Genomic DNA, 144,179 nt, shown 5'->3' on the forward strand with positions numbered 1-144,179 from the left:
AGTGTTCCAGTTGGGAGGGAAATCTGTAGTACTAAATAGACTAGGAAGAAGTAGACCTAATAGGAAAGGTAAGATTTGAGCCAAGATTCGAAGAAGTGATGGAATCAGTCAAGTGTATATCTAGGGATGGAGTAGTCCAGTCAGAGGAAATATCTAGAAAAATACACTAAGGTGGGAATATTATCAGTATATTTTAGTTGCAGAGAGGAAGCTGGTGTAGCTGCAAATGAACAAGCAATGAGTGAGACTTCTGTGAAAAAGTCAGAGGTAATGGAGTCACCACCTGCCAGGAATATCAGGGATTGTAGAAGGACATTGTAGACCATTTCAATTCCTTTACCATTGTATTTGTGGAATGAGCATCCATTGTGAGAGGCTTGACAAAGAGTAACATGATCCACTTACTCTGGTTAAAGAATAGACTATAGAAGGCCAGGTATGGAAGCAGGATAATCTATTACAAGATTGCGTTAATCCAAGAGAGAAATATGGTGGCTTGGCCCAGAGTGGTAGTACTATAGTGATGACAAGTGACAGTATCTTGGATGTATTTTTGACTTTGAGCAAATATGATTTGTAATATATCTAACATAGGATATAAGAAAAAGAAAAATCAAGAATGACTTTAAAATATCCCCCCTAAATATTGTTTTTTTTTCAAAGAAGCAGGAAAAAATGGTTGCTAACCAACTGAAGAAAAGTTATTGATGGAACTAGTTTCAGGAGAAAGAGCAACAATTTTATCTTGGCCATGTTAAGTTTGAGATACACATTAGATATCCAAGTGGAAATGTCAAGAGTGATGGAATATAAGGATATGGAACTGTACTTGAGAAAATAAATCAGAGCTATAAATATATAGATGGTATTTAAAGCTGTGAAGCTTGATTATGTCACCCAAGAATTACTGCTCTGATATTCAGTTATTAAAAAGAAGGGACATATCATAGATTATATCATGGTTCCAAGGTATGAGATCTAATGTCCAACTACAGGGTTGGGTTTGAGAAAGAATTATGGATAACTAGGCACAAAAAAAGTGTTTGTAGATATATGTGCAGATAGGTGTTAGACACTATGATAGGAGTCTTTGGAATTGTTTCCAATCACACCAGTGAAGTACAAGCAAGAGCATCCACTGAAGATGAGTGTGAAATGATACACTAAGTAACTGACTAGAAAGAAAAAGAGGTGAAATAGTGAGTCTTGATAGTGGGACAGCAAATGAATTAACAGAACATACCTTGAAAGCCAGGAAGTGTTAAGAAGCCACAGACATATTAACTGAGATTCAGTCCCTGTGGTTGTGTGTTTTCCCTATAGCCATGTGAAGCTGCACAAGAGCCAACACAAAATAGAAGGAGTGTAGGATTTCATCACAGTTTTGGTTTAGCCAAGTGTGTAAGACAAATGAGTCAAGGTAGACTTGGTGAGGGATTAAACAAAAGACAGATTGTAAGAATTGACTATGGAATTACACTGGATAAAGAGCAGATGGGGACATCAAGGGGCGAGAGACAGTAATTTGGAAGACAGTCCACCCATAGGTCATATACATCTATATATATTTTTCTTTTTCTCTATCTCCATTTTTATTTCTATATCCAGATCAACTATATACACCCCATAGGAGTGGATGATGTGAGGAGAAGGGAAAAAAAATAAGGGACTCTATAGCAGGTCAGTCACATACCCTGGGTTTTCCACAATGGTTGAGCCAATTATTGGTAAGAAGCAAGCAGGGCACAGCAGGGGCAGGAAATAAGTATATTCCTTATAGATTTAAGGGACCAAAAGAAACAAACACAAAACAAAACAAAACAAAACAAAACCCATATTTTCCCTGTCCTAGATGCCTTTGGAAAATTAGAGTGAAAAACTCTCTTGATCATCTAGGCAGACAAGTCTTAGAAACCTCACCAAGTTTTCTCTTACCAATGGTAGCAGAGGGGTAGTAGCAAAATAAATTTCAGGGCACCTGAGAGAAGCTTTATAATTGTTATTAAAAGTACTAGAATTAAAGGAGCCTTAAGGAAAAGAATTGGGGATTGACACAGGACAGCAGGGTCTGAGGAGAGAAAAACTAAGCGAGAACAGACATCTTTGAATGGACAAAGCTCTACCAGATTTCATTACTTTGGTCTTTCTGAATTTTGTTGAGACCCATTTTATGGCCTAATATGTGATCTATTCTGGAAAATATTCCATGTGCTTCTGAAAAGAATAAGTATGATGCTATTTTAGAATGGAATATTCTGAATATACCGGTTAAACCCATCTAGTCCAATGAGTCATCAAAAGCCACTGTTTCCTTGTTGATTTTCTGTTTGGATGATATGTCCATTGATGTAAGTGGGGTTTTAACATCCCCTACTATTATCACATTATTATCAATGAGTTCCTTTATGTTTCTTATTAACTGCTTTAAGTACTGAGGTGCTCCCATTTTGGATGCATAAATATTTATAATTGTTGTATCTTATTGTTGGATTGTCTTTTTAATGATTATATAATGTCCTTCCTTCTCTCTTGTTACAGTCTTTGTTTTAAAGTCTATTTTGTCTCATAAAAATAAGTATTGCTACCTGGCTTTCTTTTCACATTCATTTGCATCGTAAATGCTTCTCCATCATTTCAATCTGCATATGTCTTTAGGTTTGAAAAGAGTCTCTTTGTCTGACTGGTGTGTGTGTGTGTGTGTGTGTGTGTGTGTGTGTGTGTGGTTATCTTTCCCTCTTTCTGGCAAGAGTCACTTTGGAGTGGTGCTGGGCACTGTAGGAGCTGACTGCACCCTACCAGGCCTAAAACATCACCCTATATGCACCCTGGCCAAAAGCATATTGGAGAGGGCAGATGTGGTGAAGCACATCATAGAGGAGTAGTGCAGAGGTTCTAGCAAGCTTTGAGTGCTGAGGGGAGGGACCCTACAGCCCCTGGGCTGAGTCAGGCTGTCCAGAGGGGTGGATTGGCAGGAGTGCAGTGTGACGGAGTGGGGCAGCAGTGCATGTAAGTTAGGTAGCAAGTTACACGGATGGCTGTGTGCTTATGCTAGAGAAATGGCATCTGCCAGCTTATGCTAGAGAAACAGTTATGTAGAGAAATGGCACATGCAAGTTCCTTTGTTCCTGGAGGAGTTCCCCAATCATCTGTCCAAATAACTCTCCCTCCCATATGCCCTCGGCACCTTTCAAACTGCTGTTTTTATGTTGTATCTCCATGGTCTGTTTGTTATGCTGTCTCTTTAAGGGCAGGGACTCAATTTCTTTTTGCCCACCAACTCTCCAAGAACTGATTTTTCCAAATTCCAGATTTTAAGTCTTGCTGGTTGTAAGAACTCAATACATTCAGCCCTTCTGGTTTTTCAATGCCAATGTTATGGGGATTCATCTTTTGTGCAGGCTCCCTGGTGTAGAGGGTCTCTTTTCTGCCTCTCTCCATGTTTATGGCCTCCCTTCCCCACACAGATACTCTTACTACTCTTTTTCGGTCCTGACCATATTTCTGCCCTTTCCACTCTCTTCAGTGTGGTCATCAATCTCTTTTCTATGTTTAGTTGTGGGGTTTATTCTGCCAGTCTTTGGGTCATTTTCTGGGTTATTTACACTAATGTGAACATTGTCTAGTTATGTCCATGGGATGAAGAGTCCTCTGCTCAACCATCTTCCCCTGAAGTCTTCTGGTTACTGCAGTGACAATGGTAAATCAACTTCCTCCCCTTCTGTTTTTAAACAGATGTATCCTCTTATAGAAAATAAATGAACTGGACCTCAATCCCCAATTATGAATTGTTGGTCAAATACATTGGATTTATTTGACATGTTGTATTTTATTATTATGTGAAATTATTAGGAAAAAAATCACTGAAAATAAAGTGTTCCTTCTATATAAGGAAAATGTGATTTCAATGACAATACTTTCAGTGCATTTGAATTTAATGAAAACATATTCATTAATTTTGATTGCTATTACTTAAATTGTCTAACATCATTTTCCTGTAGCAGAATCAAGTTGGTAATTTCAAACTAAAAATGGCATACAACACTGATCTGAGGTTAGAAATATTGCTCAATCAATTTCTTCCTATGCTTTCAAAAGTCAGTGAGCTCTACCAACTTAATAGTATTCTTTCTAAATCAGATAAGAAGAATGGATTTTTTTTTCCCAATGTGTGAACCAAATGAGGGAATAAAGACTTAGTCATAGATTTTTCTGTAGTGATACACATTTATGAATTAATGGACAACACTTCCAAATGATTTCATTGCCTATGGCAGTTTCACCCAAGTAGCTCTATAGTAATAATGCAATTGTAAACGTTTTGTCATCATCTTACATTACTTAGGAAGATATATTTGAGAGATTTATCTTTGAATACCCATTATCTAAGAATATGTGCCTGTAATTTGCTTTTTAATGCATTCCTAACATTTCCTCTTCAGGCTCTGCTTAGTATTGTAGGAACAACATTGTCCAAGTGCCTTTGCCTCTGGCCAAAGATTGGAGTCAGAGGCAGAATATAGCTCAAGTGTAGTAAAGACATAAGATAATTTCTATACTCTCTGTTTCCAGTGGCTTCACTGGCACCATCTCCTTCTCTTCATTATTCTCTTACAAAATACACCATCCCTTTGTGTCAGCTCTTGCTAAGGTTTAGTCCTTGCTATAGAGTACCAGCTTCAAGGCTCTGATAACATCACTTCTCTCCTGTGTCCCTACAGTTTTAGGAATGGTAGTGTTTCCTGCTGTTTCTAATCGCTGAGTACTTTCTCATAAATTGTCTTCCTTTGGTCTCCAATCACCCATGTAACAAATTCCTCGTGTTAAATTTTCTCTGATTAAAACACTTAGATGGTTTTAAATTTCCCTGCATACAAACAGATCATTGTTTCTTTTTCAGGCATAAAGAGATAAAGACTAGAGGAACTCTGAGGTGATTCTTCTTATGAGAGTGAATGTCTTTGACAAAACAGAACTTCCAGCACAACCCTCTAAAAAAAAGGAAATTGTTCTTAGGAAATTAAAATGTTTATTCTTTGTATTACATATTAAGAAATCTACAAAGGAAATCTCATTACTATGCCCCTGGATGACACTTGAGTATTTTTTTTTTCTAAGTGTTTAAAGTCAATTAGTGCCATTAACTAATATATTTCTGGTGCCTTCTATATACTACATAAGCACCATTTTATCTACCCGGAGTCTAAAGATATTTTATACACAATCACTGCCCTCAAAGATGTGATGAAATAGAAATAGAAATAAATAGAAAATTAGAAAAACAAAATAATAGTTGGAACATTGATACGTATATGATGATATAAGAACATATAAGAATGAAACCTAAGCAGAACAGGCTTATGGAAAATCTCATAAAAGAGTTAAATATAATTTTAAATATAATGTTGTAATTGATAATTTAAATATCTTTACTTGTGAAATCCCTAGAACACATTCCTTTTTTTTTTAATTTTTTTAAAATTTATTTATTTATTTTTGAAAGAGAGAGAGCGAGCATGAGCAGGGGAGAGGCAGAGAGAGGAACAGAGAGAGAATCCCAAGCAGGCTCTGCACTGTCAATGTGGAGCTCGATGAAGGGCTTAAACTAACTGTGAAATTATGACCTGAGCTGAAATCAAGATTTGGACGTTTAAGCGACTTAGCCACCCAGGCACCCCATATTCCTTTTGTAATACACATATTTCTATGGAACCCTATAATGATTCATATGCCTATTTACCATAGTAACAACCAGAGACCTAGCCCAGACCCTCACTGGCACACTGTCCTGTACATCCAATAATATGATACAAATCCCTACATTTTTCTCTTCTAAAATTCCGTTCTCAACATATTTGTTCACATATTCAATTTTTAATATGTTCCTCTCATCTTTACCTTTTATTGTAACTTACTGGCTTTTTTCTAATGACAGATTTACCTGAAACCATTTCATGTAAAGCCTTTTTCTCCCCCCCCCCCCCGCACTATTGTACCTTGGGGCCTTGGGTTTGGGCAGATCATCTTCTTGTGCATCACTATAGTTTTTAAATAATTTTTTTCTCTTGTCTCCATAAGAATTTTCTTTTCTTGCTTATCTTCATGACATTTTTCTACTATTTCCCCATAAATTCCGTTAAAGTTATCTTCAATGCCTTTCCCTGTTTCTAGATTTCTAAACTCGATGATCAATTATCTTTTCATAGTTTTTTTTAAACACAGATATATTTGGGAAAATTGACAACATTCTCTCTCTCTTTTTTGGCCTTCTTTTACTCTACATCTCATATTTTTTTTCCTACCTCATTGACAGCTACTGATCTTTTTCTTTTATTAGCTCCTCTTTCTCTCCTGACCTATTAACTTAGGCTGCACCTTGGGTTTTCTCTAATTATTTATCTATAAGCAATCCAATGAGCATTCATTCAGTCTCCTGATTCTTAAAACAAGTATAACCTATACTTCTATTCTGATTCTTCTACACTGACTTTTCTATAAAATTCCAGATATGCAAATTCAAATATGCACTTTTCTACAAAATTCCAGATATGCATATTCAAATGCCCACTTGATGTCTTATCTTAGAAGTTTAGCAAGCATCCCAAACTTAACATGGACCCCAAAGGCTTATTGGTTACTTTCCAAAATCTATCCCTTCCCAGTCTAAGAATGCTGTCTTTGGGAAACTCCATGATAAGTCATACAGTTTTTCAAGCCATCCATTTATGTTTAGTCTTAGGCAATTATTTTTATAATTCTTATATCATTCATTAGCAGTTTATTTTATCTGTAACCCCAAACATATCTGGAATTCATCCAGTAAGATCTATTACCTCAACTATCCCTGATCATCTCTCATTTCTCACCTGGCCTATATGCTTCATGCTTCTAGTTTTGATCCTCTACAACTTATTCTTCAAAATAAAGCTAGAGTGGTCTTTTATATTTATTAATTTTTTAATGTTCTTTTTGCTTTTGAGAGAGAGAAAGAGACAGAGACAGAGTATGAACGGGGGGAGGGCAGAGAGAGAGGGAGACACAGAATCTGAAGCAGGCTCCAGGCTCTGAACTGTCAGCACAGAGCCCAATGTGGGGCTTGTTTCCACAAACCGGGAGATCATGACTTAAATCGAAGTCAGACACTTAACCAACTGAGCCACCCAGGTGCTCTGGTAGTTCTATTTTTTTTATTGAAGTATAATTAACCTATAATGTTATATTTGATTCATATGTACAATATAATGATTCAGCAGTTCTGTACATTACTAAGTGCTCATCAAGATAAGTGTACTCTAGATCTCTTTTATTTCCAAGGTGATGATCTTTCTCTTTCAACCCTGCCCTAGTTCTTGGTTTTCTTGCAAATCTTACTTTTTGTCCTTATTTTTCAGAGAAAGAGAGAGAGAGAGAGGGAGAGAGAAAGAGAGAGAATAAACAGGGGAGGGGCAGAGAGAGAGGGAGATACAGAATCCAAAGCAGGCTCCTGGTTCTGAGCTGTCAGCACAGAGCCGAAGGCAGGGCTCGAACTACTGAACTGTTAGATAATGGCCTGAGCCAAAGTCGGATGTTTAACCAACTCAGCCACCCATGTGGCCTTGGAGTGGTCTTTAAAAAACAATGACAATCATGATACTTACAATGAACCCACACATACATAGTGACTTGACTTAGCTACAATTTCTTTCTCTGGATTCTTTTCCCTCATATTGTAGGGCAGGAATACACATTACTTTTTCAAGGAATTCTAGGATAGCTACCTTAAACTCCATAAACTAGGTTAGGTCGTATTGGTGAGTATCTCAGCATTCTGTATTTTCATCATAACTCATCACTGTTATCATTATGAACACATATGTCTTAGTCAGCTCAGGCTGTCATAAAAAAAATACCATACACTGTGTCTTAAAAGAAATTTCTCACAGTTCTGGAGGTGAAGAAGCCCAATATCAAGGTGAGGCCAATTTGGTTCCCAGTGAGGGTTCTCTTCCTGATTTGCACACTGCTCCCTTCTCACTGTGTGCTTACATGGCCTTTTCTTTGTGTGAGCATGTAAGACAAAGAGAGAGACAGAGAGTTTGAGAGAGAGAGCAAAAGCTCTCTGTTGTCTCTTCTTGTGACAGAACTAATCCCATGAAAGGCCCCAACTGTCATGACTGGATCTAACCCTAATTACTTCCTAAGAACTTCATGTCCCAATATCATCACATGGGGAATTAGGGCTTCACAGTGTGAACTTTTGAGGGAGACACAAATATTTTCTCTATAAAACATATTATACATTATATAAATATTAAATGCATAAACATACATATATATTATTTATATTTTAATCTTTCCCTTTATAGTGTAAGTTACATGACAGCAAACAACATTTCTATCTCTTATGCATGTATATTTGGTGGTGTATAAATGTCTGTTGAGTAAATGAAAAACTTAGTGGGCAACGGAAATAAAATTTGGACCTAGAAATATAAATTGATGGGGTGCCTATATGGCTCAGTTGTTCCAGCATCTGACTTCTGCTCAGGTGATGATCTCGCGATTTGTGAGTTTGAGCCCTGCATTGGGCTCTGTGCTGACAGCTTGGAGCCTGGAACCTGCTTCAGATTCTGTGTGTGTCTCTCTGCCCCTCCCGTGGTCACGTTCTCTCTCTCTCTCACTCACTCAAAAATAAATAAAAAAATAAAAAAAATAAAAAAAAGAAATATAAATTGAAGCACAGATGAAGTTTGATGTTGTCATGATGTTGCCAAAGCAATAGTTTAAGAGAAGAGGAAAATGTTGTGAAGTATTTTGCAGTGTTTCAAAAATAAGGCCATGGGTTTGAAGACCTAATGGTAGACTTGGTTTTGGTTACAAAGAGTCGCAAACTATATAATTAGTATTTATTTTTTTTTAATTTTTCTACTTTATAAGCCTTTTGTCCTATTGAATTAAGAACTAATAATTACTTACTGAATAGGAAGAAAATCCAAGAATTTTTGGTGTTTTAGTATTGTCTTAATTTATTTCAGTCTCTTATAAGTTAAAAGATGATGCTTATTATGAATCTTAAGGTGAGGTGCAGAAAGCAAGAATAAAATGGAAACCACAACAAAGTGAATGATGTCAGTAAACCTCTAAGTTAAGGCTTAGATTTCAGGCATTCTGACAGGTTTTCCAAGACAAAACATAAATATGTTCTGTTTTCAACTCAAGTTGGGAGTGCGACTTTTGAATCTCTCTCCTGATGTCTCTTTGTTTTTTTGGAACCTGAGACCCAGAATAGAAATATGCCCTAAAGACCTTTCCAAGTCTAGGAGTTACTCATCTCTAATGCTAACTGCTGTTAAGTGTGAACTGGTCAGCAAGGACAAATACGCATATATGACATACGAAATAATATCATTTTTCAAAAGTATGTATTTTATGTGAGCTAGCTATATTTCATAAACATCTGCCAGTAAGATATTAAACAAGCAGTTAGAGGAATGACATTCACAAAACTTACTGATAAAAATAGTGATTGCATCTAACTAATAACCAGTGAGATTTACTGCTTTTGCCAAAGTCCTGTGGCTGGGGAAAATATTGGTCAGTGTGTTTTTTTTTAAATAAAAAATGTAACTTTATTCAGGTGTCAGAATAGTTCTGTAAAATATATTCAATGGAGGGTTATCTTCTCCTGCCTTTCCATGAAAACATGCAGGTCCTCTGTCTTTTCAGCTTACTCTTACATAGTATCCATTCTTGCAGTCATTCTAAAAACTAATATAGTCATGATTCAGGTAATAAATTCCCAGTACAATAATATATAACAGAAGCCATAACTAAATATAACAAAACATCCCTCCTCCTCTCCCCAGCCCAGGTCTGTGTGTGAAAGGAAGCTTAAACTTTTCCCACTTCTTCTCATTTCCATTACTATCTACACATTTTTTTTTTACTTTATTTTTAAAACAGTTCTAGGCTTATAGCAAAATTGAAAGGAGAGTATAGATATTTCTCATATACCACATGACCCTACACAGGCATAGCCTTCCCCATTATTACATCCCTCTCCATAGGGGCACAATTGTTTCAATCGGTGAACCTTCACTGACACATCATAATCTCCCAAATCCCATAATTTGCATTACAATTCTCTCTTGGTGTTACATATTGTATGGATTTGGATGAATGTATAATGACATATCCATCATTATACTATCATGCAAAGTATTTTCACTGCCCTAAACTCCTCTGTGCTCAACCTAATCATCCCTCTGCTCTCCATCTTTCTATTCCTGGCAACCACTGATCTTTTCACTCTCTTCATAGTTTTGCCTTTTCCCAAATGTCATATATTTGGAAACATACAGTATGTAGCCTTTTCAGATTGGTGTCTTTTACTCAGTAATATGTTTAAGTTTCCTCCATTGCTTTTCATGGCCTAATAGCTCAGGGTTTTTTGTTTTGTTGTTTTGTTTTGTTTTGTTTTTTGTTTTTTGTTTTTTGTTTTTTGTTTTTTTTTTTACCACAGAGTGATATTCCATTATCTAAATGTATCACAATTTACGTGTCCATTTACCTACTGAAGGATCTTTTGGTAGTTTCCAAGTTTTGGCAATTATGAATATAAGGGTGATATTTTTCTGTCTGTATCAGCCCAAAGATATTGCTGACAATCTCACAGTAATGTATTATACTTATGAATATAAAATAGACTATAATTCCATCTCTGAATGAAATGAGTTTCACAGTAAAAAGGTGTCTGAATCAATAATGTTCTCACCAGTTAACACTGATTGATATATTATCATTGATAATCAATGATTTATTAAAAATAAATAAAAATAATTTATTAATAACTTATTATGTATCTGGAAATAGAGAAACGAGATTTATAAGATTCAATTTACCTTCATTGAACTCAGGGTGGAGATGAGTCTTTCTGACAATGGAAACCTTTAGTCACCTATGTCAGTATTATTTGATGCAAGCTAAAAATATGGTTCTTCATCTTGATGCTATGAATTTTTGATTTAGTAAATCTGTGAATCCCTAAAATATGTATTTTTTTCTAAAAGATATATTTTAATAAGTATCTTAGATGACTCAGATATTTGAGATCAACCTTTGTTCTAGGACATGATGCCCCAGAGAAGTACAAAGCATAAAATAATGCAATTGAGAGTGATATCATCAGCAAGATGGCTGAAAGGATACCCCTCATTTATATCTCCCCCTCATCAACAATAATTTGGCATCCATTCATGGACAGAAATGCCTTTGTGGAAGGTTTGGGATCCAGGTGGAGACTATGAAACCTGGTATAGAGCCCTTTTGAAAAGGAAGTCCAAAGTAGCTGACTTGTGGCTAGAAACAGCTCTGTACTCTTGGGGACCTAGCTTCAGTCCAGCTTGGCTTTGGTTCTGTCATCAGCAACATACACAAAAGGACTTGAGAGGAATCACACTTATGTGTTGGATGATAGGCATACAGACCTCAGTCTTGGCTGTAGACCCTGAAATGACCTGTATACCAACTGCAGCCACTTTTGCCATGATCTGCCCATGAGAGACAATCTTCATGGATGATTTCTCCCACAAAAAAAATTGAGAGTATGTGAGTGAACATCAGGCCTTCCCAGCTCTGATGGACACTGCTAATGAGATGCATCTATCTTGTCTAATCCAAAATTACTGAGGCATGCTGTATAATCAGGGGACAGGGAGTGTCTGGGAGATATCTGAAGAGAGAAATAGACAATAATACAATAATATCAAGGACATCAATATTCCACTTTCAGCAGTGAATAAATCATCCAGACAGGAAGTCAAATGGAAACATTGGCTTTGAACTATCCTTTAGACCAAATGGACCTAACGTATGTATACAGAACACCATCCCCCAGCAGCACATTCTTAACAGCACATGGACCATTTTCCAAAATAGATCACATGTTAGCTAACAAAAGAAATCTTAGAAAATTTAAGAAGATTAAAATCACACTGAGTATCTTTTGATCACAATAGTAAGGAACTAGTATCTATAACAAGAGGAAAAGTAGTAACATTCACAAACATGTGGAAATTAAAGAATACATTCCTGAATAAACAATGGGTCAAGAGCAAATCAAAAGGGGCACATGGACTGTTCAGTCAAGTTAAGAGGAGTGAGCGACTCTTGATCTCAGGGTGGTGAGTTTCAACCTCATGTTGAGTGTAGAGATTACTTAAATAAATAAAACTTGGGGTGCCTGCGTGGCTCAGTCGGTTAAGCATCCAACTCTTAATTTTGTCTTAGGTCATGATCTCATGGTTTGTGAGTTCTGGCTCTGCATTGGACTCTATGCTGACAGTGTGGAGCTTCCTTGGGATTCTCTCTCTCTCCCTGTCTCTCTCAAAATAAATAAATAAGCTTACAAAAATAATTTAAAAAAACAACCTAAACTTAACAAAAGAACAAATCAAAAAACACGTAAAAATATATTGAAACAAACAAAACCATAATATACCAGAACTTATGGGCTGTGGCAAAAGCAGTTCCAAGAGGAAAGTTTAAGGTAATAAACACATACATAAAAGAAAGAAAGAAAGATACCAAATAAACAAACTAACTTTACACTTCCAGGAACTGGAAAAAAAAAGAACAAACTTAGCCCCATGTTAACAGAAGAAAGAAAATACAGCGGAAATATAGAACAGAAAAATATAGAAAAAAATCAAAGAAAAGTTGTTTTTTGTGAAAAGATAAACAATATTGACAAAATTTAGCTAAATCAATCAAGAAATAAATAAAGAAAAAACAAAAAAGAATGAAGTCCGAATTGAAAGAGAAAACATTGTGACTAATGCCACAGAAATACAATGGATCACAAGAGACTATTATGAACAATTATAAGCCAAAATTTTATAACTGAGAGGGAATAGGTAAATTCCTGAAAACAAACTAGCAAGACTAAATTATTAAAAATAGAAAATGTGAATAGAACAATAATGACCGAGGAATTTTAATCAGCAGTTAAACCTCCCACTAAGAAAAGCCCAGGACTGCATGGTTTTAATGGTGAATTTTAGCAAACATTTAAAGAAATATAGACAGTTTTTCTTACACTCTTCAAAAACTGAAGGGAGAGAATACTACCAGTCGGTAGTATTTACAAAGGCAGCATAACCCTGATACCAAAGCCAGTGAAAATGCAACAAGAAAAGTGCAGACCAGCCTGATGAATACAGATGCAAAATTTTCAACAAAATACTGGCAAACTGAATTTAGTAGCATATTAAAAGGATCATACACCATGATCAAGTGGGTTTTACCCTGGGGATGCAGGGATTGTTCAATGTATGCAGATTGGTGAATTTGATAGACCACTTAAATAGAAAGAAAGATGAAAATTATATGATTCTCCCAATAGACGCAAAAATGTTTTGATAAAATTTGACGTTACTCATGATAAAAACTCTCAATAAGTGTGGTATAGAAAGAACATACCTCATCATAATAAAAACATACATGACAAACCCATAACTAACTCATATTCAACAGTGAGAGGTTGAAAGTTTTTCCTCAAAGATCAGGCAAAAGACAGAGAAGCCAACTTTTGCCACTCCTATTATTCAACATAGTAACAGGAACAACCAGGCAAGAAAATAAGATGCATCCAATCTGAAAGAAAAAGAAGTAAAATGGTCTCTATAGATGATATGATTTTATACATAGAACACCTAAAGGTTCCCCAACAAAACTGTTAGAGCAAATCAACAAATTCAGTAAAGTTGCAGGATACAAAAATCAACATAAAGAAATCAGTTGTGTCAAAGGTTGTAAATGTCCTGCTAAAAGTAAGATCAATAATTTAATGGGATCTCATGTATAGCCTGGTGGATGACTACAGTTAACAATGCTGAATTATAGACTTGAAAGTTGCTAAGAGAGTAAATCTTAAATGTTCTTACCATAACAACAAAATCACAATCATATGAGTTGAAAGATGTGTGATTGTGGTAGTCATTTCACAATATATACCTATACAGAATCATCACACTGTAAATCTTAAATTTAAACAATTTACTTTGTCATATATGTCACTCTGGTGTTATAATGTCAGTTATACCTTGATGAAACTTTTAAAGAGTCCCACACAATAAATGAATATTGTATTGCTCTGTCCAAATATCCTCACCAGGGTTGCAAATATGCTTGCTCGTGTTGACACATCAACCCTTAACCAAAGAGACTACCAGCTACTGATAGATTATAATTTATCCACTCAGAATTGCCCTTACCCACTGGAAGCTATCTAACCCATGCTTATTTCCCCTCTCAGAGACAACATGTAGCCAATATCTAGACGGGGAATGCATAGAATCAGCCTCATAAATTTTGAAGAAATCTTATAGCTCCTAACTTTCTGTTGAGATTGGCTGAGGCCTCAGATGCAACTGCATTCATTGATAGCTTCCATGCAATATTTTCTTTCTGAGCTTCTTACAGGTGTACCTCCTGTGTCCATCTTCAGCAAGCCACTGTGTGAAAGTCTTCAGAATCTGTTTCTAGAAAACCCAATCAAATGGACGCAGCATCAACTATAATCCTCACTTGACCGCACATTCTCTTCTAGTTCAAGGCATAGGATAGAAGCCTGTGAAAGGTTTGAGTACATTAAAAATGGCATATCAACATGTTGACAAATTTAGGCCCAAAGATGATAAGCTTCAGATCTTAAAGTATTTATTTTTCTAGCTCCATATTTGTGATCCCAGTGTCTATCCCTTATTTCTTAATTCCCTCAGTCTTTTATTCCTTGTTTCCATTTTCATTCCATCCTTCTTTCCTTCCTTATCTTTTTTTCCCTACTTAATTTATTCTTTCCTGTCCACTTCGCTCCTTTCTTTTTGTGAAGAAAATTATTGGATATGTGTCTTTATTCCTGGTATGGAAGAAAGAGCAGTGATTCAAAGAAGAAAAAAAAAATCCTACCTTAAATGAGCTTACATTTTATTATACAGAAACAGAAAGTCATCACACAAAGTAACATAGATTATATATATATAGATAGATAGATATAGATATAGATATAGATATATAGATAGATAAGTTATCTGAAGGAAAATAAAGCAAATAGAAAAGATAAATATTATTAGGTCATTACTATTTAAATAGAGTCATCAAAGAAGTACACTGATAAGACATTTGTGCAGATTGGGGAGTAGAGAATCCCTCAACCCACAGCCTGGTCTTGGAAGGTTCTTTGTCTTCAAATGTCTGATATATTCCCTCTTACTGCCAGAGACTGGAGTGTTGCTGGGGAGCACTGATAGTGGGTGATTCTACCCCAACAAGGACCTAGTGGACAATGTTTCCAGTCTTCCACAGGAAGGGAGGATTCAACCATAATAAGCAACTGTTATCAGTGGGATGATGGGACAATGGACAAACTATACGTGAGGTTTCCATATTAATTGTTAGAATACCATATGGATCTACAAATAAATCAGTACAAATTTGAATTAAACATCAGTGATGAAGAAAACAAAAAAAAAATAGAAAAATAAGTAAAACTAAAATTTGGTTCTTTTTTTTTTTAATTTTTTTAATGTTTGTTTATTTTTGAGAGAGAGAGACAGAGAGACAGAGTGTGAGCTGGGAAGGGGCAGAGACAGATGGAGACACAGAATCTGAAGCAGGTTCCCGGCTCTGAGCTGTCAGCACAGAGCCCAACGCAGGGCTCAAATTCACCACCTGTGAGATCATGGCTTGAGCCGAAGTTAGACTCTTAACCAACTGAGCCACCCAGGTGCCCCCAAAGTTGGTTCTTTACGGAGATCTATCAATTTGATAATCCAATAGGCAAACTATCATGAAAAAAGATGTTAATTACCAATTAAGAAAAAGAAGTGATACAACCTCAGAGTCTAAAGATATTAAAAGAATTCTAAGGGAATATGATAGCAATAATAATAGGTGTAGAGAGAAGATGTCAGAGGTCAGGACAAATTCATAGAATTATTATGATTTTTTTTGAAGCTAGGATAGCAGACAGAAGAAATGCCTGGCAGCGATATAAATTAAGTGTCATTTTTGTTTCATCCTTATGATAACAATGATAATTGGCATTCCTGAACTTAAAGTTTAGTTAGGAAGACTAATATATGCATACGTACTATATATACATACCTATATACAAATATATATACATACACAACCAGTATTGATATTGACACTGGAAACAAAATTATCCCAAGTCATCAGAAAAATACCTTACAAAAATAGTGATAAATATTTTGGTGGTGTTCTTATGTGAAACTCACCTAACACATTTTATTTATATGCTTTTCTCTTCATATTTCACACTGTGTGGCAGTTCAGATATGGCTGATGCCAACTGACATCTCAGAATCTTTGAAATGTTTTAAATTTTAGAACAAGCAATTTGAATTTTAGGGTAGTAGACTTTGGGCTCAGTGTAAAGTGACTGGAATGGATAAGAGGAGGAGACTAGAAAGCGGGATATTACAGTAATTCAGTGTTTATATGGCAAAGGTATAGCTATAAAGGGTAGGCTCACTTACAATATATTTAAGAGGTAAATTATAAGATATTTGGTGATGGATTAGATATGGGAGTTTGAGTTAGGGTAGAAAGGATGACTATTTTTCTTGTTTATGTGACTGGATGCATGGTGGTACCATGCTCTAGGAATATTATGTAAAAATGATATACATTATGAAAACCAAGAAAAAAAAAAAAGCAGTGCCAGGAAAGGAACTTTATTTTACCTTAATGAATAATTTTATCTAATCCTGAACAAAATAGATCTTTGTTAAAATATCAGGCGGTACTGACTTTTGTTAATAGTAACAATTGATACCACTGGAAAAAAATTAAATATTCTTGACAAATTTGGGCTGGAAAAAATGGCACATAGTTATAGCCCCCCCAAAAAACCTAAGAATGGCTAAGGGGTATAAACTGGTAAACAATTAAATAGATAATAATAGTATTAAATAGCTTTTTTTTCTGAACATGTAATTAAAGACTTTGCTCCTATGAAAATTAAGAGAAAAAATGGCAAAGTGAAAAAATTCAACTGCATTACATAGAAAATTGATGAAGTTTTAAAATATGTTAAATAGAGTTGTTTCTGGAAGAAAATTCATCCATATCGATATAATTTTCATTAAAATGTTTGTTTTCATAAACATGTAGCTAAAAATTTATTATATACAAAATATCAGAATAAAAATGGTGGTATTCTTTACTTACCATACATATTTTGACTGTCTTTTATGTGCTAAAGATTAAACATATACTGGGCCTACAAAACTTAATACTACAATAACTGGCCTGGCTCTGTTGGCTGTCCATTAAGAGACACAAGGAAATATGTTGACAGAAAAGGGTATTGTAAGTGTCATGATATTAGTTTGGAAGGATCCCATGGGCATTTATTAGAAAAGACGGGGGGTAAATATCAGTTCCATGATATGATAATTCTTAGTAGAATCTCTTTGTTCTTCATGTGGGCCACTCCAAGGATATTCTTGAGGTAGTATTTCCTGTTGCCACATAGGTCCTCGCTTCTAGAATTCTGGGCACATTTGAAGCCACCAAAAACTGCATGCTCCAGTGTAGAAGTTGTGTTGCTCTTTCAGTTCTAAGTGTGCTTCACTCCAACCTTCTTTCACACCCTGTGATCACCTCTTGCCCTCATATATGTAAGTTAAGTAAGCATGTAACTAACTTTCTACTTTTCATCTTCTCATTTGTCCAGTAGTGCATTGTAAGATCTTAGTTACCCTGAAGAAAATAGATAAATGTTTTTACTCATTCCATTGAATCCACTGAAACACAGAAACAATAGTTGCTTTGTTTTTTTTTTTTTAAGTTGACTTATTTGTTTTGAGAGAGAAAGAACACGCACATACCAGCACAAGGAGGAAGGGCAGAGTGAGAGGGAGAGAAAGAATCCCAAGCAGGGTCCACGCTGTCAGCACAAAGCCCGATGCAGGGCTCAAACTCACGACCTGTGAGATCATGAACTGAGTTGAAACCAAGAGCTGGCCGCAGGCCAGCCCCGAGTAATTGTTTTATTTTTTTGTTAGCCAGTGAGACTGTCTCCTTTTCCTTGCCATTCCAATACCTTTGTTTATGTAAATCATAATAATAGGAATGGTCTGTCTTCTACCGACTTGCTGTCATCAGAATGATAGGAACATTTATTTACACATACTCACTTGTAGGCTCAATGGGCTAGAAATCCCAGCCTGCAGCTGAGCCAAAAGAACAATAAGTAAATCAATAGTCACTGAGCCTTAGGTAGTTGGTATAAGAATGACAATAGAGAAAACACTGATATTCCTATCACCTTGACCAGCTATGCAGAACATGGAACTCATCTATAAAACTAGATCTAAAGTAATTTCTGATGTGAAGAGATTCTGTTTCCAGAATCTCAGAGATGGTTTATATAAATGCACTTAATGATTCCCCTGATACCTAGGAGAAGAATACAAAGACATTACATTTTCCCAACCCATCGCTTTGTCTTGCCATAATGATTGTTCTGCCTCAGGAGTGCTGCTAAATGTAGTTCAGATGTGGCATAGCCACGAGTATGTAGGATGGACTTTGACTTTGGCACATCACTGCAATTTTACCTTTTCTTCTTATTGTCTCCAGATTCTGTTAAAAGGAAAAAAAAATCAACAGGTTTATTTTTGCCTCATCTCTAGTTTTAAAAGCATGTAATGCTAGTGGTCTAAATCTAAAATGAAAACTACATTTCTGCTACTGGTGTTATGATGCTAGTATTTCTTCTACAACACACAAAAAGTTCATGTGTTACTGTGCTATGATAAAACAATAACAAGAAGAAAAGTTTAAAGTCACATCCCTCTCCCCTACTTGCTTTTACATTGTCAGCAATCAATTTTAAATTATCCGGGCACTTTATCCTAAACCAAACCTCCAGAAATAGTATCATCAATTTTCCATCATCATCTAATCTAGGTGCTGTAATAAGAATGATTTCATGTGTCATTATACAGATAAACTCACTGTGAATATACAGGTAAGTATTTTGACCTGGGTTCCAAAGGCATTTAAGAAAAGGGATAGAACAAAAACTCATGGCCTTGCATTGTTAATTTACCTCTTAGCTACAATCATAGCTTGTTTTCCCAAATTGCGAATAATGCTCCCAATATAAAATCAGCGAAACACTAGGAATGCTAGTGAAAATAGGAGGAAGTGGTTTGAGCTAAAGCTAAAAATATCCTAGAGATACTGATACTATTTGCATAGTACAAAATGGTAACTTTCCCCCAAAACATACCAGACTAAAGGGTTATTTCATGTAGTTCAAACTTCAGACATTTCTTTATAGGAAGAAACATTGAAGATATGCAATTAGAATAGCTAGAGAAAAAAAAAATAACGTGGGACTTTGGTGCTAGAAACGTAAAATGCAAGAGGTCAAAAAAATAGCTATAGCACCATAGAAAAAATATAATTATAGCACTCAATCAAAAAGGTTAAGGTTTCTTTTGATATAAATATGTTAGAATATTCATTTCTATAATTCTGATTTTATGTGAAAAGCTTTTAATAACGGGATGAGAAAAATCTTTTTAGCTGTCTTCCTACATGGCAGCTAATTTATACTATCAATAAAGAGTAACACTAACATTTAAACCTCACGATACTCTTTGAGCCATATACTATAATAGCTTCATTAAATAAGAGTACAGAATTAAGCAACTTTCCACAAGCTCATACTACTTGCAAGGAACTACGTTGACATTTGAACATAGGTTTAGTTTGATTTTTAGAACGAGGAGATTTTCATCTGATCTTATAGTGTGATCTTAAATAACCTGATGAATATACAAAAATTACACAAGTAAATAAATCATAAATATACCATGTAGGCATAGCAATGTAATAAGAAAGAACTATTAAATGTAAAGCCATAATGTAGACATTAATATTGATATACAAATAAATTACTATAGAGATATTAAGATTACGTATATGCCAAATGATCATAAAGGTGGGAGAAATTAACCTGAACTGATAAAATACAAACAATGAATGGTTTGATAAGTGTAATTGCAGAAGCAAAGTTAAGCCTTAGGAAATGGTTGGATGCGTTTGGGAAGAGGAAAAAAAGGTAATGATGAGCACAATATCCTAAGAGAAAGAACTCCTGTCTCTAAGGTTCACCAGCTGTGTGGTCCTGGGGAAGTCATAAAATGACAAAAGGGTGCATTTAGAGAACATTTAGAATTTAACCCAAGCCCTTCCTTCTACAGATGGAAAAAACTGAGGTTCATGAAGTTAATGACTTCTTTATTTCCTGAAATCTTCACTAATTATGTACAGAGCTACTGGGCTCAGTTTACGTGTCTATAAAATAGGGAGAAAGTGATAAACTTGTCCAGCTTTAATGCTAAGCCTTAACACTTTTTTTTTAAAAACAGCTTATGAATCTTGTAGAGTAGATTTGTCATACTGTATAATTATTGTTTCTTCAATGGGGAGAACTTGTGATCTCTCTTACGGCACAGAATATTCCTTCAGGACAGAGACCCTCTCTTCTTTTCCATTGTAGTAATTGAAAGTATGAATGGATGAAGGAGGTTGATGTAAACAAGGTAAAATGACTTTAAATAGTAAAGCTTTAGTAAATACTACATTTTTTAAAATTATTTTTTCAACATAATGAGATGCAATTTATCATCCTATACCTTAGGATAGTGAGAAACTTCGATTCTCTGATACTTTAAGTAATACCAGATCTATTTGTTTTTATTATGAAAGCTTTTAGACAATTAGGACCAGAATTCATATAAAACTGACTTTGCTTTTATTTCATTAATTAATTAATTAATTTTTTAATCCTAATACTCTTCACACAATTTTTTTTAATGTTTATTTATTTTTGAGAGAGAGAGAGAGACGGAGCGTGAGCTAGGGAGGAGCAGAGAGAGAGAGGGAAACACAGAATCCAAAGCAGGCTTCAGGCTCTGAGCTGTCAGCACAGAGCCCCATGTGAGGCTTGAACTCACGAACCATGAAATCATGACCTGAGCCAAAGTCAGACGCTTAACCGACTGAGCCACCCAGGCGTCCTGATTTTGCTTTTAAACCTTTAATGTATTTGAGATTTTTTTCACACACCTCATTGCGTATCAGTAGGTGCAAAAATTGGTAGCCTATCAAATTTAAAATTTATTGAAATTTACTAGAAGAAATGACAAAAGAACCTGGCCCACAAAGATTTTCACACTCAGACACAAACACAGGTATAAACAAAAATACACTCCAACACTACAGAAGATTTACTTCAAGTTTGGATCCGTTATTAGTGTATTTAATTATTTAGCAACATCTTGTTCTATCAATTTGTTTAATATTTTAATGACATCCCACTTAGCATTCAGCAGCAGAACTATGTAGATAAACAGCAGCATCCTTTACTGATTCAGACTTGTTCTTTCCTATTAATAGGAAGTTACAATTTTCTTTTAATTCCAGAATTCAGATGCAAATGTCTTGAACCCTATTCTCCTAAAAGGAAAAAAAAAAAAAGGAGTGAAGAGTACTTAACAGTGATTGAATCAGACAGTTGGTACAAAATCATGGGAAATGTGCATTCTAAAGAGGCAGATAATTGTACAAGCATATTGCATAGAATACATAAGGGGAGCCCTGGAGGTCAAAAAGTAGAAGCAAAGCAATTAAGCTAAGTATCCACTAAATTGTTTTTCATTGTCTAATTGAAAAGTGATCACAAGGAATCAGAAAGGTTTAAATTGAAAGGGTTTTTAGTTTAAATTTGACCTCAAGCCAATGTTATTTAAATATGCCAAATGATGTATTCAGAAAAGAACTTTTCTAGAAATTAAAAAAAAAAAGAAAAAGAAACCCACTCAGGTCATATATTTGGATCCTTTCTGAATTTCTTTCACTGTAACTCAAGCATATTTTCCAGCTCTTCGTTACTAAAAGGAACAAACTTATTTACCTCAAATGTGAACATTACAAATTTATTTGGAAATCTTATCTTAATCACTACATGTTTCCAGTGGAACAGAGTCATCCATTCATTCATTCACTGCTTTTTGCTGAATAATTTAGATCATTTAAGGAAAACATGACGCATTGGCCTAAGTCAATTCATCCATTCACTCATTGTTTTTGGTGAATAATTTATAACATTTAAAGGAAACTGAGTATTCACCTAAATCTTACAGGATTGTTAGTCCCCTCAGCTAACAGACATCACAGGCAATCAATGCTACTTATTACTTCATATGCTTGGTGAAATTTGATTCTTATGTTGATCCAGGATAATAACTGTAGAGTTTAGAGACGGCTAACATAAAATCGAGAAAGAAAAGGAAAATAAAATTGTTCTTTCAAGGATCTATTCAGAGGAGCAAACCCATGCTTTGCCCTTCTGACAACCATTCGTTTCAGGCACCAGAACAGCCCTGAAAATACAGACGTTGGAGATCAAGAGGCACCATGCGTGGCTTCATCAAAAGCAGCAGGTGTTCAAACTCAGCTTCTCTCTAGGCCTAAATGCATTCCCTTTGTGAGGCTACAACTTTCAAATTGGCTTTAAAAGGACTATTCTGTCTTTGAATAAATGGAGTAGGGCAGAGAAGAGTAGTTTCTGTTGCTTCCAGTTCTTTTAGGCCCCCATTCTTTGCAAGCTCAAGATCAGGCTAGCGAATGCTGGATTGTGAGGTGTCTGGATACAAACAGAAGATGAGCCTCCTAGGTCCTAAGCAATGAACCTTCTCTCGCATACACACACCCTACGCAGATTGTGCTCTCTCAGTGTTTCTAGAATAATTCCATGAGGCCCTATTAAGAGTTTGCTTAATCAGAGAAAATATCAAAGCGTTTAATTGTTTGCAATTCTTCTGAAGTTGCAGAAACCAACAGCCAATTAGTACTCAAACTCCTCTTTTCAGATGAAAACTAATCTCTTTTTAATAGAAACTTTTCCTACTCATTTTTTTCCCCTGAAAACACACTTTGCAACCCAATCACATTTAGAATACAGTGAAACAGAATATAAAATGGTATTTTTCTGCAAACTATCATCTTTTCTGGTTCATTTTCAAGATCTTTGATATTTACATATGACCTTTCCATTTTTATTAACAGTTTATTGGATTTTTGCATTCCAGCCAGCAGAAGAGAAAGGTAATTTACAGAAAGATTTGACAGTTATACACACAGCTATAAACTTCAGTCCATTAACTTATTTCTCATGTAACCTTTAGTCAATTCTACCAAAACATCCATACAAGCACATGCCTTTTCCTTTATGTTAAAAAGCTCTTATTATAAAGCCCTATTTATAGAATGTCAAATGAAAGGAAAACCATTCTATCATGTCTCTTTATGGTTTACAGATGTTTACAGCTCTTATTTTTTAGGGCACTAAAGCAAAAGTCAAAGATTTTTGTAATGCTTAGATCTTTATTAGATGAGAGTGGATGTATATTTTACATCTTTTATTACCTGATTAATTTATATTTATGGATTCAAAATGGCAATATTGTTTTAATCGATCCACTTTAAATAGCAGCTTAAAATATTTTTATATAATTCATTGTATTGTCTGAAGCTACATATTTTATTTCTATACAAGGTATAGCAACATTAAGTATGTTAAAAAGGACATTTGAACCTTAAACTTTGCTAAAACATTTCTTAAAAATGAAATAATTTTGTTAGCTTCCTGAAAACCTCAAGTTGATAGACTTTTGCATAAATGAAAGGACACAACTGAATTACATAAAAGTGGAAATGTGGTATGTTATTCTTTTTTTGCACAAAATGGATTGTTTGTAATTAAATATTAATATTTAAATGCATGGCATAGCAATCTAAATGGATTTTTTATTCCATTATGCCCAGAATAGTTTCTTTTTGAAAAAAAAAAAAAGAAGAAGCATTAAAGATAAGCAGCAAAATAAAAAAAGGGAACTAGAACAGAAGAAAATATCCTTTTACGTGAATCATGTTTTATCATTTATAAAATACTGTAACTTAGAGTATTTTCTCCAATACAACCTCACTGTAGAAAAATAGAAAAACACAAAAGAGAAAAATTATGAAAATTTATAAAATGAAGAAATAGAATGAATAGTGATAGGGTGCTATAAATCTCAATTTGTCTGCATGCCTTCTGCATGTAGGAAGGAAAGAATAAGTGAAATACGTTGATACAATTTGTAAATTAGTAAGTAGTTCAATTAGGGCCAAGTGGGCTATGCGAGCATGATACCAGGAATGTGAGTGTGAGATATCATTACCATTTATACCTTGTTGATGGATTCCTACAAGGTCCATTGAGTATGAAATGCACAAGACAGAAAACTCAAGACATTCTGGAATTCTTACAAAATCTGATTCCTATTTATATATTTATATGAACTTTCTAGAGTTGTAAAGGGATAAACACATTAGATTGGTATATTCCTGTGTTATATATTAAATAAGGCCAGCTGACCTTCGGAAACAGGAGTGACAAATTTACTCAAGAATAGTGTTTCACTGTTCTTCATCTCTTTTATTTCTACATAGCATCTTAAAGAAATGGAAAAGTTCCATAGTGCCATCTGGTGTGAATTACAGGAACAGCTTCCTTCAAACAGTGCCTACTAGAATATTCCTCCAAGCAGCAAACTCAGACTGCTACAAAAAGTAATTATTAAAACACAAAAAGGACTTAACCAATTTGATTAGAACATATATGTTTTGAAAACCTTTACTTTATTATCTTTCTCCAAGGAAATTAAATTGTAATTATTAGGATGTGTATATGTATTAGTTTATATTAAGGCTTTTTTTAAACAATTTGTATTTATATGAAAAAACCCTTTATCAAATTTCTTATTGGTGCATTATTAGACGTTCTTCACACTTTAATTTAAATTGTAATTACTGCTATGCTAATTTGCAGATAGAAAATAATATTGGTCCCACAATTTTTCTGTCAATTTGACATTGTGTTTGTGCATGTGGATATTTAAATTGCAAAAGTCAGACGCAGACCTCCATGAAATGTTATGGTGTGTTTTGTCTCATACGCTTCCTGTTCATTTTTATTTCATCATATGTTTTATATACATATATATTTATATTTATATAATTATTTGTGTCTATGATTTCCATTGAAAACCTGGTACAATTTTTATTCTTTAAATACTTCACAATATGCTAAAGTTTTCTTTAATATCTAAACTTTTACTCATTCTTCATTATGTGTATGATACCAGGTTATTTGTCCTGCAGTCTTCATGTTTTCTATTGTGTCTTTAGTCATTTGAAGACCAAAACTCTCTTATATCTTCTGGCCCTTTTTTATATTGCATATGCTAATGTCCCAAATTGTAGACTGAATATGGCCTATGCAAACTCTAGAGGCTTTTTATGAGACTAGAGTCCTGATTTCTGACTTTATTTTGACAAATAACACTAAAATAGAGAGTTCTTTAAAGTCTTATAGGGCAGACTCTCCCAAAATCATAGTTTTTTGTATATTTTTAAATTTTTTAATGTTTATTTATTCTTGAGAGAGGGGGGAGAGAGAGAGAGAGAGAGACAGAGAGAGAGAGAGATGGAGTGTGAGAAGGGGAGGGGTGGAGAGAGGGAGACACAGAATCCAAATCAGGCTCCAGGCTCTGAGCTCTCTGCACAGAGCCCGACATGGGTGGGGCTCAAACTTGTGAACCATGAGATCATGACCTGAGCTGAAGTCTGATGCCCAACTGACTGGGCCATCCAGGCGCCCCTTATAGTTTCTCATATTTTAAAGCATTTACAACAAAACACTATTTTCCCTCAAATAATATGCCTTTAAATATTTTGATGTGTAAACTATCTGAATTTCCATTACACTTGGAGAAACTGTGCAATAATCATCATCTATAGCACATGCTTGTGTGTGTGTGTGTGTGTGTGTGTATGTGTGAGTGAGTTATTCATTTCTAAGACAAACAAATTTCAAACAAGTCAACAAGGGGAAGAAGATCACTTTTTAAAAGCTCACTGTATCCTCAAAATTAACAAATCTCTCTGGACAGGCTTTTGGCCAGTTACTCTTCAAAAATGGACTGAACAGTGAGAGTCGCATTAATCACCATTTACACCTTTCTGTATAGAAAGAAACAACAATGGCCTATTTTGACAATGCTTAGGTAAATTCTATCTGTGGCCGAAAGGATAATTGAATGCTTCTCAAAACATTAACCTTCACAAGCCATGTCGTTACTCTACCAGTATTGTGAGGAAACCATATCAAGTACTGAATGCCAAATAAACAAATAACTGATTGAAATTAGAGGATGCATAAAAGGTGTAAACTTGGTTTGTTTTCTTTCTGAAAATATCCATGGAGTAATTATGCAAATAAATTAGCAAACTCCAAACAAACGGTAAATACCCCAAGAAGGAACAGCGTATAATTATTTGTGATACATACTCAAAGGACTTGTAAATGTTAGTAAAACCATATATGTGATTTAGAGAAGTTAAAAGAAACTTACCTAAAATACCGATTTTTAAATTGGATCTTGAATAAAGAGTTGCATTGGGAGACATTACAAAGAGGTCGTTCGATCTTGTTAATGAAGAAGCACAGTTAAATCTAAGTCCTGTAGGTGGGAGTACATATAGAATATTCAAGAAATCTGAGAACTGCTAGTTATAGCACAAAGTTAATTTCAGCCGAGCAATAAATGTGTTCATATGGCATTTCTTACTGGCCCAATGAAGTGGTATGGAAAGAGAAGTGACCCATGCTCCATATTTAAAAGATTTTCTCTTTTGTTTATTTTCATCAGGTAACAGCACTGGTTGAAAGCATTCTCTCACCAAAGTATGTCTGTATGTATGTGCTGCACAGGCACATGCATTTTGCATTGAGCAGCATGAGGAGAAAAATTTGAGAGAGCACTGGTCACAGATGTGTGAGAGGAAGAAGTTGAATGTTGGCTTTTATAGCTAGAACTGTATTTATTGCCTTCCAAAAGTAAGATGAAGGGGATAATGGATTGATTATGGCCGTACGTGTTACAATAACCTCACATATTAGAGATGACTACTCCCTATAAACGAATAGAGTCCTAGAGATCTTATTGTATAACAGAGTCAAGTCAGAATCAGTCTTAGAAAATGAAGCCATGGACTGGTTATTTGAAGATGCTATTTGAATCATCAATTAATAATGATTTAAGACCATCAGGATATGCAAGTCACAAGTTCCTGCCAAAGATGCTACTTTGGAAAATAATAACATGTATTCAAGTACAAGGGGAATTGGCAATGGTGTTTTTACGCTGAAGTTAGGTGTAAAATAATTATTTCTTAGTCTACACAAATGTTATTTGCGCACAAAGATTTTTTTTTTATGTGTACAAGGGAATAACAATGACAGAAAAAAGTTACTGGTTCACAAAAAAGCTCTGAGGCACTTACGTTTTGATGCTAAGACCTAAAATTAGGACTATATGCTAATGCAGAAGGTCGTACCATAATTCACTATAATGTGGAGCATACTGTAAAACTTTGTCTCCATACACAGAAAGTACCGAATAATGAGGAAACAACACTGGTGATGGGGTTGGCTGTATATCTATCACTGTATTCATGAAATGAAAGTGTGCAACCTTGTTAGCAATAAGGATCTGAGTTGATATGAAAGATACTCGTGATGCAGTACAAATTACATGCATATGTATATCCAAAAGCAAAATCTGGTTCTTTGTCTTATTCGATTGATAAAATATTTGTCCTTAAGGGAAATGTAATTCAAATACTGCCATGATGAAGTGCTCTGCTTCTCTGCGGTTCTTTTCTGATTGGGGATATAAAGGTGACAAGTGGCAACTCTTGAATCCTAGAGAGGGTTGGGCTGTATGTTTAGAATGATGGCTGGGCTCCGGAAATATTCCACATCAGCTGAGAACGTTAAAGCAGCAGAATTCACTTCAAATGCCCATTATACAAAGAATGTAAACTGAAATGACAGCTGCCTATAGAGGATGGAAAGATTTAGACTTTTCATCATTCTCCCCTAGTCTATCTTTACTGAAATAATTCAAGCTGGAGTTATCCATCCAAGCAATCATTTACATTCTTGGACTCACTCAGCAAATGCTCATGTATAATCAACCTAATTCCTAAGAACATTTTAAAGGCATAATGAGACCAAATATTTTAAACTAGATCATAATACTGTACTGTGTTGCAATGTTATAGCACCTTTCAAATTAGATTCACGGGTCACTAAAATTCATTATTTAAAGATTAGAAGTCTCTGTCATAGATCAGCATTTTTATAAATGAGGATATGCTATCAATCTAGACAAAGAATCTTATTTAAAATTGCAAACCAAGAAGAAAGGAGTATTGGTGCTTTTAGAAATTATATCTGTCCTTCAAAATGCATTTAAAATGGTTCACCTATCGGCCTTTCCCCACCCAAATAAAGAGTGATTTCAAAACATTTGCAGCTTTCACCATCAATTACACCTGTCATTCTCAACATGGTCAGCCAGTCCTTGCTTTATCACTTCTCAAGCCTCACGTTGTGTCATGCTTTCCTGCATTTCTCTCAACTCTAGCCATTATAGATTTCTCTAATCATGTCATGCCTTGCCTCTGTATCCTCTTTTCTTCCCGGAAAGCCAAATCCCAAATTCTATTTTATAAATCAGGTCTTGATTTAAATAGCATTATCCTTAAGGAATCTTCTTTTGAGCCTCCCCAAACTAGGTTAGATACCCTTCTGAAATATCCTATTTCTCAAAACTGTTGCTTTTAAAACACATATACTCAGTCTGGACCCCTGATAGGCCACTGGATCACTCTGACTGAAGCAGAAATTAAGGTCTATCAGTACCAGATGTAGAAAGATATCATAGATAACAGAGCTATCACAAAACCCCAAAAAAAGTAACAATGTTATCTCGTTCAGATGTCCTCTCCACTGTTTCTGTTTTTGTTTCATGCTGGTGAGCTGAAGCAGGAAAAGGTTTATAATGGAACAAACTGTTTCGGATTAAAAGATGATTGAGTCTAGGATTGAGGATGTATTTTCTTCTTTGAAGCAAACCCTGTAGGGTCCTCCATTAGTACTAAAACCCCAATGGACTCATTTAAACGGTATACTCCATACAGCACGCTCCAATGCTAGATACTAAATTAAGAAAGATGAAGGCACATGTTGGAGTTTGTGTAACTAACATCCCTTTTCCTTGCCTGATGTAGGAACAGTTGGGAGATAGTTATAGAAGTTAGACAGATGGAGGTAAAAATAATACTGTATTAATAAAGTTCTTTGTTGAATGCATGAATTCGGCTTTGGCTCGGAGCCAAGAACATTTGCTAATACTTCACCGGTGAAGTTAGCCACCCAGACAAAGGCAAATGGTTAAATTTAAGCCTCACCGAAGGACAGGGCTTGAACTACTAAGCTTAACAGGAATCAAAAACTGATGGGAATCCATACTTCTTCTGAGAAGACTTATCCCCAAAAGGGATCTAGGAGTTTTGAGTCACACATGCTTAGTTTTGGCCCCAACTTTTCAGTGCCCATTCCCACAGATGATTGTGTAAGGAAATAAGAGTGATAACTCAAGGGATCATTTCTTCATGGAAATATGAAGGAGACGCATTTCAAATCACAATAGAAATATCTTTATCGAGTAGCTCAACAAGTAGAACACATCCTAAACCACACTTTGTCTCATCTTAATTAATTAATTAATTAATTTTTCAAGTTTATTTATTTGAAAGAGAAAGAGCACATGTATGTGAGTGGGAGAGGAACAGAGAGAGAGAGAGAGAGACAGAGACAGAGACAAAGAGGGAGGGAAAGAGATCTGGTTGTCAACACAGAGCCAGACCACGTGGATCTCCATCTCCCAATCTCATGAAATCTGCAAGATCATGACCTGACCCAAGATCAAGAGTTCAATGCTTAACCGACAGAGCCACCCAGGTGTCCCTCATATAATTTATTTTTATGTTTTATTAATTAATGTTAGCTAGGTAGGATTCAAAGAACCTCCTGTATACTTACTTGAAGTGAGCACATTTATATTAGTATTCAAAATGGGACATGCTGAGTTAGAACTCTTCATTTCCACTTGAAATCCTTTTTTTCCCCCTCACTGTTAGGCTCATTTGTAGACTTTATTATTTCAAATTATTTCTTTCAATTGAAATAGTATTCAATTATTTCAAACTAATGATTTCAAAATGATTTTATAAATTATAAAATACGAGAGAAAAATGTATTTCAGAGATTTTTCTAGCCCGATTTAACATTTTACAAATAATGAAATTGTAGTGCAGAGAAATGAACCAGCTTGCTTGAAGCAACTTGGCTATTTAGCTAGGTTTTGTTAAGATATGCAATTAACTAGAATATTCTAGCATGACTTTTTCTTTTTATGTAACTCTAAACATATTCTAAACACTCAACATTACTAAATATGACTTTTCCCATATCATCTTAAATGTTACTTCCTATAAGAAACTTCAGAAACTGATTGAAATGAACTCTCAATTTTCCCACTGCTTAAATATCAACTCAGACCTTTTTCAGGTCTGTTGAAATACACTTTTTGATACATCCAAATATTCCTCTTTACACAGTCCCCAAAACCACCCTGGAACAACATAAAGATTTTTGGTTCTGTCAACCATCAGGACCCAGGTGTGCTGCACTAAATCCCACCTTTTACGTTGTCCATGGCAGATCCCTGCCCTTTTGGTACAGATGAAATGAGCTTCTACATCGAATTTCCTTTGGAGTACAGTATTCCTACAACTAGAGCCTTGTATTGAAGTACAGCTTCAATTACTGGGACACTTACCTTTTACAAGGCACTGGAAGCTCTTTTCCCACTATTGTTACTTTCCTGGAGAAGGACCACTGGGGTGCCTGGGTGGTCCAGAAGGCTGTGTTGAGTGTCCTACTCTTGATTTCAGCTCAGGTCATGATCTCACAGTTCCTGAGACAGAGTTCTACCTTAGGCTTTGTGCTGATAATGCAGAGCCTGCTTGTGATTCTCTCTTTCTTCTCTCTGACTTTCCTCCTTGTGCTGGCATGTGTGTGTTCTCTCTCTCTCTCTCTCTCTCTCCCTCTCAAAATAAATAAATAAGCAATAGATAAATAAATACATAAATAAATCAAAGCACCACTAACCACTGGTTAATTTACTCACCTGAATTGGGTCACCTACATTTCTTTATGTGTCATGTCTGTAATATTCTGCATTATAAACTGGCTGATAACAGCATGGCCGATGTCACTGGTGTTCACACATTGTCATATACAAATACTGTTTGTAATGACACATGAAATTATGTTCCTAAATAGAATTCCACTTGGAAAACAGCTTTTGTGAGTGTATAAAGATAAGATTAGACCCATCCAACTATCGTCAAATATTTGGTACCTAGCACTCCCTGCCCCAGCACACTTTCCTGTCTTCATCTCTACAGGCTCAGTATGCTAAACCTTGCTCACGTTGCTATTTGAAATTACCTCCAGGGGATATCTAAGAACTGTAAAGCGTGGCCTTGGGCCACAAGGTGCTTGTGGTTCTACCAGGTATAAAAATGAATACTTCCTAAATGACAACACATAATCTGACTACCATTCTATGCAAGCTACATTCAACTCTCCATTTTCATTCATAAACAAAACAAAACAAAACCAAAACCAAAGCTGTCTATAAAGTAGTCTAAATTCAACTGTCTCTGATTTTTATTCTCTTATTCTTTTCTGAGACTTTTTTTTTAATATTTTTTAACGTTTGTTTATTTTTGAGACAGAGAGAGACAGAGCATGAACGGAGGAGGGTCAGAGAAAAAGGGAGACACAGAATCTGAAACAGGCTCTGAGCTGCCAGCACAGAGCCCGACGCGGGGCTCGAACTCACGGACCGCGAGATCATGACCTGAGCCAAAGTTGGTCGCTTAACCGACTGAGCCACCCAGGCACCCCATCTTCTCTGAGACTCTTATTGGTACTTTCTCCCAGCCATTCTATAAACAATGTTCTTACCAAATTTATTAGTATCACCCATGTTGCTATTTCCAGTGGTCAAGTCTAAGCCCTTTAAGTCTTTTTTAGTAATAGTTGACTCAGCTGATTGCTCCTTTACCCTGCAAACACTTTCTTTCACTGGCTTCCAGAAAAGTATATTCTGCTTGTTTCCACCTTCTGCATTGGCCCTTCCCAGTAACTATCGTTGTCCTTTCTTATCTTCCTGATTATTTATTATTAGAGTTTTCCAAGGCTCAGTTCTAGTATCTCTACTGTAACTTCATTTACTTTCTTTCTGAAACAATTCAATTGCATAGCTTTCAATACCAAGTATACACTAATGCTGATGTTTCCCAAATTTATGTCTCCTGCACTGACTTCTCCCTTCATCTCTAGATTCAAATTTCCAACAGTTGATTGATAATTGATATATTCAACAAATATATATCTCTACTTGAATAACTAACTTTAACATGTCTACATCTAACTATTCTATACCACGCACTTCCCCTCCAAAATAAGCCCCTCCTGTGGTCTGCTTAAACTTAGTGAATGGCAACTCTAACATTCCTTGAGACAAAATCTTGAAATGATCCTTGGTTCACTCTTTCTTTTTTACTCCACATTCAAATAGTCAACAAAACCAGTGGTCCTGACTTTGGAAACATCAAGAAACATCACCACTACAATCCTGGTCCATAATGGCATCACTTCTCACAGTCTGTTTCACTAAGATTAAAGTTCCATGTATTAACAATGACCACAAGGCTTTTATATTGGATGTTTCCTCTGCCTGTGACCAAGGATGGCTTCACGGGTGTGTATCCAGTGTAGTCCCAAACACCTCACAATAAGAAGTAGTCCCCTGGCTTGGAGTTTAGTGCTTTACTGTTACCTTTTGAAAAGATTAATAATTTTATCTTAGAATATGTGTTAAAGGGGCACCTGAGTAGCTCAGTTGGTTGAGCGTCTGACTTTGGCTCAGGTCATGATTCTGCAGCCTGTGAGTTTGAGCCCTGTGTTGGGCTCTGTGCTGACAACTCAGAGTCTGGAGCCTGCTTCAGATTCTGTGTCTCCCTCTCTCTCTGCCCCTCCCCTGCTCATGCTCTGTCTCTCTCTCTCTCTGTCAAAAATAAATAAACATTAAAAATAATTAGAATATGTGGAATATTAGAATATACTTTATATAAACAAAGTATAATGGGAACACGGTGTGTATGTTATAGACTTGGAGTCTTGGCTCAAGTGAGGTCCATCCTCCCACCTCCTCTCTCTATGAGAATGGATTCTCAAGTACCCACTTCTCTGTCCCCACCCAGCAACCACTGCCATATTTCTCCCCGATGGGAACTTAGATGTAGAAATGAGGGGAGTCAGTGTACAAAGTCATGAGGCTGAGCCCCAGGGGCTTGTGAGGGTGTGCACTTGCACATCAAGTATCCCACTCCCAAGGAAGTGTGACATTAAATAGAAAATAAAAAATACATGACAAGTCGAGACAGATCATGAGAAAAAAAGAAAAGCTTCTTTGATGCTTATTGAACAAGAAATCTTCATTTTCATTTTATACTGCTCACCCAAAATTATGTAGCCAGCCCTGCTTATAACATTGTGCCCCAAGAAATTTACATAGATAGATAACTTCTTGATCTTCAATTCTTTGCTCAAGAAAGGCCTCCACACTAAGGTTTTGAATGACCACTCTTCTAAGAATCAAATCCTTTTCCAAACACACACTTTCAGTTCCCAAAAGTCAAACTATCTTTTTAATTTTTTTCCATGGCATTTGTTCTTATCTGGCATTCTATATAGGCTATCTATTTATTTTTGTTCATCTGTTTCCTTCCACCACAAAATGAGCCCTATGAGTTAAGGGTTTAGCCAGTCTTAAGAATTTGAAGATAATCATGTTCATGAAATTTGATTACCCTGTTTTTAAAAGGCAGCTTTGTACTTAAATTCTCTTTGTGTTTAACTTGAGTAAACACTATCAATTGTGAAGGGCAGTATACCTAAGGGACATCTTTATGTTCATCTAGTCACTGGGTCCAGATATAGCATAGAGAAGTAAGCCCAGGCCAGATTGACATATACCAATTCATATGGAGAGTATATCTGGTTCTTGCATTTCATGTTAAACAGAAACTGAAAAAAAAAAACCCACAAATCTTCTGGTATATAGAAATAAATATTAGGAGAATGCGTAATTATTAAGAAGATATAAATACACTCTAATGATCTGAACTACAGAATATACTTAAGAATTGTTAGTATTTACATGTATATATGTTTTACTTAAGCTGTAGAGAACATATTTTGTTTGGTAACTTTTAAATGAATGTGTGTTTTTGCTATTTCAGTTTTTTTCAGGGATTTATAAATCTGTTGGGATAATTAGGTCTTTAGAGAGGTGAGAAAGGATGAAAACAAAACATTATTGAAGTATAATGGTGTCAAGAGAATGATAAGGAACAAAGTTACAGAACAAGGAGCCATGTTCAAAATTATAAAGTGTATTTCATATAGTACATAACAAAAACTATTTTTAACCTGCTAAGTTTCTAGTTTCAACTATTTAATTCAAAATTAAAATCATAATTGAAGTTGCCATTATTTATTTATTTTTATTGAGGTATAATTAAAGTTTCCTTTATTGGTTTAATCACAAAAGCACAGAAAACTGTAGTACATTTAGAAAACTACAAAGGGCAGTCAAACAAATTGAGAAATTCAAAAGTTTTGGCCAAGTAATAGTATTTTGGTAAGCCATCACAAACAACGCAACAGGGAAAATTGAAATAGGAAAGGAAGGCACATTTTAATTCATTTCTTCGACATGTATTTATTGAACACATAGTATGTGTCAGGTACTCGTCGATGTATTTGGAACATAACAATGAATAAAACAGAAAAAGATCTCAGCCTCAGCCATCAAACAGTGAACTGAATGGAAGAGGTGAACATTATTACCAGATGAAAGCAACATTTGGAAGGAGAGTCGAAAGAAGCTAAACCCACAACACATGTGTGGCAAGAAATCTGCTAACAAAACACATTACACAACACTTCTGAATGACTCCCTGCCTCGGGGAAATACAAAATAGAACACAAGGAGGGAAAATTCACCCAGAATTGCAATCATAACAACTATAAGAAAAATGGCACTGAATAAGAGAAACGCAGTAAAAATATTGTAATAGAATCAATCCCAAGCGGCATACAAATTAGACTTTCTAAGAAGCCAGGAAGGGAAAGCCAAATGGCAACAAAGAAAATGAGTGGTCAGGATCAATCATCCATTTTAAGCCTCAGGCTCTGATTATCTATGAGAATCAATGCTATGTATATGTGTGTGTGTATATATATATATATATATATATATATATATATATATACATATATATATATATATACATATATATATATGTATATACATACCCACCTGTGTATACAAACACACACATGTAAACACATGTATATCTATTATATAGCAGCCACTAGAAATATGGCCTTTAACTGCATGGCAATATAGTGTTCCAAGGAATTTTACAAAAAAAGATTATATATATATATTATATATATACATATTATATATATAATATATATATATGGCATACAACCTTCACATAGAATGACACATTTTGTTCCAAAATTCAGCTGTTTTCCAAGAAACAATAGTCATTTTGAACATTCAGCATGGCTTGTACATTACAGGTTTGTTTTTTTTTTCCTTTTCATGATTCCATATTCTCTGGAGGTACAGATATTATTATTAAGTAAAGGTTTACATTTAACTTAATCAGGTTACTGTATGTAAACTAGCACACAAAAACAGTGTAGGTAGGCTCTTTGTCAGGAGCTCAGCTAAGCTACAGACATGGCTGAGCCACCAGGGCAGCCAATTAAAGCAATAAGGAGCCAAAATGAAAGTAATATTAAAGCCTGTAATCACAGCAAGAGTAAAGCAAGAAACCCAAACAAGGCCATGTGCCAAGTCCCCTGTTTCATTTCTCCCAAAGAATGGCACACCAGTTAAGGGTCTGATGGATCAACACGGGTATGGGGTCATGGTCTCTGTGTCTTATTTTGCCCAGGGATCCCCCAACCAAAATCTCTGGTAGTTTTCTGGACCCTGGGTGGCAGCTGGGGGCAAGGGAGGAAGGTTAGGAATGGAAAAGTACCGAGTATTGATTCAGAATGGAAAAAAAGTACCTTCAAGCATTTCCCCTCCTCTTCTCATAAAGAGACCTTGGCAGAGGTGCCCGAGGAGGATCTCTGCCAAAAGCCCCAGATAAAGAGACCTGGGAGTGCAGATGCCTAAGCTAGGAAGGCGAAAATGCATAAAAGCGCGACCCGCCAGAAGGGCCTGAGTCTTTGACTGCAGCCCTTTTCAGAGACCGCAGTGCACTGGCTGTAAACCAGTCTGTTGGGCGGGCAGCTTTCCTTGCTGAGGCCTGCCAGAGAAAGCCTTTATAATCATCTCCGGCACGGCTTGAAAATCCCACGGAAGTTTTAACTATGAGGCAAACTCCTCACTACATTTAAGCTCAACATGAATGAGAAAAACCCAGGATAAATGTCACAACCATGGAAAATGCTTGAAAATAAATAAATAAACATGTTGGAGAAGTTGCTGTTTCTTAAGGAATCCTTGTGGCTACTATCTCGCCCTGTAATTAGGAGAAAATGCCTCATGTTTTTAGGATGTTGTTTACATTTTGAACGGGAAGGGAAAAAGAACTTGTCTTCATAATTCATTCAGCTGCCTATAGTAGAAATCAAGAAATCCTTCTTGATTGGCCTTATTTCCAAACTTTTCATATTTAACTCATAAAAAAGTATTGTAAGTTTTAATTCCTCAATACTTCATTCTATCCAGTTTACCATTTTCTTCACCCACCAACGTATGCCAGACTAGTGTCATGTAGCATCTAGACAGCTAATGATGTCTATGGACTAATGTCTCTGCATTCACCTCTAAACCAGTATCTGCAAAATACAAACCTGATCATGCCATCTTCCACCTCCCAATGTTCTTAATTCCTGTATCTTTCCATGGTTCTGCAAAAGCAGTCCAAAGTCTACTTGGCCCTACGTGACATACCCATTGCCTAACTCCCTATATTCATCTTTGCATAATTGTTCCTATACCTTCCAGATACACTAAAGTATTCCAGTTCCTCAAACACTGCACACTCCCTCTTATCTCAGAGCTTCTGTGCATGCTGTTACTCTGTATCCTCTCTAACTCCCATCTCTACTCAACTCATTCTGTACTTGTAGCTTGTTGATTTTCTTCACATCCATTATCACACTGAGCAACATATATAAAGTTGCTTATTTGATTAAAGACTGTTACCCATGAGACTGTAAGTTTTAAGAGAGCTGTAACTATGGACTTGTGCTCCTCATCTAGTTGTTTTCCATCAAGAAAAGTTGATCAGTGAGTATTTTTGTAATGAATGGAATCCATATTTATGGTGTTGGCTTCCTGATCTTTCTTTTTTATCTTCTGGGATTGACTCTTTTAGATATGCATTTGATTCTACACAAATGACTTTTCTAATTCATTATACATGTCTACAGAAATAAATCATATGATGCCTTAAGAAAACAGGGGAGATAAACTATAACCCAGTGTGGACCTTCCTGTAAGAAAGCTAGGAACATTTTTCACTATTCAATGGCCTTCAATGTGTTTGTTGCAGAAAAAAAAAATAGAGACAAGAGTACATTAGGGTTTGTATATAAATGAATTTCTGTGTATATTGTCATCTCCAAGTCTGTGGCAACATAAGAAATTACCAGAGATACAATTTCATCATAAAAACAATACTTCCCTCTTCTCAGTGACTAGATACTATGCTACAAAATAAAATCTTAAATATAGTCTCATTGTACATATATTACTATAAGCATTTTCTTTATAGAAGTATAGTTCATGGCTATGTATGTATCTTTTCCCATTAAACCTACAAGTCTCAGTAAGCCTCAGAAGTGTAACAGAGAAAGAGACTTGGAAAATGGGTGGTGAGAAGGCAAATGATGCAGTGGATATGGACAATAGTTTCTCAGGAAATTAAAAATAGAACTACCCTATGATCCAGCAATACCCCTTCTAGGTATGTGTTCAAAATAATTGGAAACAGGATCTTTAAGATATATTAATTAGCACTTCAGTGTTCATGGTAGCACTATTCACAATAGCCAAGGTAAGGAAACAACCTAAATATCCGTTAACAGATAAAGAGAATGTGGTATATACATACAATGGAATACTATTCCATACTATACTATATGGATACTATACTACATGGAATACTATACATATGCATTCCATACTATACTATACTATACTATACTATACTATACTATATGGAATACCTATACATACTTTATGGAATACTATTCAGTTTTAAAAAAGAAGGAAATCCTGCAATATGTGACAATATGGATGAACCGTGAGGACATCATGGTGATTAAAATAATTGTAGAGAGACAAATACCACATGATTCCACTTGCATGAGGTATTTAAAATAGCCAAAATCAAAATCAAAGAATCGAATAGTGGTTGCTAGGGGTAGGGGAACAGGGAAATGTGGAGTTACTAATCAAGGGGAATAAAGATTCAGATAAGCAAGATGAATAATCCCTAGAAATCTCCTGGACAGCATTGTCCCTATAGTCAACAAATAATATATTAAACACTTAAAATTTTAAGAAGATATATTTAAAGCTAATTTTTCTTTGCCACAGAAAAATAAAATAATAATTTTAAAAAACTTAGCCAGACTGTTGGGGAGAAATAAGTTCTTTCTTTACAAAGAGTCCTTATGTGTGATTTATAAATTGAATTTTAATGAGACTTTACAACACAAAAGGAAGGTGACTTTTTTTAAAATAATGTTTTTGTTTCTTGCTTTTTATTTAATTTTTTTTAATTTATTCTGAAAACAGGAGAGAGCACAAGCAGGGGAGGGGCAGAGAGACAGAGAATCCCAAGTAAGCTCAACACTTTCAGCACAGACCCTATGAGGGGCTTGAACTCACAAACCGCGAGATCATGACCTGAGCTGAAATCAAGAGTTGGTGGCTTAACCGACAGAGCCACCCAGGGACCCCTCAAAGAATGTTTTTAGAACAAAGACATTTCTCATGTGTTCATTTTATAGTTTTCATAAAGACAAATCCCAATAAATGTAGAGTGCTAAATTTGTTTTCTATTATATGATTACTTTGTAAAGACAGAGAAATTTGGTCCAACTCAGCACTTTACAGATAAATTAATAATATGATTTTATACTACTTTGGTTCATTGATCTGACAACCTTATGGTGATTATTAATACGAAGATAATTTGAAAAATCCATCTAATCATAAGGTTTGCATTTAAATTCTTAAGGTACATAGGCCACATTTCCACCTCCATGAAAGAATCTCTGACAAAGAAATATAAAAGTGCTTAATAACCTTTGAACCATGGCTTTTAGAGCGCTTACACTTTAATAGTCCCTCAAGAACTGTGTGTGTGTGTGTGTGTGTGTGTGTGTATTTGAATTTATATATATTTACTGTTTGTGTGTACATATCCCCTCACATATGTTTAGGTTGACATCCAAAATTTTTGTCATAAATGTAAGTAGTTGCATATGTAATTTCTGATGTATTATAAATATTGAATTTAAAAATAAAATTGCACACAACTCATTTAAATATTTCAACTGAATCTAAATGTCATGGCAATTTGATACATTTAAAGGAAGATGAAAGTTGAAAATTAAATTACTAAAAACCCTGGAGCAAAAATCAGACATCCCAGTGTAGATTATGACATGTGCGACAAGAACAAGTTAGAAATGCATAGACATGAATCCAGATTGCTAGAACTCTCCCACATCACCAAGGCCTGCTATGAATTACTTAGTGAAGGCACATGGCAAGCTAATGTCAGATTGCTATAGTTACAGACGGAATGTTTGTTCCCATCCAAAATTCTAATGTTGAAACCTAATCCCTAATGTGATAGAATGTCAAAGAGCCTTTGGGAGCTGAGCAGGTCCTGAAGGCTCTGTTCCAGGATTCATTAGTGCTCTTATATTAAAGAGACCTCAGAGAGCTCCCTTGCCCTTTCCTTCATGTGAGGATCTTGGAATTCTCAGCCTTTAAAACTGTAATGAAGAAATTTCTGTCTACCCAGTTCATGGTATTTTGCGACAGCAGCCCAAATGGACTGAGACAGGAATCTACTCAGTAAGTAGTTATAGCATAATATACTCGTTCTGGATAGTACTATGCTTATAATTTTCATGACAGTCTATGGGTTCAAGTATTGTCAAGTGTTTCTCTTATTAACTTAGTACATTTTCTTACGGTTATATTTATTTTGTTTTAATTAGGGACAGGATAGCTCACCTTGATGCAGTCTTTTCTTATTGTTTATATCTCCTTGTTTTCAACTCCTCCAAATTTTCCACCCTCAGTAAACACAATAATTAATTTCAGTCACTAGAGTACAGTGTAATTTTGGCAATCTGGCCTTATAAACAGAGCTATAGTTATTAATCAACACGACACAGTATTCTTGAGATGAAACGGTTTATAAATCCATTTATCATTCCCTACCTCTATTTTCCACATTCAGCTGAAGGAAAAGGGTACTTCTTATCATTGTAGTATTTCCTACTGGTAAATGAAGTGCCCGTCGGGATGAGTATAGGTGAGACATAGCATGAGATGAGAGATTAGAATAGATGATGCTGTGGTCATTGCCTGAATTACTCTGCAGTTGTGTAGGAAGGGTGGGCATGCTAGTGATTTGAAAATAATTAATGTTTCTCCATGAATACCTTTCTTAAATCAAAAAATGACATAAATACAAAAGGGACTAGAGGTCCGAAAATTACGAGTGGAAAGACCAATCCATGATGCAGTCAATATTTATTACAAGCAGAACATACTTTAAGATTGATGTCTACAACATTGCCCTCAAGGCTTACACTACCATTTTAACTCACTGCCTCATAAACAACATAAGGCTGTTTTATGGGTGATATCAGCCATTCTTTATTCCTACTATAGATGTCCACTGTTGAGGAATAGGTCACCTCTCTAAAAATAGACTTCTGGTGCTGTCAGCTAGAAATAAAATGATATCATCCAGGTGACAAAAATTCTCAAAAGATCAGTCCTTGATAATGGTAGATTCCAGAATCACATTATTAAAATCATGTCATTTGACAGAATCTGATACGAAATATGAATGTTAAGGCATGCGTTCAAACTTGATTTTATTATTGTTAGAACAAGTGGTTTGTCCCTTTGACAAACCAGAGTTAAATCCACAACTATGGTATAGAAATCTAACTTTGCTTGGAAAATGAGGTATGTTTTATACTTATTTAAACAAAATATATAATTATGAGTTGGTGATACTATACCAAGTAAGAGTGTTAAAAACTTTTTTTTAATTTGGATAATTCTATATACTCTGAAGTTCAAATCCTAAAGGAAAATTTTTCTATTCAACTATGATAATCATGAGTATTTGGCATTTTTCAAACCATGATGTGCTAACTAATAACTTTGCCTAAAGAAGACAGAAAAAAAATCACATATTTTAAAACATCTCAAAATAGTACTTATATCCAACTACAGATGAAGCATGTATATAATAATACAGAAAGTTTCTACAGTACATAAAATAAGGAAGCACTTCAACACTATGAGTAGCAATCTGAAAAAGACAAAAATGTCTGTAGAAATACATGAAAAAAAATGGGGTGCCTAGATAGCTCAGTTGGTTAAGTATCCAACTTTTCGTTTTGGCTGAGGTCACGATCTCATGGTTTGTGAGATTGAGCCCCACGTCGGGCTTTGTGGTGACAGTGCAGAGCCTGCTTGGGATTCTCTCTCTGTCTCTCTATCTCTGTCTCTGTCTCTCTCTCTCTCTGCTCCTCCCTCTCTGCTCTGCCTATCAAAACAAATAAAATGAACTTAAAAAAAGAAAGAAATGAAAAAATAATACTTCAATATTATTCATATTCCTTGCCTGTAGTTATTATCATTATTAATATAATTCGGCATTGTACCCCAGATATTCATGAAAGAGAGTAAGCTGCTTTTTTTAATAACAAAAAATATTTCAAGATTATGATGTTGCACAACTCTAAACATAATTTGTTTCTAATATATTTTTAAAATATTACTAAAATATTTTCAGGAGCTATGATATTTAGATAACAAAAGGTATTCTTGAAAATTGATGGTAAATGCTAAAATAGATATAACTTCTTAAAAAGGTGAATATATAAAATATCCATAGCTATTTTATTCAGTTTTTCATTGCTGCAACATGACCACTTATGGTATGAACTGATGGAACTTATTTCCATTATTCAGAGTATATGAATTCTGCCTGTGATAAGATAACTTTTTAAAAAGTCTAAGTGTTAGGTCTATTATCGAAGAGCAGCTGTTTTTTTTTTTCCTTTTTTTTTTTTTTAATGGTGGGATCTTGTTAAATGTTAATGGTCATAACATAAACCGTATTGACATGCATAATTAATTTGAGCCTCAAAACAATTTTATCATTACCATCAACTTTAGGAGTAGCAACTTTGATGAATTGGTTACTTCATAAATAACTTTGACCCTAATTTTCTTATCCAAATATTGTAGGGGTTTATTTTACATTCTTTATTTAATTTCTAACGACATTCTCTAGATAGTTGTCACTTCCTTTCATGATCTCCCATTTGTTTCATTTTAGTATGTTTTCTTATTCCTTTAAGTGCTATATTTTATTTATTTTATTTTTTGTTTTTATTATTTATTTTTGAGAGAGATACAGAGAGAGAGCAGGGGAGGGGCAGAGAGAGGGAGACAGAGGATCCAAAGCGGGCTCTGTGCTGATAGCAAAGAGCTCCATATGAGGCTTGAACTCATGAACTGAGAGATCATGAACTAAGCCGAAGGCAGAAGCTTGACTGACTGAGCCACCCAGGTGCCCCTAAGTGCTGTATTTTATTTTGATTTATCCATTAAGAAATAAATTATGCTACAAGATTATATTATTTAAGTTAGTACTGCTTTGAAGTACGAGACTATCTATATAAATGAGGAAGGTGGTACCACAAATTCTTTAGGCTTTTGAGAATTCTGCATTTGCAAAGGAGTACCTTACTTTCCCAGAGCTGTCCTGAGATTCACATTGCTTGAATCTGCTAAATCATGTGTCACATATTTATGTATTTTCCAACTGCCATTTTTTTTTTGCTATGTCTCTTCTCTGGTTCACTCAATTCATGAGTTTGTGTTTAAAAAGATCTGTACAATGGTTTTAATAAAATGTTGGAGCAGATTAAAAGTAAATCCATATATGTATAATTCCTTCGTTAGCTCAGAGAATTATTTTTGATCATTATCTTGAAAAATAACAAAGAATAATGAATCCTACTTTCCCATTTCAAAATTTACTACCAAGCTACAGTAATTGTGGCATTGGCCTAAAGACAGATATACAGAGTAATGCAACAGAACATAGAGTCCAGGAGTAAACTCTTAACATTTGTATTGATTTTCTTTTTCTTTTTTTTTTAATTTTTTTTAAAATTTTTACTTCTGAGACAGAGAGAGACAGAGCATGAATGGGGGAGGGGCAGAGAGAGAGAGGGAGACACAGAATTGGAAGCAGGTTCCAGGCTCTGAGCCATCAGCACAGAGCCGGACTTGGGGCTTAAACTCACAAACCGTGAGATCATGGCCTGAGCCAAAGTCGGTTGCTCAACTGGCTGAGCCACCCAGGTGCCCCTGTAGTCAGTTGATTTTCAACAACTGTGCTTAGAAAATCTAATGGAATAAGAACAGACTTCTCAGGAAAGGGTGCTAGAACAACTGTATATCCTTATGCCAAAAAGAGAGAGAGAGGGAGAGAGAGAAGTTGGAGTCCCATTTCAAACCAAACACAATATTAATTCAATAGAAGTCATATACCTAAATGTAACAGAAGAAGCTATAAAAATCTTAGAAAAAAATATAGTAGTCCACCCGTGTTATTGGAATAGGCAATGGTCTCTTACATGTGACACCAAAAGCACAAGTGACAAATATTTAGAGATAGAGATAGATGTAGATATCAATAAAGTGGACTTCCTCCAAGTTAAAAATGTGCTTCATAGGACAATGTCAAATTTTGAAAGGTAAGATATGAAATAAGAGAATATATTTATAAATCATATTCAATAAAGAACTTGTACTCATAACTCTTCTAAGTCAATAATAAAATAAAAATATTCCAATTTTTAATAGGCAAAGGATTTGAACACATAGTTCTCAAAAACACATATATGTGTATATATATATATATATAGAGAGAGAGAGAGAGAGAGAGACAGACAGACAGACAGAGACAGACAGAGAGAGAGAGAGAGAGAGAGAGACATGCCCAACATCATTATTCTTTAAGGACATGCAATTCCAACCTACAATGAGTTGCCACTTCAAACCCATTATGAGAGATAAAATCAAAAGGACAGATAATTGCATCAGAGAGCATGTGAAGAAACTGAAATCCTCATATATCGCTGATATGAATTTTGGAAATGTCACAAAATGTTGAACATATAAGTACCATATGATCCAGCAATTCCACTTCTAGATAAATACTGAAGATAAAAAATAACAACCACAGAAAACTGTATATGAATGTTCATAGCAGCATTATTCTTAATAGCTAAAATGTATAAACAATCTAAATGTCCATCAACAGATGGATAGATGAATAGATGAAACATGGTATATCCATACAATGGAATAATATTTCACAGTAAAAATGAATAAATTAATGATAAATGCTCTAATATGGATGAACCTTGAAATCATTGTGGTAAGGAAAATAAACGAGCCATACACTCTGTGATTCTCTTTATATGAAATGTGCAAAACAAACTAATCTATGGAAATAGAAAATAAGTTTGTGGTTGTCTAGGGCTGGGCAGGTTTGAGGGGGAGACATGTTAAAAGTAACTGTTAATAGGTATGGGATTTCTTACTGGGGTGATGAAAGTATTCTAAAATTAACTGTGGGAATAGTGTACAATTACATGAATATACTACAACATATTGAGCAGTACACTTTAAATGGGTGAATTACATGTTATGTGAATTAGATCTCAAAATATGTGTAAAACATTATAGCTAATTGCCATAAAATTATATTGAAAGAGTCAATAAAATCTGAAAAGTCCAAATAACAGGTATGTTTCCAGTTATTTTCATGGCTAAGACTGACTCATCATCACCAGGAGCATTTTTGCCGACAATGCTTCTAAGCCTTTTGTGCCCCGATATGGGGATCTAGTAAGAAATTAACACAAAAAGTAATCTTATATACTTGGCAAAGAATTGGTTCCACATACAGAATCAGAAAAAAAAATGTGTTTTCCTGGATATCCTCTTCTATCTAATAATAATGGCAACAACCAAACCATAGTAGTGGTAGTTAATAGATATTAAATGTTTAATATGTTAAATATTAATAACAGTGCTACAGAAACACTGTTCTAAGTGTTTTACAAACATTAAATTTTTGATCTTCACCATAGCACTGTGAGTTTGAAACCACTATATTCTTCATTTTACAGGTAAGCACACAGAAGTTCAATAAGTTGTCTGTGATCACGCCGCTAGTGAGGATAGGATTAGAATTATGGCTGTCTGGTTTTGGAGTTTGTGTTTTTAATTAGTATGCTTTCAATAGCAACATTGGTTGTATAATATCTATGGAATAGCTATGGAATAATATCTATGGAATCATAAAGGGGTGAACAAAACCCCCAAAACAGCCTTCAAATATTAGGAGCTATTCAAAGAATAAAAAAAATTATGAATATTAGTGGAATCATAAAATCAGAAGATGGAAAGGAAGTCCACCATCTGGATTATGCTGGTGAATGTTACACTAAAACTAATTAGACAGAGGGTATAATAGTATATTTAAATGATAAATTAGACAAACATCCTAAAAGATGAAAGTTAATATGCTGGGGCAATTCCTCATCTCATAGGAAATTAAACCTCTTCTGATTATAATAGCTCTTACTAATTATTATAAAGTACAAAAGAGAAAAAATATACATTTTTAACAATGCTAATAAATCAGTTCTCTATATAATCATGACAAGATTATATGCCAGGTATTGCTGGCTATACAAAAGTTAAGAATACCTGCCTTATGGAAAAGCAAACTTATTTTCTTAATTTATAGATGTCTGTAAAATCTATCTAGAGTTGTTACTATATAACAAATAAAGATTTTTGCCTGAAGAGTATCAACCTAATGCAATTTGAGTCAATTTGGACCATGCCACAGGTCTAGGTTTCAAAGGAGACAAAGAAAAAAATGATACCTAGCAATTTTACCTAAACTTTAGAGATTATAAAAGTTGCAACTATGGTAAAGTATATTCTAAGAAAAATAGTTAATATTGTATAAATATCTGTGCAGGTAATTTTAATCTGATAGCATTACTAACACTTACTAATTATGTCACAAGTAATATATGTCTTCTGGTGTCTCAAATTCCATTTAGTTTGCCATTTCTCTTATTCAAGTACATTGATTTCCTTAATCAATATATAGTCAAGAACTAGAGGTTGAAACAAAGTATTTGTCAATAGTTTAATTAGACAAAGTTTAGAGGCACTGAATAAATGCTAATGAAATTTTTCCTCTCGCATATAAAGGTATCTTTGACATCAAAGGACCCAGCTATCAAATATGTAGCTGAGATGCTGTAAGAATATTGTGAAGATGGGGCGCCCAGGTGGCTCAGTCGGTTGACTGTCCCACTTCAGCTCCGGTCATGATCTCAGGGTTTGTGAGTTTGAGTCCCGCGCCAGGCTCTTTGCTGACAGCTCAGAGCCTGGAGCCTGCTTCGGATTCTATGTTTCCCTCTCTCTCTGCCCCATCCCCATTCATGCTGTCTCTCTGTCTTCAAAATAAATGAAAACATTTAAAAAATTTAAAAAAAGAATATTGTGAAGGTTAAGTGAATAATGAAACTATAGATCAGTATATGAAATTGGAACCATTCAGGGAAAATAATCAGCGGCATTATATATTTCATCTAATTTTGGTTTATTCCACAAGTATTTTTATACTGATTTAATGAACGTATCTTTTATCATAACCATGTGTATGTGTATATATTTTAAGGAGGTAAAATAAAATTACATAGTCTTTAGCTATAATGTAGTTGTCTCCTGAAATCAGCTTGGATTCTGCTTTTTAAATATAAGTGCAAACTTTATAACATAAATATAGAGTTATAAGTGCTTCTACATTATTGATATTTAAGACCACACCTAAAGATTGTATAAGCTTATAGTCTAAAGATTGCAAAGACTGTGTGGATTGCTATGTAATCTGAAATGTATACTGAGTAGGCTATTGATATTGAAAGCTTCAAATTAAACAATAGAGTGTATAACATCATGTCACATAATTATAGTTGTTGAAAAGGAGCAAAGGTTGTGACTATGATTGTTGGCAGTGTGTAGTGAGTAATGATAGGTTATCTGACTTTTAAAATTGTAGTGACAAAAATATTTTATATGAAGAGTAAATAATATGCAATTTCCCAATGAACTTAATTCATATTTTTTTTGAATGACAGGCTCTGATCATATAGAACAGAGTCTAAAATATCATTTCTGAATATAACTTAAATTAGTTAATGAAGTTAATACACTACATTGATGAGATATTTATAGATAGTTCAGAAACAAGTACCTAAATAGAGAAACATTAAAAAGGCACTAGAACCTAAGCAAAATGAATTATTGTCAGATGACTTAAAATTTAGTCCTGGAATTACCATTACATGTATATTGACTTAAATACAATCTTTTAATTTTCAGATGTTCATTAATTTTATATGTTCCTTACATTAAAAAAAAATAAGATTGTTGAAATAGATTACTCTTAACTCCAACCCTTCTCCCTCCAACTATTGATTATTGTAAATATGATACTCAGGGATAAAAGTTTTGCAGGGTGCCCAAGAATGATTACTATCCCAACCCTCGATCCTGCTTTTCCTACCACATTACGTGTGTGTGTGTGTGTGTACGTGTGTGTGTTTGCGTATTAGTACCAGTAACATTCTTCAGTTCGTGTTCATTCAAGACTGGAAGACACTTTTATATTTCTATTAACTTACGTGTATTCAAAATCTATAATAACTTTTTAATGAGGACATTTTCCTTCATTTTCATTAATATAATATATATTAAACTTGTATACAACTTTCATATGAAAATTGTGTATGAAACATGGTTACTTGCAGTATGTTGAAGGATTTTTCTGGATAATTATCTTACTTATAGAATAAGATGTCAAGGTTTATACTCAGGGTAAAAAAGGAAATGACAAGGTGAAAAGTTTGAAGAAAAATAAAGTGGTTCAGAGGGTCCATTTGGTGAAAGGGTGAGAGATTTACCTATCACATTAGTTTCTTATTGATGCTATATTAAATTATCACTGACTTAGTGGCTCAAAATAAATTTATTACTTTATGGTTCTGAAAGTCAAAAGTCCTAAATGGATCTCTTTAGCCTAAAATCAAATGCTGACAAAACTGCATTCTCTCTAGAGGAAGGAGAAAATTTGTTTTTCAGTGTCTAGAGACCACCCTTTCTTTTCGGCTGGTGGTCTCCTTCCTACTGCCACATTGTTCTAATAGGTATGTCTGTTAATGACATCACCTTTGGACTATCCTACTTTTCTCTTTCCTTTATTAGAACTCTATATTGGGTATACCAGATAATCCAAGATAGTTTCTCCATTCCAAGATCCTTAACTTAAAGATCTGCAAAATCCCCGTAATCATGTAAGTTAATGCATTCACATTTTCTGGGATATGTGGATATGTTTGAAGATGTGGAGGTTTAATGATTCTGCCTATTATATTCCATCTTCTGGTCTCCAAAGATTCATTGGCATCCCATATGCAAAATGCATTCATCCAATCTTAGCATTCCCAATGGCTCAACCTATTTATAGCATCAGTTCAACATACTCAAATCTCATTGCCTATATCACCTAAATCATGTATGGGTGAGACTCTGGGTACGATCCATCTTAAGGTAAATGTCTTCCCCACGTGTAAATCTGTGAAACAAGAAAACAAGTTATCTACTCCCAAAAGACAATGTTAAGACCAGTATAGGATCTTAGCTACAAATATTCCTATTAAAAAAATGAGACAGTGGGAGGGAATATGTTATTAACCTCAGCCAGGTTAATAACATGAGGTTTCAAAGTCAGTGGATAATTCCATTCATGAGTCCACCATCTGGCCTTGAGGCTCTACCCTCAGTAATTTTTCTTTTTTCATAAAAGAGAATTCAGAATTGGACATATTTGAGAGAAACATTACCTTGCCCACCACTCGTAGAAATACTTAGCATTATGGGGCACCTTGGTAGCTCCATTGGTTAAGCATCCAACACTTGATTTGGGCTCAGGTCATGGTCTCACAGTCTTGAAATCAAATCCTACCTCAGGTGCCATGCTGGCTGCAGAGCCTGTTTAAAATTTTCTTTCTCTCTCCCCCTCTTCCTTCTTCCCATTCATGCTCTGTCTCTCAAAAACAAAAACAAAAACAAAAACAAAAACAAAACAAAACAAAACAAAACCCACAAAACACAAAAAACTAAACAAAAACCAAAAACAAAACAAAAACAAAAACCCTAGAATTGTATAAATCAAATAATAATTGGAATCCTTGAAATTTAAGGGAATCTTTATCTGTGTAATACTTTCTAGCTGTATTTTATAATATGGTATATGCCTAGAAGAGTAGAAACTCAAAAATATGGGCCAAAATCTGGTGTGAAGATTTGACAGGAGATTGGAAGAGACAAAAGACAATGAACTAGGTATTAATGATGAAACGAATGGTAGATAATACATTTAAGTCAAATCAAAATATGACAATACAGAAAAAGGTGAGTGCCATGGACTGAATTGTCACCTCCAAAATTCATATGTTTGAAGAATTAACCCCCGGGGTGGCTGTAGTTGAAGATAGGATTTTTATAAGATTTAATTGAAGTTAAATGAGGTCTTAAGAATATGGTCCTAACCCAATAGGACTGGTGACTTTATCAGACGAAGAAGAGAAGAAGAAGAAGAAGAAGAAGAAGAAGAAGAAGAAGAAGAAGAAGAACAAGAAGAACAAGAAGAACAAGAAGAAGAAGAAGAACAAGAACAAGAAGGAGGAGGATGGGGAGGGGGAGAAGGAGGAAGAGAGAGAGATCTTTTCCTTGTTTTGATAAAGAAAAAAGTCATGTGATGACAGTGAGATTGTGGCCACCTTCAAGACGAGAGGAGCCTTGGAATGACACCTACATTGCCAGCACATTGACTTGAACTTCCAGCCTCCAGAACTGTGAGATATAAATTTCTGTTGTTTAAACCACACAGTCTATGGTATTTTATCATGGTAGTCTGAGTAGAATAATACAGTTAAGGGGATGGAAATTTGCGAGGAAGAATAATCTTTAATTATATTCCTCTTGAATTTTAAGAAACACATTTTTAAGAAGTTATTGAGTGAGAAATTGAAAAAAAAAGGAAACTAGCCACACAGATTATAAACTTTCATCTTCTTGCCACCGCCCTAGTTAAGGTCCTCTTTACCTTTTGCCAGGAGAACTCTAATTTCTTTTTTTCAGTCTTCTTTCTTCTAGCCTGGACCATTACAATCCACACTCTTCACAGCTCACAATGTCACTTTTCTAACAAGTAACCCTAATACCAACATTCCCTTACTTCTAGCGTCCTAAAGTTTTAATGAATCATATACATCACTTAATTCAATCCTTACTTTTTATTATTAGCCAATAGTCATTGATCCTAAACCCAAGATCATAGATCTGTTATCCACTGTGGACACCTTCACAAACCATCATTTTCAGTGATATCGCTGAGGCAGAAATGCCCCAGCCTTCACCAAATGATAGAGTCTGTTAGATCTGTAAGTTAAGAGTTCAAGAGAATTGGGAAAAAAATAAATTTTAGAGTCATCAGAATGTAAATAATATTGGAGACTAAATTAAGCATACAAAGAAATCACTGTCACTATAAAATATAAAAGTAAATCATCCCTGAACCATTCTCAAGTTTAGAGGTTGGAGAGATGAAAACAGTCCAACAAAGGATACTAGTGACCTGAAAATGAAAGAGGGAAACTAGCAGTAACTGGTGTCCTGGGGCCAATAAGGTAAGTGTTTCAAAAAAGGGAGAGTGATTTTGTTGTTGCTATTGTTATTGTTGTTTTTGTTTGTTTGTCTATCAATAGATCACTAAAGGTGAGGACTGAGAATTGACTTTTGCATTTAACACTATAGAGGTGATTTTTTATTTTTACTAGGGCAGGTCAAGAGAAAGTTTCATTGAAAAAAATTCTTTAAATAAAAAGAGAAGCGAGACAATAAAAATGGCTCTAGGGAGGAGGTTTGCTATTAGTAGAAGAAACAAAAAACAGTGGATAGGAAAAAGAGAAGTGGGAGCAAAAGGATATTTTTGTTGTTGTGTTTTTTTTTTTCAACGTTTATTTATTTTTGGGACAGAGAGAGACAGAGCATGAACGGGGGAGGGGCAGAGAGAGAGGGAGACACAGAATCGGAAACAGGCTCCAGGCTCTGAGCTGTCAGCACAGAGCCTGACATAGGGCTTGAACTCACAAGCTGTGAGATCATGACCTGAGCTGAAGTCGGACGCTTAACCAACTGAGCCACCCAGGCGCGCCTATAAGGGTTCATTTTTAAAGATAATGATAAAAGATACACATATCTATCAAGCACAGCAAAGTAAAATTAGGGAACATTTGTTTAAATGAGCTTTCTTCAAAAAGAAATGGGTGTCTATTATGTCTGTAAACAAATTTTAAATCCAAATGAAATGAGATGTATTTTAGGAAGAACAATATGAGCAACATAAATGCATAAAAAATGAACAAAAACAACAAAGAACTTGACCAATAATTTAAATAAATCAAAAACATTTCATTCTTTTTTTTTTTTAATTTTTTTTTATTATTTTTTTAACGTTTATTTATTTTTGAGACAGAGAGAGAGACAGAGCATGAACGGGGGAGGAGCAGAGAGAGAGGGAGACACAGAATCAGAAGCAGGCTCCAGGCTCTGAGCCATCAGCCCAGAGCCCGACGCGGGGCTCGAACTCACGGACCGCGAGATCGTGACCTGGCTGAAGTCGGACGCTTAACCGACTGAGCCACCCAGGTGCCCCAATCAAAAACATTTCAAATAATGGGTAGTATCTAGGGTCATGGTCAGTGAAATCAGGTATTTTCAGGTTCTTATACTGACTGTGTAATCCTGGCCAATTTTTATGCCCCAGTTCCTATATATACAAAATAATTGGCATAATAATAATACCTGTCTATAATGATTTTGTTATACCATGAATTAAAAAATAATTTTTGTAGTTTTTATTGTGTTTACTGGCACATAAATATTGTTATCATTATATACACTGTCTATCGCCTTGAAAATGCAATGTCCTTTTGGTTTTACTATAAGTCCTGTCAAAGCTTTATGATATTAAAATGTTAGGATATTTGCTATCTTAAATAGTCTAACATGTCTATTTAACTTGAACAGAAAAATTGGCAAAAGTTAGAAACATAATATTTACCAATACGGCTAGAACTGAATATAATAGTATATTGAAAGATAATATACAATTCTCATCCACATATAATTGCTGTAAAATTTGTTATACCAAACCTAGTGCTTTAAAACAATGACTTTTAACGTTCTTTATTTTGTGAGTCAGAATTTCAGGGAGGGCTGGGCTAAGCGGTTCTCTCAAGTCTTTCATATGGTTACAGTTGACCATCTCCTGGGGCTGCTGCTGTCATCTGAAGTGCCAATGACGTTGGCCATGCAAGATGACTTACTCATCTGGCTGGCCTTGATACTGCTGAATGCAGCATTGTTGCAACTATCCATTGGAGCACCCGACATAGTCACATAAAGTTACCTCAGGACCTTTTCAGCAAAGGTGGTTCTTTATGACTAGTCTTGGAAATCTCACAGGGGCATTTTTGCTATACTCTATAGGTCAAAGCAGTTATAAGCCTGCCATATTCATGGCGTAGGGCATAGACTCCCAATTTTTTGATGGAAGTAGAGACAAAGTGTTTATAGATTTTTTTTTCACCACCACACATAGCTAGGAGGAATTAGTTGTCTTTTTTTTTAATGTCTATTTATTTATTTTGAGAGAGAGAGTGTGTGTGTGTGTGTGTGCGCCTGCACATGAGCAAGTCGGGGAGGGAGAGAGAGAGACTCCCAAGCAGGTTCCACACTGTCAGTGCAGAGCCCCACATGGGGTGCAAACCATGAACTGTGAGATCATGACCTGAGCTGAAATCAAGAGTCAGATGCTTAACCAACTGAGCCACCCAGGCGCCCCAGCAATTAATTTGAAGACTATAAGAATGGTTTACCTTAGAACTTTAAAAGACAAAGAAAGTGATCTTTTCAATAGAAGCAGAAGAGATATTCAATAAAATTCAACACTTATTCTTGGTTATAAATTTGAAGAATAACCTAGTAAGAATCTTCAACAAATACTATTGACTGCCAGCGGGGAGAAAAAAAACACCATCAGTAGAACAATATTTATTCATTTCACAAATATTTACTCAACGTTTATTCTACATAGAACACTTTTCCTTTCATTAAAGATAGAGCAATGAATAAACAATGTTTATACTTACATAGAATTTACTAGAATATGAAAGGAAATAATAAAGAATACTATACCTGATCTTATCTTTATGTCTGGGAAATTCCTACTCATTTTTTCAGGTGACAACCTACTAGTTAACTCCTACAGTAGGGGTTGACATAACTAAGGCCTGCAGGCTAAATTCATCTCATCCTCTGCGTAAATAAAGTTTTACTGAAACAGAACAATATCCATTCCTTTTCTTATGTTTCTGGTTGCTTTGATGCTATGTTGGTAGATTGGAATAGTTGAGACAGAGACCATATGTTCTGCAAACCTGAAAATGTTTACTAACCAGTTCTTTAAAGAACAAATTTGACAGCCCTTTTCTACATTAAAATTTCTTGGATTTACCAAGCAAATTCTCCTGTTACATAAACAATGCATTTGGACTCTGACTATAATAGATCTTTTTATATTATATTAACTTTATGTTTCCCGTGTCATAAATACGTTTTAGAGAGTTAGAACTATGATGTAATCATTTCTGAATACCAGCTACTAATCTAGTGTAAGATATATTGCAGTACTCTATTTAAAAAGTTTATAGCTGCATGAATAAATGATTGAGCTCTGTGTCCAGTCTTGCCTCATTACTCTTTGTCTCTCAGTGATCTCTTCTATTCCTGCAACTTAAGATAACACCTTTATGAAGATTAATCCTCCATTTTAAAATGTCCTTTATGCCTTTTCAACACGAATCTCCAATCAAATATGTCGCAGATGATTCAAATTCAATATAGTCTTATCAAGAAGAATTATTTTCTTCCACTAGAAATATACTTGGTTTTTTAATCGTCATTTCAAATCAATAGCCTCACCATTGTTCCAGAGAGTATGGTATAATGCTGAAGAATATTAGCAGGTGAGACAAAGAGGAAGGAGATGTAACTATCTTCATTTTATCCAAACTAGATAACTGGATGTCAACCCTGAGCATATGAGGTAATGGACAGGATGTTACCAATCGGCCACCTACTCATGCTCATTTTATCTCTGAAATGCTTGTTGGATTGGACTTGTTTCCATTCTCAGCTCCACTAAATGCATTCATTTCCCAAAGATCAGAGACACAAAAATTTACTAATAGAAATATGAAATCTAATTCTAATTGTCCTCCCTCTTAACTGACTTCACGAAATCCATTCTTTATTTATTATTTAATAATGTAAGAGTGCTTAGAACATAAAAGCCAGAGTGCTAGGTTCTGGGAATAGGATAATGAATAAGAGAGTCTCAGGTTTTCAAGGCATCTATTTGAATCACACATAGAAATTAAGTTAAAAAATTACACAAATTTCTTCTTGGGACACTATCGTCAGTTTTTTTTTAATAAATAAAAACAGAAAACTCACTCTCCCCTGATCAAAATCCTCTGATTCTTCTTTCCTCCATGTAACCTCAATTCCCTCACACATCTTTCGAGTTGCCCGTTTCTGATATGTTTATTTTTGTTTCAATAGTACTTTTTTTTTCTTTTGAATACCATTTATGTTAGCCATTTCCAGCATCTGTCGTATGCACTTTCACACCTCAGTAGCATTGCTCAAACTTCTTCTGAAGCCTTTCTTAAGCTCCTTTCTCAATTGCTATCACCAGTGAAAATCAATCCCATCCCTTCCCCCACTGCCCAGTCTTTTCATCTAAAAATATATATTTCTTTATGTCTGGGTGAAATCTAAATCCACCTTATACATTATTTATTTGTATATTATTCCTTCAGTAGATCATATATTCCTAATTTAAAATTCTCAATTATCTTGATATTTCCTATGGGTATAGCACTGTAATACATTCGTGGGCTCAATGCATACCTATTGTGGCTCCCATCACCATGTTCTCCTTTTAATCTCAAAGGTTATCAAAAGAAACTTAAAGACTCAGGAAAACCTAGTCTCTAAAGCAGTTTAGCAAGTTTGAACAAAGTAAAATAGTAACTTTAAAATAGAATTATGTAGGGACTTCTGCCAGCTAAGTAAGAAAAGCATGGGACTGTATATGTCAGGGTCATGAGTTCGAGCCACACGTTGGGAGTAGAGATTACATAAATCAATCAATCAATCAATAAACATTAAAAAAAACCTGCCATACTTAAAAACAGAAACAAAAAACAGAACTATATACTTATTCATATTTCACAATTATTGCAACAAATACATTTACATAGGTTATTTGTATTATGAGTTTATTTTATTTTAAAAACTGTTCTCTAGGGCCGCCTGGGTGTCTCAGTCGGTTGAGCATCTGACCTCGGCCCAGGTCATGATCCCGCGCTTTGTGGGTTCCAGCCCCGCGTGGGGCTCTATGCTGACAGGTTCAGAGCCTTGAGCCTGCTTTGGATTCTGTGTCTCCCTCGCTCTCTGCCCCTCCCCTACTCTGTCTATCTCCCAATAATAAATAAACATTTTAAAAAATTATTTAAAATGAATGAATAAATAAATAAATAAGTAAATAAAAATGGTGCTGTAGTATTTTTAAGCAAGTATACCTCAGATAAAATAATGTTACAGAGTTTGTTTACAATGCATTGGTTTCTACCAGAAAAACAAAATAAAGCAAATAGTCTAAAATAAAAATAGTGGAAATGACAATGTGTATATTAGAATTATATATAAACAAGTAGAATGTAATTTTAAACTATAAATATGATCTAGAAATGTTTTAGAAGAACTAACAAATGGTTCATATTCTGCTCAAAATTAAAAGTCTCTAAAGATTTAGACATTTGAGAGAATACTTTAAGAGACTGGTTTAAGAATATGCTTAACTCACAATTTAACATGAAGAATTTCTTTTCTTTTAAGTTATTTTTGAAGTTTGTTTATTTTGAGAGAAAAATACAGCATGAGCAGGGGAGGAGCAGAGGGAGAAGGAGCGAGAGAGAATTCCAAGTAGGATTCGCACACACATTGCAGAGCCTGACACGGGGCATGAATCCATGAAACTGTGACATCATGACCTGAGCTGAAACCAAGAGTTGGACACTTAACCAAAAGAGCTACCCAGGTGTCCCTGACAGAATTCTTTCTTTTCTTAATTATTTTTAAATGTTTATTTATTTTTGAGAGAGAGAGAGAGAGAGAGAGAGAGAGAGAAAGATCATGCGCAAGCAGGGGAGGGGGAGTGAGAGAGGGAGACTCAGAAACAGATTCAGGTTCCAGGCTCTGAGCTGTCAGCACAGAGCCCGATGTGAGGCTCCAGCTCACAAACCATGAGATCATGACCTGAGCTGAAGTCAGATGCTTAACTGACTGAGCCACCCAAGCACCTCCCTGGCAGATTTTTTAATACAAATTTAGATTGTCATTTTTTTCTCTTAGATTTATAATAGAGAATAATTTAACCTTAAATTTCTTTAAAATCTGAACAATGATCCTGTGTTATGATTATCAATATAACAACTTTGTGTATTCCCACATTTAATCTGGTTCTCATCATTCTTTTTTGAGAAGAGGACTTTCATATAATATTCTTATATTGCAGAAGAAACAGAAATAAACTAAGAACTATACTGTGAAGAAGTACTTAAAGCATTTGCAAGCATTGGTTTACCTACTTTTTAAAAATAAAAATTTAATGTTTATTCATTTTTGAGAGAGAGACAGAGCACAGAGAGAAAGGGAGACACAGAGTCCAAAGCAGGCTCTGTTATGACAGCACAGAGCCAGATGCAGGCCCTCAAGCTCGAACTCACAAACTCAGGAACCCAGGAACGTGAGATCATGACCTGAACCAAAGTCAGATGCTTAACCAACTGAGCCACCCAGGCCACCCTGGTTTACCTACTCTTAAAGCGTGAATCAAGCAATATATTTCGGAATTAGTTTAAAGAATGACATCTACAGTAATGCACAATGTGTGTGTGTGTGCACGTTTACTTTTTAAATTAGTAATGAGTTCACCTTTAGCCTGCAAGAGAATAGTTTTGACATAAACTATTCAAAAAACAAGAGTCTAAGAAGACTTTGGGAAACTTCACTACCCTTTTATGAGGTCAGGTAATCTAGATGCATTTCAAGTTACTGAAGGGTAGTGAATTGATAGGTTTATGAATATGCAAGTGTGATGAAACGTATTTTTATAAATAATTTAACTTTTTAGTAGTAATGAATTCAACCTACATATACAAGTTAACAATGAAATGATCCAATAAATATTATAGAGAAAAATCTGCATTTGCCCTAGAAACTCAGAAATGAAAACATTTGCACATGAGAAATTTCAACTCATTTCTACAAGGTGATGTGTTACAGCAGGCTAAAGAAAAAAAAAGACTATAATTTTTTGATTAAGAAATAAAAACAATCTATGAAAGAAGAGAAATATACACTCAGCAAAACCAAATTATTTCCCTAGAACCCCAAACCCCAAGGAGCAGAAATGATGGCAACACTGGAAAAGCAAAGTGAGGATAAAGTATTCTTGATTATGGTCATATAGCACAAAATAAATGAGGTGATGGAATGTTGAAAGAGTGGAGGATCTGTTCATCCGTTTCTTCGGAACTGCATAACATTGATGTTTAAAGAAGGAAAATAGAAATGTTCTCATAACTGGCTTCTAATGATGGTATTTCTATAAAGTAGAAACAGAAAGTCCTGCCCCAATAAACAGGGAGGATAAAGTCCCTAATGACATTTCACTGCAATCATATGCAAAACTTGAGAGAACTGACCAGCCTAGATAGTTAAAACTTAAAAAAAAAATTGAATCGTTGAAATACCTTTGCAATTCTGAGAAGCAGTTATAAGTGCTGGTGCTATCTGGAAGAACTGAATCCCAGTTGTAGGATGCTGACTAAAATTGGGAATCATGTGGTGACTTATGGAGAGCCACCTCCATGGCATTAGAATAAAACAGCATTGCTCAAGAAATAAGTCTATTTCCAGCAACAAATGGCCCAAAATAAACAGAATATACTTTGAATATGTATACCACCATATTAAAGGTGATATCTCAAAGGAAAGAAATTATAACTGATCATATTTTATGGTTCTATTTAAAAAAAAACTATGTAGAAAATGGTGATATTATTGAAGCCAGCAAATTTAAAAGAAAAATAGTTTTCTTTCAATGTTGCCCATCATTTCATTCATGGTTCTTGCACTTAGTTAAATGTCTTAAGTAGAATTAGCATTTTCAAAGTGATCCTTTTGAATTCGATTTTCCTGCTAGACCTTCAAAATCACCATTTACTTAGAAAGAACTATATGTCTAAAATATTTCTTTAAATTAACGGGCAATTCTGAGGAACAACTTGAATCTACTACTTTATCATAAACGTAATTTACATATAGATTTCATATTCTTCTCTGTATTAACAATATAATCTAAAAATGCATTACAATGTTTGAAAGCTTATTTGTTCAAGTGCACTTTCTATTCGTACTCTATAATGCCATTCAGAGTAGTATTACAGGGTGGAAAACAAAAATTTCATTATTGATTAGAATACACGTTTAAAGGTCAGCTGTAGCAAAGCATTTTAAAACCTGATTATATTATGCTTGTTAAAGTTTCTGCACACCTTTGAATTTCAAAGTAATTATATTTAAACAATATATTGGCAGGAAAAATTATGGCTATGTTGCCAACTGTGACATTACTAGGTCATTTATAAGCTTATGGCATTTAAAGTTTCTCATGATTTCAAAGAAAACAAAAATTTAGGTTTATATTAATTTTAAAACTAATTAGGTAATTTTACATATTGTATTTCCTTTAGTAGAAAAGCTATATACATATTATATTTATATATACATTTATATATTATATATTTATAGTATATATTTATGTGTTATATATACATATATTCAACTGATTATCAAAACTTTCAGATATTACATTTTTAAGCCTTCAGAATTATTAGATTTTTTGTTCCTTGCACAAATCTTCACATATGTTCACTTTATCACCCCTATTTTCCAAAACAAGACCAATTTCTCAAGTATATTATTCTTGTAATTTCTTGTGTTTTTAAACTTATTGACATTATTCTCCTAGAGACAGATTAATGCTGTTTACTTAATCATATATGAGTATTATTTTATAAAAGTATACAATTATTTTTACTAAACCATTTTATACACAATTTACACTAATTGAAATCTGTGACATCATGTGTCCTTTAAATTACTTCTCAATCTACATGCAACAAAAGTGACAAAAGTATAAATTAAAAAATAACTTCAATATTTTCCGAAATTCTAAGTATTTTGAGAAAGAAAGAAATCCAGAGTACATTAAATGAACTGGTTAAATTCAGTTTTACATGTCTTCAATCATCTCTAATGTCTGTCTGTGAAAAAAAATGGAATTAATATAATACTAGGATATAGATGTCCATAATAAAATAATCAAATGCATCATATTCAGAAAGATCAGTAGGTTATCCTTTTGAGAACATTCTCAGGTATGTATAGCAAGGAAGATAGAGTTTACATCATTCAGTCATCCTTCTTTATCATGTCCAAATATCAGTTCCTCTGGAAATAAAAAATGGATCTAAGGTGCTTCTATAATTGTTCAAACCCTGTGTAATTACGGTATAAATTTTTATGGCTAAGTCTATGGAATAAAGACCAAAAATATTTCCTTTCAAAAGAGTGATTTCTAGACCTAGTGTATAATATTCTCCTAACTCTGATACTAAATCCTTTTTAAAAGTTCACTGCAGGGGCACCTGGGTGGCTTAGTCGGTTAGGCATCTGACTTCAGCTCAGGTCATGATCTCAGGGTTTGTGAGTTGGAGCCCCGCATGGGGCCCTGTGCTGACAGTGTGCCACCTGCTTGAGATTCTGTCTTTATCTTTCTCCCTCCCTCTATCTCAAAAGTAAATAAACATTAAAACAAAACAACAACAACAAAAACAGTAGGTTTTTTACCCTCTAGGAGCACATTTCTGAAAGCTTTAATAAACACTAAATTTTTTTAGCAATCCACATGAAGGGAGAAAAAAGAAGTATATCAGAAAACACCTAGAACCTCAGCAATAAAGAAGTATATTCTAAATTTGTTTTTCATTTCTTTTTGAGACAGAGAGAGACAGAGTATGAACGGGGGAGGGGCAGAGAGAAAGGGAGACCCAGAATCCCAGGCAGGCTCCAGGCTCCAGGATCTGAGCTGTCAGCACAGAGCCAGACGCAGGGCTCGAACTCACAGACCGCGAGATCGTGACCTGAGCCAAAGTCGGGCACTTAGCTGACTGAGCCACTCAGACGCCCCAAGAAGTGTTATATTCTAGAGATTATGGCCATGGTTTCTAGAGCCAGAACTCCTTGGTCCACATCTTAATTAATGTTATTGGATGTGTTATTAAACAAATTAGTTATCTTTTTTTAGAACTTAGTTAATTCATCTGTAAGGTAAGGATAATATTAGTTCTTAACTCACATTTTTTTTTTAATTTAAATGTGTGACTATATGTAAAATATATGCCTGGCATAGAGTAAAACCTGTATATGTGTTTTCTCTTATTCAATAGACGATGAACTCCTAAAAGTCAGGGATTTTTGTGTGCTTTGTTCATGATTATATCCTCACACAGCACATGGTAAGTAGGATTTCATCAATATTTGTTAAAGGAACAACCGAAAATGTGGGAAGTTGTGGAGGCTGTGGTATCCCTCTCGAATTCTTCCTCAGCGCTGTAGAACTCACTGCCTCAGCTGCTGGGGGTGTGAGGGTTAAAGGCTTTCAGGAATGGCCTTAATAAAAAAGTTACTTTCTCATGGGCCCTTCCCACGTCGGCTGATCAATGCCAAGGCATATAGGCCATGTCCCCTTGCAGCAGAGAGGGACAATGATGAAGGGCCATTCTGGCACTGAACTCTCTGTGGAATCAGGATCAGTTAACCTCTTTGTTGAGACTGTACTGTGTTTCAACTTCTCACTGGACCGATCTTATTTCATCCATCCCCCCAACTGGTGTTGGTCTCTAAAGCACTCCTCAATAAACTTCCTATATCTCGATCTCCATGGTAGAATCTTTTTCCTGGGTAAGCAGTGAAAAAGTAACTTTTTCAAAGACTACCCTCACATAAAACCTTCAGCAGTTTTATGATTACAATATATGTAACTAATATTATTAATTTGGCATTAAATCATTAGAAAAGATGAAAGAAGAGGAAAAGACTATGGCAGAAAACCTTGAGTTATTTTATATTATACATGTACACTAACAAGCAGTCAAAATGAGATAGGCTTTTCTTCCTTCTTCCACATTCCAAGGATCCATTGTAAGGAGTATTTATCTAAATTCAAATCTAGCAATATAGTAAAAAGTGAAATACTAAATCAGGTATGATTTATTGAATAAATAACAAGTTCATATAGCTTGGGAAGTCACACTACATGATTTTATCATTCCAACCGGTCAATAAAGAACCACCAAATTGTCAGCTTGAGAAGCACATATTAAATCTCGACATCCATTACTGATTGAAAAACAAAAACGAAAACAAAACAAGACAAACTTACAAAACATTTACTACACTGTGATGGGAATTTGCTTTTGAAAAACACTAAAAAATATCTATTTGGACCCAAACCCTAATATCAGATCTATCAAGAAAAATATAGATTTTCTAATAAAAGCACATATAAGATAAATATGCTTAATGTAAATGTAAATGTCATGTAGTGCTGTGCTTTCTGGTGGTCTCAGCCTACAGATAGCTAGCAATGCATCAGGAGCACTCACCTGTACCCAACTACTAGTGGTGAACCCCCCACAGAATTTCTGCAACCAGAGCCAAAGTTATGGCTGGCCCAGCCCTTTATGACGATTGTAAGCCACACCTCAGCAACAACCACGAAGGAACTTTGCAAACACAAGGTTTACTACCTACCAGTCCCAGAGGGTACGCAACATGCTTGGGGCCACATGGTGAGATTACATGTAGGATAGTGAGAATGTGAGAATAGTGAGATAGTGGAGTTCTGTTTTTACGAGGGTCAAGGGTGGGTGCCTAGCATTTTGCAGGTTCACTTTTTATTGATGAATTCAGGATTGATGAATCCTGAAAACAGGATTAAAATGCAGAAAAGGAAAAGCGAGCAATCAAATAGTTAAGTCAAACAGAGCTCTCTAAAAAGAACTTCATGGGTCCAGCATCCTGGTTCCTTATCTGGTGTTTCTGGCAACGTGTTTATCCAAGATGGAAGTTTTTCAAGTGGAAGCCTTGGAGATCAAAAGGTAATATCAAGCACTCTCATTACAGTCAAAAAAAAAGCTTATTGTCAAGTACTTACACTACACATTATTCTGGAAATTAACTCAAATACTTTTTTTTTTTAATGAGGCATAAATTTTGAAAAAAAAGACAGAATCCTCCTCTTCATCATTATCATTAAAATAATTCAATTGAAATACCCAAGAGAGTAAGGTAAAATCTAGGATAACTATGAATTGACTTTAGTACAGTGACTGCAAAAGGATATTTTTTGATGATGGTCACTCAGTTGGAAAACAGTGCCAGCAAATTTCTCTATGCTATGTCATCATGTGAAACTAAAAAGAAGCTTCATTTAAAATGGAATTGGGAGGCCACAATGGGAGGGCTGTCACACCCACATCATGCATTGATGAACTCCATCAATTGCCTTCCCAAATGGAGCCTACGTTACTCCTCCATCAAGAGAAAGAGTTTCTCCTTGTCCAGCAACAAGCTCAACCAACAGTAATATAACACAGTCAATGAGAAACAGGTACCACCCTGAACTCTCACTTTCTTCCATTGTATTTTTGTTCAAAGCGGCCCCTCCCAATGTCCTTCTTTTCTCTAGAAAATTCCTCTCCCCTTATCTCTGGACTTGATTATGGTTTAACATAGCTTTCATGTCCCAAATTGCAATTCCTCTGCTATTCCCCAGTAAACCCATGTTACTAGTAAAATAACTGGTCGTTTTATTGTTAGGTCGATACAAATAACAAGATAAATGTTTAGTTTGATAAATATACAAAGAATTTAAAATAAAAATATATTCTTTTTTTAATTTTTTTTTCAACGTTTATTTATTTTTGGGACAGAGAGAGACAGAGCATGAACGGAGGAGGGGCAGAGAGAGAGGGAGACACAGAATCAGAAACAGGCTCCAGGCTCTGAGCCATCAGCCCAGAGCCTGACGTGGGGCTCGAACTCACGGACCGTGAGATCGTGACCTGGCTGAAGTCGGACGCTTAACCTGCTGCGCCACCCAGGCGCCCCAAAAATATATTCTTGTGATTAGACTTATCACCTGCTGTTATATTTGTATAAGAATTTTTTTCCTTTTCTTTATTTAGACACGACATCTGATATCCAACTCTGTTATTTATATATGTTTAAAATACATATTTTACAATATATATAGTATGGTTTTATATATATGTGTATATATATCCATATATAATATGGTTATATATGTTTAATACACATGTTATATATGTTTCATGCATATATATCCTGCATACATGCCCCAAACCCACTTAAGACTATGGCTACAAGATCCATGCAAACAGATGCTAATTATTCTTTTTATTCCTCAGAAAATATAGAAGTCACTATACATTCTTATCATATGAATGAACAATATAGACCAAATACAGGAATAATATAATATTATTAAACGTTGGTCTGATACTATCAAAAAATCATAAATTTTTATTTTACAGTTTTCAAATGCTCAGGCATGGGTAGTTGGTACAGGAAAATATGTCCCTCTAAGCAGTTTTAAGCTCAAGGTAGTGCAACCTTTACACTAGAGTGTTTACCTGACTTCCAGCGAAAACATAGGTTCAAACAAATGTTTTGCACCTGCAGAGAAGAAAAGGCCCAAATGAAGCTCTAACTATCATGGCAAAAGGGACAAAGGGCTATGTAGGGCAATCCTGACTCCTGGGCTCTCCGTGTGCTCCAGAGTAGATTAAATGCTTGAAAAGAAAGAATATGTTTTGGCAGCATTGCTAGATCTATATCCCTAGGGCAAAATTGAAGACATAGTTGCATTCAATACAGACATAGATCTCCAGAAAGATATTTTCATAAGCAAGCATTGCAGGCATTCAGCTGTGCGTGCCAAGAATATCTCGGGAAACAGAGCGCAGGTCTGGAATGAACATGCTGGCATACAGAGGAGACGGTTGAAACAGTAAGTGCTTCAGTGACACCCAAAGCAGCAGGAGATGACAACAATGGTAGTATCAGCAGCAAAAAAAGGGCTATTTTTCCATTTATAAATGCAATTGAACATATGGCTAGCTTAATTAGGACTTTTCTCATTAACTCAGAATAGGCAGCCTCCATTGAAGCACCCTCGAAAGAGAATCTGCATGAATAACGATCTATAGGTTTGCAAAAAGACCATTTAATAAGTTGGAAACCAAGAAGTCAGCTATGAGCATCTGTGCAACATTTGCTTATTTTTACCATATTTAGTCACTCTCTGCTGTGTACCAACAGCCCTCGAGCCACATTCAAAGCTCCCATTGATAAGAATGGTTCATTTAATGCCACCTTCGCAGAATCTGCCTGTAGTTAGAAGTTGAAGCACCATTAAAACACAGAAAAATATCAGCAGAGCTGTATGCAAAGAAAGCACGCATTTGTACATTGTAATTATGTTAGAGTTACAGGTGAAAGATGAAAAATAAATGTGGAGTTTTCCAATAAGGAACCTGACACTGACAGAATGGGTTCCTTTTCTCCACCACAAATAAAATAAGTGAGATTGAAATTAACCCGAGAACCTCTTGCACCACAGATGCACATTCGGATGAGAGCATAATTCTTTGGAATTGACCCTTGTTTTGTGTTTTTTTGTGTACCTAACATCAGGATTTGGAGCAAGGCGGGGATGGGAGGCCAAATCAAGGAGCAGGTACTTAACATGTCTGGATAAATGTGAACAAAGAAGCAAAGGTGGGCAATGCTTTTGTTCAAAATTTAAAGATGCAAATAAGAAATTAGGACAGGAAGTTAAGGGCCCAGACTTCAGGATTAGAAGAACTGGTTTCAAATATCCATTACTCCACTTCACCTTAGACAAATTACTTACCTTCACTTAGCTCATTTCACAGTCAATAAGATGGATGTGTTAACATTACTCTGCCTCAGGGGGTGGGCGTGAATGGTAACCATGACAATGCTTTTAAAGCATTTTAGCAACACATCTACTACTGAGACCAGCTCCACAAATACAGGACGTTTTGAGTAAGAACACATTGATTTTAGTGCTTAAATTATGTGTATTTGAAGCCCAATGCTTCTTTGTATTTTATTTATGTAGATGGAGCCACAAACTCAATTGTTTTGAACCAGATTATCCTGATTTGTTTTAAAATTATCAAAATTGGCTAGTGTACTTGTTAAAAACCCAGGTTCTCAAGGTCTTCCCTGGGAGATTTCAGTTTAGTAGAAACAGGGAAGGGCGTGGAAATCTGGCACATTTTGGAAATACAAGCCACGTGGCTAGAAATTAAACACAATGGAAGTAAACCTTTCTTAGTGCCTTGTAACAAAAGAGGTAATAACCTAGAAATGATACATAAGGTCATTTTGTTTCTTCATATTTCTTTTTTTTTCTTTCTTTCTTTTTTTTTTTTTTAGTTTATTTATTTTTGAGAAAGAAAGAGAGAAACAGTGACAAAGGAGCAGAGAGAGGGCAAGACAGAATCCCAAACAGGCTCCATGCTGTCGGCAGCAGAGCCCGACACTGGGCCGGAACCCAAAAACCAGGAGATCATGTCCTAAGTTGACCTGAGCAGAGATCAAGTCAGATGCTTAACTGACTGAACCACCCAGGTGCCCCTGTTTTTGTTTGTGTTTTAAAATAAAGACTGTGTTTTCTTAGAAGAAGTGAACAGCAATGATCCATAAATAACAGCAACAGCAGCAACAATTATTCTAAGGCAATCTGTCAATAATGTCTAAGTAACTCAGTAAACATTTTCTAAATTTACCTAAGTTTCAAGCCGGAGACCATGACATTAACTTGATTTTCCAGGCTGTTCAGAAATTTATGAAGTAATATAATGAGCACTGGCTTAAGATTATTTTTGTTGTTGTTAATTAGTGCAACTTACTACACGCAATTTGCATCGGGAGTATTTTAAGTATTTGTTTCTCCTTCAAAGAACTAAAGGATTGCTTAGTTTCAGTTATGAAGAACAAGTATTTAGTATTTACTTAAACCTTTAAGAAATATGAAGAAATAAGGCCTCCCACTCTTGATTTCAGCTCAGATCATGATCCCAGGGTCATGGGATGGAATCCCGCATAGGCTCCAAACAGAGAGTGGACTCTGTTTAGGAGTCTCAATCTCTGTCTCTGCCCCTCCCCCACTCACACGTGTGTGTGTGTGTGTGTGTGTGTGTGTGTGTGTGTGTGCGCGCTCTCCCTCTCTCTCTCTCTTTCTCTCTCAAAATACCCCCCCCCCCACCAAGGAAAACAAAAAACAAAAAACAAAAACCGCTGGATACCTGAGTTTGAAATTAGGGCGTGAAGTTCCTAGTATATATTTAATAAAATGTCTCAATCCTTTGACATTCATTTGACCTTACTAAATTTTATTCTTGTTGGTGCCACGACCATGTTGTCGTGCTTAACTTTTGTGTGGCTTTAGCAGAGCCAAAACGCCTTCTCTTCACTCTTCTTCAAGTAAATAAAACACAGTGAAATATTTCAAAAAGATTTTTTGAAGTTCCAAGTGAATAAAAAATTGGGGCTTACAAATATAAAGTTCTTAATATACCGTAAACAAGTTGCTTTTCGGGGTTTCCCTACTTTTCTTATTCTCTCTGGACTATAAGCTATGTGGAAAGAGACCTTCACTTCCAATTTGTGAATCTATTGTTCCAAAGCAGAAACAATTTAGCATTCTCTCCTGAGCCATGATCATTGAAATTCAGATATCTTCAAATACAAAATCTATAATAATGAAGCCTCTCTTTGGCTTCCCAAGGCCTTACTTCTACTTACTAACTTACTTCTAGTGTCAAATCTGCATACAAACTCTTAAAAAAGAAATTTATGCCAGATACTATCGGTTAACTATGGAATTTTAGATGACATTATAATTCTTTCCACAGTACTAGTTTCTAATTCTCTATTTCTTACTGTGTATGTGTGTGTGGTAAATTGCACCAATAAATTGTGAAGGCCTTAAAGGAAGAGCCATTTTATTATAAATTTTCTGGCACTGTCATTTTTAAAAATGGGTTGAAGGTCATTAAATAAAATTATGAAGGCAAATTTAGCAACGAAGAAACTTCCCTTTTGTATCACCAAGGTAGGCTGTAAGTATTATGTCTTTCCTTGTATATATTTCCTAACCTTTGCAATGGAAGACAACTCTCATGGGCTTTTCATGTTTCTGCACACCTTGGAGCAGAGGTACTGATTTAAATTTGTTCCAGACTATTTTTTTCAAGGAGGTTTATATAATGAACAGACTTGATGCAGAGATAATATATCCCTCCAGAGCAAAGGGCAGGCATGCTTACTACCATTTTATAAAAGATGGATCTGAGTTCCCTAGTCTCAGGGTCTTTTTCTTATAATGAAACTCACAATGTGTGCGGGGATCCTCTGGCCCACTTTGTATGGCCCTATAGAAATTGGCGGTCAGAAGACCAATGCAAAATGATGATACATTAGCTACTGCCACTGCTGGGACTAATCGATTGTCTTTTTCTCTGACCCTGGAGACTCTTGTCTTCTTCCAGCGTCTATGAAAACATGGGTATTAACTTGTTGGCTTGCAAATAAGGTAAAATCTAAAAGACTTCACAGTTCTTGACAGATGGAGATAATTTCTTTTGTATAACTGCCTTTTAGTTATCTTAACTATATGCTGTGCAATATGCCCTGAAGATCTAAAGTTCATGGGAATCCTGATATTAATGGTGTTATGAGAAGAAGGGAAAACTTAAAATGTTCAATTATTTTTGTTGTAAAATATGTACTTTGATTTCCAAAATCAAAGATTTTTAAGTATGAAAAAGCACATTTAACATGACAACAAGATCCTTGTAATATATGGATATTCCTGCAAATGAATTTTCATCTGTTTGGCTCTAGTCTCCTTCTAATCTACCTGTATCTCCTTTTGATTCTAATCATATATGATTGCTCTCAGGGGGAAAAGCTCCACTTTCTTTCTACTAAGTCATTTTTTTTTCCTTTTTCTGAATGAACTCTATACAAGTAGCAATTCTAAGTCACATATCAAGCAGCAAAACTGATGAGTGGTGAGGAATTAAGGTTATAAAAAGTTCCAAGAACTAAAATTCTTAGTTTAGGTACTAGTAGGGAGAAAAAGAGATAGAGAAGATTAAGATTTTCCAAGCTGGTCAGGGAGCTGATCAGATTCAGGACAAACAGCATTAGCACAGTGTTTGTGGCTCAAAGATAAGAATTAGTGTGAGAAGGAAGAGAGATTAGGGAGGGGAGAGAGCCATGCCAGAGCATTACTGGGACTGTCTTCCCTTCGTCTTATTTATTTAGTCTCCAACAGCCTATCAAATTCCTTATGTATATTTAAAAAATATATAACCTGTGCCTTTTTTTTCCCATCTTTGAGAAACCACGCCTCCCCAACCTGACTGGTACACAGCTCTCCTTAAACTCGGAACAAAGCCATCTACAAACTCTGACTTTTTGCCTTGATTAAAAACAGGATCACGTCATTAGAATCATCCATAACTCATCTTTTCCATCTCTCATTACAGGATTTTCACTTCTCGTTGATATTTTCTCATTTTCCTTTGAGTGTAGACTCTGCTTAATACACCATTTCCTCGGGTTTATAAACAGGGATGCTCAATGTTCCTTTCTGTCTGATTCGTTACTAGCCTCAGAGGGACACCGACAATGATCCCTAATTCTTTCGAACCCTCTCCCAGTGCGTACTGCTAAATGCCCATGATACTGTGGTGCCTTCAGGAGATTATTTCCCTGCTGCCTCACTTCTGAGATTCTTCATTTACATGGTGCCATGTAAAAGATATGTTATGGCTTGTTGGTCATATTTCTTTTTATTCATTTTGGTCCTCCTGATTATTTTTACCATTATCACTAGAAACAATTCTCATGCGAGAAGGAAGGAGATACATGGGGTAGTGACATTTTAACTTAACACCACCAGACAGTATTTTCAAAGCTAAAATCAACAGAGTTGATGCCAAGAAGAATTAACATGTAGCTCAATGTTATCCTCCATGGGAAGAAAGCCAAGAGAGTGATGTGGCTTGCCAAAACTCTGTAACCTTTTAATATGAGCACTGTCTTTCATTGGTATTATTTTTGCAGGGAAAAATAATCACAAACTCACTTTTTATGAGAATAGTTTGTCTCCTGTGAAATGTAGAATTAAAAGGAAAAAAAAAAGAGCTGCATTGTAATCTTATACTGAATATTACCTTTCCACTTTATTTGAAAACCATTTTTTTCCAAATACATACTTGTTGCAACACTTTGGCAATAAGTTGGGCACACAGATAGATTTGATAGGTTAAGAGGCATCATAAAAGGTGACACTGGTTAAACTGCTTAAACTGGTTTGCAAATGTCAACTCTCCACACGTCTCCCAATGTTAAATTGCACGGTGGTGTTTGGTAGATTAAAATTGGCCTTTGTTTCTTTTGTTGTACAGAGCTGTTTATCTTGATGAAGTCCCAAGAGGTCACATTTGCTCTTGTTTCCCTTACCTTCTGTGAGGTGACTAGTCAGAAGTTGTTCCTACCGAGCCCAAAGAGGTTGCTACCTGTGTCCTCCTAGAGGATTTTGATGTTTTCCTGTGTCACATTTAGTTATTTCATCTATATGATTTTACTCATACGTGGAATTTAAGAAACAAAACAGATGAACATGGGAAGCAGGGGGTGGGGGGAGGGGAGAAGAAAGGGAAACAAACCACAAGAGATTTTTAATGATAGAGAACAAACTGAGGGTTGATGGAGGGAGGTGGTGGGAGATGGGCTAGATGGTGATGCCTTAAGGAGGATACTTGTGATGAGAACTGGGTGATGTATGTAAGTGATGAATCAGTGAATTCTACTCCTGAAACCAATATTGTACTGTATGTTAAATAAAAAAAATAATAATAAAAATGCTCATTATGGAAAATGACATTGACAAATGTCAGAAATTGACATTGAAATTGACAAATGCTGTATTAGAGCTTTTTAAGTTATTTTATCCTAAAGAGCTGGTTTACTGCAACACAGCTGTTTACAACTAAAGATATAAACATAAAATCATGAGTTATTGTTAAACCTCAGATGTTAGATATTCTGTTCAAAATGCCATCTCTGACTTAAGCTTAAGAAAGTCTACACAGAGGTATCAGACTGTGAGTTCAGTGTAGACCTCAGTTGGTGCTTAATAATTCCTATTCTAGGAATTCCTACTCAGATCATTGCTAAGTAGAAAGAAAGAAAGAAAGAAAGAAAGAAAGAAAGAAAGAAAAGTAATAATAGAAGTATTAGAGTTGACCATATGGGTATGCAGAAGTTCTATTCTCTACTTAACAATAGAAATTGAACAAAACCAAGAGACTTGAGGCACTGTTCTAATGTTTTATTTTCCCATTTTTATTCATTGTTTAATATGTATTTTTGAGAGAGACAGAGACAGAGAGAGAGGGAGACACAGGATCCGAAGCAGGATCCAGGCTCTGAGATGTCAGCACAGAAACCAGTGCCGGGTTTGAACTCACAAACTGTGAGATCATGACCTAAGCTGAAATCAGTTAAGACTGAGCCACCCAGGTGCCCCCACATTTTTATTCTTTTAAAATATTTTGATTTGGCCTGAAAAACTGTTTTCAAATTATCATATATTACAGTTTTTGTTGTTTTTTTTTTTTAATTTTGGAATACAGTGTGTTTTTTCCAAAGAAAGTTTGTCAGGTATGTAAAAATTACTTAATCACAACTTATTAAAACACCACATAATTTTGGTTAGCATTCTATATCTCAAAGTTTTAATCCATTCCCATAAAATCTAATGGTTTATTTGGCCCATGGTATAAAATCCATATTATAAAATATAGTTCCACGTTCTTTCCTCCATGGCATGTATACAAGTTAATAACTATATATTTGTGTAATTCTTAGCCAATATTTTTCTCTCACAGGGGAGGGGCTAATTCTGTTTCTCTTACTCTTATATCTCAAGAAGTGACACATTTCTGACAAATAATAAATAATTTTTGAAAGAACAAATAACTGAACTGAAAAATAAACAAATATCTTTAATATAGTCTAAGCATTCTTGTCATTTCTTTCTCCAAAATAATTTTCTCTAAATAGAGCAGTTTGATGATTTCCCAATTACCTTTTACTTTGCACTCTATATACTTTTAATCTTTTTCTTGTCTCTGCTTGGAATGTTTATCCTCTATCTAGATTACCTGGTGAATGCCATGAATTTGTAATTGTTGGTTCTCTGATACCTTCCTTGGTAAAGTGGGCCAAAACAAAATTCATTTCTCTATCATTCGTTTACTTAGATCTTGTTGCAAAACATTAAGAATAATAAATAAGGTTAAATTAAGCTAACGGTATTCAATAGCACAAAAATGGAATCATGTATATTGATTGGAGTGTATATTAACTTTTCCATGTGTCTCTGCCTGTTTTAATTAACAACTTAAAAAGTGGATTGAGTTACCATGTCCTTCTATTTTCTAGCCCTTTTTTTTTTCTGTAGTGTTTTAGCTGCTTTAATTATTGCTGATCACTGACCTGAAGCAAAGAAGCAATTTTCTTGTAAACGTACTAATTACCAACTAAGTGCTTGGTATTTGGGGCATAGAAAGCAAGGAAGAAGTGCAAGAGTTAAGATGCTAATAATGAGTGCTTAAATTTGTAGCATTTCTACTTTGAGAGACCAGATACTATGTTTGAATGTGAATTTCACAAACAATCTTTATTTACTTGAAATATTCTATCAAAACAATACTATTACAGTGTGTGGCTACCCTGAGTCACATTTTTAAATGTGTCACACTGTTAAAATAATGTGGGACAAATAGACCACTTAAATTCCGTGTTATTATTGGTCACTGTAAGTGTTATTGTTAAGGAGAAAAAAAGAAAGACAGGGAAATTAGAAATTTATGATCATGTTATGTAAAAGCTCTCAAAGTATTTTAGTCTAACACTATAGAAATTATCAGACTTTAGTATTATATTATTCTATCCAATATGAACATCCAATCTGAAAAAAAAATTAAAGTTTTCATCGAATGCATAGTCACTCAGAATATACAAAAGAAGATAAGGTTTAGCATGTGTTTCTAATTAGATGTTTATAACATACAAAAAATTTACTTAAAATTAGAAGGCACTTTGGCAGCCATCTAATCCTAACCAAAATCATTATAACATCCAAATTTATATTTATTTACTTTTAATTTTATTTATTTATTTTAAGAGAGAGAGCACACACACACACACACACACACACACACGATCAAGGGAGGGGCAGAGAGAAGGAGAGAGAAAAAAGTCCCCAAATCCCAAGCAGGTCTGTGCTATCAGCACAGAGCCTGACTCTGGGCTTGATCTTACAACGGTGAGATCATGACCTGAGCTGAAATCAAGAGTTGGATGTATCAGACTTTTTGATATGATGCAGTGAAGAAATTGCTTCGCTGCAACTGGGGAGTGCTGCTTAACAAGGGTTGCAGGGGTGCCTTTTGCAAGGTCTGGGTTTGTGCTGTTGGATAACAGAAAGGGTCTAAGGGAAACAGACTAGACTGAATTCTGTTTTTAAGGCAGGAGTAGAAGAGAGTAATAATCAAAGACAGGGTAATGTCATGAGGTATGAGCAGTGGAGTAATTGGGTAGCCATAGTAATGGATTAAAAAAAATCATTGGTAAGGAAGAAACTATTACTCAAAAAGGGGGTTCATATGGTATTTTACAACTGCTGTATGACTTTGGGAGAAACAAGGCTTCTTTTTAATTTTGCTTCTAACTGTACCTTTGTCCATCCTCCCAGACTGATTTTAAAGGTAGGGCTACTCTTTCTCTTACTCAGTCCAAGCTTATTTTCACTCTTTGTGTACTTAAAAGTTTTATATTCTTTTATCACCATAAATGAGTGATACTCTTAGTCTGTTTAGGCTGCTATCACAAAAAAATACTATGAACTGAATGGCTTATAAAGAACAGAAATCTATTTCTCATAGTTTGGAGACTGAGAATTCCAAAATCTTGGTGCCAACAGATTTGGTATCTGGTGAGCCCCCACTTCCTAGATGGCTGTCTTTCCACATTGGAAGGGGCAAAAGGGGTAAGGTTGCTTTCTAGGGTTATATCCTCATTACCTAATCACCTCCAAAAGACCCCATCTCCCAATACTGTCATTTTGAAAGTTAGGATTTCAGCATGGGAATTTTTGGGGCAAGGGAGGGCATAAACATTTAGATCATAGCACATTCCTATATAAATGTTGGTTATTGTAAGCAATGATTTTTTTTTCTTTAAAGACAATTTCCCTACTGTATTAAAGTTTCTGAGGGATCAGAAGTCTAGCTATGGCTTAACTGGGCCCTCTACTCAATCTCCCAAACCGACGCTCAAAGTATAGTTCAGGATGTGACCTCATCTGAAGGCATGAGTGGGTGACTGGGGAAAAATATGCTGCCAAGTTCATTCAAGTTGTTGTCAAAATTGATTTCCTTGTGGCTGTGGGCTCCACATTTTTTTCTGGCTATAGTAGGAGGCCACAATCAGATCATTAAGCCACCTAAAATTCTTAAGGCTGCTAAAGTTCGTTGACATATGGATGTCTCAATGTAGCCACTTACTTTATTAAGCCTGCAAGGTGAATCTCTGGGTTTTGGCCATGTAATATAACTTAATCATGATAGCAATATAGCATTGCTTTGCCATATTCTGGTAGAAGAAAGAGGCAGGCCCTATTTGCACTCAATAGGAAGGAAATACAGAAAAGCATAAAAACCAGGAAGTGAAAATAATTGGAGATTAACCTACAATGACTAATGTCTCCACAATGACTAATGTCATATTTTATAGTGTGAAGCAAAACTCAATATGAATAGTGTTAGTACTACTCAATGACATCCATATTTTTCTTTCATCTACATTCTTTATTCACTTCATATAATTTTTTTCTATAGACATCAAACACCTGAAGGCAAGCTATTTTAATGCATTTAATTTTATTTGAAATCTATTAAAACTATTGACTTTTCACTTTGCATCTATATTTTTATATAAAAGTCCATGTTGCTCTCAGAGAATATTAAACAGTTCTTCAAGAACATGACTGTAACTTCCATAATCTGTTACACTGAAACTGGTTTTCTTTGGCCTTCCATCTCATTCATTATCTAAAGATGTGTTTGCTTTGCAATTTCATAAAAGTGAAAAAAAATGTTTGCATATACATCTATCCATCATCTGTCTCTTAGCTGAAATACTGTGTTGAAAATATTTCCCTATGTTACTTTGTTGTTGGAAATATGTTTAAAAGCTATATTGAACTGTAACTTTTAGTCTTAGAAAAGTCCCAGAGGAAATGATAGTGATATTGGCTATTGTCTAGATAGCTAAAACATCGCTAATTTTGAAGCAACTATTTTAAAAAATGAGTAATTGTTGACAGGTAATTACAACTTTTCAACACCTAATTAGGAATGTTGTCACAGAGGTATCTTTTCCTTCTTTTAGCCACACAAAGTATCTCTTTCATTATAGTGTCTGGTATACAGCCAATACTATAGGAACTGCTCTGTAGGTTCAACAAACAGTTGTTCAAAAGAGTCTCAGCACAAACAAGTTCGTGTGAATCCACAGTGATACACATATTCTTTGACTGATTCAGAGATCTTGGATTTTACTTAAACATATATATTTGAAATGTAATTGTTCTTCTCTTAAGGGAAATCATTCCAAGAAGACATCATAAAACACATTAAGAGAATGTTGCATTTTTGTTGTATATTTTTATATAAGGCAATCATTTCATCAGGATGACCTCATCAGAATGTTAAGAGAATTATTAGCTTTGCATATAGAACCCTAGTTATTCAAAGAAGTATCTTCAGGAGTTAGAGATTAAAGACACTCTGTGGGGATGTAACCAACCCCCAGCACCATTTGAACCAAAGGAGCTCCACTTTTACATTCTATCAATGATTATTGATCGATCAATTGATCAATCAATATGGTCAGTTCTTCAAAAAGTTTTCAGCTCTCCTTAAATTAACTTAGAATTTTGAAAAACCTGTTCTAATTGGCATACAGATGTATTGTTTATTTAAAAGTACTGAACAACCTGTTCTAAAAGTCACATGAAAATAGAAAGGATCAAAATAGCATAGAAAATCTTAAAAAAAATAACAAAGATAGAGTACCTATTCTAGTGCATGTCAAAGTTTATTTTAAAGGTACAGTGATTAAGTCTCAAACAAAGAAGTGCAGAAGCCAAAGGACTTTGAACACCAGAGCCTGGGAGGAAAAGAGACTGAATCTACTAGGAAGAAAATGGGAAAGCTGGAAAGAAGATAGGTGGGTAACTGAAAACTGGGGAAGATAAAAAAAGGCCCTGTGGGCACGGAGGCGAAGGACCCCCTTTTGCGGAGAGACAAAGGGAAGAGAAACAGTGGCTAGGGAAATGCAGGACTGTATCTGGACAGGAGAAAGACCTTGGACTGAGACTGAGAGGGATCCAATCTCTAACTGTGCGGCTTTCTTCGGACTGGGGCCTGCTCCCTGTATGCGCACCTGGGGAGGAGGGGAGCCAGGGGCCTGGGTGCGGTGGTAGGTCAGGGGCTCAGTTCGCAACTGGAGAAAGTGGTTCCCTCCCTGGAGGGCTGCACAATAGCACAGAACCTGCTTGGGTCCGCCCCCGCCCCCCCCCCCCAACTGGAGCAGTGGCTGGGCCTAGGGCGAAGTCTGCAGGAGGAAAAGACTGCCGTCTCGTCTCCCTGGAGTACATGGGAAAAGACAAAACCTGCCTGCGTCTGCCACCCTGCGGGCTCACCGAGCCGAGGGCGGTGGCTCAGTCCTCAGTAAGAGAAGGCAGTCCTCCCTGAAGTGCTGTGGCACAGGCAAAGCCAGCTGGGACCACATATCGGGAGGCAGTGAGGCGCTTCCCCATTGCCAGAGCGAACAGAGCAGGATTTTGAATCCTAGCCAAGTGCAGGGTCAGCGGAGTTGGTGGAGCGGGAAGGACCACCCCGTCTGCACCCAAGGCACGGTGAGGACGACTCAAATGGAGTCCACCAGGTCCGGCTCCATGGAGAAGAGACTGGGAGATCACCATTCCCCGCCCCCGCGCCCCCACCACCACCAAGGCGGTGCCTCAGGGATCACTCCCAGGCCCATAGTGGAGGTGGGTCCAGACTACACCAAACCACACCCCTTGGCGTATCCACCTGAGCGGCACAGACCCTGCAGAGAGCTCTTCGCGACAAGCGCTGCAGCATTGCCTAGATTAACTCTAGGTCAATTCTGGAAATATAGAGATATTCTCCCTCCCCCTGCCCCCATTTCTCTTCCTTATCTCTTCCCTCCCCTAGGCTGGTTGCTCTGGTTATTGGTTTGTCTAAACAGGCATATTTCATCCATTGTCTTGATACATGTTTACACCTCCTGCTTTACACTCCTTTGTCTCACTATATATATAGCGAGATTTTATATATATATATATATATATATATATATATATATATAATCATATAGTTTCTCTCTCTCTGGGTAACTTTATCTTCCTTTCGTTTTCCCTGCCTCCTTCTTTATTTTCTTTCTGTCTCTCCAGATTAAGCCTTTTAGTCTCTCTGCCTAATCAATGCTTATTTTTTCTTCCCAGTGCTCCTGTCGTTTCTCTCTTTGTCTGTGCTCTTCCATTAGCCCCGCCTCCACCCTCTTCTTTACATGTAGTAGGTGTTCTGGGGTTTTTTGCTTTTAGTCTTTGGGTTTTTGTTTTTGTTTATTTGCTTGTTTGTGTTATTTGTTTGTGTGTTTGTGTGTTTTTGTCTCCTGTTTGTCTAGCTGTTTTCCTTTAGAGGGCTACTCCAAGGAACAAATCAAAGCACACCCGGTGGAGGGTTCAAAATATTACTATGAGTAGGGTAATAAAATAACCAAAGTCACAACAAAAGAGAGCAAGCAACAATCCCGGAAAAAACACTTCCTGAAGGGCCAGGCCCTGGACAGTGTATGACCCTCATTTAATATAGCAGTGCTGGTAGGTGCAGAGCATACAACAAGCTTTTAAAATGCGTAAGGGAGAGAAAACTAGCCAAAATGATGAAACGGAAGAATTCTCCTCAAAAGAAATTTCAGGAAGTAGTGACAGCTAATGAATTGATCAAAACCGATTTAAGCAATATAATGGAAAAATAATTTAGAATAATAGTCATAAAATTAATTACCGGGCTTGAAAAAAAGCATAGAGTACAGCAGAGAATCTATTGCTACAGAGATCAAGCAGCTAAAAAATAGGCATGATGAATTAAAACATGCTATAAATGAGGTGCAAAATAAAATGAAGGTGGCCACAGCATGGATTGAAGGGGTAGAGGAAAGAATAGGTGAATTAGAAGATAAAATTATGGAAAAAGAGGAAGCTGAGAAAAAAGAGATTAACAAAATCCAGGAGTACAGGGGAGAATTAGAGAACTAAGTGATGCAATCAATTGGAACAATATCTGTATCATAAATTCCACAAGAAGAAGAGAGAGACAAAGGGACTGAAGGTATACTTGAACAAATCATAGCTGAGAACTTCCCTGATCTGGGGAAGGAAACAAGCATTGAAATCCAAGAGGCACAGAGAACTCCCCTCAGATACAACTTGAATCGATCTGCACAACATATCATACTGAAACTGGCAAAATACAAGGATAAAGACAGAATTCTGAAGCAGCTAAGGATAAACGGGCCTTAACATACAAAGGTAGACACATAAGGGTGGTAGCAGACCTATCTACTGAAACTTGGCAGGCCAGAAAGGAATGGCAGGAAATCTTCAATGTGATGAACAGAAAAAAATATGCAGCTGAGAATCCTTTATCCAGCAAGCCTGTCATTCAGAATGGAAGAAGAGATAAAGGCTTCTCTAAACAAACAAAAACTGAAGGAATTCATCACCACTAAACCAGCCCTACAAGAGATCCTAAGAGGGACTCTGTGAATGAAATGTTGCAAGGACCACAAAGTACCAGAGACACCACTACAAGCATGAAACCTACAGATGTCACAATGATTCTAAACACATATCTTTCAATAATAACACTGAATGTAAATGGACTAAATGTTCCAACCAAAAGACATACGGTATTAGAATGGATAAAAAAACAAGACCCATCTATTTCCTGTCTATAAGAGACTCATTTTAGGCCTGAGGACACCTTCAGATTGAAAGTGAGGGGATGGAGAACTATCTATCGTGCTACTGGAAGTCAAAAGAAAGCTGGAGTAGCCATACTTATATCAGACAAACTAGACTTTAAAGGCTGTAACAAGAGATGAAGAAGGGCATTACATAATAATTACAGGGTCTCTCTATCAGGAGGAGCTAACAACTATAAATGTCTATGCACCGAATTTGGAGGCAACCCAAATATATAAAATAATTAATCACAAATATAAGCAACCTTATTGATAAAAATGTGGTAATTGCCAGGGACTTTAATACTTCAATTACAACAATGGATAGAACATCTAGACAGAGAATCAATAAAGAAACAAGGGTCCTGAATGATACATTGGGTCAGATAGACTTGACAGATATATTCAGAACTCTGCATCCCAAAGCAACAGAATATACTTTCTTCTCGAGTGCACATGGAACATTCTCCAACATGAATCACATACTGGGTCACAAAACAACCCTTAATAAATATGAAAGAATTGAGAGCATACCATGCACACTTTCAAATCACAATGCTATGAAACTTGAAATCAACCACAGAAAACAGTCTGGAAAATCACTAAATGCATGGAGGTTAAAGAGCATCCTACTAAAAAATGCATGGGTCAATCAGGCAATTAGAGAAGAAATTAAAAAATATATGGAAACAAACGAAAATTAAAATACAACAATCCAAACGCTTTGGGATACAGCAAAGGTAGTCCTGAGAGGAAAATACATTGCAATCCAGGCCTATCCCAAGAAACAACAAAATTCCCAAATACAAAATCTAACAACCCACCTAAAGGAAATAGAAGCAGAACAGTAAAGACACCCCAAACCCAGCAGAAGAAGAGAAATAATAAAGATCAGAGAAGAAATAAACAATATAGAATTAAAAAAAAACACTGTAGGACAGATCAATGAAACCAAGAGTTGTTGTTGTTGTTGTTGTTTTGAAAAAATAAACAAAATTGATAAACCTCTAGCCAGGCTTCTTAAAAAGAAAAGGGAGAAGACCCAAATAGATAAAATCATGAATGAAATTGAATTATTACAACCAATCCCTCAGAAATACAACCAATTAACAGGGAATACTATAAAAAATTATATGCCAACAAACTGGACAACCTGGAAGAAATGGACAAATTCCTAAGCACCCACACACTTCCAAAACTCAAACGGGAAGAAATACAAAATTTGAACAGACTAGTGAAGAAATTGAACTAGTGAAGAAATTGAATCAATTATCAAAAATCTCCCAATAAATAAGAGTCCAGGACCAGATGGCTTCCCAGGGGAATTCTACCAGACATTTAAAGCAGAAGTAATACCTTTCCTTCTCAAGCTGTTCCAAAAAATAGAAAGGGAAGGAAACTTCCAGACTCATTCTATGAAGCCAGCATTTCTTTGATTCCCAAACCAGATAGAGACTCAGCCAAAACAAAAAGAACTACAGGCCAGTATCCTTGATGAATATGGATGCAAAAATTCTCAAGAAGATACTAGCAAATCGAATTCAACAGCATATAAAAAGAATTATTCACCATGATCAAGTGGGATTCATCCTTGTGTTGCAGGGCTGGTTCAATATTCACAAATCAATCAATGTGATACATCACATTAATAAAAGAAACGAAAAGAACCATATGATCCTTTCAATTGATGCAAAAAAGCATTTGACAAAATTCAGCATCCTTTCTTAATAAAAACCCTCAAGAAAGTCGGGATAGAAGGAATATACTTAAACATCATAAAAGCCATTTATGAAAAGCCCACAGCTAACATCATCCTCAATGGGGAAAAAGTGAGAGCTTTCCCCCTGAGATCAGGAACACAACAGGGATATCCACTCTCACCGCTGTTGTTTAACATAGTGTTGGAAGTTCTAGCATCAGCAATCAGACAACAAAAGGCATCAAATGAAAGGCATCAAAATTGGTGAAGATAAAGTCAAGCTTTCACTTTTTGCAAATGACATGATACTATATGTGGAAAACTCGATAAACTCCACCAAAAGTCTGCTAGAACTAACACATGAATTCATCAAAGTCACAGGATACAAAATTAGTTGTATTTTTATACACCAATAATGAAGCAACAGAAAGACAAATAAAGAAACTGATCCCATTTACAATTGCACCAAGAATCATAAAATACCTAGGAATAAACCTAACCAAAAATGTAAAAGATCTGTATGATGAAAACTATAGAAAGCTTATGAAGGAAATTGAAGAAGATACAAAGAAATGGAAAAATATTCCATGCTCATGGATTCGAAGAATCAATATTGTTAAAAAGTCAATACTACCCAAAGCAATCTACACATTCAATGCAATTCAAATCAAAATTGCACCAGTATTCTTCTTGAAGCTAGAACAAGCAAGCAATCCTAAAATTTGTATGGAACCACAAAAGGCCCTGAATAGCCAAAGTAATTTTGAAGAAGAAGACCAAAGCAGGAGGCATCACAATCCCAGACTTTAGCCTCTACTACAAAGCTGTAATCAAGATGGTATGTTATTGGCACAAAAAAAGACACCTACACCAATGGAATAGAATAGAGATTCCAGAATTGGACCCACAAATGTGTGGACAACTAATCTTTGACAAAGCAGGAAACAATATCCAATGGAAAAAAGACAGTCTCTTTAACAAAATGGGAGAACTGGGCAGCAACATGCAGAAGAATGAAACTAGACCACTTTCTTACACGATTCACAAAAATAAACTCAAAATGGATGAAGGACCTGAATGTGAGACAGGAAACCATCAAAACCCTAGAGCAGAAAGCAGGAAAAAACCTCTCTGACCTCAGCCGTAGCAATCTCTTACTCGACACATCCCCAAAGGCAAGGGAATTAAAAGCAAAAGTGAATTACTGGGACCTTACGAAGATAAAAAGCTTCTGCACAGCAAAGGAAACAATCAACAAAACTAAAAGGCAACCAATGGAATGGGAAAAGATATTTGCAAATGACATATCGGATAAAGGGCTAGTATCCAAAATCTATAAAGAGCTCACCAAACTCCACACCCGAAAAACAAATAACCCAGTGAAGAAATGGGCAGAAAACATGAATAGACACTTCTCTAAAGAAGACATCCAGATGGCCAACAGGCACATGAAAAGATTCTCAACTTCACTCCTCATCAGGGAAATACAAATCAAAACCACACTGAGATACCGCCTCACGCTGGTCGGAGTGGCTAAAATGAACAAATCAGGAGACTATAGATGCCGGAGAGGATGTGGAGAAATGGGAACCCTCTTGCGCTGTTGGTGGCAATGCAAACTGGTACTTTCGCTCTGGAAAACAGTGTGGAGGTTCCTCAAAAAGTTAAAAATAGATCTACCCTATGACTCAGCAATAGCGCTGCTAGGAATTTACCCAAGGGATACAGGAGTGCTGATGCATAGGGGCACTTGTACCCCAATGTTTATAGCAGTACTTTCAACAATAGCCAAATTATGGAAAGAGCCTAAATGTCCATCAAATGACAAATGGATAAAGATGTGGTTTATATATACAACGGAATACAACTTGGCAATGAGAAAGAATGAAATCTGGCCATTTGTAGCAATGTGGATGGAACTGGAGAATATTATGCTAAGTGAAATAAGTCATACAGAGAAAGACAGATACCATATGTTTTCACACCTATGTGGATCCTAAGAAACTTAACAGAAGACAACGGGGCAGTGGAAGGGGGAAAAAAAGTTACAGAGAGGGAAGGAGGCAAACCATAAGAGACTTAAATATTGAGAACAAACTGAGGGTTTATAGGTGTGGGGGAGAGGGGAAAGTGGGTGATGGGCACTGAGGAAGGCACCAGTTGGGATGAGCACTGGGTGTTGGATGGAAACCAATTTGACAATAAATTATATATAAAAAATAAAACTGAAAAGAGATGAAAAATAAATAAATAAATAAATAAAGTTACTGTGATTAAGTAAGTAGTATTTTTGGATACAAAGTTAAATAAACAGATAAATACAAAATGGAAAAAAGCACACATATATCTATGATTAGTTGATTTATAACACAGTGGTACTTCAGAGGGATATGGTGCTTTCAATAAATGATGCTGAATCAATTGGCTATCCATATGGAACAGGTAAAACTTAATCACTTCCTTTATACCAGACAAAAAAGCTGTGTTCCAGGGGCATTCTAGTCATGGATTTGCAATGCTCCTAGAAAAAATAGAATATCTTCTCGAATTTGAATTAGATAACAATTTCTTAAAGAAGGCCGAGTACAGTAAAATAAAGGAAATATTAATAAATCAGATTCTAATTAAGAACTCTGTTAACAGAGTAGTGATGGACACTCCCATATGTTGGAAATTGATGGGTAAATTTCAAAACTTCTCTTAAAATACAATTGCAAAAGGACCTTGACAGAGTCATTTCATTTGAAACAATCATATGAAAGTCATTAAAACTGTAGAGTACTTTCAATATATGTTCACATCAGCATTATTTGTATCTATAAAATGTTGGAAACAATGAAACTCTCAAATTTAAAAAAAAATTAATGATTAATATTAAATGTATACAATGGAATGTAATATAGCCATTGAACACATCATTTAAAGATTTTTTTCATTAAACATTCAATTTATGGAGACTTAATAAAATAATAAAATTGAAAAAATATACGCCAAAATGTCTTTACGCTAAGAATCTCTTTTTTAACATTATCTATAAAGAAAAAGTAAAATGTAACAATACTGTAAGCATGAGGTTAAAGAGTATATAGATAAAAGATATAAAAAATATATAATTATACACTTGAGAACTAAAGGAACAAATGATTTTGAAATAATGATCATATTTTATGAACTCACTGAATGAAATGGTTTTCTTAGATTCATGTCAGTATCCTAGAATTTATAGAAAGAGCAGTCCTTATAAACTTGGGTTTCTAAATCTTTCATTTCTTGGTAGAATGAAGAGAGGGAGAATGGATGGAACATAAGAAATTAGACAAAGGGTCTACAGATTAGAGATCTTCAAAAACAAAATACATATTCCCCAGAAGGAGTTAAGGTGAGATAAAGCCCAAACACTAAAAGTCCAATTTATTAAATGCAAGACATGAAAATGCAGAACTTCTGTAATAAAGACTTCCTACTCTTCTGGTCTGCTTAGAGTACCTCTTTGCCTTTGCCTTATTTTTATTTTTCCACCTGTATTTCACTTTGCAAATGCTGAAATGAGAAACCTCAGTAGGATTTCCTTAACAGGTCCTAGATAATGGAAAAGACTTCAGAGTGCTTCCAAGGGATTCCTGTTCCTCAAATCTTCCCAATTACTGACCTATCTGTATTGAAGAATATATATTTATTCCATGAGAGTTGCTTCTAAATCGAGTAAAGCAACATACTTGAATAATACAACGTTGAGAAAATCTCCAAGGAACAATCCAGGACCATACATATGTAGTCTTCTCATTCAACCAAGATCCTGTGACCTTTCACCCATTAAATTTTAGACGAATGGCTTTTCTTGGTGGACATCCACACATCAATTTAATACCACAGTTCAAATAAAGTTACTTGGAAAAAGATCCTGTAGGAATTGCTTTATAAATAGGATAGAGAGTGGAGACAGTGGTTCTTTTATGAAAAGGGCAAAATTCTCTGCCTTTGTCTACTCTCTTGAAAACCCTATAGCCAATCTGGTTTGAATTCCCGATTGTGCTTTAATCTCAGTGGATCAAAATCTTATGAGCCAAATGTAGAAATTGTTAGAAGGGGAAATCAGTTGATGTCCTTGGATCAGGTTGCCCAAATGCCTAGAGGAAGAGATTTGGGAAGAGACGATTTTTCCCTGGAGGTAAGGAAGACAACACAAGGATCACAATTTTTTGCATTGGGTATGCCCAATGTCCTCTATGCTTTGCTTAATATTCCCATCCCCCATGCACACATATCAGTCAAGTCCAATTTTAAATCCTATGTATCAGAATAAATGAGGACAAACCTGTGTGAAACAAGACAGTGGGCCAGAAAATCCCACAAATTATTTGTAAATTTAGTGGAAACAGTCATCCAGTTAAACAAGAAGAATAAATGGACATAGTTACAGTGTGTACCTTCTACAGACAAACCAAGTAGGGTTTCTGAAAGTAAAGCCAATAGGATACTATATATAATACTGGTCATCTCATTTGGGTGCATTCAGAGAAATGGCTTTATCTTGGCTCTATAGCTGTTAAATAGAAATAAACACTGAACTGGAAGTTAAGCATGTCTTTCCTGGAATCACAAGGTGTTAGGTATAGCATTGGAAAATTTATCTAATCTATTTTATGCTAAATGGGACACTAAAATGAGAGTGAGTCTCAATGATTTAAGACGGTTTTTCTGGATTTTACATTTTGTTGTTCTCTTTTGTTTGATCTTTAGATTTGAAATCATTTTTTTTTTTGTAATCCATTCTACACTCCCTGGATTAAGGAAAACATGCATATTTGCATATTGAAATAGTAGTGTCTACTAGATGCGTAAAAAAATAAAAAAATAAAACATACTCTTTGGAAAGTAAGTTCTCACTCTTTCCTCACAGGTATGGTGCTGTGGGATTCTTTCCTGGCTCCTCCAATCAGGACATGTCTTGAAGAAGAAATAGTTGTCTCTTTCATGTAAGTAGTACAAAAAAAAAAGAGAGTGGAGCAGTAGCTCCCAGAGAAGAGAGCTTTGCAGACATCATTCAAATTGATGCTAATTCCTTTAGAATGATCCATTGAAGTGCTAATGATGCAGTCTCACTGCCTCTGGCCTAAATGTTCTGAACTCTGCTTCCTCCCTCAGTACTCTACTATCTCCACAGTGCAAAATGAAAGTTACAGCTGTGGACATTCTGCTAAACAGTAGGCATTTTTTTCACAAGACAACTTACTACAGGGAATTGTAGCAAAAGGGGAAAAAACTTTCTACGATGACCGGTGCTGTTTTACTTATTTTAATGACAAAGATAAGTGACCATCTCCCAGGAAAGCCTCAGACAAGGCACAACTATAATTTCTTGGGTGTAACTATGTCCCAAGAATTAAAATTCCATATGGGTGCAAGCTTTTTGTTGTCCTCAAGGGTGGCTTTTGAATGTAGAAAAGTCTTCTCAGAAATTTAAGCAATTAGCATTCAGTTTATGAAAGCTTCAGTCTCAAAACTTGACCTCCACCTTAAGCTTTTAAATTCAGCTTGCAAATCTTATTAGACTATGCATGAGTCTAGTGAATTTTAACAAACTTCGAGTAATTTTGTTCTTCTCTACGAATTCAAAAACTTTTAAGCAGAATTTACATACTTAATATATTTGTTTTATTTGTCAGAATTCAATACTCAGATTTAATCTTCTGAGCACTTAACTGATTCTTACGAATATAAAGAAATGAAATTTACACACACTGTGAACCTCAACTTCTCTTCCATGCTGTAGTGCCACACATACATTTAATAACATTTAAAGATGAAATATAACGTTAAGTCAATTACTCACATGTATTAAATTTGAGTAACAAGGTAGTTATTCTAAAAGGCATGGGCAGAAAGAGCTGCACAGGAAAAAAAAAAATTAAAAAAAAAAAAAGAAAGAGCTGCACAGGGGTTGTAAGGGGTGATGGTTATACACTTTCAAGTCGGGAGGGGGTTAGGGACAGCACAAGCCTCCGAGGAATTTTGGAAACGAGGTTTCCAGGACCTTGAGAGGACTAGCCAGTGTTAGGAAAGTGTCATTTATTACTGTTTAGTAAACCTTTAGTCATGAGACCCTTTTAGATACATATCATTGGGCCATACACTTGGAGGATAATTGCTAACATATATCTTAGGTAGTAGAGATACAGGAAGTTTCCAAAGAAATTTTGATATGTTTAAAGTAGACTCATAGGATCCTGGGGGTTCAGGATAATATTAAGGTAAGGTTGCCTTTTGCCCGTAGCCAAGTGTCAGCATCTAGGCGGCTGAGCTCCCAGAAGAAGGTCACTCTGCCTGTTTTAAGGACGTGTCAATGGGCGGTAAGTAGTAGGAACATTTAATTTTCTCTTTTGCCTTTGTTTCCCACATCACCTATCAAATACGTTTGGCCTCTCTTTGTTTCTTTTTTATATTTACTAATTTCTCTAAAATCATTTTTATTTAAAAAAGTGTGATTTTCCCACCTCTCAATTCTTCATCTTTAGTTCTTGCTGTTATTCATCATAATTTAATATACATTTTTTGAGCTGATTTTTCTCCCTCACCTCTACTTTTTGACCTGTCTGCTCCCTTTTCATATGTTCCTTACATCCAATAATTTCATGTTTACTTTTAATAATTTTGATGTGATTATTTTTAACGTTCTTTAAAATCACTTAGAAATACTAGTTTATAGTTCTTTTTTACATTTTTTAAAATAGGTATCTATTTTTGAGAAAGAGAGAGAGACAGAGTGTGAGTGGGAGAGGGGCAGAAAGAGGGAAGCACAGAATCCAAAGCAGACTCCAAGCTCTGAGCTGTCAGCAAGGAGCCCAATGCAGGGCTCGAACCCACAAACCCGAGATCATGACCTGAGCCAAAGTCAGACACCTAACGGACTGAGCCACCCAGGCACCCCACTGGTTTACAGTTCTTATCTGTTTTGGTTATGTAACTCTTCTTATAATTTTGTTGCATGTAAACCAATTATTCTGCTTATTATTCTTTCTATAGTGATAAGAGATTTGACTTCAGTCTTTTCCTCTAGCTTATATTTAGGTAAGGTCTATTTTCCTGTATTCTTAGGAGGTGCTTGTTGTATAAGGATAGAAATTTTGAGCCAGGATGTTTTTCAAGCTACATAGTTCTAGGGTTCCCTCTTCTGTTTTTTTACAAGTGTTAAAACATCCAGACTTTTTTATGAAGTATGCCTCTTACTTCTTTCTCACTTTTATCCAGACCTTCTCTGTCTCTGTCTCTCATTCTCTCTCTCTTTTTTTAAAATCCATTCCTAGATTTCCTATTCAATTTAGATTAGATCACAGGTTTCACACTGTTGAAGGAATTTATCATGGAAGGAAATTTTAGGTGGTAAATTTCCAGAGTTTATAGGGTTAAAGCCATCTCCAAGTGGACTGAATTTCCACCCATCTTGCCCTCAGCAATAAATTGTAAACTGTATAGCCTATACCCAGTTTTGAATGCTATTCTCAAACTGAGTCATTAAAGTTTCTATGACTATTAAAGACCCTTCATTTGGGTAGTCTGTTGGCTCTTTTTCTGGATTCTCAGGTTCTCAAAGAAATGAGAAATTCCTTGTCTTATTATTATTATTTTTGGTTAATTTGCTTTTGTTCATCAAATCTTCATGCTTATGATAATTTGACCCATTCTGTTTCTGTTTTATAATTTATAGATACACTTTTTACTAGTTTTGTTGACATTTTTCCTAGGTCCCCCCCCCCACTTTTACTGGAAGAGATTCAAGGAATTAGATTATCAAACAAAAGAAAACAAAACTAAACACACCATTGCAGAAATTTTGTTTTCTTGCTCTTCTGTTGTTTAAATGTTCCTCATCTACCCATCTAATATTTAGTATTTATGGTACATTCTGTATAATTTATTTTATTTTATCTTGAGAGGTCCAAATTTATTACCAAAAAATGATTGTTTTCTTTTTAAAATCATACAATTTTATTTCTTTTTAAAATTATTAAAAAAAGGGGGGGGTGCCTGGGTGGCTCAGTCAGTTGAGCGTCCAACTTCAGCTCAGGTCATGATCTCACAGTTCATGAGTTTGAGCCCAGCGTCAGGCTCTGTGCTGACAGCTCAGAGCCTGGAGCCCGCTTTGGATTCTGTGTCTCGCTCTCTCTCTGCCCCTCCCCTGCTCATGCTCTGTCTCTCTCTCTCTCTCAAAAATAAAAAATAAAAGATTAAATTTTTTTTAATTATAAAAAAAAATTATGCCTATTTTTTTTCATGTGTATCATCCTCTCACCAACATTTTGCAAACTCGTTGCTTTTTCTGTTTTTGTTTTTGTTTTTGTTTTTGTTTTTTGCCTAGTGTAATTCTACTATACATTAGCTTTGGGTTTGCTATGTGAACGATAAAATTAAAGTGATATAAATGATTTTATGGTGCTTTATTCAGTGTAGGGTGAGCTGAAATAGTGTAAAGTGATTTATGTAACTGAGTATTAACTATTAAAATATATATTTTGTTTGATTTTTAGTGCATCATTACTTTTCTATAAATTACTTAAAATAATATATTGTAGGGGCACCTGGGTGGCTCAGTCGGTTAAGTGTCAGACTTTAGCCAAGGTCATGATCTCACAGTCTGTGAGTTCGAGCCCTGCGTTGGGCTCTGTGCTGACAGCTCAGAGCCTGAAGCCTGATTCAGATTCTGTGTCTCCCTCTCTTTCTCTGCCCTTCCCCTGCCCATGCTCTGTCTCTCTTTGTCTCAAAAATAAGTAAAAACATTAAAAAAACAAAAATATATATGTATTGTAAGCTCCTTGCATTTTAGTAACAAGATTTCAATTTTTTATTGTTGTCTTAGGAGCATGTTTCATTTAATAAATACTTATTTAGTACCTACCATGTATTGTTCAGGAAACAATGGTGAATATGAGATGTGAGGTGTCTGTTCTCCTACATTGCTAATAATCACATGAATTATTTGAATCTGGTATAAATGGCATCAGAAAATTGACTAAATCTAAGTAGAAACAGAACATTTCTTTGAATGTGATTCCTTGAATAAAAATCTGGTTAGGTATAAGTGTTGACATTTATATTTATTAAGGTATTTGATAGATAGATAGAATGTTGCCATTTCCATTGTGAACATACATATCAAGAAAAAAAGTACTTGGTTACATTCTCCCTTGACATACTCAAGTTTACTTTGCTACCTAGGCTATTTCATTAGAAAACAGGCAGCTTTCTCTTAAGTTGTTTCATTCCTTCAGTAAAACAAATTCTCCTTGAGACATTTAAATTCACGTTTTGAATTTCCATGATACCTCTCTCTTCTCTTCAGTAACCATTTTAATCCAATTCTAAATGACAAATTCTTCCTCAAAAGAAAATGGATAAAATCCATCCTCTTGAAAATGGGACTTAATACAGCCCCTTTGGCCTGGCATGAGGGTTTATTTATGAAAAAAATAATAATAATTACTACTCGTAGATTTGGTCACCTTTGTTTTTTTTTATCTCAGTATATGATATATTACAAAGAACTGTTTATTTTTATTTACATGTTTTAAATATTTTTGGAGTAACTACATGAACTGAACATTGCCTTTAAATGTTTTTGTGTTAGAACTTAAGAGTTACACATTTAGTTTTATACATTAATAACCATGGTTATAGATATTGAGAAATGCCAAGGAAATCTCTGGATAGCCAAATGGGAGTCCAGTGGTTACTTTTAGGTATACTGTCTTTTGAAAGATGCTATGAAGAAATATATATATATATATATTTCTTAGATTATCTAAGAAATATATATATTTCTTAGATTATTTTGAATGAGTGATATCTTTTTTTTGTTGTCAGAGGATTAAATATTCATTTTTATTTGAAGCATATTATATGTATATATTATTTGAAACATATTATATATACATATACAATATGTATAATATTATATACATATAATATGCTTCAAATAAAAGTACATATTTAATCCTCTGACAACAAAAAAAGGATGAGATCACTCACTCATAATAATTTAAGAAAATTAAACATTTGCAAAGAATGAAATTGTTTTTACATTTATCATCATTATATGGTTACTTAGCATAAAAAGAACAAAATATTGTCACATTTTAACATCCATAGGTATAATTATGTTTTTGCTGAAGAAATAATTTTCATTAACAAAATGAATGTCTTTCCTTTAGCGACACACCTCATGAAATATAGGCACGTTGTTTGTACGTTTTGTCTTGAATTGATTTCATATTTCTGAGTTCACAAGCGGGGATTTAGCGTAGCAAGAAGCAGAAATGAAAAGGATATATGGGTGGCAAGCCATTCATAACTTTTCAAACACTTATCAAAACTGTCTATAGAAAGTATTTTCACACTTATATAATAGTTATCATTTTTACCTGACAAATTTATCACCAAAATGAAAGACTTAGTAGGTGTGAATTCAAAAGCTCTCTGCTAATCATAATTTATTAGCATTTCAGAAAGGTGCCAGATGTCTCTTGAATTTATTTTTTCTGAGTTGTTCCAATTTTAAATTATTACTAATGTTACTAGTACTACTTGTAGGTAAATGTCCTTGAATGAATTCCAACCGGTTATAGGCACTATACGATAGTCTAAAATGGAGTCAAGCCTGAGTGTCTCCGTTTAACTGTTAGCTTTCTGCTCACAGGCATTTATTTGCATACACGTAAAAACAGATAATGGGTGAAAGGAGAAGGTCCATAATAATTTATGAAAAGAGCCAATACGATGGGCAAGGCATGGTATATACATACATATATATTTTTAAAACTTGGTTTTTGCCCCTTAGTTGTTTCTTTTTTCCACTCAATTTATGTTTTTTTTTGTATATTTCCATAACATTAAGTACATCTCACTATTTTTCCATATAAGCATTTAAAACCATAAATGTCTAAGTATAGATTTATTTTCCTCCCACAAATTTTGGCATATGATTCATTTTCATTAGATACAAAATATTTTAAAATTCATCTTGTGTTTTCTTTTTTTTTTCTTAAGGAGTTGATATTATTTAATTTTCAAATATTTGAAGTTTCTTTAGTACCCTTCTGTTACTGATGTCTAATTAAATTTAACTATGATCAGAGAATATATTGTATATAAATTGAGTCTGTGTAACTTGAGAAAATTTATTTCATGGCTCAGGATGTGATAATCATAATCAATGTCCCTATGAACTTGAGCAGAATGTACTCTTTTGTTGTTGGGTATAGGGTTTTACAAATGTAAATTTGTTTGATACTTTTCAAATGTCCTATAATTTTAGTGTTTTTCTTAAGTCTAATTCTCACACCAATTACTGAGAGAAAGATGCTGAAATTTTCAACTGCTTGCAGATTTGATTTTTCATTTGAGTTTATTTTTTTTCTTGCATTCTGAAGCTTTACAACAGTATCCTTCCATTTCGTCCATCATCTCTTGAGGTATATTGATCTATTTTCCTAAGGTATATATTTGAAATTCACAAAGCCTTGATACTATTTTGCTTTAACCAAACAACTATCTTTTAAAGATTTCTTTACATACTAAAAATTATATTTAGTAGCATAGTTTTATCTGCCCATTTCATTATCTGTCATTTCTAGGTTTAATTCTATCCAGAAATTTTTTTCTTGTTATGGGTCATATTCTTCCGCTTCCTCATTTGTTGCTGTTGTTGTTTTTATACAACATGTAATTTTCTGTTGCTGAGTGGTAAACTTTATTGTTCTATTTTCAAAGATTGTTAAATAATTTTTCCAGGGTTTCTGTAGCCTACAATGAATGTATCATATATATAGCAAATTCTCTACTCTCTGTCTAAATGGATTTTGAGCAACTCCCAGTCCTTTGTGAGATCTAGGAATTGTTTGTCTGAAGGATCTCTAATATTTTTTTTTGCAAATTCTTGACTAGTTACATATATATTCTGTCTATGCATGTGCAGATCACTATATAAAGACTCAAGAGGTGACCATATGAAAATTTCTGGAATACTTTCTCCACATAGCTCCCTCCTCTCTGGAATGGTAACTTCAGGCTTCCTGATCTCAAGTTTCTGTCTCCTCAAGTCAGCATGCCATGTTCTTCTCTGTCTCCTCAACTCAGGGAACATACCATGTCCTTCTGAATTTCCTCAAATCAGGGAGAATACTAACTTCTTCACTGCATCACATGCTGAAAACTACCTCCACACAGAAAGTCTGGGCAAAGGTAAAGCTCATCTCCTTATCTTAAAAGTTACCGTTCTTAACTGGTCATTGCCTGATAGCTGCAATTTTTTTTTTTTGTATTGCTTGTTTATTTTAACTGTTTATGTCAGAAAAGTAATTCTACACCCTGATACTCCCTCAAGAGCACAAGTGGAAGTGTTGTACCTCACTTTAAAATAGATTTTACTATTACACAATAATTTTTTTAAGACTCAAATGTGACAATGCCCTATCTGAAACACCTAAATGGCTATGTAATACCTATACAAAGACTCAAAATTAGTTGAGTTTAAATGCCATTCAAGATCTGATCAATGTTTATGTGTATAAAATTTCAGGTTACTATATCTTAAAGAAAAAATAGTGCCCTAAATAGAAGAATGTGGGGTTTCTTAAACACAGTTTGGGATTTCCCCCAATTTTAACTCCATTTAATTTTATGTAATTCATCATTTTCTCAAAAATTCCTTTAGATTTCCCTTTCTTAACACTTATACTCTTCTACTAGGTACAAAGTGAATATATATACATAAGGTATTCAGTGTCTACAATATTGGACTTTCCTTAACAATGCAATGTATTGATAAATATCATTGCCATTTACTTTCTATTGCCAAGTTCTTTATATGGTATCATGTATATAACCACCTTATTCCTTCCATTTAACTTTATAAATGTTTGCAGTCAGATAGTAGAAACAGAAAAGTCGATTCAAATCTTAGAAACTGACAATTTAAAAAAAAATTTTTTTAACGTTTTTTTTTTTTTATTTTTTATTTTTGAGACAGAGGGAGACAGAGCATGAATAGGGGAGGGTCAGAGAGAGAGACACACAGAATCTGAAACAGGCTCCAGGCTCTGAGCTGTCAGCACAGAGCCCGACACGGGGCTCGAACTCACGGACCGTAAGATCATGACCTGAGCCGAAGTCGGCCGCTTAACCAACTGAGCCATCCAGGAGCCCCGAGAAACTGACAATTTTTAGAGTTGAAACTGATAAATCCTTACAGGATTTCTAATTATTATATAAAACACTACTGCATAACTTGGTGGATTATATAGGAACAGTTTTATTACTTCTCATGAGTCCATGGGCTGCAGTCAATTAAGGGGCTGACTTGTCTGGAACAGACAAAATGAACCATTCAGGGGCACTTGGATGGCTCAGTGGGTTAAGGTTCTGACTTCGGCTCAGGTCACGATCTTACGGTTCGTGAGTTACGGTTCGTGAGTTAGAGCCCTTCAGATTCTGTGTCTCCCTGTCTCTCTGCCCCTCCTCTGCTCCCACTCTGTCTCTGTCTCTCTCTCTTTCTCTCTCTCTCAAAAATAAATAAACATTAAAAAAAATGACTCATGCACATGTTTATGCAGTCAGCTGGGGGGTCAGATGGGACTGTGAGATGTAATACCTCTGCTCTTGACCACTTAGTCTCTGTGTGTAGCTAGGGCTTTTCACAGAGTGGTGGCTCAATTCTAAAGGCATGAGGTGAAAACTGGCTGCCCTTTTGAGTCTGGGTATGTAAGTACCCTAATGTTACTTGTGACAGATTCCATTGTCAGTCACAAGCCCTGCCTGGATTCAGGGCAGAGGAAATAACCTCCATTTCTTGATAGGAGAAATGGTATGTATGCGTACAGAAGGAAGGAATTATGGGGGGACACTGCCTGAGACCGGTCTCCCCAGGTAGAAAGACACTGAATTCTCAATGTCTCCTTATATCCCTCTTTCAGTGTAGTTTTCTTTTTCTTTTTTTTTTCCAATGGACTTGGAATGCAGGAAGACCCATGACTAGGAATGTTGATGGTTTGTATGAGTCTTTATTCCTGTTGTGTTGTGGCAGCCGCATCATCTTATCTTATCTATTTGAAACATTTATATCTCTTTCCTGGGAACAAACCTGGTTAGGCTTTATATTCTAAGATGTTATTGCAGATTCTATCTGTGAAATGATTTTTTTCTTCCCCATTTATTCCTGTTAAGCATCCTAGGCTCTAAACTTACAGTTTTTAAAAATGTTATTTTCCATTCTTTATCACAGGGAAGAACTTTACCAAAAGATATAAAAATGAACTAATACTAAAATCAACAATTTCAAAAGTATATTTGACATATTGTGGCAAAACTAAAAACATTATGTTTTAAATTGGTAATTTCATCTTTCCTAACATATAATAGAAATATACTATAAATGTATAAATATAAATATCATATATGATACATATTTTGCTTCCAAAACAAAATAAATGACGTTGGAAATATTAAGTAACTGTAAACGTATTTCACTCTACTATTTAGGAAAAAATAGGATAATATATTACAAAACAAATTACTCTTCATAACTATAAAAATAGATCTCAGACATCTAACAATGTCTGTCTTAGGCATAAAATAATATTTAAATATAGTAGGGAAAATTAATTGTTTCACTCATATTATCAAAGATAATACCAAAAAATATGCTTTCAGATACATTTACTGTTTTGTTTTCTTTTCTAACTCTCTAAATATCCATCTCATAGATGTATATATGATTACAGACATATGCCATCTTAGACTTTGGAGTATAATCATATCAAAATAAATTTTCATTGAGATAGTTGAGATCATTATACTTCTTATAGCTAATCATTCTGTCATACAAATTATTTAGAAGTTTACTTTCCTAAATTGATAGTTTTATCTTGAACTCCTAGAAAATATGCAAATCAAGCTTTTTAGATACAGACACAAATTTATATCAGGTAGCATGTCTTGTAGCTAGGTTACACAAAAGTAAACTAAATATGGCCTTAAGATTATATAAATTTATTATCTCAATAAATTAATATATGAATTAGGAAAGCTAGTAGGGCTTCTAATGCTGTGCCAATGGCATCTTAAGTACATAGGTTCTTTCCAGGTTTCCATCATGGCTTCCATAGTATTTTTCATTTTGTCCCTTAATTTAGCTCCCGTCATAGACAATACTGCCTTTTATAATTCTTAACATCCTATCAAGATGTGTAACATAAAACTGAAAAAAAATGGCATGTCTATCTTCCAAATGATTCTTTTTAAGAGCAAGGAGATTCTCTTCAGTTATCTTATAGAAGACTTTTCCTCATTGAACCAAACTGGGTCAAATTATGATTTCAAAATGAATTGCTGTCAACAGAAATGGTTGTCTTTAACTTGGGCAGTTCAAATTTACTTCACATCTGCAGGCAGTCACTGTTATATAGTATGCAAATTATATTTGGGTGAATGTTAGTGTTTTATTTATTTTTTTAATTTACATCTAGAGATTTGTCAGATACTGTAATCTGAAATAATTATTCAATCTGAGATTCATATTCCATAATCAGCTACATTTGTCACTGAACAGCCCCAAAGGTGTTGCTAATTAATAGGATAAATGTTCAAAATAAATTTTTATGCAATAAATTGATAGCTTGTTAACTAGCAAAATCAATATTATGAATGGAATTTAATTGGTTAAATTAGTGAATTATTGAAAATGTGTGGACCAGCCTAAATTTTATAGAAACGCTTGTTTCCTTCGCATGGATGATGTAGACAAGTTTATAGTAAGGGGCACCTGGGTGGCTCAGTCAGTTAAGTGTCTGACTCTTGATTTCAGCTCAGGTCATGATATTGGGGTTTGTGAGTTCGAGCCCCATGGGGGGCTCTGCACTGTCAGTGCAGAGCCTGGTTGGGCATTCTACCTCTCCCATCTCTCTCTGTCCCTGCTTGCACCCTCTCCCTCTCAAAATAAATAAATCAATTAAAAAATGAGAATTTATAGTAAGCCCTTTACTTTTAACCATTCAGAATGCTATCCAAGGTTTCTCTGGAAATATTCATTTGTTCAGACAGAGGATATAGATGAGAGTGGATATCTGGTGCCTCTTATAAGGTGGACTGAAATCAGCCTCTAGAGTAGTGTCATGTTGCCTTGATATAGCCTTTCATAAAAGGAGAGTTTAAAGAGTAATGTGTTTTGGCTAGTGTCTACGCATTTGGAATTACCAATGGTTATCATCTCTTTCCAGTGCTACATCAAACACGTAATACTGATTGCTGCAAATTTGCCAGGATAAGAATATCTGCATCATGGAAATCAGCAAATGCTAGATATCATTTTTTGTTTTAATAATTATTTATTTACTTACTTGGCTTATCAGTACACCACTGATTTAAAGCAACTAATCCAGGAAGCAGGCCTGTCTGAAGTTACACAACATGATTAAATAACCATACCCAATTATTACTATATCTTCTATGAGTAGTGATGGAAATTGGTCTGAGATGGGCTCTGACATCTTCAAGTTTGCTCAAAAAGAAATATAGTCCTTAACATCCTGTAATTACTTGCTTGTCTTTGGGCAAAAGCAGAGCAAAGCAAAACAAATACATAAAGCAAAAAAAAAAAATACTAGTAATTATGAGCAACTAAACTGTCTTGAAAATTCATAAACCATCTAGGGGTCATACCTACATTATTTTGAATTCTGTTGGTAAGAAAAAAATAACATATTTGGATAGGCAAACAAAAGTTTTCACTAAAATATCAATCATTCTTATTCTCTTTCTCTCTCTGCATGTATTCTTATCAGCCAGCTATTCTGAATAATAAACACACCCATGCTTATTTATTATCATAGTCAGTATGTAGGTTGGCTAGGAGGTTGGCTAAGCTTTGCTGGGTTTTGCTGAGTTGTTTTGCTCAAGGTGAAGCTCCATCTGGTATCAGCTCCTTATCCTTGGTTGGGCTTAGGTCTGCGTCATATATGCTCATTCTATGTCCCAGTCTGAAGTGGCAGCAGCTAACCCAGGAATTTTTTTTTTTTTTGTGATGATAGATTTGTAAGAGGTCCAACACTAGCAAGTAAGCATATGACAATGACCTTTGGCAAGTTATATTGTCAAGCCCAAAGTCAAGGAGTAGGATATATACTCTCACCATGAAGTCAAAATATCATATGACCAAGCCCAATACATAAAAAATAAAATGATTAGGGAAACTACACTCAATGTTTCATAGAAATAAACCTGCGCAAATTGGTCATTTATGCTTAGGATGTGCAGCAAGAGAAAATATACTTACACTAATAAACAATCTTAATGAGCTGGAATTTTCATGGCCTGAAAGAATATTCTACAAATGTACCCAAAACACCAAAATTAAGTAATTAACTTCAAGCATATATTAGGAGCACTCATAAAGGATGGATGGTTTTGCCTCAGGTTGAATGAACAAGATTCTTTTCTGAGCCAGAAACAATGTATTCTATTTCTCATGGAATATCAAAGGGCATGAGCTTTCTCTTTCCTTTCCTTCCCCTTCTCTCCACTCCTTTAGAGAAAGGAGATGAGAAGACATAAGATTTGCCCAGGCAGAGGAGTACTCAACATGTACTTAGAAATCCTGAGCGCAGAAAACCCCTAAGCTTATAAGGAAGCTGATTTAAAAGAAATAGGAATTTCTGTACACTGTTGGCGGGAATGTACATTGGTATAGCCATTGTGGAAAACAGTATGGAGGATCCTCAAAAAATGAAAAATAGAAATAACATATGATCCAGTAATTCTACTACTGGGTGCTTACCCAAAGAAACTGAAAATACTATATATATATGTGTGTGTGTGTGTGTGTGTGTGTGTGTGTGTGTGCGCGCACTCCTATGTCTACTTCAGAATTATTTACAATAGCCAAGATATGGAAGAAACCTAAGTGTCCATTGATAGATGAATTGATAAAGAAGATATGGTGTGTGTGTGTGTGCATGTGTGTGTGATATGATTTCATTCATATGTGGAATCTAAGGAAAAAAAATGAGCAAACAAACAAAAAGCAGATCAGACTTATAAATACACAGAACAAACCGGAGGATGCCAGAGTCAAGGAAAGATTGGGAATGGGCAAAATGGATGAAGGCAAGTGGGAGGTACAGGGTTCCAGTTATGGAATGACTAAATCCTGGGAATAAAAGGCACGAAATAAAGTATATAGTCTATATTATAGTAGCTTTGTATGAGAATGAATGGCGGCTACATTTGTGGTGAGCAGAGCCTAATGTATACATCTATTAAATCACTATGCTATGCACCTGGAACTATGTAAAATTAAGTGTCAATTATACTAAAAAAAAATAGAAGCATACTTTGTTTTATTGAATTTCACTTGACAAAGCCTCATGGATACTGTGATTTTTATGGATTGAAACTTTGTGGCAACCTTGCATCAAGCAAGTACATCAAAGCTACTTTTACCAAAAATAACATTTGCTCATTTTGTATCTTGTGTCATATTTTAGTCATTCCCCCAGCATTTCAAATATTTTTATTATTATTATGTCTGAATGGTGATCTTTGATCAGTGATTTTTTTTTTACGTTGCTATTGTAATTATTTTGGAGTGCCATGAGCCATGCCCATATAAGATGACAAATAAGATGCCCATATAAGATGACAAGTGATAGGTGTGCTCTTACTGCTTCTCTGATGGGTCACTCCCATCTTTCCCTCTTCTCAGGCCTCCCTAGTCCCTCAGACACAAAACTTAAATTATTTTGGAAATTAAACCAATTAATAACCCTACAACGGGCTCTGTGGGTTCAAGTGAAAGGAATAGGACTCCAAATAGGGCCACAGCATTCTCTTAAGTCAAAACCTAACCCAGGGAAAGGCTTTAACTTGAGAGGCGTGAGGAAGCTGAGGAAGAAGGGTTTGGAGCTAGCAGAGGATGACTCACGAAATCTAAGTAAAAAAGCCATCACCAAAACATAGCAGTGCAAGGTGAAGAAGCAAGTGCTAATGTCAAAAGTCCAGCAAATTATGTAGATCTAGCTAACATAACTCTTGAAGGTGGTTACCATAAACAACACGTTTTCAAGTAAATGAAACAGCCTTCTATGGGAAGAAGTTGCCATCTAGGACATTCATTGGTAGAGAGGAAAAGTCAATGTCTGATTTCAACAAAGGACTGGCTGACTCTCTCATTACGAGCTAATACTGCTTGTGACTTTAAGTTAAATCCAGTGTTCATTTACCGCTTTGCAATTGTAAAGCCCTTAAAAATTATGCTGAATCTACTCTGCCTGTGCTGTATAAATAGAACAACAAAGCCTGGATGACAATATACTGCTACAGCATGGTTTACTGAATATTTTAAGCTCACTATTGAGACACGCTGCTCAAAAAAAATCCTTTAAAAATATTATTATTCAGGGGTGCCTGGGTGGGTCAGTCAGTTAAGTGTCTGACTCTTGATTTCAACTCAGCTCTTGATCTCACAGTTCATGTGTTTGAGCCCTGCCTAAGCTCTGTACTGACAATTCAGAGCCTGCTTGGGATTTTCTCTCTGTCCTTCTCTCTCAGCCCTTCCCATTCTCTCTCTCTCTCTCTCTCTCTGTCTCTCTCTCTCTCAAAAATAAATGAATTAACTTAAAAACATATTATTGTTCATTGACAATGTACCTGGTCACCCCAGAACTCTGATAAAGATGTACCATAATATTAGTGTTGTTTTCATGCCTAGTAACACAAAATCCATTCTTCAGCTCATGGTTCAAGGGGTAATTTTGACTTTCAAGTCTCTCTGTATATATTCTAAAGCCGCAGCTGTCATAGATAGGGATTTCTCTGATGGATCTGACCAAAGTAAGCTGAAAACCTTCTGAAAAGGATTCACTATTCTAGATGCCATTAAGAACATTACTGATTCATGAGAAGAGGGCAAATATCAACATTAATAGGAGTTTGAAAGCAGTTAATTCCAGCCCTCATGGATGGCTTTGAAGAGTTCAAGGCACTGATGAAGGAAGTAGCTGCAGGTTTGGTGGAAATAACAAGAGAACTAGAATTAAAAGCAGAGCCTGAAGATATGAATGAATTGGTACAAGCTCATGATAAAACTTGAATGGAGGAGGAGTTGTGTCTTACACATGAGCAACTAAAGTGGTGTCTTGTGATGGAATTCACTCCTGGTGAGAGTGCTGTGAAGATTGTTGAATTGACAACAGATCATCTAGAACATTAAACTTAATTAACAAAACAGTGGAAAGGATTAGGAGTATTGATTCCAAAACTGAAATAAAATTCTACTGCAGGCGAAATGCATGAAAACAGTATTGCATACTGCAGTAAACCGTTTGTGAAAGGAAGAGTCAACTGATGCTGCAAATGTTCTTATCTTAAGAAATTGCCACAGTCATTCCAACCTCCAACAACCACCAGCCTGACCAGCCAGCAGCCATCAACACTGAGGCAAGAACCTCCAATAACAAAAAGGGTATATGACACACTGAAAGCTCAGATGATGGTTAGCATTTTTTTTAGCAATAAAGTATTTTTAAATTAAACTATGTACACTATTTTTTAGACATAATGCTATTACACACTTAACAGACTACGGGATAGTATAAACAGTACTTTTATATGCACCGGGAAACAAAAATATTCATTTGATTTGCGTTACTGTGGTATTATTTTTATTACAATAATCTGCAACTGAAACCCTCTGTATCTCCAAAGTATGCCTGTGAATGCAAGCCCCTTGGTAACCACAAAGCAAAAACTGATAGTAGATGCAAAAAGATAGTAAAGGAATCTGAGCATTCCACCATTCTGCTAGAGAAAGCCAGCAAACTACCAAAAAAGACAGCAAAAGAAAAAGAAAAGAGGAACTTCAAAACAACCAGTACACAATTAACAAAGTGGCAATAAATACTTACCTATCTTAATCACTTTTAATGTAGATGAACTAAATTCTCCAATCAAAAGACATAGAGTGGCTAAATAATAAGAATAAGAATAAGATCTATCGGTATGTTGCCTACAAGAGACTCACTTCAAGTGGAAGGACATGAGAGACTGAAGGTGAAGCCATGGTGAGGAAAACTTCATGCAAATGGAAACCAAAAGAAAGCTGGGGGGCTAACCTTATATTAGACGAAATAGACTTTAAAACAAAAACTGTAATAAGAGACAGAGAAGGGTGTTACATAATGGCAAAAGGGGTCAATCCAACAAGAAGATATAACACTTGTGAATATTTATGCACCAAACCTGAAAACACCTAAATATATAAAGAAAATGTTACCAAAGGGAGAAATAGACAGCAATACAATAATAGCAGGGGACTTTAATACTCTCCTTATATCAATTGATAGAACATCCACTGGACAACCTAGAGAAATGGTCATGTTTACTAGAAGCATAAAACCTAGCAATACTGAGTCACAATGAAATAGAAAATCTGAAGAGACTGATTACTAGAATAGGAAGATTGAAACAGCAATCAAAAATTTCCAATCAAACAAAATTCCAGGACCAGATGCCTTTAGCAGTGAATTCTACCAAACATTTAAAGATTTAATACCTACTTCTCTCACACTTCCAAAAAATTGAAAAGGAGGGCATGCTTCCAAACTTATTTTATGAGGCCAACATTACTCTGACTCTGATACCAAAATCAGAAAAGAACACCTCAAAAATAGAAAACTACAGGCCATTATCCCTAATAAATATGCATATGTGCAAAAATCTTCAATAAAATATTAACAACCCATATTCAACTATATATTAAAAGGGTCATATACCATGACCAAGTGGGATTTATGTTAGGGCTGCAAGGATGGTTCTATATCTGCATATCCGTCAGTGTAATATGCCAAATTAACAAAATGAAGGATAAAAATCATGATGATCTCAATAAATGCAGAAACAATATCTGGCAAAATTTAACATGCATTTATGATAAAACTCTCAACAAAGTTGATATGAAAGGAATGTCAAGCCAAATTTGACAAGCCCACAACTAACATTAAACTCAGTGGTGGAAAGCTGAAAGCTTTTACTCTAAGATCAGGAACAAGGCAAAGATGCCCACTTTCAATTTTGTTCCATATAATATTGGAAATCCTAGCCAGAACAATTAAGCAAGAAAAACAAAAAGGAAGGAAGAAGTAAAAGTGTAACTATTTGCAGATGGCATGGTACAATATATAGAAAATCCTGCAGACTCCACCAAGAAAAAAACAAAACAAAAAACAAAACAGAACACATTAGAATGAATGAATTCAGTTAAGTTGCAGGATACAAAATGAATACACAAAAATCTGTTGCATTTCCAGACACTAATAAACAACTATCAAAAGAAAAAAAATTAGGATACACTCCATTTGCAATTGCATCAAAAAGAAAAAAGTACCTTGGAATAATTTCAACCAAGGAGGTGAAAGACCTATATTTTGAAATGTACAAGCCATTAGGAAGATAAATTGAAGGAAAGACATAAATAAACAGAAAGATATTCCATATTCATGGACTGGAAGAATTAATTTTGTTAAAATATCTATACAACCCAAAGCAATCTACAGATCCATTGAAATTCTTATCAAAATTCCAATGGCATTTATCATTGATCTAGAATAAATAATGCTAAAATTTGTATTGAACCAAAAAAGACCCCAAAGAACCAAAACAATCCTGAGAAATAAAAATAAAGCTGGAGATATCACATGTTTAGATTTCAAATTATACTATAAAGCTGCCATAATCAACAGTATAATATTAGCACAAAAATAGACATAGATCAAAGAACAGAATAGAGAGGCCAGAAATAAATCCATGCATATATGGCTAACTAATTTATGACAAAGGAGTCAAACTAGGAAAAGGACAATCTCTTCAATTGATGGTGCTGGAAAACTTTCATTAAAAAAAATGAAACTGGACCACTATCTTAAACCATACACAAAAATTAACTCACAATGGATTAAAGACTTGAATGTTATACCTGAAATCATAAAACTCCTAGGAGAAAATAAGGCAGTAAGCTTCCTGACATTTGTCATAATGATGACTTTTTTTTGTGTGTGTATATGATTCCAGAAGCAAAAACAGCAAAAAAAAAAAAAAAAAAAGCAAGTGGGACTACATCAAACTAAAATGCCTCTCCATAGCAAATAAAACCATCAACAAAATGAGAAGGCAACCTACTGAGCAGCAGAAAATATTTGCAAACCATGTATCTTATAAGGGATAATATACAAAATATAGAAAGAACTCCTACAACTCCATAGCAAAAATACCACCCAACCAAACCAACAAATAAACAAAAGTGGCTAAAAATTTGGCAGAAGAAAAAAAATGGGCAGAAGATCTAAATAGACAGTTTTCCAAAGAAGTCATGCTGATGGCCAACAGGTGCATGAAAGGGGGCTCAACATCACTAATCATCAGGAAAATGCAAATCAAAACCACAATGTGATATGGTCTCACATTTGTTAGAACAGTTACTATCAAAAAGTTAAGAAGTAGCACATATTGGTGAGGATGTAGAGGGAACCCTTGTGCACTGTTGGTGAGAATATAAATTGGTTCGGTCAATGGAAAACAGTATGGAGATTCTTCAAAAAATTAAAAATAACACTACCGTATGATCTAGCAATTCCACTTCTGGGTATTGATTAAATCCAAAGAAAACAAAAACACTAACTGGAAAAGATATATTCATTCCATGTTCATTGTGGCATTATTTACGATAGCCAAACTACGGAAACATCTTTATCAATGAATGGATGAATGGTGAAGAAAGTGTGGTTTATACATAGACAATGGAATTATTCAGCCATAAAAAGAAGGAAAGCTTGCTATTGTGACAACATGGGTAGACTTTAAGGGCTTTATGGTAAGTGAAATAAGTCAGAGTGAGAAAGACAAATACTATACTATCTCCCTTACAAGTAAAATCGAAAACAAACAAACAAACAAACACATAAAAAAGCAAACAAAAAAGCACACCAAGCTTATAGATACAGAGAACGGATTGGTGGTTATCAGAGTTTTAACTTCCACTTATAAAATTAATATAAGTCATGGAGATATAATGTATAGCATGGTGACAGTAGTTAATAATGCTCTCTGCATATTTGAAACTCACTTAGAGAGTAAATCTTAAGTTACCCAAGGGGGGTGGAATCTGCATATATGGTGATGGATGTTAACTAGATTTATTGTAGTGATCATTTTGCATTATATACAAATATCAGATCATTATGCCGTACACCTGAAACTAGTATAATATCATATGTCCATTGTATGTCAATTAAAAAGTCAGGGTTAGAGATTGTGGCCTAGAGCACTGAATGACTAGTGCTTTGATGCATAGCCACATAATCAAACCATGGTACAAAAGGAAGTTGGCATAGATTTCAGGTCACTGAAGTATATCATGACCAGTAAAATGGACATTCCAAGTTATTAAAAATTTCAAGACCCATAAAAATACAAAGTATGCTAATACTGATATGTGAAAAAAAATGTTAAAACACACTTTCCTTAAAATAATGTTAGAAACATCATGATTCAAAAATATTAAATGTAAAATCCAATAGAAATATTCCATTATTATATCTAAATTTGTCTATGTGTTTAAACTTAATCTTAATTGTTCATAAAGTTGGTATAACATGTAAAATGGATGCTATTAGAAAAAGCATAAATAACCACTAATAATAATTGATTTGCAAGTAAAATTCAAAATTATATCAAAGTACTAATATATGTAACTATTAAAATTTAGTTGGAAACTGTTGAAAGGGAAAAATTATTTTTTCAAGTTTATAGATGCATATTCTAGAAGACATAAAAATAACTTCAGTTCATCAATCAGGGTTTCAAGCTAATCAAATTTCTGTTGTTTCTATTTCAATAGGTTGCAATGGTACCTATTCTCTAATCCAAGGAAGAAAAATAGAACTAATTTTTGGCTTTATTTGCTCCCTTATCACTCAGAATTATTCATCAATCATGTTTTGCTATTTTTAGCTCCTTAAAAATTTTCATCATACTCTACTTTTTCACTTCCTTACAATTCTTCCTAATTGCAGCTTCGTCTCTTAAAGTCAAGTACTGCTCTTTAAAGTCTAAACTTCACATCTTATTTCCACCCTTCAGCAAAGCATCATTATTACATGAGTTTGGGCTTTTTACCATCATGCACAGGAAAAGTTTATAACACATATTCTAGCCCAATAACTAAGATTTATCTGTGGGAATTTCATGAGTATATCCTCACACATATGATTGTACTTGGGAAGCATTCCACTGTAATGTGTCTTAGCTCTCTATTCAATCTGGCTTAAATAATAAAAAAATATATATATGCTTATTTATTATTGCCAATAACAGGAAGCCCCAAAGTAAGGCAGATTTCAGAGTTGATTGACCCATCTGCACAATAATGTCATTAATATATAGGCAATTTCCGTCTCTCAGCTCTGCCTAGTAGCCATTCAAGGTTCATATTCTCACATAGCAATGTTTCTAAAAATAAAGGTTAGCATAATTTTCTGTGACATTCCTTTAGGAACTAAAAAGTTGTCTCCAGATAACCACCTGTACATACATAATTAGGTTCAGTAGAATCAGGTCATATCATTTCTGAACGAGTCATGTGCAAGATGTCTTTTAATGTATTCCATTTTCATTGGTTTTTAAAAAAAATCTTTTTAATGTGTATTTATTTTTGAGACAGAGAAATACAGAGCGTGAATGAGGGAGGGTCAGAGAGAGGGAGACACAGAATCTGAAGCAGGCTCCAGGCTCTGAGCTGTCAGCACAGAGCCCGATGCGGGGCTTGAACTCACAGACCGCGAGATCATGACCTGAGTCAAAGTCGGATGCTTAACTGACTGAGCCACCCAGGCGCCCTTTATTTTCATTGATGGTTTTTATAGCAGCAACATATTATTTAGGTATCTAAAAATTAGTCAAAGAAATTACTGACTTTTTCAGGCTTTGATTTAAAAACTGATTGTCATCCAGAATAAAATGTTTGCGTGGGCAAAAAATAAGGCTTTTGTTTGCTTCCCCTTTCTCCTTCATGTCTGGAATTTTGGCTATGGAACATATCCTTGGTGGATTCCACAACAGAAATGAAAATTAAAGAAACAAATTTTGTCTGATGGAAAAGAATCAATTGATAGAATATTTCCAGGAGACAGAAAGCCAGCAGAGATTTCCAAATTCTTTTGAAAGTCTATCTAGTGAAACATAATGGCTATGCAATGACTGAAACAACAAAATCATGAATGATAAAGAAAGGAAACAAGTTCCCTAATCAAAAACCCTCAAAGAGGATTTTATCAGTGGACCAGTAGACAAAGGATGAAATATATTGAAACATTTGTTCTTTACCAGGAGGGCTCATTTGTTTAGAGCTAGAGTAATTTGAATTGAAAGCTTAGATAATTTTGTTTTGTTTGCTATTTCATCATTATTTTTCACTTAACCAGAATCTCATAATGTGACAAAGTAAATGTAGGTAAGAAGAAAAATGAATTAATGGAGGCCATGAAATCCGGTAGGAAAAGAAAATTTAATTTCTGTGATATTAAAAACATTCTATGAAAAAAATGTAAATTGAATACATTTATATTAATTTTAATTCTCTTTCCACTACACATAAATATATTCAAATATTTCTCTAATTACAGTCAAGACTGTAGGTTTGGGAAATTTGTAATACCAACTGATTTATTTTGACTTTTATATGGGAAGGTATATCAGATTATAATACTTTATATACATTTACCAGACAAAACTTTGGAACTTAGGAAATAATAAAAGTTATTAGCTGAATACTTACTAAAATAAAGTAAATTACCTCTCATTAAAATAGAAAGAGACATTGAATTATTGACAATGCAGCAGTTCTAACTTGATCTACAACTATGGGTAAAAACATGGATGAATCTCATGAACACAATGTTGGCCAAAAGGAGGTGTACAAGGGAAATATTTTTTAGGAGATAAAGTCAGGACTCTTGTTTAAATATAAACTAAATATGTGTCAAAAATTTATTTAAGTCAATAGGGAATAACATAGGCAGTAGTTTGCCCACAGGAGGATTCAGAGTACTAATTATTCAGAAATACTTAAATGAATTTAGAAGCAGATGCAAAACTCCTTTTCTGGGGGAAAAAAAGGAAGCCTTCATAGTGGAAGGGATCCATTGTTCTTTTAAAAGACATTTGCATATTTTTGGACAAGGGTCATTTGCATTGCTAGTCATTATCTGTCATTTATAGAGTTGCAAAAAGCTCAAAGACAATGAAAGACCAAGATAACCTGACCAACCATTCTGGATCCTCAGTAATCTTCTTTTCTCATTTGTCTTTCATGGTTTCTCTGTCTGGACAGTTAAAATAAGGCTGATTATATATTTAGTTTTGGCAAGAGTGTAGTTCATCATGTAAGATTTCTTAAGTTTATTTTGCAAATCCAGACCCAAACAATATTGAAATATTACTTAGGGCAAAATATGAATGTCTATCTGGAAGCTATCAAAGTACTATAAATACCCACGTGCATTTTTTTTTTTTTGTATGGGCATAAGTTTTCAATTCCACTGGGTAAATGCCAAGGAGTGTGATTACTAGATTACATGTTAAGAGTATGTTTAGTTTTGTCAGAATCTGTCAAACTGTCTTCCAAAGTGGCAATATTATTTTGCATACCCATCAGCAATATAAGAGAATTCCTGTTTCTCCACATTATTACCAACATTTGATGCTGTCAGTGTTTCAAATTTTGTTCATTTTAATAGGTGTATAGTAGTATCTCATTGTTGCTTTTCCATTTCCCTGATGGCATGATGAAGAATACTGTTTCAAAATGATACTGTTTATAAATTTAAATATCTGTTCCTATTAATTTATATATACCAACCATGGATTATAGAATGTACGTATTGATTCAGGTATTGTGACCTATGTCAGAATTACAGTGATGAGCAAAAAATGCATATGATTTTATTCTCAAGAATGTTTTCTTAAATTTACCATGACTGCATCATGATTTATAATGTAATGACACAATTTTCCACAAACTCTATCAGTTCTAGTAACTCAAGAAAACGTTACATAAATCAGCATTCAATTGCAGTAAGCTACAGAACCAGATATTTCTGATTTTTAAAATTATTTCATATAAATGAAAGGCATTAAATTAGCAAGAATTGGCACCTACATGTTACCAGACACAACTATAAATGGAAGCACTGAAATCACTTGCCTATATTTGGCTCAGAGTTTTCAAGGGATGTATAATGTGCTTATAGCATTTTTTAAAAGATTATCTTGAAAATAATCTTAAAGCCAAGAATTCCCAATGCTCAAATGTCACAAAGAATTCTAAAAAAGTTAGTCTTGTGTGCTTGGGGATTTGAGAAATCCTAATGTCAGGAATGGAATTCTTTGAGGTCAGATAAAAATGTTAAAATGTGGGCAAACACACTATGATAGGAAGAGCATTGAACCAAGAATTGGATAGATTGTCATTAACCAGCTGTGAATTTCCTCATCTGTGAATTAGCAGCCTCCTCTGTGAAGATTTCTAGGGTCCCTCTTGGTTCTTAAATCCTATGAGACTATAAACAAAAAAAGATAAAACATTTTCTGGGTGGTAAATGTGAACTATATTTATGAAAAATTTAGACTTATTTATTTCATTTCTTGTAAAAATTTCAGTCAATGAAATGATATTTCTAAGCATTGCCAATAACTAAAAAATTAGATTTATAAAAATATTCTAAGATTTAAATCAAAAATGCAACTGTTTATTTCAATTGTTTACTATTGTATGAGTGAATTTGATTCACAAAAATAATTATTGACAAAAGAATAAATGGTTGAAATGGCAACATGGTTTAATGGGATTTAAATACTAGATAAGCATTTTAGAGAATGGTCATCATTAGAATATATTAAAAATAAAATTGTACTATGAGAATTATATATATATATATGTATGCATGTATATATACACATATCTATGTATGCATGTGTATATATACACATATATATGTATATATACACATATATATAAACCATTACCTCAGTTTTAGATCTCTATTCCTTGAAATAGAGGGCAATGTGGTCTGGGTACTTGCTGAAATACAAATGGCAAATAAACATCCCATATATTTCCATCAGAGCCGTGAAGTCTGATATTAGATTTGTCTTTTCCGTACACAAATGAATCAAGTTTTTGTGAAGAGCAAAAAAAAAAAAAAAAAAACCTAAAAGAGATATTGAAACTAGTCAACTAGTCACTAATCATTATTTTTAAAAAATAATGTTAAGAAATTTAATTTGATCAATTAGCAATTTTTGTACCAATTTAAGTTAGCACCCATGAAGTGGGTGATTTGTTCAAATTCAATTGTGGAGAACAATTCTAACTGGTTATGTGATATTATACAGACATAGAACAGAATGTCTATACTATATTATACCATACCATACCATACTACAGAACAAAGTTTAATCTCTCTACCAATTATGTTATGTTGCAGAATTATGTTGCAGAAATACAGATACAGGATGCATACCTTAAAGATTGAAAATGTTCCTACCTACAGAACATAATTGTATGTTAATTAATCTTGTTTATTAGATTCGCTCTAATTTCCAAATATTTTAGGAAAAGTGTTTTGAAAGCAATATCATCACCAGTTCTTAGCAAAATGGATTAAAACGGTATTGCATAAAATGAACTCTATGTTGGAAAATACAAAATAGTATTTCCTGAAAATTACCTTTCTCCAATGAAATATAGTTATATTTTTATTTAGATATTTTATTTCACTGTGCAAAATCTCTAAGAATTAAATTCAAAAATATGTATTTCCCTCAAAAAAAAGGTATGATAGTATAGAAAAATTATTAGTTTAGCTAAGTACTCCCAATTCTTCAACGCTTTAGTCATCCTAGATTTTATAATACTTCACCCCAGAAAAAAAGATGAAAAAAATTGAAGAAAGGGCTTCATGATATTAATCCAGGGAATGCATGGCATTATGACTGACCAAAGAAATTTGGTTAAAAGAGATCAGTTGTGTTCTTTGACCAAAAGTATGTTGTGTACATTGACCTTAAGTAGAATTTACAGATGGGTTAGAAACACGAATTAAATTCATTATTAAGACTTTTCCAAAATTAAGACCCTAAAAATCTATGTTGTTATCATCTGTTTTTAAGGTTATGTTTTCCTTTTTTTTTTTTTTTTTTTTTAAATCTCTCCAGGGAAAAGGGAGAACTGGTTGTTGTTTTCAACAAAACCAATGTGGTAACCCCATAACCAAAATATATTGGTATCTCAACTCTGGCCAAAATCTTTTAACAGCCACTCATTTTTCCCAAAGTTCAAAATTGTTATGAGTGAGGGGGAAGGGAAGTGGAGTACTCATCATTTCCTTTCTCCTCTTCAGTTTCTTGTGTACTGCAAGAGCTAGTGATTGATCTCTTATCTCTGGGTTCTTTGACTAAAGATGCCACTTTCTTGGGTAGATATTCTTTTTTTTAATACAAAATATTTTCAGTGTTCAAGGATGGCTGTTCAGTGATAGCACTTCCTTATCCGTATATTCAATAACCTCGTACCAAGCCACCTGTGATGGCCTTGTGGCACGACTTAACGTGAGGCTGACTACTACATAAGCTACACTTTTATCTCATTCCATACCTTACAGTTGAGGCACAACAGGTCGTCAGGTCTTTACATCTTGCTCCGGTTCATGATGTGTATCCTATATTTGTGAAATCTTCTCCAGGTGGGCATACATGTTATTATATGTTCATCCTGAAAAAGTAGAGGGCAAGTTTCATTCCATCCACCCTGCCCAGCTTTGGATATCTAGAGAAGAGAGGAAATTGATCTCTCGCTGACTTACTTCCCTCCACCCCTCATCCTACCATTCCTCAATATCCCCCAGCAAGCATTATTTAGATTAGTGAATGACCTGTCCCATTAGCCCAGGTGATAAGTGCGTGTCTGAAATGCAACATGAGATGGCCTTGAGAGGCCCACCCGCATCCCTACTCTGACCTGAAGTCACCTGCTTTACCATTAACTGAAGCGATGTAAAGCTAGTTCCTTGTCCTTATTTAACAATCAGTAAAAACTGTATGAAAGGAAATGTGTATAAGTTGCTACCCTAAATCTCCAAGACCTGTTGTCATTTCTAATGACATATGCAGGGCCTGTACTTTGGATACCAGATTAAAAAAAAAAAAAGACAGAAATATAAAGTCATCTTTATTATCTCCTTATGCCCCAAACAGAAAATATGAAAATTAGAAAGTTATTCAACATTTGAGATAATTAGGAAATAACTAGGAACCTTAATCACAATGTTATAAGTAAAATGCCTAGCATAAACATTAAAGTCAGGATTAAAATTACAATACATATGGTAACACTAATATTATTTAAAATGCTTTCTGACTAGCTAATAAAATTAGACAAGAGAAAGTTGTGAACCATAACAATTAAAAAGAAGAAATTTAATCATTTCTAGATGCTATAACTTGCCTGAAAGATATAAGAAAATATATTAAAATACTTACCCAAGATAATAAAACACTAACCTAAACAATATGAGGATTAAATAAAGCTATCATAGCAAAAGCTTTCTTGGAGCTTACCCTATCTAAAAAGCTGCCAGTTGGAAATATAAGGGAAAAAAATCCTGTTTACTACTGCAATAAAAGTATAAAATATCCAGGCATAATTTCATAGGAAATATACAAAGGCATACAACATACTCAAGGCAAAATTAACATTCAATCATTGGTGTTCAGAGTATAAATTGGATGAAAAAGGACTGAAAATGACAATATTCATTTTTTCCCCAAATTTCTACTTATGGTGTTTTGTCCTATATATCTGTAGGATATATAATAGTAAAAGGTAGAAAACAAATGCCCGTAAATCATGGGACAAGTAACTAATGGTACATTTTTGCAATGAAACCATAGCTATTTAATCATTGTTTGAGTCACCTGATATAACACCCGGTATACAGAATTTGAATGTTGGAGATTTAGAGTAGCAAGGTACATAGCATACCTGTATTTTTAAAAAGATGTGTAGCCACAAATGTATACATATATATATATATATATAGAGAGAGAGAGAGAGAGAGAGAGAGACATGTATGCACTCCTCTATATACACACATTCTCACACTTCTGCATGCTTGTATAGACATTTGATTCTTGTGGTTGCTTATCCCCTTAAATAAAAATAGCTTTTTCAGGAAGGGAGCTGGAAGAATGTATAAACAACAATGTTTTTAAAGTGGAGTTCTCTGTAAAATATTTAATCACTAGTATCCTAACATATCCGTGTATACAATGAACTAATCCCTCACATTTTAGTCTATAATAGTACTAGTTACATACCATTCTAGAAAGAAATGAAAAAATAATTACTGAAATTGCAATCTGCGCTCTGTGATTCAAGTGAGGAGGTCTAATTTAGAAAGGCTAGAAGATATGAGGGAGGTATTTAAGTTCTATAACATTTTTTTTAATGCTAGATAATTTTATTTTCTTTAAAATAATTTTTATTTAATATTGATTTTTGAGACAGAGAAAGAGATTATGAGTGGGGGAGGGGCAGAGAGAGAGGGAGACACAGAACGTGAAGCAGGCTTCAGGCTCTGAACTGTCAACACAGAACCCAAGACTGAGTTTGAACTCACAAGCCTCAAGATCATGACCTGAGCTGAAGTCAGATGATCAACCGACTGAGCCACCCAGGCATCCCTATTCATTTTCTTAATGACAGTGTTTTATGAGTTTTAGGTATACAAGATAGTGATTCATTAATGCATATACCATACAGTGCTCATCATAATTTTACTCTTTAATCGCCATCACCTGCTTAACTCATCCCACCATCCCTCTCTGGTAACCATCAGTTTGTTCTCCGTAATTAAGTCGGTTTCTTGATCTGTGTCTCTCTTTTTTCCCCTTTGCTCACTTGTTTTGTTTCTTAAATTCCACTTATGAGTGAAGTCAAATGGTATTTGTCTTTCTCTGACTGATTTGTTTCACTTAGCATCATATTCTCTGACTCCATCTATGTCGTTGCCCATGGCAAGATTTATGGTTGAATAATATTCCATAATAAATAATATTACTTATGGTTGAATAATATTGCCCATGGCAAGCTTTATGGTTGAATAATATTCCATAATAAATAATATTATTTATGGTTGAATAATATTCCTTCATGTGTATGTATACATACGTGTGTGTATGCATGTGTGTGTGCATCACACCTTCTTTATCCATTCATCAAACCATGAACACTTGGGCTGATTCCATAATCTGGCAATTGTAAATAATGCTGCTATATAAACATAGAGGAATTAGTGTGTTTGTATTCTTTGGGTAAAAACCCAGTAGTGTTATTGCTGGATCTTAGGCTAGTTCTATTTTTGACTTTTTGAGGAGCCTCCATACTGCTTCCCACAGTAGCTGCACCAGTTTTCATGTTATATGACCTTTGATATTGCTCTTCCAGCACTTGGTTAAGTTTAGTTTTTACAACTATTATTTTCTGATCTAAATACAGTGTTTAGTGGACAAATAAGTAATTTCACACAAAGAGCTGCTTATACAACCCAGAATATTTTCACAGCTGTCTCTACATGGCTTAATGAATTTATTGAGGTCCACACAACCAATTTCTTGGCCCACAATCAACTAGGTCATGGCTATAAGGCGATTCTGATTATAGATCTTGCCACTGTGATAAGTAGCAAAATGGAGGATGTGTCCTAGAAATTTGGCTCATGTTTCTAAGTAATGAACAATGGACCATTTCCCTTCTCTGCTTCTTCACTTTGCTCAAAGCTGAATGTAACTAACATTTCCAATTTAATTCTCAAAGTTAAATAATGTTAAGTGACAAAGGAATGACAATTATATTTCCTCATATTGCAAAATAGTACATTAAACAAATCTCTCTTGTGAATTCCCTTATTCTTTGTTCACATTTGATCTCTCTCCCTTGTTCCTGGATCTTTAAATCTTAAAGGCAGTTACAATACTTGACCTAGTAATAATGATAGTTCATGTTCTTCAGTCAAATACTGGGTCTGTCCTACTGGTAAGGGCAGTACTTTGATGGTTTCTTTTGGGAGACATACAGTCAAATCAGAGTGCAGAGTTCTAAACTTTAGAATCAAAATTTAGTCTGCATTGTTCCCTAGCCTGTGCTTATTAAAAATTTTCCCTATTAAAATCATTATTACACTGATGTACAGACTAACACAATACATACGTGCATTCTATCCCATACTTTAAGACACCTCTTTTTAAAAACGTATGCCCGGGGCACCTGGGTGGCTCAGTCGGTTGAACGTCTGACTTCCACGCAGGTCATGATCTCACGGTTTGTGAGATTGAGCCACGGATCCGGCTCTGTGCTGACAGCTCAGAGTCTGGAGCGGGTTTAAGATGCTGTGTGTGTGTCTCTCTCTCTGCCCCTCCCCCACTCACGCTTTCTCTGTCTCTCTCTCAAAAAACAAAAACAAAAAAAACACTTAAAAATAAAAGGTATGCCCTCTTTTCCTATAGTCTCAAAATATTTGATCAAATATGAATATGTAAATGTTGAAAGATGTTGAAAACTATGCCCTCTTTTCCTATCAGTCTCAAAATAGTTGATCAAATATGAATATGTAAATGTTGAAAGATGAAAAAAAGTAAAATTGTATATGCAAAACATTTAAGTTATTAATTTAGGCACATTTAATTAGCATAAGTGTGAATTTGAAAATACTATCTTTTGTATCTTCCATTTCAAAAAATAATTTTATTCAAATTATTTATGCACATGATGCATCAGTATCACTTGACCTTGTTTTTTGAATCATCCAAAAGTTTTTTTAGGTGTATGAAAAAATGCTCAATATGACTAGTCATCAGGGAAATGCAAATCATAACCACAATGAGGTATTACCTCCTAACTGATAGAATGGTTATTATCAAAAAGACAAAAAGTAACAAGTGTTGGTGAGGATGTAAAGAAAAGCAGACACTTGTGCACTGGTGGTGGGAATGTATGTTGTAATAGCCACTATGAAAAATAATATGGAGTTTTTTCAAAAAATTAAAAATAGAACTACCATAAGATCTGGCAGTTCCACTTCTGGGTATTGATTCAAAGAAAACAAAAACACTAACTTGAAAATATATGCACTCTTATGTTTATTGCAGCATTATTTACAATAGCCAAGCCACATTTATAATATGGAACAACCTAAGTGTCCATTGTGCCATTTGCAACAACTTGGATGGACCTTACGGGTATTATGCTTAGTGAAACAAGTCCAACAGAGAAAGACAAATACCACATGATCTCACTTATATATGGAATTTAAAAACTAAAACAAACAAAAAAACCCAGCTCATAGATACAGAGAACAAATTGTTGGTTGCCAGAGGTGGGGTTTGGGGTATGGAAAAAATGGGTAAAAGAGGTCAAAATTTACAAACTTCCAGTTATAACATAAGCAACTTTGGGTAGATGATGGACAGCCTGGTGGTGTTAGTTAATAACACTCTCCTGTGTGTATTTGAAAGTTGCTAGGAGAGATTTTACAAGTTCTTATTACGAGGAAAAAAAATTCTATATTTACACATGGTGATGAGTGTTAATTATATATATTGTGGTGATAATTTCCAAAATATACAAATATCAAATTATGTTGTACACCTGAAACTAATATATGTTAATTATATTTCAATAATAGAAAAAAAAGGATCAAGAAAACCAGACTTCACTTTATCTTCTTTTATTCCTCCTCTGATGCCTTCTCCTTCTTTATGTTGATCAGAGTTTCACAACTTATATAATTTTCTTTCTCCCTCAAGAGTTGTTTTTGTTTTTTCTTAAACATTCCTTACATGTAAGGACTTGCTAGCAATAAGTTTCTTTAGTTTTTTTTTTTTGTGTGTGTGTGTGAGAACAGCTTTTACTTATACTTTAGAAGGAGAAATGACTGGATGGAAAATTTCATGTTGTTGGTTTACTGTTCAACATTTTATATATTTCACTCCACTCTCTGACTGCTTGCATTGCGTCAAATGAGAAGCCCACTGTAATTCTTATTCTTTGTTCTTCTATATGTGTTTCTCCACCTGCATCTGATTTCTTTCAAGATTTTCTCTTTGCTTTTGGTTTTCTACAATGTGAATACATGTTTAGGTATAGCTGTTTTGGTATTTACCTTCCTTAGAGTTCTCTCAGATTCCTACATCTATAATTTTATGTGCCACTTATTTTTGGAAGTTCTCAGCCATTGAATTATTTCTTCTCCTATTTACAGGATCTTTATATGTCAGAGAAGAACCTGGATGCCCATACTAGGCACTCAGGCCTGTAGCAAATTATAGTAAGCTCATGTCTAGGTCCTTAATGATTTTTTTTTCTTCATTACATTATAACAAAAGAAATTTATTTTTAAAAAAATTTTACGGAGATTAATTCTTTAGATCTAACCTTAAGATCAAACTTTGTCAGTAAGATAATGCTAGTATTTAAAAGTTATTTTCTTGGGCACCTGGGTAACTCGGTTGGTTGGTTGACTTTCACTCAGGTCATGATCTTAAAGCTCGTGGGTTCAAGCCTTACATCAGGCTCTGTGCTGACAGCTCAGATTCTGTGTTTCCTTTTCTCTCTGCCCCTCCTTCGCTCATGCTCTCTCTCTCTCTTAAAAATAAATAAACATTGGGGCGCCTGGATGGCTTGGTCGGTTAAGCTTCCGACTTCGGCTCAGGTCATGATCTCACGGTCCGTGAGTTCGAGCCCCGCGTCCAGCTCTGTGCTGACAGCTCAGAGCCTGGAGCCTGTTCCAGATTCTGTGTCTCCCTCTCTCTCTGCTCCTCCCCTGTTCATGCTCTGTCTCTCTCTGTCTCAAAAATGAATAAACGTTAAAAAAAATTAAAAACAAATAAACATTAAAAAATTTTTAAACATAAATAAAAGATGTTTTCTGAAAAAACAAACACTAAAACACACAAAAATAAAAACAAAAACAAACAAACAAACAAACAAAAATGAGCTTCTGGGTGGCTCAGTTAGTTAAGTGTCTGATGTCAACTCAGGTCATTATCTCACTGTGAGTTCAAGCCCTGCATCAGTTTGTTTCAGATCCTCGGTCTCCCTCTCACTGCCCCTCTCTGGCAGGAACAAAAGGGGAAATACCTTTTGTTTTAAAGCCTCATCTTAGTGTATAAGACTTGTTTCAGATCCTCGGTCTCCCTCTCACTGCCCCTCTCTGTAGGAACAAAAGGGGAAATACCTTTTGTTTTAAAGCCTCATCTTAGTGTATAAGACTTCATTATGCTTTGTTTTCATGAAATTAATGAAATGATTGAAAGAAATTTTTAGAGACAGTTTTAATGATGTTTGACTGCATAGCACTGACATCATATTTTCTCTTTACTTACATAATAAATAGGGTCAGAATGAATGAAAATCAGTGACTTAACTCGCCCCAAAATAGTTTTATTGATGGTAAATCAGAAAACCAGATTGCAGAAACAAAGTAACCAGAAAACCTTGTTTTCTCTTTGTTTGCCAGCTGATGGCTGTATCATTAGCATATCTAACCAAATTATAATTGGAACTAATATATATACTCATTTTCCTTTATGCTTTTGATTTGAGGAACTCTGTGAATAATTTCCTGATTAATGACTTTAACTTAAAAAATCAATGTGTGCCATTAGAAGTTTTGTTGCATAATCTGTTCATTATTCATGTATGACCATATCCAATTTTTTCCTCTCCCTCTCCTCTAAGGGAATGTATTTTGCCAAGCCTTACTGATATATGGATGGACAAGGAAATTTATGCTCAAAGTAATTTTATCCATTGTCAAGCCACTTTATCTTCTACATAATACTCAAAAGAGCATGTGACCGTTCCTCCTCAAATACAGAATATTTGCATTTATTTATTTATTTATTTATTTATTTGTTTTAAAGTTTATTTATTTGAAGAGAGAGAGAGAGTGTCTGTGTGTGCACGAGTGGGGGAGGGAGGAGAGAGAGGGAGAGGGAGAATCCCAAGCAAGCAAGCTCTGTGCTGTCAATGCAGAGCCCGAAATGGGGCTCGAACCCATGAACCAACCATGAGATCATGATCTGAACTGAAATGAAGAGTCAGACACTTAATGGACTGAACCACCCAGGTGCCCCAAGAATATTTGCATTTAAAATAACCACATGTCAAGTGTCTATAATACCGCAGAAATAATAAAGAACTGACTTAAAATTATGACTTAAAAAGGAAAAATCACAATGTTGTTTCCAATTTTGTAAAATCATTGCTTAGACATCTGCTGCTTACTGTACCATATCCAAATACACAGAACCTGTGTCCTTTGTCTTTACTCTTAACATAGCATCCTTCCACCTGAACAATTATTTCCCAAAGATTACAAGGAGCTCAGCTGAACCTAGGTCACACTGGTTTGTATTCATTTATTATCATTAGTAGTACAAAAGTTTAAAAAAAAATAATTGATACAGAATCCACTCCTATAGTGTTTGGGATGATATGGAAAATCTCTACCCTCCCCTAAGCTTTGCTGTGAGCTTACAACTTTTCTAGGAAATAAAGTGAATTGAACAATTAAGTATCTGATTTCTAAGAGAACTAATTATTTAGCATTTATGCAGAGGACTATGTAGAAAACACCAAAACATTTAATTTTTTTAATGTTTATTTATTCTTGAGAGAGAGAGAGCACAAGCAAGAGACAGTGGGGGAAGGGCAGGGGGAGAGACAGGGAGACACAGAATCCAAAGCAGGCTCCGGGCTCTGAGCTGTCAGCCCAGAGCCAGATGCGGGGCTTGAACCCAGGAGCTGTGAGATTATGACCCAAGCCAAAGTTGGATGTTCAACCAACTGAGCCACCCAGGCGCCCCCAAACACCAAAACATTTAAAACTCCATATATATATATATATATATATATATAAACTCCATGTGTGTGTGTGTATATATATATATATATATATAATATACTTTGTTTTCTTTGGTAAACTAGTATAAATCTCTAAAGATGAAAACTTCAAGTTTATAAAACTTTGTCGTTAAGTTTAAATGCATACATGGACTGTCTCAGATAGAATTGTATGTGTGTTTTAATTTTATTAAAACAACTTAAAAAGTATACTTTTACCTTCTACAAAATAGTGATTTAATTTACAAGCATATTATATTGTGTTTAGGATTGTTTGTAGTTTCTACACATTTTTTGTCTCGTGAGAGTTTTGAATGCAAATGAGTTAAAAAGGTACATGTCAGTGCTTCATCCAATACTGCTTTTGATATTGTGTATTATCTTTGATAAATATCATTTTCTTAGAGTGTATAGAATGTGCGTAAGGGCTTTTCTCTCCACAAATTTGGCAAGAAAACCACTATTTTGAAGTTTTGAAGTTCAAAATATCTTCTCTGCACAGGACAAAATATGAAATTCTAGTGAATTCTGGTTATAAACATGCAAAAGTTTGTTGAGTTGAAATCCTTAAGTTAATTATTGTATACTTGAAAAAAGGAATATAGTCTTCCTTCTAAATCTGTGTTACTCAAGCTTCAGAGATGCTTCTCATAACAGATCCTCAGTTTACCTCTCGTTACCTGTGCAATATCCCTGTACATTGCCAACATGTAGGGATATATGGGATCATATTCAGTATACATACAGTGTCCTCAAAGGCAAGACTTCTTGTCCTCCTCAAAGTGCTGCAATACTATTTCTGCAAATCAATAAATGCATTGTTAGATGAACCAATAGGTAAATGTAAAAAACAAAAAAAAAGTAAGGATCTGTAAAGAAGGGACACCAAATATTCCATTTGAAAGGAATTTCATAGTGGATATTTCAAAAATAGCATTGAAATCTTCATAAAATGTCAGAGCTGTGTCAAAGCTCTATTACAATAATTGTTTTGTATTAATATTTTTATTTTAAAAGAAAAATGTGGATTAAGGCATTCACTTTGAATGCTTAGAGTCTTTGCAGATAGCCTCCATCTGGTCTTGTTAAAAGAATGTCTCCTGTATTATCAAGAGCAGAAAAAAAAGAAAGAAAGAAAGAAACAAGCAAAGCCATGTTTGGGATTTCTTTCAGTAATTCTACAGAGTATGGTAAAATATACACTAAACAGCTAATATGATCTCAAGCATGTGGGATTCAGTGAGGGTGGTCTGATCTGTTCTGGAAATTATGAAAGTTTCCCTCATATCACTTTTCACTTTTTCCTCTCAACAGAATAAATATCAAGCAATCTGAAAATAAATAGATAGTGAGAATAGACCAATAGTAATAGAAGAAGGTTATCCTGAAATTGATGTCTTTAGAGAGTTTCACTGCTGAGTTCTTCCAAAACTTTCAGTAGTAGATTATTTTATCATTAGAATATGGTAGGAGGAACATCAAAAGATGGAAAGCAGTGCATTTTCTAAGCAAATAATCTTGATTATGCAGACTGACTTTTATGATACAAATAAGAATAATCTCATTTAAAAATTCACATATATATTGAAAAAAGAATAGAGTAGCAAAAGGAATTCATTGTATATTCAAAAAATAATTTATCTACAGTATGGTTTAGGAATGTCAAAAGATTTTAACATTAGGAATTCTACTAATATAATGCATTTCATCAACCAGTGGATAAGTCAATTTGTTTTCATAACTTCAATAAAATTCTTACAATCCATTAAATAAAAGTCAACAATTTTTATGATAATACCTCTTAGAAAGCCCTCCTGATAGTATTACAGGAAGTTCTTTTTCTGTACATATTGCCGTGCTTTGTATTGCACAATGCTGCTTTTCTTTTTTTCTTTTCTTTTTTTTTTTTTGGTAATGTTTTATTTATTTTTGAGAAAGAGAGAGAGAGGGGAGGAGGAGCAGGAGAGACACGCAGAATCCAAAGTAGGCTCCAGGCTCTGAGCTGTTAGCACAGAGCCTGACGCAGTCTCAAAACCATGAACCATGAGATCATGACCTGAGCCAAAGTCAGACGCTTAACTGACTGAGCCACCCAGGTGCCCATGCACAACACTGCTACTCTGATCACTACTAATCAGACAGTGGTTTGATACCTGACCAAAATACAGCCATCAGTAGAGGACCAATGATATATGAAGTGGTCTAGTATGGGATTCAAGCCTAGACCAGATCTCTATTCTGGAAGCAAAGTCTCTGTTTTTAACAATACAAGTGCAATAAATATAAATTGAAATAGGGAACAATTTCATGGGAAGATGAAAGCACACCGACTGCAATATGCAGCAGGTATGGCCTTGTTGAAAATAGGAATGCTCATAAGGTATATGGCAGAGGAGATTTCAGCAAAAATGGAAAGAATGAATGAGGTAAATTAAGCTATGGGTTTGATAGAGTCACTGGACAGACAGAATTAGAATTAATCTTCAGATGCCAGAACTGCTGATAGTCTCTTAGACCTCCTCTTATGTTATGAAACACATACCAATTTTACAATTAGCTTTAAAGCTCTGGGGAATAAGCTTAGGAATTCCCTGAGCCTGCACTGATGGGTTAACAAGGCATAAAGAGTTACAAAGCCATAGGATGCTCACACCCAAGTTTGGGTAAATAGCTATAGAGAGGGTGGGGCAAAGGCCCCAGTATAGAGAGGACAGGGCAAAGGCCCCAATATAGTACAAAGGTATATGACATAAACAAGATTAGGTATTCAGGGAGGGGACGCCCCCCCCCCCCCCAATTTAGTACTATAGCAGAAAGCTGGTTTCATAGGAAGGAAGGGACAAATTAGGTAAACAGGTAAATAGGGCTATAGACCCAATGCAGGGCAAAATTGCCCAGAGGACAGCTAATTAGCAAAAGAAAGGTGCCTTGTTGACCCTGAGGTTACACGCTCAGTCTTTCTTGTCCCCTAGACCAGTTTAGGTAAACATAGGTCGTACTTCATGTCTGATGTAAATAACCTTCAGCCTGACTGCCTGGTGCCAGGATTTTGTTTTTTATTGACCCAAACCCCTAACTCCACATATCTTCAAGACCCCCTTTCCCTCAGGTCCATTGAGTTAATGTTCACAGTTTCATTGTCTCTTTGTGCACATCCATCGCCATGTTTGTAAGCCTTCTGATTCGAATAAAACTGGAGCAAGGATCCTTAAACGGGGCTCTTGTCTTCTCCGGGACATTAGCCATCTCTCGCATTTGAATCCTGCATCCCGCTTTATTGCTCGACAAGACAGAACACTAGACCCAGAGTCTACGACAAAAGCTGCTAAAACTGTTTACTATTCTACATTCATTTATTGATTCTAATTTAATTTTTTTTTCAACGTTTATTTATTTTTGGGACAGAGAGAGACAGAGCATGAACGGGGGAGGGGCAGAGAGAGAGGGAGACACAGAATCGGAAACAGGCTCCAGGCTCTGAGCCATCAGCCCAGAGCCCGACGCGGGGCTCGAACTCACAGACCGCGAGATCGTGACCTGGCTGAAGTCAGACGCTTAACCGACTGCGCCACCCAGGCGCCCCCATTTATTGATTCTAAACAGTTAACTGAGTGGCCTGTCCTTTGCTAGGCACAGTTGTGGACATTGGGGATGGAATGCTGAGCAGTGTTAACACCCATTTCATTGCACCTGCATTCCAGTGGGGGAGGTGGAAAGTAAAGAAGTGAATGTATAAACAAGTATAACATAGAATGTGATAAATACTATGAAGAAAATAAGGTAAATGCAATGGGTCCAAATTGTGAACTTAAAAAAAAAAAAAAGTCCCTCCTTATCTCTTTATCTCTATTAGAGTATATGACCTTTACCCTAGTCATTGTAAGAAATGTCTCTGCTTGAAGCTAAAAATATGGTTTACTATAGAAGGAATACAAAGGAAAATAAAGACAATATTCCATTTCCAACACATGAAATGGAATTTTTCAAGGAACCCATAACCTCCCTCACCCAGATTGTTTCCTTGAAGAAATTGCTTTATGATCTTCTTTCTTCACCCACACACTTCCATTAAAGTAACAAGAGCTGAGACCTGAAAAAGATCTCCTAGAATCATACTATCTGAGAAAATAATCTTCTACTTGTGATAATGAAACTATAATTCCTGCCTTTTATGAGCAGAGTAAGTATCAAATGCAAATCAAATTACATCATAATAACAATAATAATAATAATAAAACACAACAATAAGAGCAACAACAAAAGAAAATCTTTATAGGGGCACCTGAGTGGCTCAGTCGGTTGAGCCTTGGACTTCAGCTCAGGTCATGATCTCGCAGCTCGTGGGTTCGAGCACTGCATCGGGCTCTGTGCTGATAGCTCAGAGCCTGGAGCCTGCTTTGGATTCTGTCTCAGTCTCTCTCTGCCTCTCCCCCACTCATGCTCTGTCTCTGTCTCTCTCTCTCAAATATAATTTTTTTTAAAGAAAATCTTTATAAAGCCTGAGGGTTGTGGAAATGAGAGAAAGAGAGGGAGAATTAGAAACTGGGCCATCTACCTCACTTTTCTCCTCTTTGGGCTTTAGCTCAAGGCAATGCAGTGGCGGTAGACAAGTGAGGAGTAAAATTTAAAGTCAAGGAAGCCCCTTGTGTGCACACCCATCCTTTAGAATTCTGGAAAGACAGCTGCTTTCTGACTTCAGTACTTCCTATAGTATTAGTATAAATCAATCTATAAATATAGCAGCATCAGATAAAGTTGACCCATTTGTCCCATTCCTGAGGGGGTGGACATGGAGTTGAGACCTAATGAGTGTAGCATGGGGCTCTCTGAAGCAGGGCAAGGTAGGCAGACTAGTGCAGGAGGCAGGATACGGAAAAGACAGAGACTTAGCAGCCACAGGAGACAGAGTGTAGCTGAGGAAGTGGAGAAGATTAACGGGACGATCAAGTTGAGGGACAATTTCAGACCTACACCTCAGATGTCAATCAAGCAAGCAGTGACCAGATGGACAGAGGTCACGGGGAAGTAAGAGAAAACCAAGCCAATGAAGCTGCTCTTAACACCTTCTGCAAGTTTGCGTGATGCACAGCTTTCCCTTCATGTCACACAGGGACCCGATCTCAAAGAAAGGAGCTATTGGAAGCAAAGGCCTTTCAAAAGACTGAACCCTGTTGTTCTGGAGACATTCAGTGCTAATAAAGGACAACTTGAATGTATTAGTCCAAAGACTATTTCGATCCTTAAAACGAACACAGCATTTTTCATTTAGGAAAAGTGTAAATGTCTTATGGTAGGTAATATTGTGGGTTACTAGGTAGTAATTTTTACAATGTCTTTTCTAATACATACTTACATTTTTCAGTTTATTCTACATTTCTTTCTAGTTTCTTTTTTTTTATGAGACTGAAATACAAAATAAGTTCAAGGCTTACTCTCTTTTATATTATCCCATTTTAATTTCTTTTAACACAATTATCATTTTATGCTTCTCTGCTTATGATCTATTTAGTTAAGAATTATTTATTAATATCCTTCTGCATAGTACCATGCTAGACTCTGCATATACAGCAGTCATGAATAAACAATGGTGTTTCCTTTCACAAAGCTTATATTTTTAAGCTCATATTCCTTTACATGTTATATTGTGCAAATAATTGATTGAGCAATTAATTATTAAAATGCAATAGTAATAAGAACAATTTTTAACATTTATTAAATGCTGACAAGACTTCCTATGCACTTAGCTAAGCATTTATACATATATATATACTTATTTATATATATGTATATTATATTTTTAATTATTATTAAAACTGATGAAGAAGCCCAGCAGACCCTGCAGGAAGTTACATGAAATACATAATTTCATAAAACAGCCCTGGACTAAAATGATAAAAAATAATTTGTCTCATTTCCACTGACATAGCCAAATTCCAGGAATATTGTGAGAATCAGATGTTGGGGTAAGGAGTTTGTGCAGGAAAATGACAAAACTTTCTAACCAAATATCTCTTATGAAGATCTTGCAGTGGGAATATATAGACAAATTAGCTTAGAGCCTAAAGCAATCAATATATTCAAAGTGAAATAGTGCAGAAAGTAATCTGTAAGAAGGTATCACTGAATTTTTCCTTTTAAAAAGTTAGACTTATTGAGGTACAATTTATGTACATGAAAATATATCCCATTTAATTGTATAGTTCTTTCCAGCTTAAATATATGTAATATATGGACACACATACATATTTAATAAATATGCACATATACACAAATGCATATATGTACATATACACACAAACGTGTGTGTGTATATATATACATATATATATACATATATATATGTATATCACATTTATTATATGAATGTTTTATCATCTCCAAAATTTATCTTCCTCATTTTTGTTGTCAATTCACTCTCCTAATCCCTGGAACTGCTAATGTGTTCCTGAGCTTTTATTTTTTTATGTTTTCTATTTCATGTTTTTATTTTCATCATACTAGACTTCAAGCATACAGACTTCATCATACTAGACAAGGACAGAAATATTTGTCTGTTTTGTTCACCGATATATTTCCAATGCCTAGAAGTGTTTACCACAAATAAGAATTTGTTGAATGAATGAACAATGAATGAATGAAGTGGGTAGGGTAATCGTTTTTATAAGGACAGGTATGAGGATATTTGAGCAGGAACTGGACTAGGTGAAGTCTTGTCCATATCTGGGTTAATCATCTCTGGGCAGAGGGAGGAGCAGGCTTAGGACTTGGAAAAATACCAAGGATCTATTGTGACTGACGTGAAAATGGGACAGATAAGTTGGGGAGTGAGAGCAACAGCACATCAGTTTAAGTGTCAGTTTACCAGGGGGACACTATCGGCCTCTAGAGTCATTGTAGACATTTACAGAGCTCTTTGTTGTCTTAAGGTTTAACAGTCTTCAACTGTGTTGACAGGCACCCTGGTCCGCAAAGACTTTCCAAGAGTGTGCAGGCTTGGACAGTTTGAAGGCAATCCATTTCTAGAGCCTCAATCCATAGGTTCCCCCTTTCTAACAACGTGTCTGCCTACAAACACAACTGCTTGTTCTCCACTCTCACCTACCTCTTGGCAGTTGCCCCTCTGGCACACCTCTCAGTCACCAGGTGATTCTTATGCTTTTAGTTCTGCCTTTATATATGGGATCAGTCAGAGTATATAAATAAAGTCATTCAGGGGCACCTGGTTGGTTCAGTTGGTAGAGCACATGACTCTTGATCTCAGGGTTGTAAGTTTGAGTCCCACACTGGGTGTAGAGATTACCTAAGAATGAAAAAATATATATCTGTATCTATATCTATATCTATATCTATATAATTCTAGCTATCCCTTTTTTAATTGACTTCTTTCACTTAGCTTTTGAGATACCTCCATGTTGCCTCATGTAATAATTATTATTTCTTATTCTATTATATTAATGTATCATAATTTCTTTGTACATTGACTTGTTGATAGATATTTGATGATTATATTCTTGATGATTATAAATATAGCTGTTATAATTATTTACATAAGGGTCTTTGTGAGAATATATGTTTTTATTTCTCTTGGATATATACCTTAGATTGGAATTGTTGAGTGATAAGTGAATATTTAATTTTATGATTGGCTACATCATTTTGCATTTCTGTTAGCAATATATAAAATTTATGTTTGTTTTAAATTCTCATCAGCATTTGGTAGTGCAATTTTTTCTTTAGCTATTCTAATAGGTGTTGTTACTCATTTTGATAAGCATAGTTTTTTTTTAAATTATGATATTCCATCCACCAAATTATATTGGTAAACTTTCTCTATAATTATGACTATATGTAATTAATGTTCAAAGAGGTACTTTCAAAGTTTTTTTTAATGCTTCCATTAATATAAATTGAACATTATTTTAAATTTGAGACACAGTAGAACAAATGCATATAATGGAGGAATTTACTTATTTATTTTTGCTACTCAGAAAGCTTATTAATTTAACCATTTCAATATATACTCCTTATGTGCCTTGTAAAAACTTATCAAATTTGAGAAAATGACAAAAGAGAAAAAAATTACTGAAAAAAGAGTAAGAGGTATACAAAAGGGATACATATTTTTCATACTCTTAACTTTGTTTCATTATATGGAAGTGGTTTAGTAAGTAAGTCCATGTCTGTGTAATTTTTTAACAAATAAAAGATTTCTCTGCAATATAATAAATAAAATGATATAATTGAAGTTTGAAGAAATGTCATACTTCTCGTACAATGGGTTGCCAGAGTATCCTCATAATCCTACAAGCCCAACCCTTGCTACGTTACTTTTGATTAATGCATAAGGTAAAATGTTGTGTGCCACTGAATTCTATGATTACTGAAAGAAATCTGGTCTAGAAGATTTAGGAGGGTCTGGGAAGTCATTTCTGAGTAAATGCAATGGAACAAAAGAATGCTCCAAGAATAGAAAACTATTCTTGTTTTCTTGTGCTATTTCTATAAGACAAAACACCACCAAAAACTTCATAATAGTTGCCATTTTTCTCCATTCCCTCTTTTTTAAGTTACTGACAACATAAATTTTTGGACTGTTAGAATAATTTATTTAAATGCCATGATTTAAATACTATCAAATAATTCAACAGTCTGATTTAATTTTCTTAATGTTTATTTATGTTTTGAGAGAGAGAGAGATTGAGAGAGCACACACATGAGAGTGGGGGAGGGAGACACAGAGAGAGGGAGACACAGAATCCAAAGCAGGCTCCAGGCTCTGAGCTGTCAGCAAGGAGCCCAATGTGGGGCTCGAACTCACAAGCTGCAAGATCATACCTGAGCTGAAGTTGGATGTTCAACCAACTGAGCCAGCCACTCTCTGATTTACCAGTATGTGATATGTCCAAGATCTCCAGCACCCTTTTCAGAAAACTCACTTTAACAGCTCTTACAATGCCTATGAACGACCCTGGGGTTTTAGAATAAAGACTATGATTCAATCCAGAGAGTCTACATCTCTACCCGACTCTTAAGTGGTGCCAAAGCTTCTTGTCCAATGACCATGCTTTGAGTAGCAAAGTATTAGATCCCTACATTTCTTTATAATTCTCTCCTTCCTCTTGGGTTATTATATTTTTTCATTTCTAGTGGGTGATTCCTATCAACACAGAAGCATGCTGCTATTCTCTTCTCTAAATTAGAATTTCACACCTCAACTCAATTTAAACCATTCTTATCAAAGTCGGCAGTGGTGTGCTTGTCTTCAATTGAGTCTTCAATTCTCTCTCATCCTACTTGATCTCTCATATGCACTAAGTTGTACACTATTTCTCCTACAAAGGCTTTTGTCACTTGGCTTCAAGCAGTCTCCTGTTTTTTCTTTCTTCTTCATTGGCTTGTCCTCAGATTTCCTTGCTTATTCATTTTCAGCTCCCCAACTAGTAAATGCTGGAAAGCTCCAGAGTCCAATCCTTAACACGCTTCTTTAGCCACACATACTCATCCAGTTCCACTGATTTAAACACCATCTATTTCACAAATGCATACCTCCTGGCAAGGCTTCTCAGAACTCATAACATGAATACCCTAGAGCCTCCTTAACATTTCCACTTCCAACAGACAACCTGGAAGTAAGGTTAAAAAAATACATAGTGACCACCAATCCCTGCTTCTTGCTTCCTCCACTGCACAACTTCTCCTCTCCCACTTCTTTCGTTTGCTCATTCTAAAACACCTAGAAGTCAGCTTTAAATCCCTTCAGCTTTCCCCATCCACCTTCCTTTATGAATCAATACATTTAGACACACTTTCCTATCCTACCAGCAATACTGATGATCTTTATTATCAGGCACCCTCAGGCCTCAGGTCTCTAGCCTGCAAAGCTTTTTCACACAACTGTGCATGACTTCTTCAGTTTTCTGCTTAAATGTCATGTACTAAATTAGATCTTTCCTTATTTCTAAATTAAAATTGCAACATATCCTCTTCTCACATACCCAGACTCCATATATTCTTTTCCTGTTTTGTTTTCCTTTGTAGCTCTTATCACCATATGACATATTACAGGTGATTTTACTTCTTCATTTTCTTTGTTTTTTTTTTTTTAATTTACTATGTCTTTCCATCTAGAATGTAACCTCTATAAGAACAGGACTTTTTACCTTTTTTTTTTCCCACATCTTTATCTCCTAAAATGGTATATAGTAAACATTCAATAACTAATTGTTCAATAAATAAATGAAGATAGTAAGGGAAGGTAACTGGTAAGTGCTTAAAGTTTAAATGAAAGTATGCCATCATAATATTGATTTGTATAATATACTCATTTCTTATAATACAAAGATTTAATAATTTTTAAATAGAGAGAAAATTAGTATTAAGGTCATAGACGATACTAAAAAGGAATAATAATTCTTAAACAACTATGGCAGAATGTTATTCAGTATGGAAACTGAATACCACTGTGGTCTACAAGTATGTAGCACTCAAAATCATATTTGACAGATACTCCCACCTGGAAATCTATCCTCAGAGAATAACCACATCTATTTATTAACATATGTATGATATTATGCTTATCAAAACATGAAGTGAAGTAGGAATCAACTGGAAACGATGTAAACATTCCTCAAAAGAGAAGTGAGAAAATAACTGATGTTTTATGTATATTATGAATATCATGCCAGTTATTAAAAGAAAGAGTAAAACCTACATGAGCTGATAGGAAAAATCCACAACATGGCTACACAGAGAAGAAAAACTAAAATAAATATAAAAGCATAGTATGATTCAATCTCCATTAAAATGAAATATCTGTGCAATATGTGTGCATGTGTGTATATAAATCTGTAAAAATGTTAGCCATTTCTATTTCTATAGAGAAGTTAGGAATGTGACAGACCAGGGTCATAAAAAGTGTTAAATTTTTACTCTATACAATTATGTATCGAATGAATCTTTTACAGCGAAATTTCATTCACATATTAATTTTGCATTTCTTTTTAAAAAGAGCAGAAAATGTCAACCGAGGTTCAACATGTCAGAAATATTTAAATTTTAATAAAATTAAAGAATAATAAGTGCTTCCATAAAAAGTAATACATATCTAAGACTCAGAAAGAAAGGTCTCTTTCAGTGTCTAGATGTTACTTATTTTTTACGTGAATACTTAAAAACTTTAAGAAGTCTAGAGGAAAACATGCAAGAAGCTATCATTATCAATTTTGTTATTGGCTACAAAGTCCACCAAAATTTATTCTTATCCTTTCACAATCCCCTATTATGTATACATACATAGATAGCTTTGTCTTTTAGTTTATTAATTTTTTCCCATCCTTTTTTCTTGTCTTCATTAGTATAGGTGCACTCCTCCTTTAAAAGCAATCTCTTTCTCAGTAGCAATTACAAGTAAGTAATCCTAACAGCAAATAAGGGAGTGGTGTTAATGAACTCAAAATAGCACTTATATGACTTCCCAAAGAACATAACACTATACCAACCTAACATCTCTGAAGAAAACTTACCCCAATAGTGTGAAAACATTTTGAAGAGCTATGACTTTCCTAGTTTTTAATATAATGGCTTCCAGGTGACTTCCTGCTGGAGAATACTTATCACAGAGGTTAAATTTGAAATATCATTCAGAGTCTACAAATATCTGTGAATATTAATGTATATTATTGACAATTTAATATTTAAAAGTAATTATTTTTACCTATTCTCAATAATGCATGGTCTATTGAAACAAACCACGTCTCTCAAGAGACTGTATACATTGAAAAAAAATACATGACATTCAAAATCACACTAGGTTTAAAATATGAATCTAGTACAAAGAGTACAAATAAATTTCAAGAACATCTTTAATTATAAATTGTAAGACTAAAAAGATTTGTGGCAAAAATATAAGGAAACTCTATTAGTAACTTTATTTACCCATCATACAACTCTCTATGACACTTAAGACCCAATATGGCAGTGAGTATAACAGTAAATAGATATTGTAGTCAGTGTAACGACTTCCCAAAGATATCAGTGCCTCCATTCACAGAACAAAAGGGACTTTGCAAATATAATACATGTTAAGGAACTTGAAATGGAAAGATCATCTTGGATTATCTACATGGATCCAATCCAATCAAATGAGTCCTAAAAGGCATAGAACCTTTCCTGGATGCAGTCAGAGGGAAAATGACTACCGAAGAAAGAAAGAAACACGCAACATACCTGCATTCCTTTTAAAGAAGGAAAAGGGGGCCACCAGCCAGCCAGAATGTGAGCAACCTCCACAAGCTGGAAAAGGGAGAGAGAACAGATTTTCCCATGGAGCCTCCAGTAAGGAATGTAGCCCTATGAACATCTTTATTTTAGCTCAGTGTGTCTTGTGTTGGACTTCTGATCTACAGAAATTTGAAATATGAAATTTATGTTTGTCACTAAGCTTGTGGTAAATTGTTACAGCAATAATAGATAATTAATACATCATAATACAATAATAAGATATGTCCACTCTTAACTATATTACATAGTATAATAGTAATGTGTCAGTAATATGTTAGTATCAAAAATAAAAATGATAAGGGAAGGAGGAAGAAAAGGATAAAAACTAATATTACATTTACTGAATAATTAGTAGGCACCAGGGATTTTTCTGAGTCTTTCCCATAAGTGATCCTAATACCAATACTTGGAGGTGATTTTCTTATGAAATATTGTCTCTCTGAGGCACAAAGATACTGTGTAGCTTGCCAAAGAACACATTTCCAGAGAGTAGTACAATTGGAATTCAAAATCAGGCACCAAACCGTGATAGTTAGAAATATGTCTTAAAAGTAAAATTTTGGCAGACAAAAGGTAAAATGGAATTCCACACAAAGCTTCTAAAATCCTTTGAAAAATTCTACTTCTTGGTGATTTAAAAAATTCTCTTTAATGCAATGAAATTAAATTAGGGCCTGACCCAAAGATACCCCAACTACTGTGTTTGGTGGGGGAGACAGAGGTGAAATAAACAGATGTGGACACTATACTCCCCTATTAGAGTAGAATCTCTAGCAAAGGAAAGGAGCAATGCAGAATTAAATTGACATATGCATTTAACATGACTAACAGTGGGGGGTTAAATAATTGGGTGTTAAAATGTGAGATAGTAGAGACTATTTAAGGAAGTTATCTTTTTCTGGATTGGATGCTTGGCAAACGTTAGCAATGGTTGGATGCTAATGACACTAAAGGTGAAAAAATGGAATCAAGAGTAGAGGTACTAAAAAGTTTGTATGCATTAAACTTAAACTTGAGGTCCTGTGATCTACATAAGTAAATTGTGAAGTAGGTAAATGAATATATATATATATACACACATATATATACACATATATACATATATATGTATTTTTTTCAAAATAGATATAATCTTTTCAAATAAAGATCATTAATTGAAAATGATTCCCCAAATCCCCTAAAGAGAGAAGGAGAGGAGAGTAGAAGGGTGGTGTAAAGACTGAATAACACCATTTTTGGAGGTTGAAGAGTGGAAGACTACAGAAATGTGGAATGTGGCTGGAAAACCACAGAAGAGTGGGAGCAAGCCATGCAAGAGAAAAGTAATTTCTTGAGGGAATAATTAATTCAGTTAAGAGCTGCTGAAATATGTGAATTTAAGGCAGTACATACAGCCATATATTGGTGACTGGATTCCACGGAAGGACAGTCTGGAGGGAGTGATGGAACCATCACCATGACTTTGTGATGCCTACAGTATACAAGGGTGATACAAGAAATAGAAAACACATATATAAAAGAAATTTAAGGGGATGAAATTAAATGAATGAATGAAATGGAGCAGCTGTCGTAGAAGAATGTGGGATCAAAAGAGTTTCACTTTATTGTGTTTCCTTTTGAAAATAAAGGAGTTCTGTTTTGAGGCTACTGATAGAATCCTGCAGAAATGGGAAACTTACAGTACAAATGAGAAAATACCTGAAAAAAAGAAACCCTTGAGACTGTTAAGTGGGAGAAACATTTGTGGACAAGTTGACAGTTGACACGAGAAGAAACTTCCCTTCCTTTTAGAAATTGAGGAGAAGGAATCAATAACGGATACGAGAAGAGTAAATGTGTTGATGGGATAAGGAAGATTTCCTAGTCTATTCCTAAAAGGATTGGCAAGCAGGAGAAAATGTGAAAGGTAAATAGATCGCTGTGGAAATGTGAAAAGAGGATCAGAATGGAACGAAGGAATGGAGTTTAGTGGGGGCATCAACTGGGACAAGCCATGAGAGAAGATGGCTGTTAAACAGGCTTGAGGGAGTTCCTAGAACTTCCTTCTTTCTTGAGACGATTGCCAATGCAGAGTTAAACTGCTGGACATGGCACTTTCAGAAACGTGTTCCATAGTGTTTGAAATATCCCCTTCCAAGTGGCAACTAACTTGGGAGCTTCATTCTAAAAGGACATTCAGTTACTCTAGACTTCTAAGTGAGCATAACTTAGTATAAATATGCATTATTTTCACCATCAGTTGAGATGGTCAAAATGAATGAAAATACTGTGCTACTCACTTGTAGAAGGAAGTACTGTTTGCAAGAAGAAATTTCTTGGTGGGCTCTTTTTGGAATCCTCAAATTACCTGGAAGAAGGAGAAATGGCAAAACAAAACTTTTTCCCATTCCTTTGAAGTCTAATCCAGGAAGAAAATAATTACGGGTAGTTATGTAGTATAATTCACAAATTGTAAATCCATGATATAACATACTAATGTGATAAGGTGGAAATCAAGTTCTGTATGATATAGCAAGCACTGAAGATTTGGACTCAGTATTGCTTCGAAATTAGTAACGTTTATACCTTTTGTCAGTACTTCTATATCCTGTATCTTTTAAACTATATTCTTTAGAATTATAACTCGTACTAGAAAACGCTAAATAAGATTCTAATTAACAAAACAGTTATTTTATTAGAGCACATCATACTATTTTACCTTTCTGAGAGTTCTCAGGGCATGAATGTGAAACCCCACCTGAACTCCTATTTCTCTCTAGCAAACATTAAAACATCTTGCTATTCATCAGGTGTATAGTTCCAGTCTGGTGTCAATTGATTCATCAATTGTAAGGTCATACCTTACTGTTTTCATTATTCTCATAGCTACCCTTGAAATTCAGGAGGTGGCAGACAAGTTAGAAATCAATGAACTAAATTCTTATTTTTCAAAAGGAACTTTTTTTCTTCTTCTTCATAACAAAAGACAGTTGTGTCCATGGTTTCAGAATCTGTCTTCTTGATTCTATCCTCAGATTCACATAAACCATGGGAGATCGTTTTTTAAATTATTTTTACACGAAAAGGATCTTTACTATATACACCAATTCCTCCATTTTATATCTAATTAAAGAAGGAGTTTAAAAGGTGTTTGAAGTTTCTCCCATATTTTCAAGTATTTCCACTTAAGAAGACAGACAAGTCAGAAATGGGAGCAATCCAGACCTGTTGAAATTATTCAGATCCATTTTATTAAACTGGCTTCACAAGTTTTTTTTTTTTCTCTTTTCAACAAATAAGATACTTGGTTGCAAGTGAAACTGGGTTAGTTTTCTTCAAGTGTCTTGATTCCTTTTAACTGACTCACTTCAAATTGTGGTACTTGGAACAATTAAGAAAATGGAAAGAATGGAAAAGTTCTGATTTCAAAAGAAAGTGACAGAGAGCAAAACAATTAAATATTTGGAAACTGGAATGTTCTTCTTAAAGATGTAAAAAAAGTAATTTTGATGGTGGAAATAAAGCATTTAATGATATAGTACCTATTTTTTCCTAAGACTAAGTTACACATTGTCCAATATAATTCCAAATGAAAACGAAAGTCCCCTTTACATTTTGTGGCAAGATATTTCACACTGTCCCATTCTCATTCTTTTTAGGATGATACTAGGGAATTTTATTTTATTTTTTTAATTTAATTTTTTTTTTAATTTTTGAGAGAGAGACAGAGAGAGACAGAGTGTGAGTGGGGGAGGGGCAGAGAGAGAGGGAGACACAGAATCTGAAGCAGGCTCCAGGCTCTGAGCTGTCAGCACAGAGCCCAACGTGGGTCTTGAACTCACAAACTGTAAGATCATGACCTGAGCTGAAGTCGGATTCTTAACCAGCTGAGCCACCCAGGCACCTCGATACTAGGTTCTTTTAATGTTCCAGCTTTTATTTTATTATTTTATTATTTTTTCATAAGAGTGTACTTTTAAATCTGTCTGAAGAAAATCTATATCTGTCTGCCAGATGTTTTGGTGTTGAGTGCTGTCGACTGAATGTGTCCTCTCAAAATTCATATGTTGAAGTCCTAACTTCCCCTTGCAATTTGGAAATAGGGTATTGGTAGATAAAGTTTCAATTAGGTAACGAGGGTGGGGCCCTCAGGATGGGATTAACGTCCTTATAAGAAGAGACCCCAGAGAGCTTACTTTTTCTCTATCTCTTTCAGAAACGTGTTCTATAGTGTTTCTTACTTTTTCTCTCTCTGCCACGTGAAGACACAGCAAGAAGGCAGCCATGCTTCCTCACCGGAACCAGACCATGCTATCACTCTGAATGTAGACTTCTGGCCTCCAGAAATGTGAGACAATAAATTTCTGGTTTTCACGCTACCCAGTTTATGCAATTTTTCCATGACAGCCCAAGTTAAGACACTGAACATGCTTTCTTATTTTTCCTTAGGAGTGTCCAGTTTGAAGTGTGCCAAAATCTCATAAAAGTTGTCTGTGATACATCAGTAAAGGCTGGACTCAAGACCCAAAAACTCTATCACAGATAGTTCTTCTCAGTAATTGCATAAAAGCAACAGAGCTACTGGACCAGAAGACCCATTGTTAAATAAACCATGGGCATCTCAATAATAACTGGCATGGACAAAAATCTAGTGACCGGAGGATTCTCCTGCAATGCATATCCGAGGTATTGAACCTAGACTCGATAATGTCTGTTACTTAGGTTTTTACTGTTCTACCAGAGTATGAGTCTAGGAACATCTCTGACATACAAACTAAAGAAACTAGACTTTTCTGGTGCTCTTAAATTTATGAACTGTGATTCATATCATTCATATATTAGATTAGTTACAATACATTTTTATTAAAGAAATTCTATCCATTGGATTTATTATAAGTCCATTGAATATGGTAAGTGGGAAATGATAGACATGCAAGCATTTTGTGGATAATGTTAAATCAGATACTATAAAAACAATAATCAAAAACCAAACTCTTGAGAGAACAAACTGATGATTACCAGAGGGAAGGTGGGTGATGGGATGAGTAAAACAGGTGAAAGGGATTACAAGTACACTTAATTTGACACTACTGAATAATGTATATAGGGTTGTTGAATCACTATATTGTACACCTGAAACTAACATAGCACTGTATGTTAACTATACTGAAATAAAAATAAAAATAATAAAGTGATTAAGCAACTAACCTTTTATATTCACACATATATTTTAGTGTTTTGGTGTAATATTTGTATTATGTGTAATAGTGGCTTTAACCAGTAAATTTAGAGTATTTAAAATTAGCGTAGAAGAGAATCAAGTAACAAAAAATACACAGTTAAATTTTGCCATTAAAAAAAAAAAAACAGTAGGGGCGCCTGGGTGGCGCAGTAGGTTAAGCCTCCGACTTCAGCTCAGGTCACAATCTCGCGGTCCGTGAGTTCGAGCCCCGCGTCAGGCTCTGAGCTGATGGCTCAGAGCCTGGAGCCTGCTTCCGATTCTGTGTCTCCCTCTCTCTCTGCCCTTCCCCCGTTCATGCTCTCTCTCTGTCTCAAAAATAAATAAACGTTAAAAAAAATTAAAAAATACAGTAAAAATACGTTATTCCATAAGCCCTGAGATCAATATACATAAAGTCAAATTTTCCAACGATACTGGCTAAGCTATATTTAATAATAATTTAGATTTATTAGGACATTCTATTTCCAGAGAGTTCTCTCCATGGTGTCATGTGTGGTCATAAACATACACATATATTCACGAATGGTATCTATACATTCATCCATATATGCATGTATATACATGTCTATGCCCATAACACTTTATAATTGTATATAAAAATCTAAAAATACTGAGTAAGACAGTGCAATCATTATAGCTATTTCCACTGAAAAATGCAAAGAAGTTAACATACCTGCAGAAGTTCACAGAAATGGGAGTCATGCCCTGCTTATTTTAGCAGATATCTCCCTAACTAACTTGTATGAAGTCATTTAACAGACTTTGTGATGTATTGCCCACATATATAAAATAAGCTATATGATTTTTGGCATCACTTCTTTCTTTAAAATTACACATTCGTATAGTGGAGTTGAAGACAACTTCAAAATAAATGCCTCCAATTTTCCTCTATTTGTACAGTGCATCACACATCTTGTCTCACGTGGTATGTTTTCTATCTTCAATTTATTTTTTTTAAATATGTCTTTGAGTTCCCCTTTGTAGTCATAATGCTCTCAAAATCCACACAAGGAAATAATAAAACATTCTTGTGCATGTTAACAAGAAAAGTCAAAATAGTTCATGTAATATCTCACTAGCCATTTATAAATAACTAAACAATAGCATATCCAGTACGCATTCTCAGGAGACAAACACAGCATGGTCCTCAATAACTAAAAAAGACTTTCAGGGCTTAAGTTATCATCTTTCATTCTCATGTATTGTATATTCAGCCACACAACTCAAAAAAGTAGACAAACCTAATTTTCTAAAAAGCTAGAGGTGGTTTTTTGGTGCAACAACGAAAGGCAGATTTGCCGGTGGGGTGTCTGACTCCAGTGAGTTTAGCGTCATACCAACAAGGCAGCAGATACAATGAAAGACATTCTGGCCAAACGATTCCTTTTTACATCCATAATAGTATTTTTTAGTCAAGGTAAATATCATTCAAGATCTTTTATCTGTTTGCCAGCCCGTATATTAAAATGTAGACCTCAATCTCGGTCAAGCTTTGAAGTAATTAGAGGTAAGCAGAATTATCTGAGGTAGGTGATTAAATAATGACATTAGGAACGTGTTGGTTACTTTAAAAAGGTGTAATGAATATCATGAGCAGAAACTTCATTTTAAATCTGAAATCATTAAAATGTTGCCTAAGGCCATGTGTCTAGTTGCACAGTTTGAAACAAAAGCTGGCACTCATTAAATTGTCACCACAAAAAAGCTATAAAAATAATTCTTTAAAATATGATAGTGGTAGCAAAGATAATATGGGAACCTAGAGTGTCAAAACTTTGTTATAGGATCAACTGTCCCCTCAGGATTTTATAGCCAGGAGCTTCCATTTGAGATTACCATGGATCCATATGCTACTGAACATTAGTGCAACCATATGACAATCTGGGAAATAGTTATATATTATACTTATGTGTTATATTAGCTAGCTGGTCAAATAACCAACATATCCACTCAAAATATAATATTAGTATCCAAGAATTTTGAAATAAGCTTTTAAAGAAGACTGAAGTCATCTCTGCTATAACTTACATCTAGCATTCAATAGAAAGACTAAGAATAATGTCTCATTTAAGAAAGGAGATATGACTTATAGTTTAAACATTTTGATAACACAGAGCTTGGGAAAAAGTATTTTACTTTTCTACTCATCACACCCAGGAAAAAGATAGCAATATTTATCACAAGAGGAAATAGAAGATGTGCTCTACAGGACAGTATAATAGGTGTATCACAGGTAAATAGAAAAAATGAGGCTTCATCTGCACAGCAGCATAAAATTCGACATAGATGTATTGCGTATATACTACACTTGTTCTAGATGAGAAAGATGCAGCAGTAAGCAAAATTGATAATGAACTAGAAAACTATGAACTATTTTAGGAAAAGATAAGCATTATGAAGAAAAATAAAGCAGGTAAGAGAAGTACTAGTTTTCCATTGCGTGATCATGAAATCTCACAGATAAAAAAGTGGAGCAAAATATGGAGGAGAAAAAGAAGGGTGACCACGTTGATACCTAAAGAGTATTCTAGGGAAAAGGAGATACAAAGGTTCTTATGTTTTTCCTTTGGGGACTGCCAGCCACCTGATTTGTGAATAATTATGTTTGTGTAAATATACAGCTTTTTAAAGAAATGATTACTAAGTATACTTTTCAGTAGGGCATCCTTAAAAGTGAGCCATTTTTACATGGGAATTTGGTAATATTATTTATCAGCATCTAAGATTATTTCACAATATGTACATATATTGAATCATTGTTTTACACCTAAAACTAATATGTTATATGCCCATTGTATCTCAATGTAAAAACAACAACAAGAACATCAACAAAAACTGAATAAAACCTATTCTTAAATTAATAGGTTATAACATAAATGAGTCATATGTAAATATGTTAGTTTGATTTTTTATATTATTGTACAAATTATAGTTATTATTCAAGATTATTTAAGATAATGTTTCATATACCATGCAATTCACATGTATCCTATACACTCTTCCATAATAGCATTTGATACACGGTGTTCATTTGTAGGACTACTTCTCTGGATCCTTGTAATTTTACTCATATATATATATATATATATATATATATATATATAGTTATATTTATATAAGCATATTTATTTATATATATTTTGGGTAATATATATTTGAGCAATACATATACAACATATGTTTCATCATTCTATTCTAAACTTCTAGTAAAGCTAACACAAAAGCAGGTAGTGAATAAATATTTGTCAAGTAAACAGATACATAAGTGGATAGATGAATACATGAATGTATGAATAAAGGAATAGATTAACTAATGATTTGAACTGGCATGCAAAGTGCCCCAGAAAAAAACAAACTGCATATGTATATTTTGTATGTATTCTGGAAAGCTTAACCATGATTGTATATCCAGAATAATAAACTATGTAATAATTTACCTAATAACACTACATTTTATAGAAGCAAATGATAGAATACTGTCATTTTTGAAGTTGTACTAATTAGGGAAACATATATTATTTTTCAAAACAGTGCACTAAATGAAAAAATGGAAATTGTCACAACTGAATTTAGTACATTCTATTTCCACTTTATAGATGTCAGCAAAAATGGTGAAGTAAGGATCCCACCAAATTCTCTCCATAAAAGCAAGAAAACTAGCAGGAATTGTCATAATCAACTTTTTCAGAGCTCTGGAAATTAACCAAAGGCTTGCAACAATCCAGGAGTGTTTATTCAAGAAAAATAACTGAATCTTGGCAATAACTGTGAACTTTATTGTATTGTAACTTGTCTTGGTCCCATTCTCCATCCTACAGCTGCAAGTGAGCCTTGAAAAATAACAATCTACGTTCATGGTGAAAACCAGTGGCCTTAAGGACATTGGAAGGAGATGTATAAGGCTGAAGCTCCCTCAAAGCTCTTTCCAAGAGAACTGTCTTTATTTTACTGATCTGGTGGTTTTCCTGCAAGACACTAGTTACAAGGCTCTTTGTATTGAACTGACTTAGAGCTCACTCTATGTGAAAGCTATTTCCTCACTCTATTTTTGAAAACAATTAGAGACAATTGTTAAACTTCACAGTTTAAGACTGTGAATAAGAGTTGGAACAAACAATTGACTAACCAAAACCCTTTAAAGGAAAATCAGGGTAATGAAGTGTTCACAGGGGTTTCATGAAGTTCTATAATTCCTCGGATCTAGGATACAGAAAGCTTTTTGCCTACACAGAGCTATACACAAATTAGGGAAGATCTGAGAAGGCCCTAATCTTTACTTTACAGGTAAACTTTAGGGTACACCTGAGTAAGAAGTCAGATCTAAGCCAGGGTTGTCAAAGTCAGGCTGAGCATTGAAGACATGACCTATGATGAGGAGAACAAAGGCAAAAGAAGTATAGACAAAATTAAATTTCCTTACAAGTTGAAGCCCATTGGTAAATACCCGAGGCAGGCAGAGTATGATTTTCTCAAGGAATTCACAACTGCCTTAAGGTTAATGCTTTGCTGGAGACAAAAAAGCAACCTTACCTTGACAATAGTTAAGGATCCTATAAGTATTCTTTAACATATGAAAGTGCTTTTAGAGACTTCCTTTATCTCTACCCACCAACATATAAGTATATAATCAATCACTCCTCATAATCACAGGGCGGTTCTTGTGCTTGTGCTTTAATACATCTTTTTCACCTGAAAATATCTCAAGAATTCTTTCTTGACCATTCACTCCCAGTCCACGTCACATCAACCTACATTCACACAGAATTTGTCCACAAAGTTTGGGGAAATTATTGGTTTCAGTTAAAAAACCCCTCTGTCCAATCATTAGCTAACCACTAAATTAATTAAACAGAGACCTCAGTTAACACACATGAGAAGGAATACAGACTTGACAGCATCATTATGGAAAAGTCACTAGACCAAACAAAGAAGCAACAAAGCAAACCTATAATAAACAGCAATAGCAAAAATCCTTGGGGAGATGATGCTAATGTTTATATTATTTAAAATGTTTATTTTCAACCAAAAAATTATGACACATGTAAAACCAACAAGAAAATATGGCCCATATACACAAGAACTTATTCCATAGAAACTGTCCCTGAGGAGATGCAGATGTGGAACTTAATAAACAAAGGCTTTAAATCAGTTATTTTAAATATGTTCAAAGAACTAACAAAAGCAATGCTTACTGAACAAAGGAAAAAAAAAACAGACAAACCAAAAAAAAAAAAAAAAAACCCTCTTATATATAGGGAACAAAATGTTGGTTTCTAGAGGGGAGGTGGGTGGGGAATGGGTGAAAAGGAAAAGGGGATTAAGAGTACATTTATCAGGATGAGCCCTGAGTAATGTGTAGGATTGTTGAATCTTTATATTGTACACCTGGAACTAACATAACATTGTATGTTAATTATACTTAACTTAAAAATTTAAAAACAATGTCTACTGAATTAAAAAAAAAGTATGGGAACAGTGTTTCAACAAACAAATATCAAGAAAAATATAGAAATTAAAAAACAGAAATTCTGGAGTTGAAAATTCCAATAACTACAATGAAAAATTCACTAAAGGAGGTCAACTGAAAATTTGAGCAGGCAGGGAAAAAAAAATATCAGTGGAGTTGACGATAGCTCAATTGAAATTATTCATTCTGAAAATTGGAAAATACTAAGCGATCCACAAAAAACAGAGCTAACAAATGAGTTCAGCAATTTCCCAGAATATATCAGTATACTAAAACTAGTTGTATTTCTACACATTACCCATAAATAATTGAAATTAAAACTGATAATTTTATTTATGCCATCAAAATAATTACATACTCAGGAATAAGTAAATCAAATTAAGCATTTCCTTGTAAGCTTAAAACTACAAAACATCATTGAAAGAAATTAAAGAACATGTAACGAAATGGGGAGACTTACCACATTTATGACTGGAAAACTTCATATTGTTTAATGGCAAACTAATCCCCCAAACTGCTCTACAAATTTAATATAATGTGATACTAGATTGAGGATAAACACATAGACCAATGAAGTAAAATTGAAAATCCAGAAATAAACACTTACATTCATAGGCAATGAGTTTTCAAAAAAGGTGCCAAGATAACTCAATGGGGAATAGAGTTATGTTTTCAACAAATGACATTGGGACAACTGGATATCCATATGCAAGGAATAAATTTTGACTCTTATATCACACCATGTAACAAATTAACTAAAAATGATTATCAGTAGGGATTTGCAGTGAGGAGGGAGATATATAGGCAGAGTACAGAGAATTCTTAGGTCAGTGAAATTACTCTGTATAATATTATAATAATGGACACAAATATTATATATTTGTCCAAATCCACAGAATGGACAGGAAGAGTGAATTCGAAGGTAAACTATGGATTTGGGTGATAAAGATGTGTCAATATAACAAAATGTACCATTGAAGTAAGTGATGCTGAAAATAGAGGAGGCTAATACAGGGGGTATATGGGAAATCTCTCCTTCCTTCCTTCCTTCCTTCCTTCCTTCCTTCCTTCCTTCCTTCCTGTTTCTTTCTTTCTTTCTTTCTTTCTTTCTTTCTTTCTTTCTTTCTTTCTTTCTTGCTACAAACCTAAAATTTCTCTAAAATTGTCTTAAAATGAGATTACATATAACATATGATGCTACTTCTTTTTGTTTGCTTGTTTCTAAG

The sequence above is a fragment of the Lynx rufus genome, unplaced genomic scaffold (genome assembly GCF_022079265.1).
Source record: "Lynx rufus isolate CCGP_SWC_20201006 ecotype Redwood Valley unplaced genomic scaffold, mLynRuf1.p SCAF_3, whole genome shotgun sequence".
NCBI classification, from domain to species: Eukaryota; Metazoa; Chordata; class Mammalia; order Carnivora; family Felidae; genus Lynx; species Lynx rufus.